The sequence below is a fragment of the Raphanus sativus genome, chromosome 8, assembly GCF_000801105.2.
Source record: "Raphanus sativus cultivar WK10039 chromosome 8, ASM80110v3, whole genome shotgun sequence".
NCBI lineage: Eukaryota > Viridiplantae > Streptophyta > Magnoliopsida > Brassicales > Brassicaceae > Raphanus > Raphanus sativus.
In genome coordinates this window covers 26,761,753-26,905,931 of record NC_079518.1, presented here as the reverse complement: position 1 = coordinate 26,905,931, position 144,179 = coordinate 26,761,753, and the positions used below count along the sequence as shown (strand labels likewise).

The window sequence follows — 144,179 nt, the reverse complement described above, 5'->3', positions numbered from 1 at the left end:
ATATACGAACTCTTACTGCCAATATGCAAAGTCTGGATGACCGGTGGATGGCTTAAAGTCGCGTAGGAAAAGAGCTACCTCTTTTATCCAGAAGCAGCGGTTACACATGTCTTCCGCCTTGCTATTCTCAATGTGGTAAAGTGCCCAAGCCCAATCCAAAACAGGAGTACAAGGACAACTGTAAAACGTCGGGAGCATTGTTGATTCAAAGACGTGCCTCTTAATACCGAAGTCCTCCCTATGATCGATATTCCATATCCCGTCGGAGTTTCTGACGACCTTCCCGATATCAGCAATGGTTTTTCTTGTAAATCCACATAAGAGGTCGCCATCACCACCCCAAATCTTGGTTGTCATTGTATAGGTATATGAGGCAGGCTGGTATCCTGCATCTGCTGCTCTCTTTATCAAAGAGAGGCCTTCAACTTGACGATCTTGTCTGTAGAAGTACTCTACACCCTTGATGTAAAGAGTACTTGGGTTCCCCTCCTGATAGCATCTTCTCAACAGAGGAGGAAGCTTAAACATCCCCATCCTCCAAGGGATACTCAACATATCAAAGGAAGCATAAACCTCCGCATCGTATGACAACGAACGCATAGATTTGCTAGTAAACCGGAGTGTAAAAAGATCCTGGCAGCCGTTACGTGCCACGCGTTGAACCACAAAGCCCTGGAGATCTGTCGGGAGGTTTTCTATCGGGAATTCTGTCATTATCAGCACTTGTTTGATGATTCCGGTTGGGAGATGAAGGGATGTGGAGTATGTGCAAAAATGGAGGTATTTATAAGGACTTAAACAGTGATGAAGTGACATTAACGAAGGGGACGCCTTCTTCAAATTGTTGTCTTGTCGCTAAAGTTACGACTTTTAGAAAGTTACGACTTTTAGAAATGTATAACCGACACTAACGAAGGGATGTCTATTAGTGAGTGTTGTTTATAACCGACAGTAGCGGTTGCGACTATCAGTTAAAGTTACGACTTTTAGAAAGTTACGACTTTTAGAAATCTATATAAATGTACCGAAAGAAAGTCTTCAACTAATCTTCAGACCAAATATGGCTTCAAATATATCACCGCAGGGTTCAATGAGTGTAAAAGAATACGAGAAATATTTTCTTCAACATGAAGTCTGCAAAGCTTTGAGTCAGAAAAGCTTGATGACCTTGTACCTTTCTGGCCTCAACGAGAAAATACGCAACAGTTTAAAGGATGCCAAATTCTACACGTTAGAAGAGCTGATGGTACGTGCTCGGTTGGCTGAACATCCGATTGAGCAGGGATCTATGACCGTTCAACAATACAAGGACTTCTTCGTTAACCATGACGTCTACAACAAATATGACTCAACCACATTGATTTCCATGTTTCTTTCTGGTCTCAAGAAGGACATCCGGGAGGCGGTGGAGGGAAAACATTTCTCCTCCATGGAAGAACTATTCGAAAGCGCACTATTGGCTGAAGATCCAATCGAGCAGCGTTCATCAACAGTAGATGAAAACGTTGATTTCTTCATAAATCATCCTGTATTCAAAACACAAAACCAAACGACATTGATGACGATGTTTCGTGATGGTCTGAAGGAGGAGATTCGTGATGAGTTAGGTGAAACAAAGTTCTCCACTCTTGAGGACCTCATTGAAAGCGCCCAAGAAGCTGAACAAATACTTCTTACCTCATCGGAGGAGTCAGAGGAGGCAGTCACTGAGATGGATCCAGAGCTGCGGGATATATTAGGCTTCTCAGATGAGAAAGAGGATATGTATGATTCAGACCCATATATGGATGAATCGGAAGACCCCTCTGTTGAAGAGGATTTAACGGACGACACCATATCGTCGGGGGAGTTCAGGGTGACTGATTACAACGATGAGGATTCGGCTGAAGATGACGAAAAAGATTCCCAGACCGGCTCCGAAAGTGATTAGAGAAAATGAAAACGATTAAAAACTACATATATGTTTGATTATTTTTCGGTTCATACATTAAAGACTACATCTATGTTTCGTTTACATTCTCGGTTAACTTTTCTTTTTTACCGTTTTAGGATTTATACCCTAAACTTATACCCTAAACTTATACACTAAACATAAACCCTAAACTTTAACCCTAAACTTATACCCTAAACTTATACCCTAAACTTATACCCTAAACTTATACCCTAAACTTATACCCTAAACATGTATGGCAATGAAACCTATTTTAGATGTCAAAACAATGAGTTCGAACTCTATTTGGAATGAAAAATCAGATCATTAAAAGGATGTTAAAGGCATTACAAAGATGTTCAAACTACATATCTTAAGCATTACAAAGAAGTTTAGATGCATTACATGTCTTAAGCATTACAATAACATGATTTTAAGCATTACAATACGACCATTAGAGCTTTAGAAAGCTGTTGATAGTGTCTTCTTCCAACTCTTCGTTCTTGACCAACTCACTTCTAAGCGCAGCAATTGTTTTCTTTAATTCCTCAATAGTTTTATCCTTCTTACGTATTTCATTTCTTGCTTCGATTAAAGCTTGTTTCTGCCATCCAAAAGCATCTCCTTCATCGTACCATTGGAAAAATTTGCATCCACTCTGAGACAAAAACGAAATTATACAAAGGAATACTAATTTCAGCATGTACAGAGGAATAATCGTTTTACCGGGTATAGTTCACATCCATAGAACCTTCTGCCTGGATTCTTATCTGTCCATGCTTGACGGATCTTCGCCTCTAAACGACAATGACAAATCACTTTTGTTTGAATTGCCTGGCCCCATCGCTTATTGTTGTTTCCTCTACCCAGTTCCATTTATCTCTTTCTCTGTTTTGATTTCTCTGTAACAAATCGATTTCTCTTATGAACCCTAATTTTGATTTCAGGAGAAGGACGTATATTAAAGTCGACCAGAGGTGGATATAACGTCCGGGTCGGGTCGGGATTAACTTAATGGGTTTAAATTTATCTAATCACAATTTCACCCCATTATGTTTTGTTAAAATCAATTAAACCTCGATATGATGTTTGCACCATATTTTATGTTAAAACGCGTAAATTCCACCGTGTAATCAATTACTGACATACCCACTCAACCTTCCTTAAGACACCAAGTTACCGAGAATCGAGAAGTTGCAAAGTCGCCACGCCTTAACCTACTGTTTAGGGGAAATGCGAAAAGTCCATTAATAGGTTAAAACAAGTAGTTTCTGAGGATTTTATAAATTCAACTTCATCTCCTAGAAGCCAAACCATTTCATCTTCATCTCCAAAACTAACTGTTGCTGCGAAACATGGTGTTAGACATCAACCAAGGCTCCATGACCGTGGATGAATACAAGGAGTATTTCCTAAGTCATGAGATCGTTGCTACGAACGACGAGGCGTATTTGATACAGCTCGCTCGTGACGGATTAAACGACGCAATCGGTGAGGCTCTGCATTCTGTAGAGTTTTCAACGCTTGAAGAATTCTTTCAAGAAGCAGCCGCTGTCGAAGAGGAACTGGAGATAGAGAAGAGTCCAGAAAAAAAACAAAGTCGCCGTAAGAGGAAGGCGATGGTATTCTCGGACCCGGAAGACGAGTACCCTGGGGAGAAACCGGAAGAGGAAGATGACGAAGACAGTGAAGAGGAGGAAGAGGGGTCTGATTATGGAGTTACGCGGGCCGAATTTGACGAGGACGGGATGAGTGCCGACTCTGACTATGCCTCTGAGTATGGCTCTGACTATGCCGATGACGGCAGTAGTGATGAAGATACCGCCCATGGCGAACGCCGATCCTTATCCGCAAACCCTTCCTCTGGTGACCCCAACCCCGTCATCGGCGGTGCTTCTGGCCCTGACTCCGCCACCGACGAAAACGCCTCACTCGCGGGGGGTTACATTGTCTCCACCGCCTCCATTACTAGAGAGGTGGCCAGCTCCAACGCCTCCATCGCTGGAGAGGCGGTCGTAGTAAGCTCCGTCTCTTCCTCCAGCTCCGCTGCAGTACGATCGGTCTGTAGCTCTAGCTCTAGCTGCGGTGGATTTGGGTCCGTCGCTGACTCCAGCCCGGCTGTCGATGCCTCAAATTCAACCACAAGCTCGGGGGCACTTAACGGCGGTGGTAAATAAGCTATCCTCCTCTCGGTTACCTGATTTTAATAGTGGTGGTTCGTTTTTTTGACATATGTACGTCTAACGGAATGTAGCCGAACGGGTCCGATCCCTTTTATTATTATTGCTTTAATTTTCCACTCGGTGTAGAACATGAAGCTAGCTGTTTCCTTATCGGATTTAAATTTCAAACATGTGGTTATATTTTGTTATATTTTGTATTAGGCGTACGTTTATTTATCGATGTACGACAATTAAACTACTAAGTCGGATGGTGTACATTAGTCTGACGGCGTACATATAAAAAACACCGTACACCTTTCCTATGGTGTTCGGGTGTACGGGACGTTAAAGCATGATATTGGTTTAAAACTTGAATCTATATGAGATAGATTCTTCTAATCAACCAAAAAGATAGAGTAACTACAAAATAACACTTGTTTGGCTTCGGTGTACCGTTTCTATGGGTGTACAGCCTTTTAAGATATTAAATGACAACAAAAGAACGATCATTAAAATGATCACGGCAAGGGTTGCTTGCATGTAGTCTTCTTGTGACCAAGCATGAAACACCTGGAACACTTGTTTGCCTTCTTTTTCCTCGGCCCCTCCTACAAAGAAAAACAGTAAATATCATTGACATGACCTATATCTCCTTATATTCCAAAATTAATCAAAGGTGTATATTAGGAATCTTTACCGGATAGTCTCCAGCTGAGAGTTTCCTTTTAACACCGGGTCTACCCTTTGTTCTTTTTGTACTCAGTGGATAAAGATCTATCTTCAAAACTTCTGGGGGAACATCAACATCCTTAGGATCTGGAACGGGTAGTATGATACCCTTTACTGTTTCAGACCAGGTTGTTTTCAAATGGTATTGTGAAACAAAACTGGTGTACGCCATGTTACGATAAGAAGCAGCCGCTATTGCATGTCGGCATGGCAACCCAAGCTTTTGAAATTCAAGGCAAGAGCAATTTCGCTTTTCAAGATCTACAGTGCAACTGTATCCACTGGGTTTTAGTGTCACCTCGAACAGCCAGCCTAAGCATGGCATAACAAGATAGCCAGTTGACAACACCAACTGTTCAACAAGAACTTTTTCGATTTCCTTAGGAATGTTCCCATTCAATTTTTCGATGTCGCATCGTCTGCTCTCATACCATCTTGACAACATCCGGCGGATAAACTCAAACAAAGCCATTACAGGACTATCACGTGCGGGTAGAAGTGCGTGATTCAAAGATTCAGCAATGTTTGAAGTCATCATGTTATATCTGTCCCCTTCGAAATGTGAACGTGTCCATAACGTTTTATCGATTTTCTCCAGATATTCCCAACATTTCCAGTCCGTAAGCTTTATAAGGTCATACACCTTCTGAAACTCCGACACTTTGTATGCTTCTCCTGCCCAGCCAACCATTGCTTTCTGCGAAAGGCCTTTGTACTTTTCCTGGACGTTTCACTGAAGGTGTACGAGGCAAATTCCATGGTGTGCACGTGGATACCACTGTTCTTTAGCTGCAAATATGGCGGCGCATCTATCGGAGATTAAGGTTAACTCACTACTGTCTTCAACAATAGTGGATAACCTCTCGAAAAACCACTTCCAAGAATCTGAATTCTCGCTTTCAACAACTGCAAAAGCAATCGGAAAAACCCGGGTGTCTGCGTCTTGACCGCTGACACTTAGTAAACAGCCTTTGTATTTCCCAAACATATGTGTTCCGTCAACCACAAGGACCTTCCTCAAATGCTTCCACCCATCAATGCATGCCTTCAGTGACATGAATGCATACTTGAAACGTGTATTTCCTTCAACATCCGCTTCGGTTTCAATATCGGTGATAGTGCCCGGATTTGCTAATTTAAGTACGTGAAGGTACTGTGGTAGCATCATATAGGACATCTCTTCTGTCCCTTGAGCAAACGCAATAGCGAGTTCCCTCGCCTTCCAGGCTTTCCAGTAACTGCATGGATAGTTGAACTCAGTACGCAGCACTTCCGGAAGTTCAAATGCACGAGGTCCAGAGTGCAGTCTTTCGTATTTTGAACGCAGTAGTGCTGCAAGTACTTTTGATGTTCCATGTTTTTTGTACAGCCCTCGTACGTCAGCAGAACATACATGGTCCAATATAGCCTTCTTCACCATATAAGTAGGAGACTCACCGAGCTGCTTACCCACTACCCTCCAACTGCACTCTTTATCAACGCATTTCGCCGTAATGAATCTTTTGCAATGCCTAAACTTGAACCGGCACACCTTAGCTAGAACATATATGTGCATCGTTAGCTTGAATTGCGCTTTGTCCTTAAACAGCCTTCCAACATATATTTCTGAGTCATCTTTGCTGTAGTCGATGTCTTGCGGATGGAAACTGTTTGCTCCCATGTCATTAAACACAGGAACTACGTCGTTGTACCCATACATTTCCGAAACTTGAATTCCTTTGATGAATTCTTCTCCACCAAGGTTTTGGCTACGATGGCTGACAGGAGGGTCAACAAAATCATCATCATTGTATCCACAGTTAAAGGTGGATGTATAATCATTTCCTCTTGCAGCTTGGGTGACAGCAGGTTCAACATCATTATAAACATCTTCGGACCTATGACTGATAGTAGTTTGATCAGCTACCGGACCACCATTGTTGGCATCTACAGTTGGTCCACCATCACTGCTACGTGTCTGATCATTATCAACAACTTCAATATTCTCATTGATCCGAGTTTGATCATCTTCGGAAGCAATTACAGATTTCCCGCCAACTTCTTCTGCAGCTTCACTGATAGGAGATTCATCATCGTCAACAACACAATCATAAACGTCTTCCGTCACAGGGTTGTCTTTTTGGTTTTGTTTTTCTGGAGTAACATGAAGCACATCTTCACTTTCCACATCAATGCCACGGTTATGTTTCTTGTTGCATTTCCCTGTAAATACAAATCAACATCAACAGTCTCGCCTACTTCTGTATCTTTTGTACGTGAACAGGTAAAGGGTGGATAGTTTACCTGTTCCACTTGGTAATTTTGGTCCACCTCCATCTTTGACTGCGGGGATGATGGGATGTTTATCATAATCGTCATCATCTTCTATCGACTGGTTTCCTTTCTCCTTTTGTTGTGGTGGAGTGACAAGTACCAAATCTAGAGTGTCCCCGGTTAGTCTGTCATCGGTGTACGCAGGGATAGTATCATCTTCCATGCAAGAGTCGCCTTTGTTGTTGTCGTTTGCTGAAAATACATGAACACCAGGAAATTTATGGCCTATTTAAATAGTTTCAGTCCATCAAAAAGGTAGATATATTACCTCTTCCATTGGGTAATGTTTGTCCACATTGATCTCTGACCCCTCGGATGATAGGATGTTGCTCTTCATCGTCATGATCTTCAATCGAGTGGGTACGTTTCTCTTTTTGTTTAACTGGAGTAACAAGTACCACGTTTACACTACCACCATCTCCTTTTTCGTTGGATTTTTCTGAAAATACAATAGAAATGTGAACTAAGTACGGCATATTTCTGATGCTTTAGTCCAAACAGGAAACTTCTGCAAAGTTAGATATATTACTTGTTCCATTTACTAATGTTTCTCCGAGTTGATCATTGGTGTACGCCGTTGTGGTGGTTCGAGAACTACATAAATAGTCAGATGCTACATCTGTGATTTCCTGATAACATCTACTCTTCGAACACTGTTTTGTTGATTTAGAACCACCTCTACGACCCCCCAGTTTGCGCGAACTATGACCTCTACGCCCCCTTATTACTGAAGGAGAGTGCCCATTGAGAGAATGTCGTCGACCACGTCCTCCTACAGATGGACCTCCATTATCGTCTTTATCATCATCGCTCACACAATCATTTCTAACATAACTATGCCACCAATTAAAACCATAATCGAAGTCATCATCTCCCTCTTCTCCAATGTCATCTCCCTCTTCTCCAATGTCATCTCCCTTACCATTCTCCTTCTCAGCATCCACAGCTCCAAGCCCGGCGACAATATCATTTCCCTTGCTTTTTCCACCGTCCACTACCAAGTCTTCACAAGTTTCGTCATCGTCTACGTCCTTACAATCTACATTTTCCTCAACCACACCTTCCGAAGGACCTCTAACAGCAGATTTGGAGCTTTGTAGATTATCTGAACTTCGAATAAGGACAGACGCTACTACAGCAGTTTCGGCGCTTTGAAGATTCTCGGTGGACTGCTCGTTAACAGGCTTCTTCGTCCCTGACTGTTCTTCGTAGGCTGCTTCAAATGCTTCTACTTCCATCAATAATTCCAAGTCGGCATCCTCAATTCCTTTCGCTCCTAGCTCTTGAGATGCAATTACTCTGGCAGACCTTAGAAAAACTCTTTCTCCTCCAACAAGCTCCATAAATGTAACGAATAAATTTACAGATTTGTCGGCCCTAGCTAGCGCCCGGAATATTTTGTAATCCCTGACAGATGATATCTGAACGGGAGCAGCATCTTTCCCAACCATGTCACTATCCTCATCATTAAGCCAATAGCTCATATCAGCAAAGATCTCCCTTCCCAAAAGACCAAATTCATTTAAAATCCTCTCCTCCAGCCCGTCTGCTCCTTTTAATCCTGAGGTATCCACTACTCTACCCAATAAATTATTATATATCTTAAAATCCCAAGAACCAGTATCATACATTATCCACCGGCCTGCCATTACGACAATATACGAATTGGGAACACCTACACAGAAATTACAAAGTAGTTGTTAGATTTATAATTCAAAAAATACGTGACAGCCTGAACGAGTACCAAGTTCACAACGCATTACCCTGGTCACCAATTTCTTTGCCTTTAAGACTATAGCTTGAGCTCCGGCTACTTCCGTTCCCAGTTTCCATCAGTTTCAAATCGGGTGGATGCATTTTTCCAATCTGGCAGCGACCCACAACCCTTGTTCTGCAATAAGGGTTTTCGGGGGTACCAAACATATTATATTCTGTCTGAAGATTCCCGACCACATATTAATTTATTAATTAAAGTACAAGGTTGGGATTTGATGGGAAATTAGAACCGCTAACATAGAATTAACCGGCAACACACTCAGCCGGTGATTTCAACTCGTGTGGGGTCTTCGGAAAGTTGCGTGGGTCGAAAACTATGAGGGTCGCTCGGTAAAGTTTCGCGAAAAGTTTAATGGGTCGCGTCCGGTAAGTCGTTGGGTCAAAAGGCCAAAATCGTCTTCAATTCTTTCTCTTCCCTATAGGTATGCAAAGCCCGAATTGAAACTTCTCGCGACCCAACTTCACATTTAAAAACTTCTGATGACCCACACGTATAATGGACTCGTTTGTGTAGTTCAAAGTAATATTTTTGTGGTTTAGGATTTTTAGACTGTAAAGTGACATTTAAATCATCTAAATATATGGTATCAAGAAGTAGAATGTTATTAAGTATTGTTCTCAAAATATGTGGCTTCTGTTCATTTGAAATTATGGCTCGCAAATTTACTTTAGAAAATGGAAAAGTTAGAAAATTATATTAAATAATGGCATTCTCTTGTAAATAACTTTAAAATCTAATGGCAGAATCCTATTACAGATTCTACTTAAATAGTATAGAAGATTTTAGACTATTATATCTACTGTGCATATTTTAATATCTGATGAAACTAAAAAAAAAAAGCAAAAGAAATTCTGAATCTAATATTTATGGTTAAATTTTAATTAATAAACAAATAATGTTGTGGGTTACATAAAATGGATGCATGTCAATATTTAGGGAAACCGAAAAGATACATTTATAAAAAAATGGGCTTCGATAAGCATATGGTGACCTGTTTGAAGTTAACCCAGCCCAAAATTAGATAATTAATTGGTGTCCCGACATATACAGACCGTTGACATTAAAAATCAATACAGAAAAGGAAAGTAAAACCAAGTGTCTCTTGTTGAACAAAACAAAAACAATTGTCTCTCTCGAAGTTTCTTTAAAGATGTGCGTCGATTCATTTAATCCCAGGAGAAACCGAGATGCTCGGTGACCTCATTTCTTACGTTCAGTGTGAATAGCAAGCACCCGGTTCAAGAACAAAAATCTGTTCTCAAGACTTTCGAATCGCAGGTACTGAATCACAAAGCTTGTAACAAATTTTCTTGTTCCATTTATTTTATGTGTCCTAATTGAGTTTTATTGGACGGATTCAAACATGCAGAAGGTGAATAGTTTATTTTTATAATCAGAAAAAAGATCCAAGAAACGGCTTTGTAGATTGTAAGCTCTTTAGATCCGCGAAGAATCCAAGGTTATCGAATGACAAAACGCATAACATGAAATGTATAGGTTTGTTTTGGCGTTATTTCTGATTTTTTTTTGTTTATCTAATAAATAGATGTTGTAATATTTTTGACATGCATCCCAAAATCTGATGTTCATAGCACATGTTGGTGTTTAATTCAAGATGAATCCGACATCAAAATCAAGTGAAGATGAAGCGGTGGGGGCAAAACAAACGAAACTGAATATCAAGGTATTCATGAATTATCATAGACACTCAGATCAAGTTAGCTCTGGTTGGCTTTTTGAGAGGTCTTGTTGAGTTTGATCCAGCAAAACGTTGGTCACTGTTTTAAGAATGCTTCTTTAAACAATAAGGTTATACTATTATGATGTTTTTTTTTTATTTTGTAACATAAGAAGTTCTATCTTTGGAACCTGACTTTTATTTGTATCAGATAAATCAACACAAAAAGAAATAGAATTGGCATATGTTTATGTTCAGAAGTATTAATCAATCGAGAACAATGTTTCTGATGACAGGAGTTGGACCACCCCCAAAGGAGATACATGATCATTCTTAGAAGTACAATTGCACCTATTGAAATATACCTTGTCAGGTATATATTCCTTCTCGTTTATTTAATATTTTCTTATATATACTGTAGTCAGTCAAAGTTAAAAACAATGATATACAAAATGTCATTACATATTAATTTGATCTTTTCTTATATAAACATGCTCGAGACACTCGTTAAAATCCTCGTTTATTTGTAGCCTTTTTCTTCTTGTTAGTGATTCGGCCGATCTGAGAAGAACATGAGAAAACTCAAAAAGTCAAAACGATGGAGAGGAAGCAATGGCACTTACATATTTCTACTAAGTTCGTTGAACCGATGACGACGAACTCCACTTGTGGAAATAATACACTAATGGCGACAAAAAAAGTCGTCCCTTACTTCCAAGTATGATTTCTTTCATGAGGCATGTATTTTGTATCTCATGGTTTCCCCTGATAGAACTGTCACATGAACAAACCAAGTGTATCTCCATGGCCTCAAGTCATCGGTGACTTTTTCGGTAGTAGCACTCGATGTTTTTTTTTTTTTGTAAAAAAAATATAGCACTCGATGTTAGGAGTTTAATTTTAGAAGCCTTGGTTTGTTTGACTGTGTGGGCTTGATTAGGTAGACACGTTGCTATTTATAATAGGAAGAGGTTATGGGGAATTTGTTTAGGTTTTTTGGAGAAACTTGTAGCATACTCTATAGATTGCATCTCACGAGATTTTGTGCATTATATTATCGATATCATTAATTGCTAATATTAGGAAAATTCAGTTAACAGTATGAAAGCCCAGGATATTCTTTTACATTTATTATAGGTATCGAATAGGGAACATTATGTTGTTAAAATTATGAATAGTCCCCATGATCTAGATTTTTAAATTGAATACGAAGATTACGGAATTAGTTAAAGAATATACTTAGAACAGATTTGGTATCCAAACGATATGTAAATTAGTTGTTGTTTAAGAGATAAATATTTTAAAAAAAATATTTTATAGAACTTTGTTCATATTTACTTTAATTGATAAATTGTGATTACACTGTAATACCTTTGGTTTAATCCGATTTTCATATTTTTGGGTTGATTAAAGGGTTTCTTCTACATCGTATAAAAAAATCTCGTCCTTTTCCCATTCGGTTTAGGAAATACGTAGAGTAGTGTTCAAGTAAATATCAATGAATTAAATGAAATGAAATATTTGAGTAGTTATCACATATGCTTCATGGCCAAGTTAAAAAAATTTAATGCAATATAACGAAATATATCAATAGTGCTATATACTTCTACGTGGTTTATACTATAATTTTGTGGGCCTGTATTAAGAGCAAGTGGAAGACACAATTTTCGTGGGCTTATAAATCTAATTAAGTCCCAATTTTCGTGGAAGACACAAAATTACAGGAGAATCCTTTTCTAAGACACGATTTATATTGAAAAGTAGTGTATATTCTTTGTAAAGAAAATGGTATTTTTAGTAAAAAAATCAATAGAATTCTGCTTTAATAGTATAGATTTACTTTATTTATTTGAATTATTCTTGCAAAAGTTTTAATCACATTTACTAGATTCTAATCCGCCTTTTAAAGAGCGGGTATATTTTAATTTCATTTTTATTTTTGTATTTTCTTTGTGATTATATTTGTATTTTTCTTTTGTAATCATATTTTGTATAAATTTTAATCAAAATATATTGTATTAAATAATAGAAATTTAAAAATTGATTCGGTATATTGCCAGTCGAACCCGCCAATCCGCAGGTTTCAGTTTTATTTGTCAAAAAATATGACCCGCACAATCTGCAAACAAATAATTTGTACTGACACCTGTCCTATTTAACTTTGCGTTTATCCGTGGATTATAAATTTTAAAAAAATAATTATTTAATTCGATTATTATAAAAATTTAAACTTTTTTATTTTAAATTACCATATTTTTAAAACAGTGTTTACATTTTTTTAATACTTTTCGGATCGGCAGATACCCGCAATCCAAAATCTATCAACCCGCATCCATTCAGAATAAAATACTGATAACCCACATCAGCAAATTGATTTTTTCAAATAGTTGAACCAAATTTTGTGATGCGCCCTTAAAAGAATGGATATAATTTTTGTTTTATATCTTTAAGAAATATTATTTTTATAAAATCCAAGCTGTAACTAATTATATCTCTGAATATTTAATTTTTCTCTAGGATATATTTAATATTTCTCATCTCTGAACCTATAAATACAGCTGCAAAAAATATACAAAATTTGAAATTGAGATTAATATGATAAGGAGTTCGATATAGATAGACCTTTAAAATAGGAGTTTAAGTTCCATGATAAGGAGTTCGATATACAAAAAATATGCCATTTTTTTAAAAAATAGAAATTTATCATTATGCAACTTTTTTGTTATTGTTGCAATTATATCTCGGCATATTAACAGTTATATATAGATTGTTGCAGTTATATTTATAGGTTCCATGTATTTTTTTAAATTGGACTCAACTATTATCAATTACTAAATTAATAGAATAAATATTAAAAATGTCTAGAACAATTTTTGTATATGGCAAGTGTAAATAATAAAAAGAAAGTGGATGTTAAAAAAAAAAGGAAGAAAGTGGATCAAAGTGGAAACCGTGGACATATGATTAATACAAATTTGATTTGTTTCCTTATAATTTCCGCTTGATTGCAGGAGAAAATATAGACGTACTTGGTATTGTATAGTTAGGTTAATTTATTATATAGCCAAACAATTTAAAATGTTTAGTTAGCGTGTAATTTAAATTATATAAGGAAGGACCAAATTTTTTTAAGTCTAATGAATAGGTCCAAACAACTTGTATAAGTCGACTTTTCAAGACTGCTTCTGTTTTAATAGTATTGATGGATATTTATTGAGAATCTGTTATTGCACAATGGGGTATCACATTAATTCGACTTTTAAATATTTCTAAATTTTCAAAGTCGTTTTTAATATTGTTGTCTTATCTTAAATAAATCTAACTTGCGCAAGAAGACTAATATTTAATTCAAATCAGTTTATGATATTGTATATTTAATAACTTTATTTATTCTTGCGCAATGTGATATCACATTAATTGGACTTTTAAATCTTTATAAATTTTCAAAGTCGTTTTTAATATTGTTGCCTTATTTTAAATAAATCTAACTTGCGCAAGAAGACTAATATTTAATTCAAATCAGCTTATGATATTGTAGATTTATTTACTTTTTTATTCAATTTAAATATTTATTATGAAAAATTAATATTTCCTGCTTTGACTCCTAAACAGGTATTACACTTTAGTGTTTACTTACATTTTATAGTTATAATAGCATACTAATGAGATGAACTCTTTCTTTTGCAGGTCTTGATGTTACAGTCCTCAGGTAATATTTTCTCTGGTTCTGAATTTTTCAAGAACTCCTTTGTCTAAAAGAAAAAGCCAAAATGATCATGACAGTAGCCTTGAGGATCAACACTCTCTCAACAAGAGACATTCCCACAAGAAAATCAAGGGGGAGTGATCTCGAAGATTTTAAAAAGATTTATTTTCTATTGTTATGGCTTTATCTTACTTCCGCATTCTTACTATGATAAAAATGTAGTTGTACAACTAGAAAACTGATACAACTACTTGTTTTTATCTAGTATTGTTTTATATGCGGATCATATTTTAAATATGTATCATATTTTAAACATTGTGGTTGAACACTGAGTAGTTGTACTAGTTATACAATTCTTACATATTATTGTATAGTTAAATGTGTTGTATTAGTTATTTGAAATCATGTATGGAAATACAACAAAACATTAATATATCATCTCTTCCTATAAAAAATACAAGTTGTATCATGTTATTTTGTATATATGTTTACAATTGCTCTATCTCTTATATTATTTTTATGTCTATGTGAAGAAAAAAGACTTTAGGTCGAAAATTTATCATTTAATGTTAAAACAACACAGCTAAGTGTTGATATAATTAAACCATTAATACTACTACTATGGTACAACCATTTGGACTGTTTTTATCCTAGTTCAAACACCAAAAATAAATGCATATGTATAATTTTTTGGCTCCACCTTTGCTTATTTGGCCTTGAGAGCAAAAAGATGAAAATGGTTTTTTTTTTCCGAAAGTATTACAACTAATACAACTACTACAACTAATATAACTAGTACAACTTGTAAGCAAATCATTATTCAAATTAAATATTATTAAAATATACTATTCATGTATTTGACACATGCATACAAAGGAAGATTAGACCAACATGTCTTATTGGTTCTATATCATACTCTAATCTACCATCTTTATACGCTAAAAATAATAAGAATCACCATATTAATTTTAAAGTTATACTAGTTATACATGTTTTACTTATACCAATTATACTATTCTCAATCTATTTATACTAGTTATACTAGTTGTATTAATTCTAGTTGTATCAGTTGTACTAATTCGAGTTGTACTAGTTGTACTAGTAATATTCTGCGTTCTTCTATATCTTGAATCTAGTATGTAAAAGATGAAATTTGATTCTTGGTAAGATATAATTGATTAAATATGACTATGGATTGATCGGTTTGAGATAAGAAATAAAAGAATTGGTGAGTGGTTAAGAAAATTTTTGATTTTGTTTTAGTGTGAAAGAATTGATGATGGAGAAGAAAAGGGAAGAAGAAGAAGATTTTGGGTTAGTTGGTTTGGGGTTTGATTTTGGGTCGGATTCTGGATAGGATAATAATGGTAACAAGTAATAAAAGGGGAATATAGAGCCTTGTGAGAGACTGTCCACGTAGGACAAAAAAAATCGTCCATTTTGACACGTCACAGAACATCTGCGAAATTGTGGGCCTCTAATATTTTTTGATCCGTAAAATTGTATTGGTTTGTGGCCTGGATGCCCATTTCTTCAGAAACCCTAAGATGGGTGATCGATTCCAGAATCACTTTCATCTTTCTCTACGCCCGTTCCTCTTTTCTAAGTGTAGTCTATCAATCAACACACTACTCCACTTCTTCTGCAATCAATCATCCGAAATCAAACAATAATGAATTTGTTTAGCCTTTCTTCCTCTATATTTCTTTATAATTCTCTTTTTTTTTCTCAGATTTCGGATCAAAAGTTTCTATCGTGATGAATTCCGAAGGCAAATCCACTGACTCCAGCGATCTTAACTCGAAGAAATCAAACGGAAAGGATGGGATCTCCTCTGATCAAACGTACCGGCCAATCCGGTGTCTCCTCAGCCGTGCCGAAAAGCTTTTGTTGTTATTTCAGATCCGATTGTTGTAAGGCATGTCCTCTGAGAAAACACTAGGTAACATGGTTTTCAATTGATAGAGGAACCATTTCGTTTTTGCTTTTTTTTTTGTAACTTCCTTTCTGTTTCTCTAGGAGTCCTTGCTGAGTTCTTAGAGCCGATATTGGAAAAAGGTTCGAAAAAGTTAAGAAGAAGAGGTAAAGTAGGTTTGCAATATCTATGTGTTTTAGATATTGCAGTCAGTGCTTATGGCATTAGTGATTTGTTTCACTTTTAGACTGTGTTGTAGCTAAAACTCATGATTGTCTACACTGTATCTTCACATAACCATTTATTTCCATATCTACAGATGTAATATAGTGTTCATATATACACACATCTCACAGAATATGTTCTTACAGTTGTTGCAATTTGTTTATCTTGGTAAAATCCGGACGATCCAACTTGAGTAAACTGATGCAAAAGAAAACCTCCTCCAGGCGGCTAGAAAAGCATATGTCGCTGCTCTAGGCTTCACAGTCCAATGCGACAAGTGGGCTATTCGACTCCTCTTGGGTGAAATTCCATAGCGATCCATCTTCACTCACAAAGAAATGGAGAAGGCTCTTAGGCCATATTTCGAACTTACCAATGTAAGTGTCAATCTCAGCCGTTCTTGCGTCTGTGACACTTTCTAGATTAAACATAAGTTACTCTTCTGGATGCTTTAGTCCTCTTTTATTGTCCTATCCCAAGAACAGTTTTCAGTCACGGCCAGTTGTATGTTGCTCTCTCACTTGATGATACGGAAGGCACAACAAGAAAGTAAGGTGTTACTAACATTGTTTACACATAGATAGTAATCTCAGGACAAGTAAGACACTTACAGCCCTCCCTCCTCTTATTATGATAGTTCAAACGAAACAACAATATATATTATCCTGAACTTTCTCTGCTTTCGTTTCAGGAAACAGCTGGGGAGACCAGTCTATTTCTTACCATTCTCTAACACAACTAACTACTGACTGTCATCAAAAAGTCCACCAAATGTACACAGGTTTGTTCTCGAACGTTTATATAGATGAATATATAGACTACGTTCTCTTTATTGAAAACCCGCTTATGGTGTAATGCACAATATATATTCTTCACTCTTGAATGTTTAGCCTCAGTTACTGAGACAGGGATGTTCTTATTAGAGCAACATCTGATATTTTGAAATAAGCATACCAATAATGGGTAGAAGCAATTTATCTGATGCATTCTCTTCTGTTATTTCGTACAGCCAATTTGAGAACTGATTCAGAGACAAATGTCTCACCACTGCGTTTTTGGAGGCTCTCTTTCTGCACATCTTAACCTTGGCGACGGGTGTCATTCCTCAGCTACTGCAAGTTTATCACATCTTAATCTGTCCTTCTATTTTATCTCTTGATGTTACTTTGTTTTATGAATGCTTTCCATATTTAGAGTCAAAGCTATATGCACATCTTGACCAATGGTGGTCGTGACTAACAGTTTTTTAGATTGCAGCTCAGTTTTAAGGTACTCCCTCCGTTTCATAAAGAGTGTCACTCGTACATATTTCACACGGATTAAGAAAATTGGAAAATATACTAATCTACCCTTATTTATTGTACAATTAATTAAATGAAAATGATTTAACTAAATATCTATTGGTTATTGAAAAGGATAAAAAAAAGATTTAATAATAAAATGTGCATTGGAAATACAAAGTGACATTTATTTTAAAACAAAATAAAAAAGCTAAAATGACACTCTTTAAAAAAACAGAAAGAGTATTTAATATAGTATTTGAGAAGCGGTTCATTTTTGTCAAAACAGACAACATTTTCATTAAGTATAAAAAAATGTTATTTTCTTAATGGTTACTCTGATAATCGATTAAGAAGTTCCAAAAACCTATATAGCAAATCAATGAATATGATTCTCATTAACCAGCTACATCGAAGTTCTTTCTTAATTCCTCTCTCTCATTCGTTCCCTCATTTCTACAACACTATCCCACTTCTGAGAGTTTGCATATTTGTTAGACAACACTGTGCAAGTCCCCGCATCGTCTAGATCTGAGTTTTATGACCTTTTTAGCTGCATAATCAGCTAGCATCATGTTCCCCTGAACACGAAGAAATGTTCTCCCAGTCAAAGCCTCTGGCTCACATTCCATTTTATTCAACAGCTTCACTGCATCGTCAAGTTTTCCAGCTTTTCTTAACAGATCAATCTGCAACCGTAATGTTTCCTTGCTGTTTCTATTCCGTATAGTTTCTTCATCGATCTGAAGTAGTACCAACCATCTTCAAGAAGCCCTGCGTGGCTGCAATCAAAGAGAACTCCGACAATGGTAATGTAGTTTGGTTTAGTTCCAGAAGCTTTCATGGACTCAAACAACTTCAGTGCCTCCTGGCTATAACCATTCTGTGCCAACCCTGAGATCATTGTACTCCATGTAATCACATCTCTCTCCTACATCCCGCTTAGGCCTGGGTTCGCGGGTCAACCCGCCCCGACCCGCCCCGCGACCCGCGGATCGACTTATTTTTTTGGTTCAAAAATTTGATCCGCATGACCCGTGAGTAAGAAAAATAAGACCCGTACCCGCCCCGCTCATTTAAGCGAGTCACCCGCGGGATCCGCGGGTAATATTAAAAATAATAAAAATAATAATTTTATATATTTTATTAATATTTTTTAAAAAATAATAAAAAATAATATATTTTTATTGATATTTTAAAAAATATTTAAAAAATAATATAATTAAATTATAATTTTATATATATTCGTAATATTAAATATTTTTTATAAAAAAATCATATTTTTTCAAATTTTCTTTTTTTTTCAATTTTGCGGGTTGGCGGGTACCCACAGTTAAAATTTGATCGACCCGCACCCGCCCCGCATAAAATATGCTTGACCCGCACTCTCATCCGCCCCGCAAATTTTTCAAATCTGTTGACCCGCACCGGCCCCGCAACGGATCAAACGGGGCGGAACCCGCGGGTAAAGAATCAAATTCCCAGCTCTAATCCCGCTGAACACACGGCGAGCATCATCTTGCAATACATGTCAACGAGCGCGTTGCTGAGTATCAAGTCTTGGTCATATTTCAGTATATGAACATGAGCTTCCATCCCAAGCTCCAACAGAGTCGAACCAGTACAAGACCTCAATTCCATACGCAGCTTATGCGAAATTTAAATTGTGAATTATTTGAACAATGTCGTGTTCATAATTTAAGTTTAGTATGGGTACCATTAGCCAAATTCCAACTCAAACACAAACCAATAATCCCCGCACAAATCAATAAATCTGCTCACGGTTTCTCTGTTGAACCAACCAAACCAGTCTTCCTTATATTTATCATTACACAATTACTATATTGCGATAGGCTCAGCAGGAGTCATAAATGCCTTTACTTGAAGTACAAGTCTGAGGTCTCCTAACCGAATAGCGTGAGCCAGAGGTGTTCCATCAAACATGTACATATAAAATTCCTTTATATGTCAAGTCTCTAAATTCTATATTAACGATATCAAATGCACCAGAAAGTACTATTTTGAAAATCTATATATCTACAAGGAATTCTCATGTGTCCCTGATCCCCAACTAAGGACTATATTATTATGTTCCTACCATCCCAGTTCATTACGTAACTACGTATATAAAATACAGTCCATATCTATCACCTAGCGTCTACATAAAAAAAACATTACAAATTATTATACAAATATAAGTTAAATTAACAGAAGCCTCATTTTTTTTAACAACAGAAGCCTTGTTATATGATTCGATTGGTTTAAAAACTATGCACCCTAAGAAAACAAATAAATTAATAGTACAAATATTGTTGGTTAATTAAAACATAAGAATCCTGAAACAAATTTAAATAATAGTACAAATATTATGATGTTTCTTACAAATCCACACAACAGATAAATCTTATAGATAATCTATATATATATATATATATATATATATATATATACTATACTAGAAGGAGAATAAGAAGAGTTTTTAGCATGTCCACCTCAGCTAAAAAAATCAACAATCAAACTATTTTAGACTTTCATGTCATTTTATCTTTATACAAAAGTTTTTACAAAAAAAACTCACGGTATTAACCGAAAATATATGTTTTGACTTATTGTCTACTTTTACGTAACATTTCATTCTTAATAAAGCTAAAATGATCCATAAAATGTGAAGTCTACCTTTTGGATTCCATCCGTCTATTTAATTATTTGCAGTTAAAATAATAAAAATCAAACATTTTTAACATCAAAATAAATTATAGCTTCAAATTTTAGAATTACTGAATAATTTTTATAGGTCATCAAATTTACAGATTTAAATATTCAAAATGACCACACATTTATGAAATAAAGTTTATTTACCTATTCTTCAAATAATAATTTTAAAAATCAATCAGATGATGTATAAACAACTATATGAAATACATAAGATAATACAAAACATTAATATTTTATTAAATATAGAGTATTTGAAATTTTAATAAAGATTTAAACATGAATACTAAAAGATTAATAGAAACTTTTATTATGTTTGCATATAAAATATATATTCAAATAGAAATTTATTTGAAACAAAAAAATTATAAACTTTCAAAAAAAAATATTATAGAATATAAACACAAAAACTTAATTTATTTTGTACTCTAAGGTTTAAGTTATATTTAACATTAAAATTCTATAAATTTATACAAATAAACTGCGCGTAGCGCGGTAAAATCTCTAGTCTATACTATATAAAAGTTGAGGCTATAAACCATTGAGAGCGTCCACATAGGATTTTAAACGACCAGTTAAAATATGACACATCATCTTTTTAATTTATTATTTTAAAAAATGTTAGTATTTCCAAAAAATTAAACGAAATTGATATATATATAATTAAACTAAAAAAATAAATATTAACATTTTACAGCTTAATTAAATAAATGGTAAATGTTAGAGAAAATTGGAAAATCAACATAGTTAAATTAACAAATTAAGAAACTCGACAAATCAGCAACATAATTTATTGATTTTTAAAATGTCAATATTTCCAAAAAATATTTAAAAACGAAATTAATTTACATATATAGCTTAAACTTAAAAATTAACAGTTCACATCTTACTTACATATGCTAATTATTACAGTAAAAAGGAAAAAAATAAAGAAAATATTAATATTAGCAAAATAAATATTTATTTTTAGGTATAACAAATACTTTTAAATTTTTGTGTTAGTTAATGTATTATTTTAAGTTAATTTACCATTTTTTGTTATAATTTAATTTGTTATTTTAAAAGTATCATTTATACAAGAAAATAGAAAACTAAATTATTAAAAATGGAAAACTAAATTTAAAGTCAATGAATAACAAAAAGTTAAATATCTGAAAAGGGAAAATCACTTAAATACAAAAGAAGAAACTTTCCAATATATGAAGTATTTGGTAACTATAAATAATTGTCTAAAGCTTGAAAAAGTTTTCAAGTTTAACTTGAGGGGAGAGATATTGAAAGATAACGAGAGACTTACACAATAGTTGCTTCTTTGTTGATTTTTGATGATCTTAGAAAAAGTTTTACTAATAATGAAGTTCTTGCTAGAGTGGTTTACTTTTGGGAAGGATGTAACAAAAGTTTTTCTGAGATTATCAACCTTTGGATACAATCACCCTTTTGTTTCAAATAAGGTATAAAGAATTTTATTTATAAATTATCAATCCAAAACTTTATAAGTAGTGTATATTGTTTGACACAAATTTTTACAGAGAGAACAATCCACGCTTTCATACCAACTAATTGAATAGTATGAAGGAGATTTAAGGACTGATGTAATCTACATGATAAAGAACTTCTTGGTCATCAACAACAAAACAAGTTACAAGGTGAGTTCTCACAAATTCTTAATTCAAATCATATTTTTAATTTGTTATTTCTAAAATTGTAAATATTACAAGAAAACCGTTTAATATAAAATAAAATATAATGTGATATCAAATAAGGTAAATTTATAAAAATATAAATACTATATATAAGTTAACATAATCTATAATATTATTTTCGAAAAGTAACAAATAAATAACAAAATAATAATAAATTTAAAAATAAAAGATTTTCAAATAATTATAACTATATAAATTTAAATTTAAACTCATAATTTTCAAAGTTTCGGTTAAAGACTACATCACTGAAAAAATTCATAAATAACATATACTATATATAATTTGATTATATAAACCATTGAGAATTTCCATGCATTATTGCCAGACTACCAATCAAATATGATAAATAGTTATTTTCGTTTATTAATTTTAAAAATATCAATATTACCAAAAATCATTTATTTCAAAATAAAATATAAATTAATATAAAATAAGATGAATTTAAAAAAATATAAATACTATATATTAGTTAACATAGTATAATAGTTTTTTCAAAATTAATAAATAAAAAATAAAATATTAGTTTAAAAATGCAAAACTTTCAAACAATTATAACTATATAAATCTAAATTTAAACTCATGATTTTCAAAGTTTAGGTTGTATACTGTTTTAAATATTCATAATAAATAACATGTACAATATATAATTTGATATTATAAATCATTGAGAATGTCTACATATTAAAAAAAAAGAATGTCTACATATTATTTTAAAGCACCAAACAATGCCAAAATCGTTTTTTAATTTTTCTATTTCTAAAAAGTTAATATTACGAAAATTTTTTATTTCAAAATAAAATATAAATAAATGTCAAATAAGTTATATTATAAAATTAAAAACATCATGTATTATTTAACTTAATATAAAAAAATGTTCAAACATTAACATAAAAATAACAAACAAAATTAATGATACCAACAAATCCAGATATCTTTCCTACGGAAGCACTGTTCACAAATATGGATCATCTGTTCTGGCGAGTTCTCCCAAAGATGAATGATCATCAATTTGTATGGATACTATGGTATATTTGGAAGGCACAGAACAATAAGGTGTTTAGTAATCTGGATGTGGATGCATTGGATACACTAAAATTGGCAGAAACGGAATCTACCATGTGGGCTGCGGCACAAGAATTAGATGTAAGAAGAAATCTTCCGCACCAAGTACATCAATCTATCACAATTCCAGGGAGATGGTGTTTCATCGATGGTTCGTGGAAGGATAAGGATTCTTTCTCGGGACAGGGTTGGTATAGCACTTTAGAGGGATTCGAGGGATTAATGGGGGCACGAAATGTTCGAGTCAGTATATCACCCCTACACTCGGAGGTGGAAGCTTTGGTTTGGGCAATGGAGTGTATGAAAAATTTGCGACAGTTTCAGGTTACGTTTGCAATTGATTGTTCTCAGTTGGTGAAGATGGTTTGGGAACCAGAGGAGTGGCCAGCGTTTGCAAGTTATCTGGAGGATATTAAGAGTCTACAAAGTAGCTTCCAAAGTTCACAGCTTATTCATGTACCAAGAACGGAGAATACAAGGGCGGATCGTTTAGCACGCAGTGCCAGACAACAATCGTCTTTCGTCGTTCACATGGATGCGGAGCTACCAGTTTGATGTGCAGACTCTATATGAGTCTGTGTTGTTGATGACAAAAAAAAAACAAAAACAAAATTAATAATTAATTTTAAAATGCAATACTTTCGAACAACTATACCTATATAAAACTAAAAACATGATCTTTTAAAGTATAGGTTATATGCTACTGACAATATTCAAAAAATATATATTATATATAATTTGTTGCACAAAATAATTGAGAATGTCCACATATTATTTTCAAGCACCAAAAATATGCCAAATTACCTTTTAGATATCATCTTACAAAATTTCAAGACTTTCAAAAATGTTTCTTTCAACATAAAAAGGAAATCAATATTAGATTTAGTAAAAAAGAAAACTAATTAAAATCAGTTTGATTTTAATTATTTTAAATGATAAAAAATAAGAATCTAAAGCAATTTTAATTACATACTGAAAAACATATGATTTAAAAATTGATGCTATTTCCTAAAAAAAGAAGTCAATATTAAATTTAGTAAAAAATGAAAAATAATCAAATAATAGAAAGTAAATATTAGGATATATATTATTTATAGTGTTCACATATAATTAAAAAAATTCATGGCAATAATATACAATATCAGCATTTTAATTTTATATTTAAATATTAAATGTCAGAAAATTATTTATCTCAAAGTAAAATAAAAATAAGATAAGGATAATTTTTAAAACAAAAGAAATGAAATTAAACAAAAAAAACTTATGTAAGGTCATATATTGTTAAACATGTAGTTTATCTATGTGTTTTCAAATCGTTTATCTATGTTGTTTCAAACTGACTTTTATCAATCAAATGAATTAACCTATTTATTTACTAATCAACAATTAAAATTTGAATAAAATTTTTACATAAATATTTTCAAGAATAATAATCAAAATATTCATTAAGCTAATCCAAAAACATTTTTATGGAACAACCCTAAATATAATACTACCAGATATGCATTAAATAGAATTAAAAATGAATATTTCAATTACATATGCCAAAATATATAATAATTATAATTTTATTGTAAAAATTTGGTAAATACAAAGTAAAGTTAGATATTGTGCATCTGCATTAATTTTTGTATGTCCTTCAAATAGAAAGGTAGATAAAATATAATAAAATAATTATTATAGTGTAATATTAATTAATATGAATATTACAGTTAACATAATTTTTTAAGAATATTATTAAAAAAATTTAAACACATTTATAAATATACAACAAATTTACATACACAAAATAAGATATTTTTGGGGTCAACAAGAAGATATCTAAATATTAGTTATTAAAGAATATAATTGTATAAAAGTCTGAATATGAAAAATAATAAAGCACACATTGAATAAAGTTTCATATAAAATGCATATTATCTTAATATTAGTATACAATGATACTAATTATTAATACAGACTCGCGCGTAGCGCGAGTTGAAAATCTAGTCTATACTATTAAAAGTTCGCTTTTGAGGCTCCAGAGAGCGTCCACATCAGCGACATAAACTTATACAGAAAAATGCCACATGTCATTATTTTTTAAAGAATCTAATATAAGAAATATTACATTAAAATGTCCATAATTTATTATTACCATTTTATATTTAAAAGTTGAATAAAAATACGAAAATTAGAATAAAAATATATACAATATAAGAAATAGTAGTATTACATTTTTTTACATTTAGTTTACATTTTTATTATTTCCAAAAAAAGCCTAAATGTAATATTTCTCAAAAGATGCCTCCTGACATTATTAAAAAAATAATAAGTAAATATGAAATATAAAAAAATGAATAATAATTAAATGTAAAATATAAGAAATATTAATATTACATAAACATCTATCGTAATATTAAAATTTGATATAAAAGAAATAAAATTAGAATAAGTACATATACAAGATAAAAATAAAAAAATAAGTAAATTTTCAATATAAGAAATAGAAAAACTACATCAAACATATATATGAAAATATGTAGTAAAATAAATAATAATTAAATATGAAATATAAGAAATAGACATATTACATTAACCATCTATCATAATATTAAAATTTGATATAAAAGTAAAACAACTAGAATAAGTAAATATAAAATATAAAAAATTAAAAATAAGTAAATATACGATATAAAAAATGTAAAAACTACATTACACACCTATCTTAAATTTTACTGTTTTACATTTTTATTATTTCCAAATATTCTTATAAGTAAATATACAATGTAATAGAAATAAGCATACAATATATATCAAGAAAACTAGAATAAGTAAATATACAATATAAGAAAAATAAAAAATAATTAAATTAATATACAATTAAGAAATAACAATATTACATTAAACATCTATCGTAAATAGAATATTACGATTTGATATAAAATGCCAAACAATTAGAATAAGTAAATACACAATATAAGAAAAATAAATAATAATTAAATAAAAAATATAAGAAATGGAAAAACTACATTAACATCTATCTGAAAATGTATAGTTGTACACTTGTATTATTTCCAAATACTTTTATAAGTAAATAAACATTATAAGAAAAACAAGCATACTATATAAGAAATATAAATACTACATTAAACATATATCATAATATTATTATTTGATATAAAAGCAAGAAAATTAGAATAAGTAAATATACAATATAAGAAAAAAATAAACAATAAGTAAATATACAAAATAATAAATTTACATTAAACTTTTATCTATATGAGAAATAGAAATATTACATAAAATATAGTAAAATCCTTTTCTATACAAAAAAAAAGTTTGGATAAGTTCACATTTGTGTTACAAAAAAAAAGTGTTACAAAAAAAAGGATAAGTTCACACGCAAATAGTGAAGAATCAACTTACATGAAATATTTTTCATATGACTTCATCACTCATAGTTTCTTCATCTCTAGGCATAAGTTTCTTGCACATTCTCCAGAAAAATGTAAATATGCAAAAAAAAAATATACTCATCATTTAATTTTGCAGTTATAGCGTTTGCAAAGGAAATATAGAGTAGAAACTGCATTTTCAAAATAAAAATATTTTCCAAACCAGTAAGATGGAGAGAATGGCGAGTGCAAATTATGAATTTTTTACCATGCACATGACTGTTTTCGGTCTTCTCCTTTTAGCTCATCGCACAAATGAGCAAGAATCATTCTTTCCTAAGAACAAAAAGAAAAAAAAAACATAACGAGTTACAACTTTCTGGAATGATGGTAAGTATTATTGAACAATTACTAAGAAACCAAGTCCAGATATATCATAAGCAAAACACACCAGCCATAAACACACACAATAAATGGTAAGACAAAACCAAATATTTCATCATAAACAATTGCAACACAAGGAGTGAGGGACACAACCATCTATCATAAACAAACACACCATCCATAAACACAGCCGCAATTAATATTACAAGTTAAAAAGTATACCATATTGATCTTTAAGATGTAGATAGAGCAAGATCTTGAAACCAACAAATAGTGGCGTTGCCAAACATAATGAAAAGGACACCACTGCCACAAACCAGAACTTTAAAAGTTACAAAATAACATGATGCTAACAAAGAACAAAGGTGATAATCACAAAAGATTTCATAGATGGAGCACACAGTGAAATCTACCACGAAAAACCACAGCACGAAACTACTACAAGGGTATAAATATCAAAATGCAAAAAACAAAGCCAAATGATGATGAAAACTTCTACTTTAGACATCGCTAAACACACAAGGATCAAATTTTTATAGTTGTACATCAACTGATTCATATAATTATCCTATCTTTAGCTATATAAAAAAAGAAGTCAATGCAGCAATTACGAAAAAGAAAGAAAGAAACTGATCACCATGATTAAAAAAGAACATGAACAACCTTGAGAGTGAGAAGAAGAGTGAAGGAGAAGAGCAAACTATGCGATGAAACCGATTCTCTACACCAATATTTCCTTACCCTTAAGTCTCTAATTCAATCAGAAAGATCCTTTTTGACACATCTCCCAATTCAAAATTTGATTGTATGAAATTGGTGATTTTTTCGCGGAAAATTTCAAGAAGCAAACACATAAGAGTAAACTAAATTAGATTGTGTATAAAAGTGAAAGTGAAAAACAAATTCGGAAAACTAAATTAGATTTATATTAAAGATAAACTATCACAAATATCACAAATTAGATAGACTAAATTATCACAATATCACAAATTAGGATAAACTATCACAATATCACAAATTAGGATAAACTATCACAAATTAGGATAAACTAAATTAGATTTATATTAAAAACAAAGGTTAAACTATCACAAATTAGATTATTATTTTACTTTTTTCATGTGATTGTGTATAAAACTGAAAAACAAATTCGGAAAAGTAAATTAGATTTATATCAAGGATACAACTATTAGTTTTTTTTGTCGACAGGATACAACTATTAGTTATATGTTTCTTAGTTAAAAATAATCGAAGTGACATAATATTAGAAACTAAATTAGAATAAAAACATGATTATATTTTTGATTTGTAATTTGATTTGTAAAATAATAGACAAATTTGACGTGATAAAAATATAAATATTAAACAAACAAAATAAATATTAACATTTGATAACTTACTTAAATAAATGGTAACTGTTATAGAAAAATGGAAAATCAAAATAGTTATAGTAACAAAAAATTACTTCTTCTTAGATATAATAAATTTAAAATACATTTTATACCAAAATAAAATAGAAATTAATGTTAAAGTAGTCAAAGTAGAAAAATAGATTATTTTATTATTTTTGAAATGTAAATATCTCCAATATATAAATGAAACGAAATTAATACTATATACACTATAACCTCTTTAAATTAATACTCGATAAATTAGTATACACTAAAAATATCTATAAATTAATATAATTTTATAGTCTCAAATTGAGTTTCTGGTTTAATCTATACTATATAAAAGTTGAGGCTATAAGACATTGAAAGCGTCCACATAGGATTTTAAACGATCAATTGAAATACGACAAATCAGATTTTTAATTTATTATTTTTAAAATGTTAATATTTCCAGAAAAGATTTGTTTTAAAACGAAATTAATACTATATATATATATATAACATAAACTAACTAAATAAATATTAACATTTTCAGATTTTTAATTTATTATTTTTAAAATGTTAATATTTCCAAAAAAGTTTTTTTAAAAACGAAATTAATATTATTTATATAACATAAACTAAGAAAAATAAATATCAAAATTTGACAACTAACTTACTTAAATAAATAGTAACTGTTATAGAAAAATGGGAAATAAAGAAAATAGTTAAGTTAACAAAAAAATGAAATATATAACATGAATATAAAAATGTCATATTAACATGAATATATGACAAAAACTAAAACATCAAAAAGAGAAATTCACTTAATATATACTATATAAAAGTTGAGGCTATAAGCCATTGAGAGCGTCCACATAGGATTTTAAACGATCAATTGAAATACAACACATCAGATTTTTAATTTATTATTTTTAAAATGTTAATATTTCCAGAAAATATTATTTTTCAAAACGAAATTAATATTATATATATATATAACATAAACTAACTAAATAAATATTAACATTTTCAGATTTTTAATTTATTATTTTTAATATGTTAATATTTCCAAAAACAAATTTTTAAAAACGAAATTAATATTATACATATAACATAAACTAAGAAAAATAAATATTAAAATTTGACAACTAACTTATTTAAATAAATGGTAACTGTTATAGAAAAATGGGAAATAAAAAGAAAATAGTTAAGTTAACAAAAAAAAGAAATATATAACATGAATATAAAAATGTCATATTAACATGAATATATGACAAAAACTAAAACATCTAAAAGAGAAATTCACTTAATCTATAAATTAAACAAACAAAATAAATATTAACATTTGATAACTTACTTAAATAAATGGTAACTGTTATAGAAAAATAGAAAATCAAAATAGTTATAGTAACAAAAAATTACTTCTTCTTAGATATAATAAATTTAAAATACATTTTATACCAAAATAAAATAGAAATTAATGTTAAAGTAGTCAAAGTAGAAAAATAGATTATTTTATTATTTTTGAAATGTTAATATCTCCAATATATAAATGAAACGAAATTAATACTATATACACTATAACCTCTTTAAATTAATACTCGATAAATTAGTATACACTAAAAATATCTATAAATTAATATAATTTTATAGTCTCAAATTTAGTTTCTGGTTTAATTAGTATATCAATAAATTAACAATCTCTATGAATTAATAAAAAATATAGTTTTGGTGTAGTCCCAATATTATTAATTTATAAAGGTTTCTCTGTATATAACTTGAATTAATAAAATAAGTATTAACATTTGACAACTTGCTTTAAATGGTATTATGATAATAAAATGGAAAATGAAATTAGAATTGTAATATTAACCAAAAAAATACTTCTTCTTATAATATGTTGAGGCTATAATCCATTGAACATATGATTTAAAACCACCAATTATAATATGCTAAATCATTATTTTAGATTATAATTTTTGAATAAAAATTTCCAAATATATAATTTTTCTAAAATAAAATAAAAATCCATAAAAATATAGTTACTAATAAAACAAAAATTCAATATAGATCAATTAATATATATGATCTTTCAGAAACTGAAAATACGTTAAAATACTAAGCTTTGTAAACTTTGAATCTATAGTAATTTAAATCACTTATAATTTTGAATTACATTTAAATAACATAAACCAACAATTGTTTTTTGAATATATATATATAGTTTTTATTTTGAAAAATTAACATTTTAAAATAGAATACAAAAGTTTTTAATCAAGGCTATAGGAAGTGAAAACACATATAACTTAAAACCCAGATCAAAATATGACAAATCATCATTTTAATTTACTATTTTCAAAAATCGATATTTCCAAAAAAAATTGTCAATATTGGGTTGGTCGATACCATGAGTTTGAACCCTACTCAAAAACGTTTTATTATTTTCAACGTGTTCAGCAAAGTTAACATTTTGAGTTTTCTCTTGTGACATAGATAATTGAATGAAAATTGCTAAAAATAAATTATAGTCAATACTTTCAATATTATAAAACTAATACATTGCAGTGAAGAATTTTAGAAATGTAAAAATAAATGATAAAGAATCGAAAACTAGGCTAAAATAATATTAAAGGTTTCAAAAAAAATTCTAATTAGTTGACTTCAATGGCATGTGATCAATTTATATAGGGCAATTTTCAAAAATACCACTTTTAAAGTACCACTATTCATCTTTACCACCACTAAATACACATTTTCAAAAATACCTTATTTATTAAAAGGTTAAAGGTTCTTATATCTTTGTTTTTATATGCTTTTCAAAATTCTAATTATAAACTCTAAATCCTAAACCTCCAACTCTAAACCCTAAACCCTAAATCCTCAACAATAAACCCTAAACCCTAAACTATATACCCTAAATTCAATACTCTAAACCTTAAACCCTAAAACCTCAATTATAAACCTTAAATCATCAATTATAAACCTTAAATCTTCAACTCTAAACCCTAAACTATATACCCTAAACCCTAAAACATCAAATCTAAACCGTAAATCTTAAACCTTCAAATCTAAATCCTTCATTGAAAGTGGTGGTAAAAGTGGTTAGTGTAAACATGAAAAGTGGTACTATGAAAATGGTATTTTTGGTAATTTCTCTACTATTTATTATCTAATTAAAAATCATTAAAAATATTTAGAATAATATTTAGAAAATGTAAATGTTCTTTACTCAATATTTCATATAGATTTTTTTTAGTAAATCATTTTTATTCAGTTTCAAATCATTTTATAATTAATATTAATAATATTATTTTGTTTTAATTAGAAATGTGATTTTGAATATATAATATCTAGTTGATTATATTATATTGCATTCACTTCTCCTAATTTAACTATAATATTATTTTTCTATTATATAGTTTTAAATTTTGATTAATTCTGTTATTTGTATTTAATTTGGATATTCTCACATTTAAGCAAATATTTTTTAGTAAAATTATGTATAAGATGATATATATATTTTTCAGAATCAAATAGAAAAAAATAAACTCGATCGATTCAAAATTGTCTAAATGAATATAAACATAATATTTTGAAATATTATACATATATACTTTACAAAAGAACTAAACAATAACAATTAGTCAATATTTTATTTTTATTTATTAATATGCTTTGAGACATCCCATAATTTATATGTAGAAAAATAATAAACTATTACTATAAAGATAATATTTTAATTTTAATTAAACATTTAATTTTAGATATAATAAATTGAATTATTATACTTACTCATTTTGTGGGTATATTAAAGTTACATATACTCCATCAAATTAAAATATAGCTATGTTTGATTCTTATTAAGCCAAAACGAATTTAGTTTATTTATCGTCTTTGTCCAGTTTTTCATCTTACATGTGTAAGTATCTTTTTGTAATATTTTTAATCATTTGAAATATGTTGATTTTTACAAAGTATCAGAAAAATGACGATCAATAGGAAGTTGCATAAAGAAAAACAACCGGCAAATTTTCAAAGTTCGTGAACAAATATGAAGATTTACCATAACTAAAATATTTTAAACTACATTCCTTAGATTTATAGAAGGTAAACTGAAAATTTTAAATCATCTTACACATAATAATCCAGATTTTTTAGGTACTTTTATGAGAAATTGCCAAAAATACCATTTTCATAGTACCACTTTTCATGTTTACACTAACCACTTTTACCACTACTTTTAATGAAGGGTTTAGATTTGAAGGTTTAGGATTTAGGGTTAAGATTTGATGTTTTAGGGTTTAAGGTATATAGTTTAGGGTTTAGAGTTGAGGATTTAGGGTTTAGAGTTGAAGATTTAGGGTTTATAGTTTAGACTTTAGGGTTTAGGGTTTAGGATATTGAATTTAGGGTATATAGTTTAGGGTTTAGGGTTTAGAGTTGAAGATTTTGGGTTTAGGGTTTAGAATTGGAGGTTTATGATTTAGAATTTGGGATTAGAATTTTGAAAAGCATATAAAAACAAAGATATAAGAGTTTTTACCATTTTAATAAATAAGGTATTTTTGAAAATGTGTCTTTAGTAGTGGTAAAGATGAATAATGGTACCTTGAAAGTGGTATTTTTGAAAATTCCCCTTTTATTATGTTATTGGATTATAATAATCAAAAGAAAATAAGAAATTAAAAAGGAAAGTACATATTTAGTGAAATAAATATTTATATAAGTAAAATATATTTATAGATAATTTTTTTTATTAATTAAAGAGTAAGAAATAATGAATAAATCATCTCAATAATAGTAATTATAAAACATTTTTAGTCAACCAAAGGTATCTCAGTTTATTATTTTGAAAATATAGTTTATGTTCTTTAAGAGTTAATGTTATGTTTAAATGGCATATTGTTTTTTCTTCATGTCAGTATTATTTATGTTAACATTCCTTTTTTGTGAAACCACATCATGCATATCGTTCTTTGATATATTAGAAACAATTTGTAGAAAATAACAATAGTTTCATGGTCTAGTGCGAAGAGGGGTAGTTTTAATGTCCATGTCCTAAGTTCGAGTCTACTAAACAACATTTTTTTGTATTTTCATATCACGTCAAACCACATCAATATATGCGTGACCAGCTCGTAGACGTTACCAATGTTAACTAAGGTTAACAAACAAGTTTGCTGCAATCTTCCAAGTATACATAAGCTTAACGAGAATCTCTTTCACTTGTGAAAATTTCATTAATAACAAGGATCAAAGACTATATAAAGCGCATATTAGTCATACACAAATATAAACAAGTATAAAGCATATCAAAGACATAGAAGATTCATAATAGAAGAGTAGTTATGCATTGAATGATGGATCATCCAAAATTACTTCACTTTAAATGTTACATTTTCCTTTGATCTGCCCACAGAAGATACACAAATAAAATCCAAAACTGAAATTCTGACTGAAACAAAGACTTATAATACAGTAAATAGATCTTCTCGTAAAAGCTTCATAATATAATGCAGTCCAAGAGCACAGTTCTTCTTAGTCTTCTCGTAAAAGCTATCTGGTCTCCAAGTCTCGGTAAAGAAGGGGATCAAAACCGTAAATGGTAAAGCTGCAGACCATAGATCCCAACAGCGTTCATCACAGATGCGCTGTGCACCACCTCTACGTTTACACCTAGTTTAGCTCTAACAACAAGATCGCTATGCATTGTAGTTCTGCAACAAACAAAAAACACACATATACAAAAAAAATCAGACAGTATCTAACTAACAAAACGGCACTGTCTAATTAGATTACCTAATTAGATTATCTAACCAACATTACCTAAAGGGATCACCATCAACGAGAAAAGCAGCATCATTATCAATGGATTCTTCCATCGTACTCCCTGCCTTTTCGTCCACCATCTCTCTATCAGGAAGTGTGATTGGTTTCCCATAAAACTTTTTCTGTCCGAGAAAAAGAAGGCACAAACTTTAAATGTGAACTGGTGAATCTAGTAAGTTACAAAGGACTTCAAAGACTTTACAAGATTAGAAAGACCATCAGAAGAGAGAGCAAAGGACAAAAGAGAAGTGTAAGCTTCCATGTTTATTTTCTGAGATTTCTTGACGGCCTCGAGTCCTCTCCGGGTTTGGTCTCGTTCGTCTCATAAACCTAAACCTATGATGTACAACATCTTCTCCTTTTAACTCTTCTCTTCTGTCTTGAACCCTAACACATCAATCAAGCACGCAAATCAGGTAATTGAGGAAGAATTGAGCTTTATAAGATTAAAAGCTTTTGCCTTTAGCTAACAGTTGATGAACAAGATCTAACACAAAGACAAAATCGAACACCTACTTGTTCTTAATCAGAGACGAGAGCTTCGACCGCATTATGCCACCACCTATTTACGCAATCGGAGAAAACAAGGTTTTGAGGTGTTTTGCCGGCGCTGGAGGATGGAGAATCTGCAATCTGAACGCCATTTTCGCTAGAGAAAGAAGCAAAGTCCTTCATTTCTTACAGAATAACAGTTTCAGTCTCAAAGATCCTCTTGTTCTTAATTGGTGATGGAAGCTTCGTCCACCTCGTGCCAACTGAGATTTACGCTGCCGGAGAAAACAAGATCACTTGAAGTTTAACGACAACACAACCTCAGACAAAACAAGGAGGAGAAACAGAAAAATACCACGGAAGAAGGAGGAAGAAGGAAGGAGGAAGGAAATATGTCACGCCGGTTTAAAGCTCGTCGGCGAACGAAGACGCGCCGGAGATTATGGTGGGCAGGATAATCACTTTTCTCGAGTACTGCAGGAGAAGTGTGGGAGACGATTTTGATTTTATTTTATTTTTAACCTTTATTTACTGTTCCACTTTACTATTTATAAATATCGACTTTATAACTATACTTATTTAACACTATTTAAAAAAAAATTACTAATTAACAATCCAAAGATTAAATTGGGGTTTTTTAAAGTTTTGTTCTAAGGGGACAAGAATTAGTAAAATCATTCTAAGGAGACAAAATCATAGTTATTTAGTTCTCTTTTCCCAAATTTCCCTATATTTTATGTAGATAAGATAACAGATTAGATGAAGTTGTCCAGCGGTTTTGTTGTACTCCTTTGATATAATTGACCAGAATTTGAATCTCTAGGTTGCTAGTTTTGGGTGTTTTTATCAGTTTCAATAGCAAAAGGTAAAAGTGTAATATAAACTTTGTCTTCTGTTTCTTTTTTGTTGATTTCATTCGATTATGCTTTCTTTCTTTGATTTTAGCAATGATATATGATAGATCTATGATAAAATATCGATTTTGATCTTTAAAAAAACTAGATTTTTGTCTTTCCGGAGTTCTTATCTGACTATATCAAAATCGAAATGGAATCCTGCTGTGGAGCGATTTCTTCTGCGGAATCGGTCAATCCGACAGAGTTTTAGAATAAGGATATTTTCATATAGATTGTTTTGGTAAATTATTTGCATTTAGAATATATAACATTTTTAAAGTAATTTATATTTAATTAATAATATCATAAAATTATAATTTTATCTAAAATTTAAATTTAGATTTGTGAAATAAATAAAAATTATTTTTTTAAAAGTCACATTTAAAATACTTAATATATAGTGATATATGATTTATTATTGTCGTACAAATATATAAATTAATATATATATATATATATATATATATATATATATATTATTCATAAATAAATAAATCATATATTATATACTAATTTATATGTAATTTTTATATGAATCATTTACTGCTCTATCAACTACTTTGATAAGTACTTAAAATTTTTATATTGCTTTTATAGCATATTGTTTATATAGAATACTTTACTAATTTCTTATCAGCTCCGCTTTAGTTCATAAATTTATATATATATATATATATATATATATATTATATATATATATATAATATATATATATAAAGACTTAAGACTAATTATAGTAAATATGATAAATTATTTAAAACAAATATATATCAACTGCAAATTTTATAAATATTAAATTTGGACTTATACAGTTTTCCATTGATAATATATTGGATATTAAATATATAAATCTGAAGATTATGTTGCACTAATTCATTTTCCTTACCAATTATTCGGGAATCAATAAACATGACCGATATTTTTACCAAATGACATTTAGTTTTGAAATACCAGATTTTATATCTCTAAATACGGCATAGACAATACAATATAATATACCTGAAATCAATTCATTATATCTCTTTACATTTCCCATTCTACGTAAGACTAATTCGAATATTTTATTATCAATATTTAATGCGTGTGATGTTAATTAATAACCGTTGCTATAAAGAATTGGTTTTACCAGCGTTTTGAAAACTGGATAGGACATTGATTCTATATTGTAGCTAGGGCAATGTTTGAACCGGTTCAACCGGTTTTAAGTTTTAAATTTAATTAATACTAAATTAAGTAACTATGTGTAAATATATATAACTATATAATTATTTTTATAAAAGTTTATATCTTTGTTAAAATCCAAAAATGATATGAAAAATAAAATAAAGCTTTATAAATAATATAAAAACATAGTGAAAACTAATTTATTTAGAGATATATATTAAAACAATAAGAACTTTTTATGAAATCATTTAAAATTTTGCAATTTTTATTTCTTAACTTAAATTTTAAAATACTGAATTTTAATATTAAACTGGATCATCGGTTTTAACAAGTTTGACCGATTTTTAATTGGGTTTGCAGGTTTAACTCAAATCTGGTTTTTTGTACAATACAAAACTGGTTAAAAAAATGAATTACGGTTCGACTGGCCGGTCCAGTCCGATTTTTAAAATACTGTATATTATAATGAGAATATTATAATCTACATCACGTCACATGTTATTTCTATCCCAACATATAATCCATATATTGTTACTAAAAATTATAATAGCCGCAAATTGTGGTCAATATTTATATTGTGTGGTTCTTTACCTATTAACTAGATCTTGACCCGCGCTTTGGAAGCGCGGATATATTTACGATGAAAAATTTCACTAATAATTTAATAAATATTTTGTTAATTTTTAAAGAGTGTGTATTTAAAATATTTTTGCATTTAAATTAGTGTTTTTAAATTCAACCCGATTGTGATTACACCGGTTAATCTGGAGATCTGACAATTCAATTTAGGTTTTTAAAATATTCATATTAAAAAAGTTACTACCGAGACTAACCGATTGAACTGATGGATGACCGATATGTAGTCTAATTTGATTTAAATTATAATTTTTCATAATTTGTAATCTTATAATCCAAATTTTAAAGTTCATTATTTTACAATTTATGAAATTATGACGTTTCTACAAAATTTTAAAGAGAAAATGATAGATATAAAATAACTAAAATTAATTATTGTATTGTTTGGAAACATTGATAGTAGTATAAAAATATATTGTTTGGAAACAGTGATAGTAGTATAAAGAAATAAATATATTGTTTGGAAACATGGATAGTAGTATAAAGAAAGGAACATTAGTGATTAATGTAGATTTAACTATAAAGTATAAAGTGTATTTAATTTAAAAACTTACAAAATAAATATTAAGTCCAATAGAATGTTTCTGTTTTAATAAGATAGATAACTAATCAAAAATAAAACTAACTGAAAAAATCTAACAAATCAATGTATTGGTAGAATATAAGGTTAGATGCCATTTAGAATATTCAAGATTTCGAGCATTAAATGCTTAAATTATGATTTCGACACAGATTTACTAAAACAAATTCATCCTAATATTTATATAAGAAAAAAATAAGATTCACAAATAAAACAAATAAGTAACTCAACTACAAGCCACACATTCTATATTGTTATCAAACTTAAATTTAATAAAATTTTAAAAACATTTTAACATCATCTCAAAGAAAATAATCATGCATTTTAACGTGGGTTAGAATCTAGTTAACTTTAAATCAACTGTTGAATAACACCCCTGATGTTATGTAAAGAAATCGCAATCCATTTGACCATAGTATATAGTTTACTAATCAAAGTCATTTATTTGAAAGTAACAATAAGCTTTGAGATTTTTAATTGATATTTTCCTAAATGCAAAATTTGTTACCATTAAAAGAAAAAATAAAATATTCTCGACTGTTAAAACTTAAAACACGTTCCACCTTCCATCTAGACGCCTCGGCATCCCAGTCTCTCCATCTCTCTCAAGTCTCAACCATTTATTTTTCAGAACCAATTTTCCAATTTTCCTACTCTTTGATCGATACATTCTCATCACCTGATTCATATTCACTGTAATTTATTTGAAAAAGGAAAACAGTGTGTTAACATTCTCCAGAATGCTAGAAAACAAACAAAAAAACTGAGTTTTTAATTTGCCGGAACTTTTTTTTGTATTGGTTTATAAGTTGCTGGGAAATTATTTTCGTAAAAGTAGAAAAAGTGAAGACACATTATTGACCTTTCTTGGTTGAGACAAAAACGGTGTGTGCTACGTTACATTTGTCTTTCTTCATTCATAATCACATGTTTAGTTCTTACACATTTTGGACTAAATTTAATTTCCCAATTATTTTTCTTTTATCAGAAAAGATTCCTAGAAGTTTCATAAGATTGTTGGATAGTTTTCTCACTTGACATCAACTCTGTAGAAATTTTCTTTGGTAATTGACGTTAACCAAACTTTCAGTAATAGAAGATTTGTTGTAACCAAATTTCTCTTCATTAATTTTCTTCTTCTTCTTTATTATCTTTAATTCTAATCCTTATTTTCTTTCACTTATTTTTCTCTATTTAAAGATGTGGAAAATGTTTTAGTCTTTGATTAAAGATAATTTGTTCTTGGAACCCTCTGTCTGTGGACGCAAGACAAGAATCAATACTACATTGGAATTGGAGGTCTAAAGGTAAATGCAATGTGTGGTTAGCCTTGAAAATTGAATTCCCTCTATTATTCTTAGGGGTATCTAATGAAATGTCACCTATTGAACCGAGAATCATTTACTTTTGCTAGTTTCTGTGTTCACATACACATTCTTCTATGTACCTGTGAAGCTTAGGACACACAAGAAACTTCAGTAACATCTCTTAGTGATGTCTGAAGATATTGGCTACAACAAAGAAACTCCTTGTGATTTTCCAAGAAACCCTCTTTGCATCTTCCTAAGTGATTTCAAGTAATAAATTTTTTGTTGTTGTAAAATTATGTGTTCTTTGCGTAATCAACAATATTCTTGAAATTGGATTTTCTTTGATGCATCAGATCAGTTTTGAAATTTGATGAGCTCGGTTTGGAGATAGCACGAATAGCTTTACCTGCTGCACTTGCTTTAACAGCTGATCCTATTGCATCTCTTGTGGACACAGCCTTCATAGGCCAAATAGGTATTAAAACAACCACCAAAAAGTCTTATCATTTGATTATTTTTGTTTAATCTTTGGTTTCTTGTTTGGTGATGATTTACAGGTCCTGTAGAGCTTGCTGCAGTTGGAGTATCAATTGCTTTGTTCAACCAAGTTTCAAGAATCGCTATCTTTCCACTCGTTAGCATCACAACTTCCTTTGTAGCAGAGGAAGATGCTTGTAGTTCTCAGGAAACCACAGTCCAAGATCATAAAGAATGTATTGAAACTGGTATTAACAACGCAAAGGAGGAAACTCAAGAACTTATTCCTGAAAACAATACAGGTATGCATATAAAAACTCTTTGCAAAATCGTTACTCCTTTGATTATTTGATTTCTTGAAAATACTAATCACTAGTTTGTTTGATATTTCTTTCAGATTCTATATCAAATGAATCTAAAATCAGTAGCAGTATCTTTAGTGTTAGTGAATCTCCAGTCAAGAAAAGAAACATACCATCAGCTTCATCTGCTTTAATCATTGGAGCCATTCTTGGCCTTCTTCAAGCTGCGTTTCTTATATCCACAGCCAGACCTCTCTTGAGTTTCATGGGAATTAAACATGTAAAGAATCTATCGTTGAGGCTTAGTATATATTATATATGAATGTTATGATATTATAAATCTTTTAAACATGGCTTTAAAATTTTACAGGATTCTCCAATGTTGGGACCTGCTCAGAGATATCTATCTCTAAGATCACTTGGTGCACCTGCTGTTCTTCTCTCACTTGCTACACAAGGTGTTTTCCGTGGATTTAAAGACACAACAACTCCATTATATGCAACTGGTAATATGCCATATCTTTAACATAATCAAAGTTCTGGAAACAGAAAAAAAACTGATGATGATCAACTTTTATTTTGTATTTTAATCTCTTCCACAGTGATTGGAGATGCCACAAATATAATACTGGATCCCATCTTCATATTCGTTTTTCGTCTAGGTGTTACAGGAGCAGCCACTGCTCATGTCCTATCCCAGTGAGATTAAAATCACATGTTGAGTTGTTTTCTCCAAAAATATGCTTTCTCACTGAGGCTTGTTCATATGTTCATTTTCAGATACCTTATGTGTGGAATACTCTTATGGAAACTGATGGGTCAAGTCGATATCTTTAACCTAAGTACCAAACATCTTCAGTTCTCTAGATTCATGAAAAATGGTATTGCATATAATTGATTTTATTTGATGTAATAAGCATGTTTAGCTTTGTTTGAGCTAAATTATTAGGTTCTATAAATAAAATAGGTTCGAATTAGTTTTTTTATTATAATATGATTTTTGGTAAGCGCACATATAATAAGCGGAGATAGTTGATATTGTTGAATTCTTATTACGTATGATGTTACAGTGAAATATCTGATGGAAAACATTGTTTTCTTGTGTGTTTTTCTCTCTCAGGGTTTCTTTTACTGATGAGAGTTATAGCCGTGACATTCTGTGTAACGCTTTCCGCATCACTAGCTGCACGAGAAGGATCCATTTCCATGGCAGCTTTCCAAGTTTGCTTGCAGGTTTGGTTAGCAACTTCACTTCTTGCAGATGGGTTTGCTGTAGCTGGCCAGGTTTAGCTCTTGAAATCTCTCTATATTCAATCTTTATATTCAATCTTTTTGATTAAGTGGCTCTAAGTTTTAACAATGGATCTTTTTAAAAAGGCAATACTAGCGAGTGCGTTTGCTAAAAAGGACTACAAAAGAGCTGCAGCTACCGCCTCCCGTGTCCTGCAGGTACATTCTTATGACCTAAGCATACAAAAGTAAACCAAAAACTAAAGGGCTAAATCTTGTGACAGTTGGGACTGGTTCTCGGGTTTCTACTTGCGGTTATACTTGGCGCAGGATTGCATTTTGGAGCAAGACTATTCACAAAAGATGATAAAGTCTTGCACCTCATTAGCATAGGACTTCCGGTGAGTACTTTTAATTTCACCTTAGAGCCCTTAAACCAAGATTATGTAGTTCAACACATTTGTGGCTAAAACTGGTTCTTGTTTTTCAAGTTTGTGGCAGGGACACAACCAATCAATGCCTTAGCATTTGTATTCGATGGAGTTAACTTTGGAGCATCTGATTTTGGTTATGCCGCAGCTTCATTAGTTATGGTGGCTATAGTTAGCATCCTGTGTTTGATACTACTCTCGTCGACTCATGGGTTTATTGGACTTTGGTTTGGTCTCACCATTTACATGAGTCTTAGAGCAGCCGTTGGATTCTGGCGGTAAAAATCTTTGAATCTCTCTGTTTCTTCTAGTGAAAGAGGTTAAAGCTTTTCTTTTAACAGAATGTGAACTGGAACTGTAACAGGATTGGGACAGCAACAGGACCTTGGTCTTTTCTCAGGAGGTAAAAGAAGGACAATTAAAGGGGAGGGCATGTTTTAAGTTGTTCTTTAAATTAATGAGCTTGTGATTGAATAAAACACAAAAGAATATGTATTTAGAGATGCAAATAATTATATGTGGTTTAGTAATATTCTAGAGAATATTAAAGAGGGGGGGGGGGGGGGGGGGGACACACTAAATTTGGGATCTAGATTGATGAAACTTTTATGTATTCGTGCATGAAATTTTACAAGTTTAGTGTTATTAAACTTGTGTTTTTTATAAAAAAATATATTAAAATGTTGTTTTAGTAGATTTTTGCGATTTTCTGTTATTTGGTGAAACCTTTAGTTAAAATATAAAATTCCATAATTTTATATAGTTCTTAAAATTATTTTATTTAAAATCTAGTAATTCACCTAAATTATCCGAAACTATCCAAGTGTTACTAAAATTAAATTATTTTAAATACTTCCAAATAGTATTAAATTGAATACTAAAGTTTACTAAAATTAAATTATTGCAAATACTTCCAAATATATGAATTGAATACGTGCCGTAAATCTTACATAAAAACTAGAGAACGTTTGTATAGTATATTTTAAGATTTATTCTAAATTTCATTATAAATTTTACGAATTACAAAGAAAATATGGTTAGTTTAAGATCATGCATCTAGACCACTCTCAGTTTAAAATAATTAATTAATATTCACATCAGAAATCAGATCAAGAAAATAATTGCATCCAAAACAAAAATGGTACATAAATTACCTCTACTTATCATTTTTGAAAAATTAATGTTCATCCTCAACAATGAAAGAGACAATATATAGGAACCTATGTTTAGAAACTCTCTTCTTCGACATGATTGGCTAATAGCTACTCTGAAAGTTTAGTAACTACTCTGCTTGAGCTTCTTAACGACCCTGATCAATCTGGAGAGTGGAGATGATGCTGCGTTGGGTTTGTCTTCTCTCCTCGCGGAGAAAGAGGATCTACAGCAACTAGCTTGAGGCAAATGCAGTCAAGAATATTGCTGACATCTTGAAGACAGGTAGTGAGACCCAGCCTAAACGTCTTCAGTGCTTATTTCTGTCTCTGGCTGAGTTGTGTGCTAAGCTTGAGGGTTGCCGGTGTAGCTTCCTGTCATTGCAGGTTTTTCTCCCATCTTCAAGTAGTTTAGTACCTATGTTCTTATACTGGGCTCAATCTGTTTCGTCTTTGTTTAGGTGTTAGACCTTCTAATTGATGCATAATCAAGGTTTGTTAACACTATTATGATTTGCAGCTGTCTTGTGTTAAGTTGTAAGCCCACCTGAGACATGTCATTTAGAATTTGAATGCAGGTCTTTTCACCAACTGTCATGTTAATTATGCTTCCCTTGGTTCAGTTATTGCATGATCCATCTCCCTTTGTCCAGGTACCACATTTTTGAAGTGATTTTTTTGTTTGTCTTAGGATGCAAATGGCAGAACAGATTTGAATGTATATGTGGCGCTTTACCGGCTTTGAAGGACCTTATGTTTTCTTGGAGACAATAAACGTAAAGAACTCTTTTATCCAGAAGTCAAGGCTCAAGGATTTGCTTGCCTTATCAGTGGTAAAGTGTCCTCTAAACCAAAATGATATGACTCATCTTATGCTCTCAAATAACAACAAAACAAAACCCATTGCCCACTCAGATCCTGAGCCTTTGGTGCAAGAGCAAGCTTTGGCCCTCCGTAATATTGTTGACGGATGCATCAACTCCATTGAGTTTGTGTTTGATGGAGATGGCCTTATCTTAGATACTGTTGGAAGACAGATGAGGAAAGCTCCACAAGCTCAAATGGCAATACAGGTAACAAAAAAAAGTAGAAAGCTTACTATATCAATAGATTAATAAACCGCTGATACACTTGTTTTTATTTCCTCAGGGAATGTATGTGCTCACAGATCTGGCGAGTGGTACTGAGTTACATAAAGAAGCGGTTATGCAGCAACTGTTTCCTCAAGGGGAAGCTGAATGAGGCAGTTCCATACTTAAGTTTTGCAGAGCCATGAGAGCCAGTTACGGTTAGTGACAGTCTTGACAATTACAAACCTTATTAGTCCTTCAACTCCTGGTGCACTTGATCGTCATGTGAAATTGCGGAGTGCTGGTATCATTCTTCAGTTGAAAAACATGGCCAACGATCCATGCATTGATGTTAAGGTCATTAAAAGGAGTGAACTTTCAAGCAGTTCTTACTACATTGTTTTATATACTCAAAATCTGTTTCAATCCTCTCTTTACTTGCAGATTTGTATTAGAACAGTATTAGGCCAGTCAATGTCTTTTGGCGATGATTAACAAACGCAGAGATATTGCTATTCCCAATCCACAGACTATATCCACTGGACATATCAATAGTGATTTAGCTTTGATTCAACTTTCACCATGTAGCAAAGGAGAGACAGCCTTAAGAGTTTATGATCACGTTCATTGATTATACCTCCAGTTCCAGAGACATACCATCCAACAAGTACTTAATTTCTCAGGCTTATTCTTCTCATTTCTGGTTCCTGAATTGGCCATAAATGAAACACTAATCTGAGCATTGCAAAAGCATAATAGGACAAGGAGATTTTGTGTTTCAGTTACTGCTATGTGTAACAAAACAGTATTGTATTTGATTATGTGTGCAGTAGCTGTCAGAAAGAATTGTACTGTTGTACCATACTACCTTGTGCAACACTTAGATTAGATCCACCACCTTTTTTATTTTACTGTATCTGTTTTTGCCTTGAAAGAAACATTTGAGTTTATGGTAATATCCCAAATTACTTTCCAGTTTCAGCATTTTAAAAAATGCTGAAACTGGAAAGTAATTTGATTGGTGGAAATATCCCAAATATTTTCACCCTTACTGCCACTCTACAGAACCGGACATGAGATTTTCACCTCATACGGCTCCTCGTTCAATTCTTTCGAAGTCATTGGGTCCCTTTCCTCGTTCGCGAATCTCCTCCCTTCTTCCACTCCGTCCCGAAGAGTAACTAGGATAAACTCGGTCACGTTTTCATGTTCCAATTGAACACTTTCTATTTTTGATTATTCTCAAAGGATAAGATTATTCTTTTTACCAAACATCTGCGGGTCCAATCACACGATCTTATAATAAGAACAAGAGATCTTTCTCGATCAATCTCTTTGCCCCTCATTCTTCGAGAATCAGAAAGAGACTTTTTCAAGTTTGAATTTGTTCATTTGGAATCTGGGTTCTTCTACTTCATTTTTATTTACTTATTATTTCTTTATTTTCCCTCTCTTTTCTTTATTTGATTTCTTTTTTTATTTTATTCCCTTCCATCATTCTTAAGTCCCATAGGTTTGATCCTATAGAATCTGACCCATGTTCTCATTGAGCGAAGGGTACGAAATAAATTCAATCATATTTTTTTTTTATCAAAAAAAAAATCACTATGTGAAATCTTCGTTTTTTTTTTCTCTTTCTCTATCGCTTTCCCATAAGTACAGCACTTGTTGAATCGATAGAGAACCTTTTCTTCTGTATCGATATGAATCCATTATGAATCGATATTATTACATTCCAATTCCTTACCAATATCCCTCAAGGAAAATCCCGAATTGGATCCCAAATTGACGGGTTAGTGTGAGCTTATCCATGCGGTTATGCACTCTTCGAATAGGAATTCATTTTCTGAAAGATCCTGGCTTTCGTGCTTTGGCGGGTCTCCGAGATCCTTTCGACGACCTATGTTGTGTTGTGTTGAAGGGATATCTAGATGATCCGATCGATTGCGTAAAGCCCGCAGTAGCAACGGAACCGGGGAAAGTATACATAAGTATACAGAAAAGACAGTTCTTTTCTATTATATTAGGATTTTCTATTCTATTAGATTAGTATTAGTTAGTGATCTTGGCGCAGTGAGTCCTTTCTTCTCGGTCCACAGAGACAAAATGTAGGACTGGTGCCAACAGTTAATCACGGAAGAAAGGAGGCTCAGCGGGAAGAGGATTGTACCATAGAAGCAAGGAGGTCAACCTCTTTCCAATATATAACATGAATTCTGGCAATGCAATGTAGTTGGGCTTTCATGTTGATCCGAATGAATCATCTTTTTCGCGGAGTGAAATCTTTGCCTGCTAGGCAAGATTATAGGATAGCAAGTTACAAATTCTGTTTCGGTAGGACATGTATTTCTATTACTATGAAATTCATAAATGAAATAGTTAATCGTGGGGTTACCATTCTCTCTTTTTTTTTTTATCTCGCACGTGTTCCTAAGAAAAGGGAATTTGTTAATTTTTCGGGGTCTTAAAGGGGCGTGGAAACACATAAGAACTCTTGAATGGAAATGGAAAAGAGATGTAACTCCAGTTCCTTTGGAAATAGGAAGATCTTTGGCGCAAGAATAAAGGATTAATCCGTATCATCTTGACTTGGTTCTGATTTCTCTATTTTTTTAAGTTTAAGAAAAGAATACCGTTTCTCCTACCCGTATCGAATAGAACATGCTGAGTAAAATCTTCTTCATGTAAAACCGGCTTGATTTAGATCGGGAGAATCGTACGGTTTTATGAAACCATGTGCTATGGCTTGATTGGGAGAATCGCCCCGCAGTATATGATTCAACAGGAATCACACAAGGGTAGATTGATACAATCTAAACCTCTGGTAAAATGCCCCCGTAACCCAGCAGATAAAGTACATAGTCCGTTTTAGGGATTGGTGACTTACCCATTCAGTGACTTTGGCACTGGATGGACGTTACCAAAATTGGTACTATCGGGTCGGGTGAATTCAATAATAGACGCCTGGCGGCATTCCAGCCTTCCTTCTCCTTTCAGGACCTATCCTAAACAGAATCCAGTACTTCTTGGTCGTGAATATCTGAATAGGGCAAACCACTCGGTGGATATCTTTACTTCGGAACAAAACAATTAGAATTAGGCTCGGTCAACTGGAATGTGTATTATCCATATAGGGGATCTTCCAATTGAGAAGATCTATCGACCTGAGACGAAGAGAAAGGTCTATCTATTTTATTTAGTTATTCAGTTGATTCGTTATTGGAACAGATAGCAACAACAATTTCATCCGACATGCGTATTTTTGATTTTCCAATGGATTTCTATCCTTCATTAATGGAAATTTTTTTGATGTAGTGAGTAATAGCTCTGGTTGTTCGCTGTTCAAGAATTCTTGTTTAGGCAGTTCGTACCATGTGCTGTTCGTTTGCTCACCTAGGTGATCCATCTGGGTGAAGATGCAAGTTGATGTTCGTTTTGTACATTAAAATGCTACATCCAGATGGATCACCCAACTGCATTTATGAAAACTCATCTCAAATTCTCATCCAAATGAGGGTGAGTCTTCACGGAGCATCTGGGTGAAGGTGAGTCTTCACCAAAAATTTGATAATTTTTTTGTCAAAACAAAAACAATTCTCGCCAAACCCAAAAATGCAATTTCCCGTCAAAATTGGAAAACACAATTTCTCGTTAAAATCGGGAAAAGCTAATTTCGCCAAAACCGGAAAACATAATTTCCCGCCAAAATCATTCGTCAAAATCAGAAAAAAGCAATTTCCCGCCAAAACCGGAAAACACAATTTCTCGGCAAAATCGAAAAACACACACTTTCAAGCCAAAATCAAGAAATCACAATTTCCCGCCAAAACTGGAAAATATAATTTCCCGCCAAAACCGAGAAACCACAATTTCCCGCCAAAACCGGAAAACATAATTTTCCGCCAAAATCGGAAAACGTCGTTTCCCGTCAAAACCAAAAAACACACAATTTCCCGCCAAAACCGGAAAAACGTAATTTCCCGCCAAAACCGGAAAACGAAATTTCTCGTGAAAACCGGAAAAACGCATTTTCTGGCCAAATCGGGAAAACGCAATATCCAGCCAAAACCGGAAAAAACGTAATTTCTTGCCAAAACCGGAAAAATACACTTTCCCACCAATACCGAGAAAACGCAATTTTTCGCCGAAAAACGCAATTTCCCGTCAAAACTAAAAACGCAATTTCTCACCAAAACTGGAAAACACACTTTTCTACCAAAACCGAGAAAACGCAATTTTTCGCCGAAAAACGTAATTTTCCGGCAAACCGAAAATGCAATTTCCCGTCAAAACTCGAAAAATACAATTTCTCATCAAAACCGGGAAAATACAATTTCCCGCCAAAAATTTAGAAACAAGTTTATTTTAATTATTTTAGTAACAAGTTCATCTCGATGTAAATGTAAGTTAAAAAAAGCAAACAAACATAGTTGCATTCAGATGATTCATCTGAATGGATAAACGAAATGCAGAGACGAACAACACCTAGGTGGAGCATCTGGATAAGGCATCTAGATGGACCATCTGGATGCATCTTTGAGATGTACAAACGAACAGGGCCTAAGAGGTTCTGTTTTCTTTACGAGTTTTTTTTTAACTTATTTTTTATGGCGAGTTTCCAACCACAATTAACTCTTTTATGAAGAACAAGCATCTTCCAATAGAACTGGAGCATGTGATCTTAAAATTCATATTAAGTCATGTAAGAGTCTTTATGCCAATTTCTTGTTAGTTTCAGCATTTTTACATACTAAAACATGGATTTTCTATAGACATGGAATATTGTTCTCACTAAACCAAAAGTCCAAAACAATATGGGAGATAATGGGTTTGATTAACAATTGTTGTATCTTTACAACCATAATATTTTTTAAACCTTACCAAATCTCTTCTGATCATATTGTATACACATTGTTCAAGATTCATATTTTTCTTCTTTTTCACCGTAGATAGATAAGAAAAACCTAGAAGACTAAAATTTTACTTGGAAAATTTGACAAGTAAAATATTAATTAGCTTTTTAACCAAGAAAAAAAACCTAAATTAATTATTAAACCAAGATGATGAAAAAAGAAGAAGGGGCTATTGTAATTTGGCCTTTGAGGATCTAAGTAGCCGTTTGTCTACAGTGAATCCAATGTTTTGGATCCCATGATAAGTTCCAGTCTTGACTACAGTGTACTTTCTTTAAAGAATTAGCCTTTTAATCAAAGGAATTACTAAGAGAATCTCAACTAAACCCAAAAGGAGTTGGTTAAGATAAATGAAAAGAATAGCGTTAGTTGGAGTGTAGAAACCCCATGCATATATATAAAATGCATTGAATTTAAATGACATCCCACGTGAATTGTTTTTATATTTCAACTTTATTTTGTTATCCTGCCTGCGTTCTGCAGTTTTTTGTCTTTTCTTATTTGCTAAGGGAAAATCGGAAGGCTTAACAGATGAATAAGCTAAATTACATATACCACCTAATACCTCCAAGGGAATAGTGTTTTAAAAACAAACATATCTTAATAGTTAAAATGTGAGACTTTTTTATACATCTTTTCTTTTGAAAAAAGTTGTACATATATTGTCTAGTGAAGTAATACATGTATGTTAGATGTTTTAAAATGTGTATAATTTGTTGTTGTAAATGGTATATGTGTGACATAATTTCTATTATAAAAGAATTGTGTTAGTTGGAATGTAGAAACCACATGCATGTACATGCAGTCCGGTATACATGAAATGCATTGAATTTAAATGCCATCCCACGTGAATTATTTTTATATTATAAGTTTATAACTAAGTTTTGCTTCAGTTCTCTTTTTATTTTGCCTGCATTCTGCATTTTTTTTTCCTTTAAAAAAATATCAAATCATAAGGCTAAACAGATAAATAAGCAAATTTATATAGGGAGAATCTGTGAAATAACCAAAAAACTGAAATCCTTATATACTAAAGCGCAAGTCGCCTAGCTAATCAAATCCTGACAAGTGGAATTTTTCTTTTTTAAATATTTAAAAATACATAAAATCAAAACAATTTTTGACACATGGAATTTGGTTACAAAATAAAAACAAATAATGCCATTTAAAAAATCCTAATTCCGATTTTCTTAAAACTTCAACTACCTAAAAGCCTAATTTTCCTCACATTATCACCACCACGTTCCATATAAAATCATGATCACGAACTGATTTTTCTATCTTATTTATTTTACTCTTTTCTTTTTCTGAACATAGATTCTACTTTCTTTTTCATAGCTTCATTCTCCTTCTGTCGAGTTTTTCTTCTGATCAGAAACAAATTCCATACAAATTTATGATTACTCTTATTCTAATATTTTTAATTGATTATTCTTAATATACAGTAGGTCAGTTTTCTTTATTTCTCGATTAATAACCTCTCAATTGTTCATTCCAGGTAAAAATGGCAATTGGTTATGCTTCCGTCAACTTATTTTTTCAATAAAAGATGAGAAGTCAAAGGTTTACACCAACCAAGGTAATGATAAGCATTTAAACTTTATTATCTACAAAATGGATATTTAGAAAGCTGTTCTTTGTCCAACTTTTATATAACTACTTGCCTTGCTTCTGAATTAGTAACAAAAAGAAAACAGAGAAACGGAGAGGGAAGAACAGAAACGGAGAGGGAAGAAGAAAAAAGTCAAACAAAACAAAACAAAATCAATGAGCTTCTCTGCAACAAACATAAAACGCAAGCAGAACCATACATAAATTGAAACAAGTGACATCGTTAGTTACTCTCTGATTCTTTCTACATACGTTATTTGTTACTAAAAACTCTATTTTGTTTTTGTAGTTTTGAAGAAATCACATCTCATGGCTAACAAATAATTGATGTGATAGCTACATACTCCACTGAGGGAAAAGAATATCAGTAACTATGAAAGATTCAAATTGGGTAATTACAAATTTGTTTGTTATGGTTTTACTATTTCACATATCTATGTTTTCTTATAAAAGAGTATATTATGACTATTTTGTAAACTTTTGTAGGTCTATTATATTGAAGTTAACTATTGTACATACATATTTACTTTCATGGTTTTTTTATTATATCAATTTTAAGTAAATTTATTTGTAAAAAAATTTGATTACAAAAAAATACAAATAAAACAGAATGGATCAAATATAAATATCTAGGTAGTATCCAGCTCCAGAAAAAAATGTATCTAAATAAAATAAGTTCAATTTTTGTCTAAAAATGTTACAACTTTTCCTTAAAAATAATTTAAATGCAAGAAAAGTTTTTCCGTGCATAGCACGGGGTCATAATACTAGTTAGATTTTTAAAGTGAGAGTAAAGAGAGATAGGAAGACGATGGAAGAGAGAGAGAAGGGAATTTTGGTTAATTAGCTAATTTGGATTTTTTGTCTAGCTCTATGGTGCAATTTCCCATTTATATACGCAACACCTCCAAGGAAATAGTGTTTTTAAGACAAAAAAAAATATCTTCATCCTCAAATGGGAGACTCTTATCTTGTTTTTTTTTTCTTGAATGAAAGAGACTCTTGTCTTGTTTTTTTTCTTTTTGAAAGTGGAGACTCTTGTCTTGTTACTAGATAAATAATACACTTATGTTTAAATGTTTCAATCTGTGTATAATTGAATTTGTTATCGTAAATAGTATATGCGTGTGACAGAATCTCTACGTATATAGGAACGTATGTTTTCTATATCTACATTCACATGCGTTTGAGTGTACATAACTTACAAAAATTGTTTTATTGCAAATAAACTATGAATTATTGTGTGTTGTTTTTAACCGCGAATCTAAACATGCATTTGAAACAACAACACAATTAAATAATTTCTTCGGTACTATGATATTCTCTTTTTCGGGAAAAGGTATTTCTTCGATATATCCATCTTGATTATATTTCTTTATTTCTTTTACTTTATTATGGGACAGAAAAAATTGTACATTTACTTTTAAACATCTAAAATAAGGTATTTTTCTCAGCAGACACATTTATTCACATATATGATCTACAAATAATTTTTATCAGTTAGTATTTTTGTTATAATTTATAAACCGAAATCTTCCATGTTTACTTTATCATTGATAATATATAAAATTTTATCATGAAGAGATAAAGCATGTAAACTACAAGTTTTGACAAAAATGTCCATGAATTGACAAAGATATATAATCCGAAAATACTACAATTAGTTTGTTATTATTTATTTTATGAATATTTAAGTAAAACTAGGTGTTTTCCTACACCATGTGCAGTAAACAAAATTTAAAATATTTTTTAATAGATAAATATAAATTATATTTAACTTTTATTAATATTTTAATTTTTTTTTCTTATCAATATTTTAATATAAATTTGATTTAATTGAACATTAAAATTAAGATAAAAACAATTTTGTTTATTTTAAATTATATTTAAGAATGTGCATGTATATATTTAAAATTATAATCTGAGGTAGATTTTTCTATCTATTTATTTTAATTAAATATATTAAATAAATATGTAAAATTGCATAATTGTCAAAAACTAAAATTAAACAATATTTATAAATTCTGTAGATATATATAAGAAACTAATAATTTTACGATTTAATCTGATTTTATGATTTAATTTTTATAATTTTCTAAAAATATGTATATATTTTTGAAATATGTTTAATTTAAATGATATTTTGAAATTTGAAATGCTTATGAATATATTTATTTTAATGATGATTTATGAGTTATTACCATATTTTAAAAATCCAAAAATATAAACCGACAATAAATGTAATATATGAGTTATTATCATATTTTAAAAAGTTTACCAAAATATAGATTAACATTAAATATAATTGTCTATGTCGTATTAATCTATAAGACATGTCATCAATTTTAGTAGCCATGTCACAACTATTAATCTAGGTGTTTTCCTGCACCATGTGTAGTGACGAATTTTTTAAAAGTTAAATTTTATATTTTAAAATGTAATTTATTAATATTATATATTTTATTTTTACCAATAATAAATATAAATATCATTAATTAAGCATAAAATTAAGAGAATTTTTTTTTTATTTTGAATTATATTTAAGAATATATATGATATATATAAAGTTAAAATCTTAGATTAAAAAAATATTTATTTAATTTGGTTAAATGTATTAAATCAACTTGTACAAAATTACTAAAAATCATATAAAATTGTATAGTTATCGAAAATTAAAACTAAATAATATCTACATAATTTGTAGATATCTAAAAGAAACTAATGATATTACGATTTTTTTTTTTAATTCAAAAAATTTAGAAAACTTTAGATAATAAAAATTTTATAATTATATAATATTTCGAAATTCAAAATGTCATACTTATATATATATTTATTTTAGTGATGATTTATGATTTATTACCATATTCCATAAAGTTTACCAAAATATAAATCAATATTAAGTCTAATATATGAGTTATTGCCATATTCTAAAAAGATTTCCAAAAAATATATCAGCATTAAATGTAATTGTCCATGTCATATTTAACCATATGACATGTCATCAATCTTAATAGCCACGTCATAATTGTTTTTGCGAAAACGATTGTAGAGAAGACATGTGGCAAATCACTTCTCAAATATAGACTAGGGGATACACATTTCACATTTCACAGTGACTTCTTACATGCATGGATCCTCCACCAAAAAGAACCCCTTTTCTTTAGTTTCCAAATACTTAATTATCAATCTCTTTTTCCTGGCTTTATCTTCTCTCCTGATAGAAACTTTTCCCAGTCAAAATATAAGAGCTTTAAAGTAAAACTTCCACTAAGGTTCATTATACATATATACTCCTCAAGTTCTCATATATAATTGTTTCACACACTTTCTTTCCTCTATATCTTCTCTTCCCTCTTAGTTTGTTCTTAAAATGGCATCAAAAGGAAAGAACCCAATAAGAAGAACAACTTCGAGAAGAAGAAAAGGAATCAAGAACCCATCTCCTCCATGTAGTATCACTAGTGACGTCACTTCAACGTCATCATCAACTTCGATATCTTTAACCGCTACGTCAACGTCGACGATTCCAGCCAGTGGATGTTGTACTCCGGTATCTAAGAAGTCACGAATACCAGAGATGCTGACGTGTCCGCCGGCGCCAAAGAAGCAAAGGGTGGCGCAGAACATTGCTTTGAGGAGGAGACAGATATCTTTCTTTGCTCCTCCAGATGTAGAGTTTTTCTTTCTTGTCGCACATGGTCAACAAATCAATAAATAAGTTAAGTTTATAGTTAGGTTTTCGTGGTTGTTCTCATGGTATGATCAATCTCAAGCTTCTACTTTCTAGTTTGGTTCAAATACAATAATTGAAGGTATATTATAGAGAGTGTAGTGTGAAATGTTTTTCTTCTTTTCTTCTTGACTTGCTTTTTTCTCTCTTTCACTCTTTGGTATTTTTAGATTCTGATAATTTTGAAGTTGTGGTAGGTTATAATTTATCGAGCACCCTATCTCTTTTAATTATTTATTTTGTAACTTTTAAATTATGTTTTCTGTAATGGAATATGCGTGCTAACATTTCGGGATTGTTAGCTTTGCAGTTTTGTTTGTATTTTGATTAATTTGAGTTAATTACGAGCTGTGTTGTTTTGCATACTTTACTGGTTTTAGCTAGGCTCTCAGTTTATCCGTAATCACTTCAACAACGTGCTTGAAAAAGTCATGCCTTGATAGTTGATATTGTTTTTATCAGAGGGTGGCTCAAATTTAAATCTTTTGATTATTCAAAATATGTTATAAGTTCGATAGGAAAGGAGTGGATGCAGAATATGCTACAAAAGTTTTGGATATAATCAGAACTTTTACAAGAATGAACAATTCCATTGTTGGATTTAAAGTTAATAAAATTTGAATTGTTACTGTGTAAAACTATTTGAAAATTAAAGAAATTACTTTATTATGTATACGGTAAAACTTTAAAAGTTGAATTCAGTTTGTGAAAAGACTAAAGAAAATGTTAAGACATGTACAAAATGTTGGAATAGACGATATCATCTTTGAGAGGAATCCAATGAAAGGACTCGTGCGGCATTTTTCATCATCTTCTCTCTCTTTTTTTCATCATTTTCTCTCTCTTTTTCTTCTCTTACTTCCTTTCTATAACGAATTGTATAGAAAAAAGGCACAAGATAAATGCTCTCTGGCGCTCTAATCGAGATTGGTCCTTACCCTCTACTCTCTTAGCACACGGTTTTACCATACTGCTGGTTTTTTACCCCTTCTGGTAAATACCACCTGCCACTTCCCTCCACATTTCAAATCCTTTACCCCTTGAAGAAGTATCTGCTGGGTAAAAGAACTCAGGTGTTTCGGTAAGCGCTCGCGTTCCCTTTGGGATCGACGGTGAGTCGACGGAACTCCTCACAGTCGGTTCCGGTGGCTCCTAACCTGTATCTACAAACTCTCTTCGGCTCAATTCGACTTCACTCTTCTTCACCTACCTGCAACTATGGCATCTCGACGATGGTCTACGGCTGAGAAGGGGAAATCTGTTGCTTCACTCCCTACAGAACCTGCAAAGAAACGTATCCAAGCTCCAGAGTTTGACTTCTCCGATCTTGTCAAGGATAATGAAAAAACCCTAATTGGGAGATGCATAAACCCTAGGGAGCAAAGTGTGGAGGATCTTGTGGCCAACCTTCCCAAGAAATGGGCTCTTAGAGGCAAAGTTATTGGAGCTGATTTAGGAAATGGCTGCTTCCAATTCCGCTTTGACAAAGATGAAGACTTGCATTGTGTACTCCTCAACAGACCCTTCCACCATAACAATTGGATGGTCATCTTGGAGCGTTGGGAGCCTATCATCTCAAGTACCTTCCCATCCAAGATACCCTTCTGGGTTACTGTTAAAGGTCTGCCTCTTCACTTCTGGCATGAGAAGATGGCCTATAGGATTGGTGATGCCTTAGGTTCCTTTGAAGACTTCGAGATCACGAAAACATCTGCTAGAATCAGGATACTCCTTGAAGCTTTAGAACCCCTTACTATGGAGTCTGTTGTTGATTTCTCCTCGGGAGAAGAAGTCCCAATTACCCTGGAGTATGAGAGAATTGCTAACTTCTGCTCCATCTGTAATATGCTGACTCACACCTCTCGCTTTTGCAGCAGGAACACAAGGCCCCCACCTGTAGAAAGAACCTATCCTGTGGGTCGACGTTACTCCTCACAGGAAGATCTCCCTCCGCGACATGAAGCAGAACAGCGACTCGCTGCAGCTCCTCTCCTGCTGACCTCAAACAGCGGTAGGGGTGAATCTTTCAAACAACGCGTAGATAGGCATGGAAGACCGTTTGGAGAGAGGATCACTTCTGAAACATCAAGGGTCTTGCCTTTAAAGAACAAGATCTCTCCTGGGGTTACTCCGATGAGTCGAGACAATCACCCAAGACAAACATCTGTCTATACGGGGCCTGTCACCAAAAGAAATTATTCTCATCAGCCACAACTTCAATGGAGAGCTCGCGAACTCTCTCCCTCTCTCCCTGGCCTACCTCCTCCACCACCACGAGGCTCTCCTGCTACGCCAGTACCCCCTCTTGAAAGGAACCTACACGAAAGTGCCTTCTCTAAGCAACAAATTATTCCATCCACGGAGGAAGTACTTAGCGAGTTAAGAGATGTAACCTTACAGTATATCCACTGTGCAGATCCTACTGAAAGCGCAGCTAGGAGACTTCGCGTTATCCAGGGAGAATCGGACAACCTAATGGCGACGACAGCCTCTGGTATCATTGCAGCAGCCACCCTAGCCTCCTCTCAGAGGGATGCAAGTCCTCAGCCCCCAGCAGTCATAGTACTTCGACAGGCGTCGTTCTCAGATCAGGGAGGAGCCCCATCAGCCTCTAATAGTTGTCTACCTCCCCTTCAAACTGGAGGCAAACGCCGTGGGAGGCCACCAGGACAAAAGAAAGCAAACGTCACATCAAAATGTATGGGAGGAAGTGCTAAGAAACGAATATTCTCTAAAGTCCAGGCATCACCTGCAAGGCAGAATGCCACCCCATCCAGAGCAGCCAGAGGCATAGGACCACTGTCGCCTAACACAAGTGCTCAGGTCCCAGATCCTGCTGGTACTAGTCAGCTACCCTCCTCGATCACTCCGGGTTTTCACAACCCCGGAAGTCCTCTTCCTTAGCTGTTCTGAGCTGGAACTGTTGTGGGATTGGGACCCCCAGGACAGTCCAGCGTCTGAAGGAACTCTCTCAAAGCGGAGCTCCTGATGTTTGCTTCCTTATGGAGACGAAGAATCAGGATGATTTCGTTTTGAAAGAGCTCAAAGATTTGATGTATGACTCCCACTACCTGGTTTCACCTCATGGCGTTGGAGGAGGGGGGCTTGCCCTGTTATGGAAAAAACACATTGATGTAACTATTCTATCCTCAAGCCACAACTTCATAGATACAAAGATCAGATTCAAGAAGGAGGAGTTCTTTGGTACCTTCGTATATGGAGCTCCGGAGATAGCACACCGTCAAGCAGTTTGGGACTCTCTCTCACACCTAGCTGCTTCTCGCACGGGTGCTTGGTACCTGACAGGCGATTTCAATGAGATCATAAATAACGATGAAAAGTCGGGAGGTAAAGAAAGAGCCGAAAGCACCTTTAGCCCTTTCAGGAGTTTCCTCTCACAGTGTGACCTGTTCGATCTCCAACACACGGGAAACTTCCTATCGTGGAGAGGTGTTCGAGGATCTCAGGAGACTGGTACTTATGTGGTTCACTGTCGCTTGGACAGAGCTATGGGGAACAGTGACTGGGCTTCTATGTTTCCAACGGCAAAGTGTCATTATCTCCTGTATGAAGGCTCTGATCACCGCCCTTTGCTCTCTATCTTTGATCCTACAAAACTAAAGTCGCATAAACTGTTCAGATATGATAGACGTCTCCGTCACAGTCAGGAAGTTAAGACTTTGGTGGATAAAATATGGAAGGAAAATGAGGACTTAGAGGTTATGGTCAGAATCTCAAAATGCAGGAAAGCTATAGCAAGATGGAGCAGAGACAAATACCTTAATAGTAAGAAAGAGATCGACAGCCTCAAACTCTCTCTGGACTCGGAGCTCTCAAAACAGGTAGCGGATGAGCAATCTATCTCCTCTATACACTCAGCTCTTCTTAAAGCTTACAGTGATGAAGAAGAGTACTGGAAGCAAAGGAGTAGGCAGTTGTGGTTGTCCTTAGGCGATAGAAACACTGGGTTTTTCCATGCCTCTGCAAAGGGTAGGAAAGCTCGAAATCGCTTCTCTGTCATCCAAGCTGCCAACGGCGACCTGGTTTATGAGGAAGAGCAGATTGCTCGGGTGGTGTCAGCATACTTCTCTGAAATCTTCACATCGTCTGCAAATGACAGCACCGATACCGTTCAGAGCGCCCTGGAGGAAAAAATTACAGAAACTCAAAATGATATGCTTACTGAGATCCCGTCCCCGGAAGAGATTAGAAAGGCCCTTTTCTCCATCCACCCGGACAAGGCTCCAGGCCCGGATGGGTTCTCAGCCTGTTTTTTTCAATCCAACTGGGACATAACGGGGCCTGCAATGACAAGTGAAATACAAGCTTTCTTTAGGCATGGCTCCCTACCGCAATCAATAAACGCTACTCATATAAGACTGATCCCGAAGATTCCAAGTCCGGTTTCAGTTGCGGACTACCGGCCTATTGCCTTATGCAATGTCTACTACAAGGTCATATCCAAACTCCTATCGCTACGGCTAAAACCTATTCTACACTACGCTATCTCTGAGAATCAGTCAGCCTTTATACCTGGTCGAGCCATCTCTGATAACGTGCTGATCACACATGAGCTCCTACATTACCTGAAAACGACAAAATCAAAGAAGAGAGGATCAATGGCAGTTAAATCGGATATGAGCAAGGCCTACGATAGGCTAGAATGGAGTTTCATCAAACAGGTTCTCACTACACTGGGTTTTAACGACAAGTTTGTTACCTTGATTATGAAGTGTGTGACGTCTGTATCATACGCCTTCCTGATAAATGACTCGGTGCTGGGAGGAGTGATACCTCAACGGGGAATCAGACAGGGTGACCCTCTGTCCCCGTATTTGTTCATCCTGTGCAGTGAAGTTTTGTCAGGCTTATGTTCTAAAGCGCAAAAAGATGGAAGATTACCAGGTGTAAAAATCGCAAAAAACAGTCCTAGCCTAAACCACTTACTGTTTGCGGATGACACCATGTTTTTCATCCCAACTGATAGGCGCAGTGTTACAACCCTGAAGGAGATATTAACACTCTACGAAGCAGCTTCGGGCCAAAGGATAAACACCGACAAATCGTCCATCTCCTTTGCAGCAAAGACTACAGCAGCAACACGAAACGAAGTTAAAAACATCCTAGCTATCACAAAGGAGGGGGGAGTTGGTAAGTACCTAGGTCTCCCGGAGTTATTTGGACGAAAGAAGAAGGACTTGTTCTCCTCCATTGTGGAGAAGATCAAACTCAAGGCAGTCAGCTGGTCCACCAGATTCCTCTCATCTGCTGGGAAATTAACTATGCTCAAATCAGTTTTATCGGCCATCCCTTCTTTCGCTATGACGTGCTTCCTGCTACCTGTAGGATTGTGCAATTTGATTCAGTCAGCGTTATTGCGGTTCTGGTGGGACTCAAACACGGGTAAAAAGAAGATGTGTTGGATTGCATGGGAGAAGCTTACCTTACCCAAAGGGCTGGGCGGTCTGGGTTTCAAAGACGTACAAACTTTTAACGTCTCGCTTCTGGCAAAACTTCCCTGGCGCATGCTTACCAATCCTGACTGTCTGCTAGCCCGAATTCTCTTGGGGAAGTACTGCCACAAAGCTCCCCTACTTAAAGTAAAAACTAAGAAGGGAGCCTCACACGGCTGGACGGGTATACTGGCAGGGCGTGATCTTCTAGTGACAGAGCTCGGAAGAGTCATAGGAGACGGGACAGAGATCAAAGTGTGGTCAGACTCTTGGATCTCAACCTCTTCTGGTTGCGTCCCCTACGGACCTCTAAGGGAAGGAGATAGCGATCTCTACGTCTCTGATCTTCTTATTAGAGGTTCCTGCGAGTGGAATAGAGAAAGAGTTCTTAGCATTCTACCAGATCTCGCTGAGGCAATCTTTGCCTTAAAGCCAAGTAAGACTGGAGCAAGAGATTCTTACATTTGGTACGCTTCCTCTACGGGCCATTACTCTACAAAGACAGGATACGCATCAGCCATTGCAAAACAGAACTCAGCACAACTGGTTGTAGCTCCTCCTCCTTTCAATTGGTATCGTTCAGTATGGAACGTTTCCACAGCCCCCAAGCTTCACCTTTTCCTTTGGAAAGCAATACAAGGCGGTCTGCCTACGGGAGAGAATTTGATGAAAAGAGGAATGCTCCAAAATTCCAATTGTGCTCACTGTGGTATGATCGAGACTACAGAACATATCTTCCTGCACTGTTCCTTTGCCAAGCAAGTCTGGAATCTGATTCCCATCGCTGCAGAATTTAAACCGGAGCTACTCCCCTCCTTCACCGAGGCCCTCCTAGACGCCATCAAATGGACATGCCTTCCTCCTTGCGGGATCACGGGGGATCTCTTCTCTTGGGTATGTTGGAATATATGGACCACGAGAAACCGGCTAGTCTTCGAGAACCGCCCCGCTTCTGCATCGATCACCACTACAAAAGCTCTAATCGATGCTAGGGAATGGTCGATTGCGCAATCCACTGTGAAGAAATCGATACCGACGACTCAGATTCAACGAAGACCACCGCGAATCCCTCCTGGCACCGTAACATGCAACACTGATGCGGCTTGGAAGAAGGAGACAGCGGCTGCGGGACTTGCTTGGATCTTCGACTCGCCTACCTTACTGCGCATGACGGAAGGATACCAATATCAACAACGCGTCTCATCGGTGATCTTGGCCGAAGGGTTAGCAGTACGGGAAGCTCTCTCTCATGCTCTTCACCTTGGCATCTCAAAAATCTGGCTACGCTCAGACTCTCTGTCGCTCATCAGAGCGATAGATTCGGTTATCAAACCACAAAATCTCTATGGAGTTCTTGCGGATATCGAATCACTATCGTCATCCTTTGATTTTTGCTGTTTTTCATTTGTCTCAAGAGAAAACAATGGGCCTGTTGACTGCTTAGCCAAAGCCTGTCTCTTTAATGTGATCTCATCATGGGCCTGAGGCCTTTTCTATAAAAATTTTTAGTTGTTCAAAAAAAAAAAAACGAATTGTATAGAATTATATCGATATATAGAGTGGTAAGAAGACGACATACTATAGATAATTTAATAATTCATTTTCTCATTGTTTTATTTCTTTTCGATTTATTGCTATGTCTTTTGAATAATAAAATGTTATTTTTGCTATAGTTTATTCAAATTTCAAACCAACGTTGAGTTGGCCTAGTGGTAAAAGGACTACGGCTGTAATTTCCGTCACCCGGGTTCAATTCACAGTGAAAAGGACTATTTACAATTTTTGAGTTCGCGGCAAAGAGGTGAAACCACCTTTTTCTTGGCAAAAAAAAAATTCAAATTTCAATAATGTTACATGAGGACGTAGCGGATCTTATGATTGAAATTATAAACTTACACCCATCCGTGCACTATTTATTCGTTTATACGTCACTTAAAGGTTTACTTTAGAATACGATGTCAAGTTATCATGTACAACATTGATCGAAGAATAAATCTAATTTCGAATTTAGTTTTTAATAAATTGACTGATGAAACATTATATTTTTGAACCTACAGAGTTATTTTTACGTTTTATGGTTTTTTCTGAAAGAACGTTTTGTGATTTTTTTTTTTTGCCGTCTGATAATTTATTAAAGCCCAAAGGTAGAAAAAACCAAGAACAAATGGGCTCAAAAAACCGAGTCCAAAACAAAGATAAACAAACATTCTAAACAGGCCGTCTTACACAAACAGGCCCAAACAAAACTAACCCAATACTCGCCGCTCCACGTATTACAACACGGCAAGAAGGGGGAACGCGTGTCGAGGGTACATAGCCACCAACTTCGATGACCGGAAATCACCGCCAAGGCCTACGTCCGTTGCTCCACCGGTACACTAGCCACCGTCTTCAAATCCTAGCGAAAGTCGTCACTGAAACCGCACGAGACAATTGCCCTCCGGAACCACCGCCGGGAATTCCCAAGAACACCGAACTCCACTTCCGACAACAAACGTTAGAAGTAAAGGAATTCAAGTTCGACATCACACGCCAACGCTTAAAGAGCATCCATCGATTCATTGAATCGAGATCTCATCCACGCTTGGCCACCAAACTCCAAATCAGACCTAGTTGCAGTGCGAGCACTTCCTAGGAAACTAAACCGGCGACCACCATCAAAGAGGAGACGACACGGCCCAAGAGTCAATCGCCAGCCATCCATCGAGAGGGAGATGCGAGGCCGGAAGCTAAAATGCCGGCGATGAAAAACGGTAAGCGCTTCATCATCCCGGAGCCGAGGGAAGCGAAAGAAAATTGGACCCGAAAGTCCCTTCCCTCCGATATCAACATGCAGAACAGAAAATAGAAAAAAGGAAGCCGGACCGGCGGTGGCGGGAGCCAAAACCACCGGCCGGATACAAAACTCATGGTGATTGTTTTAGTAAGAAGGCAGAGAGTGTGGTCTAGAAAGAGAATTTAGAACGTTTTGTGATTTTACAATGACATATCTAACATAACGTACCAAAATAGAACTAACATTTATAGGAAAACCTTTTTATCTTTTGGCCATGCATTTGACAAATCATTACTATTTTAATGAAGTTTACTGAAGCTCGATCCGCGTGGACTTGTTTTTATTTTATGAAATGAATATTATTTAAATATTTATCTGTTATTATTTTAAATAGTTATCGTATTTTAAAATTTTAATAAACATCATAATCAAATAGTTTATGTGCTGTAAAAAAAGTGATTCATGCGTTTTACTAATCCTTCAACAAATAGTGACCTACTAATATATTTAAATAATTTTAATCTTAGCACAAAATTATTTTCCAAATGTTATAATACTTTAACTATTTTGATTAGATATTGATCCTATGCAAGGTTGGAAAAAAACATTCGGTTGTTAAAACTAAATATATTTTACAAATAATTCAATAATATTTAAATATTAGTGTTAAATTATACTGTAAATAATTGATAGTAACAGAAAATGGCTAAATATATAATTTAGAATTTTATATATATATATATATATATATATATATAATTTTAGACGAAATTTAGTTATATTAAAATATATTCAGTTACAAACATTTCATATTTATCTATAAGTAATTTAAAGATATTTAAATTTTAGCATATATAGATTTTAATTTTCAAAATATTTTATTATTGATTTTAAATTTGGATTTTGTTCAAAATAATTTATGGTAGCAATATGCAAATTTAATATTGTTAAATCTGTTTTAAGTTTGAAAATTCTTAAAAATAGCTCTTTTTAGGAAATATGTTAAACATGAAAATTTAGCTAATTTTGATAATAATTTAATAAAATAGGAAAAGATAAAAATTACTTAATGATAAGTTCATTTAGTTATTTCAGTAGCATAAAATTAATCCATATGTATATTCACCTCAACTACATATTTGAATTTCTATTTTAATAAAAAATATTTAGTAAAAATTTAATCAAAAATTATGAGTCATAATTAATTAGTTTTAAACTCTTTTTACGTCATATGTAGTTGAGGTGAATATACATATGTAGTTGAGGTGATAGTATGTACACGTGTGATGTTATCAGACACGTACGCACAAACAAAAACACAATTAGGTAAATGTACAAATCACCTTGGAATGAGGATTTGATTTGAGACCATCATTTTCTTTTGGTTTTCTCTTTTTGTCTTTGTATCTAAACTATTAAAACTGAAGTACATTTGATATTTAATCCTCAATTTTCCTAAATAATTACTATGGAATGCCACTAATATTTAATCAACACTTTCACTAATTATTATTAGGCTTTCACGTCTCTTACAATAAAAAATAACAAGCCCACTAAAATTTATTTACCCAATAACTTCATTTATATCTCTCAATTCCATAAACATATGTTTCATCTGTTTTTTCTTTAATGCTCTACTCTTTCATGCATCACATTCTCAAATTTTCATCAATTGCTGTATATAATATTGGGAAACTAAAAATCTAAAATCACGTGCCAAAGTTTTTACCATCAATTTTGCAATAATTAACAAAAACAATTAACACCAAATAACTATCTAAACTATTAGAACATGAATACAAATAAAAAACATCTTTGATTTTTCTTCCAAAATTACAAGTTTATGCCACTAACTTAGACACCGTCATTTTATACATTGGCTAACCCAAAACAAATTGCTACCCCAATCCGTTAATATCACCATAAGTCCGCGGATTTGGTATCATCAGTTTCAATTTCTATATACAAATATCCTTATTTAAACATCCTAAATGTATAAAAACAAATGAATAGTTATAATCTTAACTAACCATATATAAAAAAAAAATATTTTTGGACCATCGAATCTAAACTAATAATTTAGGTGTTTAATGAATTCAATAAAATTACAAAACCTTTCCTACTGTAAAGCAATCATCAAATCGTAATAAATATCTTAATATTCTGTTATGAAAGCTTACAAATCACGTTTAATCTATATTATTAAAACTGAAGTACAAATTAGGTTTGTTTGAAAATATAGATAACAATTTTTAAAAAATATTTGTTTTGAAACTTGGATAGCAGTTTAAAAAGTAAGTTTACTTAGAAACATAAATATCAGTTTAAAAAAATAGATTTGTTTAGAAACATGAATAGCAGTATAAAAAAATTTATATTGTTTGGAAACATAGATATCACTATATTAAGAAAATAATGAATTTATGTTACTAAAAAAAATTAAAAATCTATTATATTATGAGAAATTATCTATTTGTGTCAACTTTAAAATATACGAAAAATAAATTAATCTAATTATTTAAAAATATCATTTGTCTAAAATAATAATAGAACAAAATTTAAACTTTATATACATATTTTAAATCAAAATAATAATTTAAAGTTGATTTAAAATATACATATATTCAAAAAAATATTTTTACTAAAATATTTTCCAATAACCATTATTAAAAATGTTTTCAATATATGGGATTATTGAAAATATAATATATGTGATTATTTATATAATAGTACGTATAAAATACTGTTAATTATATGTTTGATGTGTGTTTTAAAGAAAAAAAAATAGATTGTGAATTAGGGGTGGGCGTACGGGTACCCATTCGGATTTGGTTTAGGTCTGCTTGGGTTTCGGGTTTTCGGGGTCAAAGATTTCAATTACATTCATATATTTCTAAATTTTTGTTCGAATTCAATTCATATCTTTGCGGGGTTGTTCAGGTTTGGATAACCCATTTAAATTCATTATATACTTTAAATTTCTCAAAATATATAAACAAAATAATATATTACACATAAATTTGAATAACATATATCAGAATAAATGTTCGGCTATCTTCAAATATCTATTCGGGTTCGGATATTATCCATTCGGGTTTAGTTATCCATTCGGGTTTAGTTATCACATTATAAAAAACTTAAGCAAAAGTTTTAAGTTATAAAATATTTAGAATAGAAAATTCTGCTATTTTAATGTGAAGTATTGTTAACCAATATAAAGGATTTACACGTCTTTTAAAAATTTAAATATAATAAAATGAATATAAATTTTGAGAAGTTCTATTATTAGAAATTAGTTTGTATTTATAAAATTCTTTTTGTAATTTTATAGAAAAACACACAATAAATATCAATAAATAATTTATTGAGTTTATAGTCATATCAGAGTTTAGATTATGATATAAATATATTGTAAGAGGCTGATGAGAATGATTTGAAGCGATGTCAATTCACTAAGACCGATATAATTGGGTTATCTTTTTTTTCTCAATAATTGGGTTATCTAGTTTGTAAGATTTTGAAATTATATATATATATAATCATATCTATACTAATAAAATTGAGTTTTTTATCTCCTTGGGGGGAAAATACTATGTGGCATTTTCCTTTTAATAATTAAAATATTTTCTTAACTTTATTTAATGTGTTTTGGTGTTAATTATGATTAGGTGTTACTTTATTTATTACAATGATGTTTTAATTTTGGATTGGAAGTTTAATTTATTATGAATTTTATGTCTTGATTTTTTTTTAGATTTCGTAACTCTTATGTTACATATTTTTTAAAAAATAATTTAAACTATTTCTTAATATTTTGTATGTCAAATAAAAATACAAAAATGGAAACTAAAGTTAAGTATTTTCAAAAAAAATAAACATAAAATAGATACATATCCAAACTATTACTTTATGTTTGAAAATATTTAAAATATTAACTTTACTTTTATATATTTATTTTCATAGCTAATATATTATCTATACTAATAAAGTTGAGTTTTTTATCTCCTTGGGGGGAAAAATGCCATGTGGCATTTTCCTTTTAATAATCTATACTAATAAAGTTGAGTTTTTTTCTTAACTTTATTTAATGTGTTTTGGTATTAATTATGATTAGGTGTTACTTTATTTTTGTTATTAACAATTTATTACAATGATGTTTTAATTTAATTTATTATGAATTTTATGTCTTGATTTTTTTTAGATTTCGTAACTCTTATGTTACATATTTTTTTAAAATACTTTAAACTATTTCTTAATATTTTGTATGTCAAATAAAAATAAAATTAAGTATTTTCAAAAAAATTAAACATAAAATAGATACATATCCAAACTATTACTTTATGTTTGAAAATATTTAAAATATTAACTTTAGTTTTTATATATTTATTTTCATAGCTAATATATTATTATATAATAAAACTAATTCATTTACTAAACCATGGTTCATCCACGGTTGACCTAATGATCCAGAGATCCGGTAAATCGTCCGGTTCAATGTCTGGGTCGGGTGTTAAAACACTGGTTTATAGGTTTTTGTGTTTGATGTTGACAATGGAGAATATAGCCTCTATGATTCTCCTTCTTTAACGAAATCGACGTAACTGTCATATAATCAATCTAGAAATTCCACTCATCCCACTCTAATAATGTTTACTAATTGATGGCGATTCAAGTCCAAAAGACTAACATTTGGTCTATTGGTATTGACACATAAACTCTATGGTATCTTCCCATGTTACACTGTGTAAGGAAACCAATAACTTCCCTGATCATGATGCATGCTACCCGTATTTACATTTTAAAAACCGTAAACATGATTAATATACTCTTAAAACTTAACTAAAAAAAGAATCATTACTTCCAATCTGAGAAAAATTTAAAAACGTTGCATGGTTGCTAAAGTTATTTAAAATTGATGTAATTTACACACCACCCTCACCATTAATCCTTTGCACCACACTAACCATTTATTGTTAAAACTATTACTATGCAAGAAGTCAGCAAGTCCGAATGTCACAGATAGTTAGAAATTATCTTTCTCATGATCGTTATAGATGCTAACATCTCATTTACTAATAAACAAATTAACTTTTTACTACGAAAATTTGGTGAAGTTGTTCCATTCTGGTTAAAATAGAAGTTGTCCATTAAATAGATGAGTTTAAATACCATTTATAGTTTTTAGATAAAAAACATATTTAGATTCATATTAAGATTCGTTGATATTCTAAATAAGGATGGACAAACAAAAATTTCGTTATGAACACACACAAAATCTTCCATTATAACAAAAATAATATAGAAAATAATTTTATATTTTAAGATACATCTTTTGAGAGACCTTGAAACCAAAGTAACACATACAACTCACACCTCTATATTTTAAAAGTCAACATGGTAATTTTAAAATATATATATTAGATACTCACCAGTTATTTCACCAAAAATTGACACTTCATCCTTATTTTTTATAAAATTTATAAAATTTGAAACGTATTCCATCTTTCTATTATTTGAACTAAATATATTAGTAAAAGTGTTATAGTTTATATATAGTGATTTTATAATATAAGTATATTCTCTATATAAAACATAACTTTGTTTTATGTTTAAATTCCAACTAAATTAATTTTGCTATGACTACCAGTTATTTATTCTATTTTTATTAAATCGATTAGTAACAACCACTTATGGTATTACACTTTGAACTAAACAACTTTAAACAAAGTAATGCACTACGGTCACTAACCACTATAAAAAATGATCAGAAAATATCATTTTAATATATTTTTATTTTCATATTTAACATATTTTATTTGTTAAGATCATATAATAATTTATAAATTTATGTAAAAGTATAACATACGAATCCGGAGCCTAACCCCTAAAAATCACTGGTATATTTTATAGTAACGATATCTGGTTCTTCAATTCTGTGGACTATCTTGACTAGAGATTCTTAATATTTTAACCTCCGCTTCCTTTCCCTTCACTACGCTGCCATGTCTCAGATGATCGAGCACATCGTCCTTTTCAAGGTCAAAGACGACGTCGACTCCGACAAGATCGACGCCATGGTCGACGGCCTCAACAGCCTCGCCACCATCGACCAAGTTCTTTACATCTCCGCCGCTCCTATCCACCGTCTCAGATCCGCGTCCGCCTTCACTCACGTCCTCCACAGCCGGTACAGATCCAAGGAAGATCTCAGCGCGTACGTCGCACATCCCGACCACCTTCGCGTCGTAGAGGCAACCATGCCGATATGGGAAGATATCATGTCCGTTGACTGGATCGCCCATCAAGCCCCCGGAATCTTGAAACCTCCTGCAGGTTCTGTTGGGAAAGTGACGTTGCTGAAGGTGAAAGAGAACGTCACCGAGGAGGCCAAGAAGGAGATTATGGAAGTGGTTAAGGAGAAGTCTCATGAGATCACTGTGGGAGAAAACTTCTCTCCGGCGAGAGCAAAGGGTTTCTCGATTGCATCGGTTGCGTATTTTAAGGATCTTGGAGAAGTTGAGGTGAACGAGGAGTTGGTGAAGGAGAAGATTGGTGGTTATGTGGAAGATACCATTGTTGTTGAGTTCATGGTTCCTACTTCTTAATAGCTTTTGTAAAAGGCTCAGATTTTAAATTTCTTGAAGACTTTGTTATTGTATATTTGTAATCCAAGAATGTTTTACCAAAAATTAAAAAAAAATCCAAGAATGTTTTTTTTTTTAAGTTTGTAAACTCACTAAAACAAACTTGACCTTCCAGCAACGTTATAAAGAGATAATCACATTTTAAACTTTCAGAGTTACACAATATAAATCTTGAACACACTACAAGAAATAGTTCGGTTTCTGACCTTTAGTTTCATTAGAAAGTGGTCAGAAACACCATATTTTGACCATTTTGTGACCATATACAATCGTCAAAAAAACTCCTGTCAGAAATTCACAATGATCAGAAAGTGGTCATAAATTTTTGACCAGAGGTCGGGAATGTCGTCAAAAACAAATCGAACACTGATTTAAATTCGTTCGTATACTTGAAAAAAGTAAATGCGATTTTATACCTAAATCGAACACTGATTTAAATTCCGTACCTAAATTTTGAACTTAAATACAAAAACCAGCTATTAAGTATCGTTAATTTTTGGGTTATTCAGCATATGCTCTGGTATATCTGGCAGAGCAGAAACAATAAACTCTTTAATGGAATGGAGACTTCCCCTTTAGATACGCTGCAACTGGCGATTGCAGAAACCAATAATTGGAAGATGGCCTAGATCATCCCGGCTGCGGAAGAAGAAGTCCTGGAGGAAGAGAACGGCCCAGCAGGAAGAGAAGAACCGCGAGTGTCAAGCCACCGACTACGGTGCCAAGTGAATGCATCGTGGACTCATGCGGACAAGAAGGCGGGGCTGGGCTTCGTTCTCCTTCGCGATGATCGCAAGATCTTGATCGGAGTAAGGAATGATGGCAACGCCTCGTCACCACTACACGCTGAAGCTAAAGGACTGATATGGGCCATGGAGATGATGAAGGGCAAGGGATATAGCACGATGCACTTTGAAACTGATTGCCTGCAACTTCTAAAACTGATACAAAGAGAAGAAGAATGGCCTTCCATGAAGGTGAAATTAGAAGAAATCTAGATTCTCTCTAAAGTGTTTGATGGTTTTTCTATATCGTTTCTACTGCGTGGTATGAACCACCGTGCGGATTTGCTTGCGAAAGGAGCCCGTACTCGGTCTGATACTGTTGCTTCTGTTTACGTTGATACTCCTGTTTAGCTTGCTAATATAGCTAGCCCCTGGAGAGTTAGAATAATAAAGTTTGTTTTTGATGAAAAAAAAAATAGCAATTGATGAGCATCGAACCCAGGTTCATCCACAATCCATTTACAAATACCAATGTACCACTAGGTCTATATCGTTAACTTCTCAGATTTGTACACACTTTAATAGTTACATTAGATTCTGACCTGCCCTTTAAAGGGCGGATATTTTTTTTTTAATTTATTTTTTTCATATTTGTGTTTTCTTTGTGTATAAATCTTAATCAAAATATATTTTATTAAATAATAGCAACTTAAAAATGAATCATGTATACGTTCGGTTAGGGCTGGGGTCGAACATGCCAACCCACGGGTTTCATTTTTGTTTTGGTCAAAAATATGACCCGCACAACCCGCAAACAATAATTTGTACCGGAATCTGCCTTATTTAATTTTACGGTTATCACGGGTTATAAATTTTTTAAAAATAGTTATTTAATTTAATTATTATAAAAATATAAAAAATAATTTATAATAAAAATTATATATTATTAAAATTTAAAATTATTATATTTTTGAAAAGTGTTTACTTTTCTTTTTATTTTTATTGCTAAATATTTTTCGAGTCGGCGGGTACCAGCAATCCAAAATCTACCAAACCGCACCCATCCCAAATAAAATACTCATAACCTTCCAAAAATTAGGAAACAAATCGTTAAATGGTGGATTAGTAGTGAGTTCGAATTTGGCCCAGCCAAAAATTAATCCAACGTGTATTAAAGGGCCTAGAATTTGGCAGTTTGGCAGTTACTAAATTAATCTAATGTGTATTAATAGAATTGATTAAAGACCAGTTATAAAAATTTAAAAATGGACACAACATTTACTAATAGGGCACACTGCTATTAATAGAATGATTTGTACTGATTAAAAGATTTTATTAAGTTTTTTGTAATCATCATATCTAAATGATAGTTTTATTATCTATGTTTTGGCTTCCTAAATATATTTTAAATGATCCTCTCCCACGAACCCGCAATTTCTAAACAAAAAAAAAATAGATTTAAGTTCATATTCTGATCCATCTTTCAAAAGGTGGGTTTATTTTGTGTTTTATTTTTTTGAAAAATTTAATCTTTATATTTAAACTTTTTGTATTTATATCAATATTATTAATACAGAATCATTGCTAACAATAACCCCTACAATTACATGTAATATTACTTTTATACCATTGGACCTATTTTAAATATGAATCAAATTCTATAACTGTAAACTACTTCTAACCCGTAAACATATTTTGTAACTTCCCCCTTCAATTCCAAAATACTCAGGACCCACTACAATAGCTAACTGTCGAGTACCTTTAATTATGCAACTGTTATACAAAATATTGTATCATTAATCGGCAGTTATATGAGTTATGATATAATCTGATGGAAGTTATAAAAACAGTTGGACACGACTAATATCAATGGGGCATACTTCAACTTTAATATCATATTAGATTTTGACCCGCCCTTCAAAGGGCGGGTATATTTTTTGTTTTTAGTTATTTTTTAAAAATCAATTTTATATTTGTGTTTTTATAATTATATTTGTGTATGCATTTTAAAAAAAAATTATTAGTAAGATATTTTGATAAGTGAATTGAACTTATGATGTTACATAACTATAGATTTATATCCAGTGTTTTGAAACTCGATCCAGACCCGCGGTTGAACTGGTAAACCCGGTGTTCCGGTTTGAGTTTTCAGAAAAGTCAATAACTAATAATTCGGTAAACCCCATGAAAACCCGCTAAAACCTAGAATTTGACAACCAGTTGAACCATTAGTTGAATCAATATATAAATTTTGATATTTTTTATTTATTTTTAGCTATATTATTAGAATTGTTTTATATTCTAATTAGAAAGCTAGACTTTTAATTTTTATAGTAAAAAAAATATGATATAAACAGTTACAAAATAGTTAGGTTTTTTTAAAAATAATTTTTGGACCAAACTGCTATCAATTGGTTAGGAGAAGTAATAGAATAGATTTAATATATTTTTTAAAAAATATTAAATGTCTCGAATTGTATAACTATACACTTGTGCTATATGTATTTCAAAAATTATTTTAAAACCTTTTTTTTTGTCATCAAACATACAGACTCATATAGACTTTATTCCTAATTTATTCAACATTTTATATTTTCTTAATAATTACCTAACATAATTAATTAAAAATATTCATACAAAAAAACGATTCATAATCGACATAAAAATCAAAGTCTCATACTCTATTAGACATGTTATTTAAACTTAAATAGTTCTTAAAGTGTTATATCTGAAAACCAATATCAAATTCAACCCGCCCCAAACCGCCCCGAAGACCGAACAAAATCTTTTATAAATATGAAAAATTAATTTTTAATATATTATGTTAATATATATTGTAAGTATATTAATTTCATTTAATACACTTAATTTTTAAAAACTGTTTTATAAATTTAATTCAATTATTATGCCAAATTATTGTGTAATTATTAATTATTAAGCAAGCTTATTCTTTACATCAATCAATATTCTTTTATAATCAAAAAGCGTCTTTTTTTTTCTTAGAAAAGTTTAATATTATTGTATTTTTATTATATATCACAACTCTAACTTTTTATGTGAAATGAAATATAGATAATATAAATTTAAAAAATTACTAAACTTTTAAACATTACTTTCTTAGTATTTGATATACTTATAATCTATTTTATTAAATTAGAAATGACCTATTGATATGGGTTTAGTCCACCTATTTTAATAAAATTAAAACATTTTACTAATCATTTAAGGAAAATATTTTACACAAATATGATTACAAAGAAAAACATAAATATGAATCAAAATATACAAATATAAAAAAATAAATTTTTAAAAATATGTAAAACAAAAAGTGTATCTCCTCTTGAAAAGTGGGTCAGAATCTAAATTGTATTATATTATTCTATAGAGTCAAACAAATATATTCGCCCTTTAAATTAAATTACTTACATGGTTAATCATGGTCAATCTAATAACTCAATCACCGAAAAGTAATCGAATTCAACATCTAGACCGTGTTTAAAAAACATTAATTAAACCATAGTTCATTCCTATTAATTTGTATAGTGAAAATAATATTTATTAAAATAACATTAATTAAACCATAATTCATTCCTATTAATGATATAACTTTTATCTATTAGACTTCCTAAGGTATTTGACAGTTTGTAATATAGAAAGTAGTCAATCACTAATATTTTGAAATTAATGGGTGACTTTATAAAATGTACGTGTATTTTAGAAGTAGTTATACAATTATTTTATTAGTAAGAATATTTATTGGAACTGAATTTATCTTGATGGATCAGAAAAACTAAAAAAAAATATTCACCTAATATCTATACCCGTGTATTACGCTAGGTATTACGTAAGGATCCAATAGTTTTGGACAAATGTGGAAGTTAAAAAACTGTTTTATTATAGAAGTTACATAATATATCTATATAATTATTCAGATGCACTATATTTTTAATTGGACATGACTTTTATCAATTAGTCATACTTCAACTTTAATAGTATTGATTAATTCTTATATTTGTGTTTTTGTTTGTGATTTATTTGTATTTTTTTATAATCATATTTCTGTATAAATCTTAACCAAAATATATTTTATTAGATAATAGTAATTTAAAAATTGATCCGGTATATCGTCAGTCGAACCCGCCAACTCGCGGATTTCAATTTTGTTTTGGTAAAAAAATATGATCCGTACAACCCGCAAACAAATTATTTGTACCTGCACACACCCCATTTAATTTTGCGATTATTCAAGGATCATAATTTTTTTCGAAATAATTATTTAATTTAATTATGATAAAAATATAAAAATATATTTATATTAAAAAGTTGTATATTTTAAAAAATTTAAATTGTTTTTTAATTGTCATATTTTTAAAAAGTGTTTACTTTTTTATTTTTATTTTTTAAATACTTTTCGGATCGACTGATACCTGCAATCTAAAATCTACCAACCCGCACCCACTCTGAATCAAATATTCATAATCCGCATCCGCATATCGATTTTTTCAAATAGTTGAACCAAATTTATGATCCGTTCTTCAAATAATGGATATATTTTTTGTTTTATATTTTTTAAGAAATATATACTTTTAAATAAAATTCAGGCTGTAGCCAATTATATATCTTAATATTTAATTTTCTCTAGGATATATTTAACTTTTTTTTTTCATATCTCTGAACCAATAAATATAGCTGCAAAAAATATACAAAACTTGAAATTGAGATTAGTATGTTAAGGAGTTCGATATAGATAGACCTTTAAAATAAGAGTTTAAGTTCCATGATAAGGTGTTTGATATACAAAAAATATGACATTCTTAGAAAAATAGGAATTTATCATTATGGAACTTCTTTGTTGTTGTTGCAGTTATATCTTGGCATATATTTTTTAAGAAAAACAGTTATATTTTTTAAAAAAATACTTTAAGAAAAAATATTTCTTAAAAAATAGGTTGTTGCAGTTATATTTATAGTTTCCATGTATTTTAAAATTAGATTCAATTATTATCAATTGATTATACTGCTAAATTAATAGAATAGATTTAATTAAAGATATTTTTGAAAAACCTACGCAAATCTATAAATTATAGTCCTGATGGAGGCCTTAATAGATTATATACACGAACTACTTCCAATGTTACATAGATAATGTGTTTATTATATACTTATTTAATGCAATTTACCCAACTCGTTCCTTACCCAATAGACAACATCATCAGCATTTGGCGTAGAAAAATAGTTATTAATATCTAAAACCATCAAATAATAAATGTAGTTGAAGTTGTGGGTTCCGTGTATTTAGGAATTAAATTGAAGGTTACGGAACATTTAGATTTGTAATAGGTACTTGCGGTTATTTTCAATGGCCTTCAGATTTATAAGTAGGTTCAAGAATGTTAAATGAAGTATATTAAAAAGAAGTTATAAAATTAAAAAGGTAGATACAATTTTTATCAATATGGCATACTGCAGAATTAATAGAATAGACTAGATATTGATCCACACATCCGTGCGGGTATTAGTTCTTACATTTTTATACATCGATATTTATTTTTCATAACTAGTGCTATATGTTTAAGATATTGATATTTATTTTTCATAATTAGTGCTATATGTTTAAGATGTCATGTAATATAACTAATTATATTCAAAAGACATGGACCGAATTGGATAATATGATTATTTTGATGTACTATCCGAATCCGTTTTAGACATATTGGTTATTTAGATATTTTTAGATTTCTATACATCAAAACCGAATTCTTCCAGATCCAAAAGGATACAACTCAAAACTCATACATAAATTTATAATATTGAAACTGATCTAATTTTAAAACAAAACAATATCCGAAAGAAACAACTTGTACCTAAATGAATAACCAATGTTCATGCCTAACTGATTGTAATAAAAATATATTTCTATATGTTTGGCTAAATTAACTGAAATAAAAGTTCTTTTATCTAGTAAATTATTTTATGGAGTAAAAATTGAAGTTACAGTAAAAGTAACACATTTTTATTATTTTAATTTTAAGTTATTATTTTATTCACAAAACATGTCTTTGAATTATGTTTTCGACTACGTAATTTTCCAACGAATTAAAACTAAAATAAAAAAATGTTTTAATAAAACAAACTAAACCGAACTTTTAACCATATAGAAAATATAGTTATTTATATTTTTGATTTTATAATTGGCACAAATCTATATTTATTAATTAATAAATAAAAGTCTGCATTATTATTACTATTATGGTAATATAATTAATGATGTGAATTACTGTTATGATAATATAATTGATACAATTGTTAAACTAAGTAAAATATGAAAATCCAACTAATGTAATATTACTATTTATGTTTCCAAACAATTTTAATTTTGACTACTATTCATATTTCCAAACAATCTTAATGTGTACTTCAGTTTTAATAATATAGATGAGACATAAAGGGTTCATAGCTGTGAGTTCTGCCACCTGGGTTCGAATCCCAGCCGCTGGGAAATTAATATTTCGGCATCGCTAGAGACAGAGAACCGACATGTGGCAACACGTGACTAGTCTAGACCACTTCCGTGGAGCCATGATACCTCTGTATAATTCAAAAAAAAAAACTTTAATAGTATTGATTTTAAAAACAAGATTAAAACCATCATTTATGCTTCTACACTAAGAAGTCTGGGTTTCGAGTCCTAATGAATACGAAATTATACAAATTAAGAGAGAAAAAGCTTACAAGAAATTCTGCAGCATAGCGCAAGAAGTACCATTAGACATGAATCCAATAGAATAGTTCAAGTGATGTGATATAGTTAGTGACAGGTAAAATTGTCCGCTGTAAAATAGTCCGCTGTAAAATAGTCTGTTATATTTTCTTATTTTATAATAGCATAATTATCGAAAGTTAAAAAACCATGATTTATTTTTCCCCTTCCTCCCGAAACTATTTACGAAGATGATGAATTTAGAGCTATACTCAATTATTTTGCGGGAAACAAGCAAAGAGAATCCTGAGATCTTCGCGAGCTTGTGTCGTCAGAAGTTTTTGTCTCCACAAATTTTTCTACCTAAGATTTACAAATACAATCACTATTTTTAAGGTGAGTTTTAGGATCACACAACTTTTTTCGTTAATTTGATTATCTTATCTATCTATTTATTAATTATACTATTATTTACAAAGTTATTTTCGTATTTGAATTTTTATACTACACTATTTTTGCAGAATACTTACCGAAAACAACTTCTTTCGGCCTTAAGTCGGTATACATTTAAATTCACATTGTCTATGAAGAGCTATGCGTACATCTAAACCAACAGAGTCAGAGAAGAAAGTAAAAAAAAAAACAAAGTTAAAAGAACAAAACTGGCCTTAACACACTGATTCTTCAACCTCCTCGGCTTCACGGAATCAAAACCTTTAAGCAAGATCAGCAGGCATCTCCCGGATTCTAGTACCGTAGTACCGCTCAATATCACGAAGAGTCTTCATGTCAGAGTTTTTCACAAAGTTAATCGCAACACCTTCCCTCCCAAACCGACCAGCTCGTCCAATGCGATGTATGTAAAGCTCCGGGTTATTCGGTATATCATAGTTTATGACATGAGAGACCTAACACATAATAATAAAGATTCCAACTTTCAGCAAAAAGTTTTAAAACTTTGATGGTTAAATGAGAAGTAGAGAGAGAGATCATACTGTCTGAACATCGATCCCCCGTGCCCACACATCTGAGGCGATTAAGACACGGCTTTTAAAAGACCGGAACTGGTTCATGATTTCGTCTCTCTCCTTTTGACGTTTGTCTCCATGCATTGATGAGACAATAAAGTTGCTACTCCTCATCTTCTCAGTAAGCCAATCCACCTTTTAAAAAAAAATGCAGATCAAAGCTTTAACAACACTATCTGACATAAGATACAGGGAGACCAGAGGAACAAGAGTACCTTCTGTCTTGTGTTGCAGAAGATGATTGCTTGGTTGATAACAAGTCTCCCATAAAGATCACAAAGTGTATCGAACTTCCACTCTTCTTCCCCAACATCAACGTAATATTGTTTAATCCCCTGAAAAAAAGAAGTGAAAACTAAATTGTTGTAGTTTCGTGGTTATGAAAACAAGAGTTAAGAAGAAACACAACTCACTTCAAGAGTCAACTCATCACGCTTCACAAGTATCCTCACAGGGTCTGTCATAAACTTGTTTGTCATCTCCAGAATCTCTTGAGGAAGAGTAGCAGAGATCAAGCAAACCTGAATATCGTGTGGAAGAGATCTGTAAACGTCGTAAATCTGGTCTTTCAGACCTTTGCTCAGCATTTCATCTGATTCATCCAAGATCAAAAGTTTAACGGATTTGGTTTGCAAACTCCCTCTCTTTATCATATCATAGACTCGACCAGGTGTCCCGGACACAGCGTGCACACCACGCTCCAGCTTCTTGATGTCTTCTCCTATGCTCTTACCACCGATGCAGGCGTGTGCCTGAATACTGGTGTGTGCTCCAATCGCCTGTATCGTCTTCTCTGTTTGTGAAGCCAGTTCTCTTGATGGAGACAAGACCAAAACCTGAATCCTTGAGTCCAACAAAAAAATGAAAAATATATATCAGGCAAACCTTAATCAAAGCTTCCTCCTCTGAACCATGTAAAAATACTAAATGGATTTTTACAGCAGTAAAAAACAAATATTTCAGCCTTTTAGAAAAAAGAGGGTTCACCTTAATCACAAAAAGAAATCATTAACTCATATACAACCAAGTAGATTAGTAAAGTGGAAAATACAGAGCAAGTGCTAATCATCTTAATTACAATGAAATAAAAAAAATCATTAACCATGTAAACACCTAGTGGATTAGTGAATTGCAGAAACAGACATTACAACCTTTTAAGTAAGTGTTCTCCTTGTCTTAATCATTAATCATGTAATAATACCAAGTGGACTAGTAAATTGCAGAGAGCAACCAACCGTGTTACTTTTGTCTTTAATTACAAAGCAAAATCATTTAAAGCACCAATGTGAAATTCGAACTTACTTTCTGGAGGAAGTGTTGACGATTTGGCAGACGGAGATGGCAATCATGGAGGTTTTGCCCGTACCGGACTGAGCCTGGGCGATGACGTCACGTCCTTTAAGAATAGGCATCACAGCTCTCTGCTGGATCTCAGAAGGTTTCTTGAAACCGTAGTCGTAGACTCCGCGAAGGACTTTATCATCCATCCCCATCTCGTCGAAACTCGCTATCGGTTTGATTCCTTTCGTCGTTTCGAAGACGAGATTCTCCTCATCCAAAGCACCTCCTCCTCCACTTCTCCAGTCGCTGTTTCCTTTCGCCGTCGCCGCCATGATACACAAACTCTCTGTCGGAATCAAGACAAGTCGGACGGAGGCGGTTAGAAGGAGACGGAAAATAGGGTTTAGAAAATTTTGAGGTGAGGGTGATAAAAAACCACGAAAAGGTTGAGGTAGTCAGAACCGAACCACTATGATGACAATAAAAAAAGCCAGAACCGAACCAAACCGAACCGAACCGAAACAAACCGAACTAAACCTAAATAAACCGAGAAAAGGAGAAAACCGAATTAAACCGAACCAAACCGAGACAAACCAACTTAAAACGAACCAAACCGAACTAAACCGAACCAAACCAAACCAAACCGAACGCAGGATGGAAACTCTCTTAATGAATCAGAGTGTTCAGTTGTAATCGTCGTACGAAAAAAAAGAAAAAAGGAAAAAAACGATCCGTCGTCGTTGTTGACTCCTCCTCTTTCAGCCATAAAAATTCATTTCCCTTGCTTCCCATCTCTCTTCCACCAAACCCCATCATCTCCTCTCCTCCCTAGGCTCTGAAAGATCGAGCCTTTGATCTAACCTCTTCTCAGACCTCAAAAGCTTCCACCTTTTTTTTTGTGGATCCGATGGAATCACAAGACGACGTCGTCGGCAGCAATCCAACCCCATCTCCATCGTGTAACCTCTGCGGAAGACTCATCGCTCAATCCACTACCCCCGACGATCTCGAAATCTTCAGCTTATGCGGAGACTGCAAGTTCCTCCTCCTCCAAGACTTCGGCACCACGACTCCTCCTCCGTTAACCAGGAGGCAGACGTCTAGAAGGAGGAGGATGAGGATGAGAAGGAGAAGAAGAAGTAGCAGCAGGCAAGGAAGCTCCGAAGAATCTTTCTTCGATCAACAGCAACAACAGTTCACTCATTTGATAAGCATTGCAAGACAGAGCCTTTCTTCATCTCACACCACTCCCACTGGTTCAGCGAGATGGAGGGTCTTGTCCGAATCCGAATCCGAAGATCTTGATAACTTGTCCAACGCTAGCTTTAGCCTCTACAGATTCTCATCGCTTGGTGGTGACAATGACGCTGTTTCTTTTAGTGCTTACGGTGGAGGAGAGTCTGATGCTTCCACTGATATCGAGTTCGACACTGATATTGACCCTATGCATGCTGCTCCGAACCAATGGAACTCAGACGAAGAAGACAGAGAATGGGAGGAGGAGGGAGGAGGAAGGCATAGTAGAACTCCAAGTGAGAGCAACAGCTCAGTGACTCGGTTTGATTCACTCGACTTTGAGAGAACGTTTCGTCAAAGAATCATAGAGAGGAGACAAGCCTTGTCTCGCAACATCTTCACCGGTCTGGAGGATTTGGAGTTCTCTCGCTACCCTGGAAACTTTGCTGACTATCTCGACGAGAGAGGGTTTGAAGAGCTACTTGAGCAGCTTGCTGAGTCTGATAACTCGAGAAGAGGTGCGCCGCCTGCTTCTGTTTCATGCGTCAGGAATCTTCCGAGGGTTATCGTAGGAGAGGAGGGGCTAGATTGTGCTGTCTGCAAGGAGATTTTCTCCCTTGGGAATGAGACAACGCAGCTTCCGTGTCTTCATTTGTACCATGCTCATTGTATTGTCCCTTGGCTTAGTGCTCGTAACTCCTGCCCGCTCTGTCGGTACGAGCTTCCGACGGATGATAAAGACTACGAAGAGCGGAAGCAGAACGATGTGGTGGATGTGGTGAGCGAGGATAGCTCTTCCTCTGATGATGGCACAGAAGCTGGGGAAGAGGAGGATCATGATGTTGTGAGAGGTGAGAGTGAGGCTGGTGTGATGAGGAGCAGAGTTAGTAGAGGAAGATGGCTGTTTCTGGCTGCTGCACCTGTTGTGAGTCTGGTGGGAGTGGTGTTGGCAATGTGGCTAAGCAACCCACAGAGGAGGAATATAGTATTTTCTAGTAGCCAGAGAGGGAACAGGACTAGAAGATGGTTGCCGTTTTTCTGACAGCAAGTCCCAGGTGTTATTCCAGAATGTGTAGTATTATTACAGACCCTTAAAAGATGCTTGAGTTTTTTTTTTGTTTGTTTGTGTTTCTGGATATTGACTTGCGCTGTTTCCACATGTTAGTTTAATGGAAGCTTAACCGAAGCTGTGTTGTGTGTTGCAAGTATTCTTGATTTAACCAAAGCTATAGCAAACTTATCTTTGTTTACCTTGTATGGCCTCTTTTGATTATTAAGATTTAACTTTAAGAAGTGTTTCTTACCTCGTAGCCTCTGAATAATGTTCTTCAGGTGAGTTTATATGATCTTCAATGGGTTTTGTAATAGTTGCTTTATTAGATGATGTTCCATAGATTTCAAATTCACTTGATAATCGAGTAACCATTCTTCAAAGATCACAAGACGTTGCCAATGCTAATCCTATATCTGCTACACAAGGTGACGCATCTATGTATAATAGAACTATTCCATTAAACAATGTTCCTCTGAGATATGTCTTGAATGGTGGATTGAATTATATGTTAGCAGTGTTGGGCACGTTTGGTTTATAGGTTAGCAGTTGTGGTTCTGATTCATGATGATTAATGTGTGTTTATTGTCGTCAAGTTGTTGCAGTGCTCATGATAAGCTGCTTCACATTGCTTTGAGCTGAAACTATTCTTGCTAAAGGTAAACTTTAGACAGAATAATAAACTTACCGCCCTGTCTGATCTGCAGCCATTTTGGTATAAACTTGTCACCATTGCTGTTTTGAGATTCTTACCATGTCCTTTAAAGTTGAACCTTCTTAATGCAACCAGACACAAACTATTATATAATTTTTAATTTATTCAGAGAAAAGAAAGGGTTCTCAGTTCATGTTGCAGTAGTCGGTAAGAGTTATAAACTCACATTTACACAAGAAAGTAAAAGAAAAAAAAAACTAATCTTAGGGTGGTTGAGGCACATATGAAGATGCCCTTGTATTTACAGCATAGTGTGAGATGAATGTGGGAGAAGCAGGATGTGTTTAGAAGAGTATGTTGATATACAGCACCATCCATCCAGCCATTGAGAAGATGGCGAAAATGTGAACCCAGAAGAGCACAGCAGCCGATTCTCTTCCACAGCCTCTAAGGTTAGCAACAGCTCCAGACAGCACAGAGGTAGGCATTGTGTGCTGTAAGAGCAACACAAACTTGAACATCTTGTCACCAGCTGGAAGGAACCCAAGTCTGTCTGCTAATGTCACTATCCCTAGTCCTACCGGTGGCACCAACACCAACCGTCCAAATATAATCGCCGCTGTTGTCTTGAAACCAAGTCTTGAACTTCCTGGTCCTGAAATATTTGCAATGTATATAGCTCAAAAACAAGGTTCCATATGAAATGAGAGAGAGAGATCAGCCATGTTTACCGTTGATGAGATTCCCACCAAGTGCCAGCAGTATACATGGTATCATGGCGTCCCTAATAATAGCCAAATGTTTCAACAGTTAATTAACTCATTGTTTTTTTTGCTGGAAGACAAGTAAAGAGTGTGCTTTGCTTACCCAAGAATCATGCAGCTATCTGTGAAGAAGAAAAGAGGTGCACCGTTTGTGAAGATCAACTTCTTGGTGAATGGTATTGCACCAAGTATCATGGCAAGAATCTGGAAAGCAAACAAAAACACTTCTAGTATTAATTACATGGTGAAGGCAATCATAAGGTCTCTTTGTAAAGGCGAGATATACTTACTGAAGCAACTATTGCAGGTTGGATAATTTGCTTCAGTTTCAACTTCTCATAGAGGAAAACAAGGATCTGTGTAATCTACATCATCACGGAAGCAAAATATGCAAAACTCAGTAAGGAACCGGCTTCATATCAGCTCTGAACCATGAAATTAGAAAACCATAATTGCATTTTTTTTTCCACCTTGCTTTTCCTTGAATCTACTCTTGCTTTAGGCTCGGTGTTCTGTACAGGGAGGTGAACTCGAGCAGGTGAAACGTCCTTAGCGTGAGTTTGAGTAAGCAAGGGGACTTGCTCTGGAGCAGGGGAATCTAGTGGAAGGTTTTTTAAAGGAAGGTTATCTTGTTCACCATCAAACCCTTCAGGAGGAGGAGCTAACATCTGGTACACATATGTGTAGAGGATGATAGCACCAACCTGACATTAAACGTTAAAAAAAAGCTCTTGGTTAATTGAAGTCCCTGAGAGAAAGAGAGACGAATCATAATGTCAACTAGAGGAGGGAAATGAAGCAATATCGAACTCCATAAACACTGATGGCAAAAAACTAGCTGTGTCACACTATAAAAGGCCAAGAAACTAACTGTGTGACACTGTAAAAAGGCCAGTAAACTAACTGTGTGACACTGTAAGAAGGCCAGTAAACTAACCGTGTCACACTGTAAAGGGAACTAGCTGTGTCACACTATAAAAGGCCAAGAAACTAACTGTGCCACACTGTGAAAAGGCCAAGCAAAAGGAGTGAGACAGCAAAGGGGATAAAGTTGAGAAGCGTACCCATTGACCAAAAGAGATGTAAGCAGTGCCATCAATGCTGCATTTTTCAGAGTCACCAAAGGGGTTGGAAGTGTCCCTACAGAGAGCCGCTAGTAACACAAGAGGAACATTACCAATATTACCTGAAAACAACCGAAAACAAAACAAAACTGAGACTAATATTCACATAGAAAGAGAGAGAGAGCAGAGTAAGTGTGTAATGGGTTCTAACCAACTCCGATTTGTATGATGGTGAACTTGAAATAAGGGTAAGGAGGACGAACAATGGTGGCAACAAGTAAGCCAATTAACGACCCTGAGATTGTACCAAGAACAACGTTCACCGGAATGAACCACCTGACAGTAAAGAAGATACCTTTTATGAACCATATTAGAAAAGACGAAGAAGAGACACAAGAAAGAAAACCATTGAAGCATCTTCTGGAGAGTAACAGCTTGTCCGAGCTGGGAGAAGATCAAGCAGGGAAGCAAAAGCGAGAAGACCAACTGGGAACATGACACAAACAAACACACACACACACTTGTTTGAGAGACATAGAGAGAGAAACAAACAGTCAATAAAGAAAGAAAGAAACTTTATACCCCGTTCAAGAGCTTGCGGCCAGAGGGAGGCAAGATATTGACGTACTTAGAAGCCATGAGAAGACCCAAGAAGCACATAGTGAACACTTTAGCTATAGGCATGACGGCGATTTTGATTGTACCCAGAACTGAGTCACCTGCTGCACCCACCGCCCGACTCTCCATGATTTCGGCGAGGATCCGGCCTATCATCCTGACCGACAAAAAAATAATAAAAGACTCTAAATTTTCAAAAAGAGCTAGTTTGACTTTTGGAGGTGTGAAGGAGCAGAAAGACAAAACAGAGAAACTGATGGAGTAGTTTCGTTTCTGATAGCTTCTTCTTCTTCTGTCGATATCGAGATCTCTCTACCGGAAATAGATTCTCTCTCTTTACTGCCACGTCCCTCTTCTTTTACTTACTCCTTTCCTTTTGTAAAGCCCAAAGGCCCCATTTCAATTAATTATATTCTATTCCCTTTTATGTTTAAGGAAGAGTTTACTTTTAAATCTTCATAAATGTCAGGTCAATACTTTTTTAAAAAAATCATGACCAGTTGAAAAAGGTATATCTAATTATTTATCTATTATATTGATAATAACTAATTTCTTGTGTTTAATTAAAATGTTGTATAACCACTTTCCACAACTCACTACTCCTTAAAAAACTGTCGACTAGAGACTTTTTTTAAAAAAAATTTAAAGATAAAATTAAGGATTCTAAAACTAATTAATATATTTTTATTAAAATTTATACATAAATATGATTATAACAAAAATAAAAAATAAAAATAAAATTTATAAAAAGCTATATCCATTTTTTTAAGGACAACTAGAATCTAGTATATGTTTTAAACACCGACAAAAAATTAGAATTAAAAGAAAATTTTAGTGGGTAGTAGGAAGAAAAAGAAAAAAAAGGAAAAAACTCTTTGAAAGGTATTTTATAGCCAGGTGTGGGTTTCTCCTGGACCCATCCTCCTAATATAGTGCGATAATGATGTGTGGAAATACTTTTTAGGATATTGAAAACAATATGCTAGTTTTTTTTTCTTATGCTTAAACAATAATATATATGGTAGTTGCTAGTTGTTATCCAAAAGATCATCAAGATTCACCTGAGTTTTAATTGGTCTTCTTTGATTTGCACTTAGATGCTTAAATGGAAAATCCCAACCTACAATAAAATAAATTTCTCGGGTTTTTCGTTTAGCCGTAAAAGTTGATCGCATATAAACGTGTTCTTTTGTGATGAAGTTGAACAATATAATTCAGTTCAAAATAAAAGTACAATATAAGACATGCACAACAAAGACCGCTATGTTATGTGTGATCTTCATGCAACAAGTAGTATAAATATGTATCTTAGGCCATGTACAAGGGTTAACAGTCATTCTATTTACAACATTTTCCTTTTCCATTCTTAACATTTCACATTCATTTTAATTTATAACTAGGGATTTTTCCAGGGCGTATTCGTATAAGTTTTAGTTAAATTAAAAAGTTTACAATAACATTTGAATATAATATTGTTATATATATATATATATATATTACATTCGATTTTAAACTATTACATTGTAAAAAAATCATTTTGAATTTATTAATTGTCTTGTGTCTAAAATATTTCACATAATTTAACTCATAATTTGTTATTTGTTATTATAGGAAAACATATATAGGATATAGGATGTTTTCTTTTGACATCACATATATATAAGTGAGTAAAAGTTGACTAAACCTAGCTAACAGACCTTTACGTTCCCTGTTTTTTTTTTTGAACATATTTTAGCGTTCCCTGTTTTTTCTCACTCACTTTCCGCTTTGGAGATTTCTTTTAATATTTGTGGGTTCTGCTGACCTTTCTTGTGATAAATTTGAATGTCAAACCTGGAACTTAAAAGAATGAAGAAGGATCGATGAATGTCAAATCCAATTTGTAAAACGCAAACCCGTCTAAAAAGTTGTACTATTCTAATATTAATATGGCTTTGTCGTGGTTTTATAATTCCAAACATTTTTTAGAAAATAAAATATGTATCGACGTTATAGAGATCTATTTATTTATTAATTTGATTGTAATCTCTGTATCATTGATTCTGAAATTATTATAATATAAATTTAAGTTTAAATATATACATGACACTTTAAGTTTACATATATGCATGGTAATCTAAATTTTACATATGCATGAAAATTTGAAAGTGTAAGAGCCGAATTGTTCATATGCATGGAAATTTGAAAGTGTAAGAGCCGTATTGTTTATGTTTGATTGAAAATGATTAATTCTAATTATATATAAGATTAATTTAAATATGGACTTCATTCTTTATTCAGCTTATTTTGCATCATCTTTTGAAATTAGATTTGAAATTAGATGAACTCTTCTTTTTTTTCTTTTCATTTTTCATACTTATCAGCTTTCCTTATTAGTCACAACTATTTTTTCGTATCCTCTTGTTTTTAATATCATAATTTGTTTACAGCATATTAGCAATTTATTAGCCTTATTTGGTTACAAAATTTGTTGTGACATAGATAGATGTTCCTAAGCATGGAATAAACTATAATACATCTTGTTGTGAAGATAAAGTAACATATATCAAATATTTCTAAATTAGTACGTTTTTTCTACTTTGGTTTGTTAGTCTTAGGTGCTGACTGGTTTTCCCGCTACCACCCGCAAACGCAGCTTTTGCGGTTCGTAGCGGTTGGTGACGTTTCAAAACAATCACAGAAAACGCTACAAACCGCTTTAAACCGCTCCGAACCTCTTAAAATCAAAAGCTGGTTCCAGCTAGCGTTTGCGGTTGCGGGCGGTTGCAGAAGGATAAATTTTTTTTCTTTAAAAACAAAATGAATAAAAATAATACTAAAAATATCCAATAAAAATTTTAAATTGAAATAATAGAAATTTTAAAATGTATACATATTATATTTTAATTTATATTATAAAAAATTAAAACCAAATATTTTCTATAAATTATTAAAATTTAATAATATGATTTTATAAATATAAGTTTTATATTTATTATATCATTATGATTTTTAATATTTTTATAATTATATAAAATGTAAATATTGTTAATTTATTATTTAACAGATGTTGTGTTTGGTAGTTTACCAGTCATAAGAGTCCCGCAAACGCTACAATTTCTAATCGTTGTACCAGTCGTACAAATCTCTAGAAAACGCTTAAAACCGCAACCACCGCATCCGCAACTCCAGCAACCGTAACCGCAACCGCTACGGTTAAACCAGTCAGACCCTTAATTTTGAGGAACTTGTTTCATCATTATTGGTGTTGTATACAGATCATCCAATCAGTTTTTTTTTCTTTTTGAGAAAGGACCTTCATATCATCCGATCAGTTAATTTATTTTATTTTTCACAACATGACTTACATATGTTCCAAAAGGAAAACATTTGCAAGGTTATTTTTTTTTAAAAACTGATTAATATATTGTTTTTCAATAAACACCCACACACCGGCAACCTTTTAGTTTTTAATTCATTATTGTTTTGTATATATCTAGGTGTTTTTCTTGTCAAAGGCGATTAAATCCAATATGTTGAAAAAAAAACCAATATAAAATATAATTCAAAATCAAAATAAACATAAAAAGAGATAATTTGATAAATATCCTATTTATTGTTTAAATTTTCAAATTCACTTTTTCTTTTTGAATTCTACCCTTTTTAATATGTATGATTGGTAAGACATTTTATTCCTAATTTGAATTACATTTAAAACTATTAAGAAGTAGTTTTTACATGGGAATTTTATTATTTTTCATTTGAAACTGATATATGTTTGAGATAAATACATATTAGTAATTTAAAAACAATTGGATAAATTTTCTGAAGTATCATAAGGGGTTCTGTTACTTTTTCAGTTTGAAAAACTCTAAAATTAATTTACACAACAGCATTGTAATCATATTATATTCTTTATTCATATAATCTTGTAACGTTTTCCACTAAGTGAATAATTATTATTAAATTAAACTAGATTTCGACCTGCACAACCGTGCGGGTTTATTTTCTATACTAAATCATTTTAGTTTATAATACCGTGATAATTTAGTATTATGTATTATCTAACTCTATTATACCGTGTTTATGTGATTTATAATATTATTATTGTAAAAAAATCAAATTTTGTATTTTGTAACAATTTTTTTTGAATACATAATTACGTAACAGTACTATTTTACATTTTTTTATTTCTAAATTTGAAATATATATTAAATTTAAATCAAATTGGACCTACTATTAAAAACTAAATCAAATTGGTAATAGCTAATTTTTTTGGGATACTGTTAAGAACATCAAATTTTTAACACCATAATATATTATGCTTGTAAAATATTACAGTGCTATTAGTTAGTCTATAATTCAAATTTGGTGTATATAATTTGTTTTATAAACGCAGTATACATATAGTGATTAATTAAACCCATTTGGTATAGTGTTCGTCGTTAATCAGAATAATAATAATAATATGATAATGTATTGGTCCACATACTGATTTGATAATGGTTTACATCTTGGCTATCTATAAAGTGACTTTACATTTAATAAGGATTAAAAATCGATTATGTTTACCATTCCGATTTCGTAGGAGTTGATGGTTATATTATTTATTATATATTATTAAACCATGTTATTAGTAATAAATGAACAATAACTTATTTCTAGTGAAAGTCATCTTTTTAAAAAATCATACATGAATCAAAGTTGTGACTTCTGTTTTAATATATAAGATATACTTATATCTTCTATGATTATAACTAAAAAGTAAGTAATTAAACAATTAATATCTTATTGTTGCATAAAGTGTACACGATTATATGTGTATATAATCATATATTATGATTGCATAAAATATGATTTTTTTGTTAATAACCTGACCTACAAAATAATTAATGGCCTACAAAATAATTATATATGTTGTTAATAATTATTAGATTAATAGGTTGAAATATTTTTCATAAATCAGTTGGTATATTTATTTATATTAATTGATTGGTCTTAAATATAGATTTTTGAATTTCATATTTGGGATTCTCCTTCCTTAAAAATAGTATATTAAGATTTTGTTAAGATATTAATAAGATATATTTGTGATTATATTTACTATAGTATTAAATGATAAAATAAGTAAATGTGATGATTTTCTAAGAAATGGTCCAAAATGAAATATCACACATGAAATAAGTCATGACTTCTGCTTTAATATATAAGATATATCTTATTGTTGTATAAAGTACAGTATAACCTCTTTAAATTAATAATCGATAGATTAATATCTCTATTAATTAATATAATTTCATAGTCCCAAATTGAGTTTTTGGTTCAATTAGTATCTCCATAAATTAATAATCTCTATAAATTAATAAAAATTTATAGTTTTGGTGTAGTCCCAACATTATTAATTTACAGAGGTTTCACTGTATACACGATTATATGTGTATATAATCATATATTATGATTGCATAAAATACGATTTTTTTGTTAATAACCTGACCTACAAAATAGTTAATGGCCTATAAAATAATTATATATGTTGTTAATAATTATTAGATTAATAGGTTGAAATATTTTTCATAAATCAGTTGGTATATTTATTTATATTAATTGATTGGTCTTAAATATAGATTTTTGAATTTCATATTTGGGATTCTCCTTCCTTAAAAATAGTATATTAAAGATTTTGTTAAGATATTAATAAGATATATTTGTGATTATATTTACTATAGTATTAAATGATAAAATAAGTAAATGCGATGATTTTCTAAGAAATGGTCCAAAATGCACACATGAAAGAAGTCATGACTTATGTTTTAATATATAAGATATCTTATTGCTGCATAAAGTGTACACGATTATATGTGTATATAATCATATATTATGATTGCATAAAATACGATTTTTTTGTTAATAACCTGACCTAAAAAATAATTAATGGCCTACAAAATAATTATATATGTTGTTAATAATTATTAGATTAATAGGTTGAAATATTTTTCATAAATCAGTTGGTATATTTATTTATATTAATTGATTGGTCTTAAATATAGATTTTTGAATTCATATTTGGGATTCTCCTTCCTTAAAAATAGTATATTAAGATTTGTTAAGATATTAATAAGATATATTTGTGATTATATTTACTATAGTATTAAATGATAAAATAAGTAAATGTGATGATTTTCTAAGAAATAGTCCAAAATAAAATATCACACATGAAAGAAGTCATGACTTATGTTTTAATATATAAGATATATTTGTGATTATATTTACTATAGTATTAAATGATAAAATAAGTAAATGTGATTATTTTCTAAGAAATTGTGTAAAATGAAATATCACACATGAAAGAAGTCATTGACTTCTGTTTTAATATATAAGATATCTTATTCTTGCATAAAGTGTACACGATTATATGTGTATATAATCATATATTATGATTGCATAAAATACGATTTTTTTGTTAATAACCTGACCTACAAAATAATTAATGGCCTACAAAATAAATATATATGTTGTTAATAATAATTAGATTAATAGGTTGAAATATTTTTCATAAATCAGTTGGTATATTTATTTATTTTAATTGATTGGTCTTATATATAGATTTTTGAATTTCATATTTGGGATTCTCCTTCCTTAAAAATAGTATATTAAAGATTTTGTTAAGATATTAATAAGATATATTTGTGATTATATTTACTATAGTATTAAATGATAAAATAAGTAAATGTGATGATTTTCTAAGAAATAGTCCAAAATGAAATATCACACATGAAAGAAGTCATGACTTCTGTTTTAATATATAAGATTTTGTTATAAGTAAATTGAAGCTCTCAAAACCCTTTCTTGAGTAAATCGAAGCTCTCAAGTTCGATAGAGATTGTTTTAAACAATTAAATATCAAAACCCTAAAAAGTTTTGAATCTCAAAAAATCTTATGATCGTCCCAATCTTTATGATCATATCGTATCCTTAATCCCCTTGATCTATTGATCAAATCGAAAAACCCTAGAAATTGATCAACCCCTAAAAACTTAAAATTTGATCAATTTCCTAAACTAGAGTATTAAATCCGATTGCTTGTTTAATTGCCTAAAATTGAATTTGACTGTTTTAAAATCTAAAACCGTGTGAAAAGTTTCAAATTAGTATTATGATTTTTTTTCAAAAGGTTACAATTGGATTTTCTAAACGATAATAGGTCGACAATTGGTTTTTATCAAGATCAATTTTGTAAAACCGTAATCCGATTTTTGATTGATTACTTGGTTAAACTCTTAAACCGATTTTTGATTAGGAGAAACTCGATTAGGTTGATTACATGATATTCTAAGTTGATAGATTTTGATTGATGCATCATGACCATTAGGTTCTAGAATGAATCGATTTTATAAACCATTATAAATCTGCATCATGAAAACACTTAGAATCTTTTTGCTAAGTTATGAATTCGGTTTACATGGCATGCATCATTAACTATATTGTATGCATCATATAGTATAATTTCGGATTGCATAAAAAAATCATCTAAATACTTATCAAAAAAACAAGGGTGTTGTCCCTTTGGTATAAATCTTTTTTTGTCCAATTTTTCTCCTTTTTACCCTTTGTATTTCTGAAAACTAATGAAATAAATAGTTTTGTGAATCAAAAAAATATTAAAAATACAAACAATTAATAAAACACATATATACACAAGCTGGTATTATTTTCTTCTTCAAAAAGTTTATAAATAAAAATTTGAAAATACGTTCTACTAAAGGTAGAATGTGCCTTCTACGGAAAATGATATAGTAGAAAATGATTTCTAAAATAAACATGTTCATCTACTATTTTTAGAACATACATTCTACTATTTACTAAATTTCTAAATAAGTGGAATGCACATTCTACTAATCCTAAAGCTATCTACTTTTCGTCCGGATGCATCTTCTACTTTTATTAAGTATTCTAAATTTTGCGGAATGTGTTTTCTAAAATGTACTCTTACGTCTACTAAAAGTAGAAAGCGTGTTCTGGATTTTTGTCGATCTTCTGAACTTTTAGAAGGCTTCTTCTACGGATAAGATTACCTGATTTTTGCGAAAATTAATGAAAGTTTCAGTTAAAAAAATATTCTAAAAATCTCCTAAAAATATTCTAACTTCCTAAAACGTATTATTTTCGATTTTACTTGTCAAATATTTTTTAAAAAATGATTTTCCCTTGTCTTCTTCATTAATCTATGGTTTTCCATAGTTTTTCTATTGATTTTTTCATAAACTCTTGTTCTATATGATACATATCTATACAACATGTGGTGTTTTGAAATTAGGTGCAATTTTTTTTGTAAAGTTTTATTTTTATTTTATTAAAGTTTACAAATTTATTTTTATTAAAAACATTTTTAAAAGTTAATTTTTATTAAAAAGTTTGATAAAATTAAAAAGGTTACAAACATTTTAAAACTTTTATAAAAATAAAACTTTGTAAATTTTTTTTAATAAAGTTAGTTTAAATTTTTTACTAAATTTTTTATAAAAATTTATTTTTATTTTTATAAAGTTTAAATTTTTTTATTTAACTAAAGTTTTATTAAAATTTTTTAAACTTTTTATAAAAATAAAACTTTGTAAAATGTTTTTAATAAGTTTATTTAACGTTTTTATTAAACAAATTGTAAATTATTTTTATTTTTACAAATTTTATTTTTATTAAAAAAAATTAAAAGTTTTATTTTATTTTCCCTTTTTAAAAACTTTTTAATTAATTTTTTTTAAAATTCTTTTAGTTTAATGTGTTTAATAAAAACTTTAGACAAACTTTATAAAATCTGTAAACTTTATAAAAATAAAAATAAAACTTTACAAAAAGTTTTAATAAAAAGTTCAAACAAACTTTATAGAAATACATTTTAAATTTTTTTTATATTTATTAAATTTTTTGATAAATTAAAAAGTTTACATACATTTTAAACTCTTTGTAAACTGTTTTTTATTAGGTTGATTTAACGTTTTTTATTAAAAAAATGTAAATTATTTTTATTTTTATTAATTTTTACAAAGTTTATTTTTATTAAAAAATTAAAAGTTTTATTTTTATTTTCCCTTTTTAAACGTTTTTAATTATTATTATTTTAAATTATATTAGTTTAATGTGTTTAATTAGATTAATTAAAGGTTAGTTTTGGGATTATAAAAGAAATTATACTAAAAGGATAACTAAATGATGGTCTTATATTATAGGGACAACAATGCTGAATTTTTGTTCCGTTTTGGCAATTTTCCTTTTTTTTTCTGATCCTTGTGACATAGAGAATTTATATAAAGCTATAAAAAAATTCTAAAAGTATATATATGTTTTGTCTAAGATCGACAACTTGGATTACCGAGCCCTAAATCTCTCTGGAGATAATTATTTACAATGGGCATTGGATACAAAGATCATGTTAAGATCCAAAGACCTCGGTGAAACAATTACCGAAGGGAATTTATCTAATGATAAAGATAAATACATGATCCGCCATCACCTGATTGAGAGTCTCAAAGATCAGTATTTAACAATTGAGAATCCACTCGATCTTTGGAATGAATTAAAGCAAAGATATGATCACCAAAGAACGGTGTTGCTTCCAAAGGCTAAATACGAGTGGATGCATCTCAGGATCCAGGATTTTAAATCCGTGGACGAGTATAACTCGGCATTATTTAAGATTGTTTCAAAGTTGAAAGTGTGTGGAGAGATTATTAAAGAAGAGGATATACTTGAAAAGACATATTCTACTTTCCATACAAATAATATGTTGTTACAACAACAGTATCGTGAGAAAGGTTTCAAAACCTATGCAAATTTGGTCCAGCCGTGGTCGAGAAAATAAGAAAAGCCATGGTCGAGGTTCATTTGGCCGCGGGCGAGGAGACCATAATGGTCGAGACCGCAACCGTGGGAGAGGTTCGTCGTTTGGACGAGGCCATGGTCGAGGCCGGGGATCATCCCTTAAACCATCTCATTCGACCAACTCGACCAATCCGGCCAAATCAGTATGTCACAGGTGTGGTATGAGTAATCATTGGACTAAGACTTGTAGGACTCCCAAACATTTAGTTGATCTCTATCAAGAGAGTATCAAAGGGAAGAATCCTAAAGCCCACATGATCTACAAAGATGGTGAAGATGATTTTGATCATAAGAAAATGATCAAATGAAATATGAGACTTCTGATTGTCTAAAAGAATCCAGTTGATTTGATTTTGATATTTTGACTTTGTATTTTTTTTACTTATATGAATAAAGTTTTATTATTTTTATTATGTCTCTGAAAATAAATATACAAATTTCAAAAGTAATATATATATATATATATACAGATATAAAATCCGAAATTATAGTATATAGATATAGCAAATCATCTAAATTTTATCCATTCTTATAGAATGAAAGATAATATGAATGATTTTTCATTATTCTCCAATGATGAGTTTAAATGGCAAGTATAGTAAGTCCAATAAATGACCACAGCCAGGGCATTGTATCATTGCCTAAAGGGCATGATTTATATCCACCCAAGAGAAGTCCATTGAGATATCTTTGAAAGTGCAAGTGGATACCAATGAAATGACTCTTGAATCTTTCTCAATAGAAATTTTCTTTATTTAAGAATCCTTTAGACAATCTATTTAGATCTGTCTAGATTTACTCAACGTCACAGATCGACTTGAGACGAACCAATCCTTAAACTACCCAAGCTCTAAAGGCTGACAAACTTCACCTTTAAGCTATACTCAGATCGCAGCCAAGAACACACTCTTGCTCGTCTATCTTAATTCCCAAAAACGTAACCTAGACCCCCTGCTAGTTACATTCTTATATACTCTGTTACACAAGATCTTCTTGTTCCTAGTATCTTGTTAACGTGATCTTCGTGATTGCTTTGTGCCAAAGCATCACTCATCCAATCAGCGGTAGCCACCTCATCGTTCAGTAACAACTCGAACCGGTATGTGGCACATCAAACCGTCTGGGTAAACCATCCTCTGTTTTACACGAAACCAGCTCTAATCTTAGAGCTAACATTCTCCCCCTTTTTATCTGAATGTAGCAACCTCTGCAACCTGCACTCTCAAACCAAGCAAACATAGACTAATGTTCACAGCACCAGGTTAGTGTACGCAAAAACAGTGACCTTAGAATCCTCCGAAGCATTAAAACATGATACTTCCATAGATGGTCTAATTATTACATCCGAAGGAAAACATAAGCCATCATAGACATCCTAAGAACACAAAAACACAGCAGCGGAAACATAACAACAACTTGCAAAGCTAGCTACGCTTGCTTCAACATCAGGCACTACGGGTACTAGTACCAGCTCCTCCATATTCTCCCCCTGCAGAGATGCACAATCAGATAAAAACATCAGTGTCAAGTACACAAGTTCAAGACAGAAACCATTACTCCCCCAGAAGATGCTTACTCCTCAGACGCATGCGAAGAGCCTTGAGATCTGTAATGAGCTCCTCGATGTCTTCCTCAAGATTTGGAGCACGAGAGACACTCCCTGAGCCCAATCCGGCTTTGATGTCCTTGACAACATGTTTCTGAAACCCCGTCTCATCTACATCCTGATTGTCAGGTGGTATGTTGCGCTGGTACAGTAGAACTTGCTGAATGAGGTTTGGAAAGATGATCCGACGCTTCTTGTCAGCCTCAGTGTTATCAGCCATCGACACGACTTGGTCATAGACCAGCTTCCCAAAGTAAAACCCGCGACCGACATACAGCATGTAGAGAAAGCGCAGACGCTCAGAGTTCATAGTGGTGTAGCTCGTGGTTGGGATCCAGTTGGAGCACACCAGTTTGTACAGGACCTGATTCGTTGCAGTTAACCACTTCGAGCTCATGTCTTCTCTGCGCTTGACGCGTCCATGAGTGAGAAAGACACACACCCGATCAATATTTTCTTCGCGCCAGCTCGGGTCCTCTTCAAACCCAGGAATGCAAAACATGGCATTGAGCAAAATTGGAGAGAAGACCACCATGGACCCTCGAACATATACTGCTACCCCATCATCTCGCGGCTCAGCATCAGGCAGGTTTGCTATGAACTCCCGGACTACTGTGGGCTGAAATGCCATACTGTCAAAGACCGTGTAGATGAGGCCTGATTCAGCAACTACAAGACGCACATCGGCTAGGTTTTCATCTGTGACATTTAAGCTCTGTTGAGGAAGGAATTTTCGGAGTGACAGAGCCTCAAATCGCTGAGCAGCTGTAGTAGTGATGAATCGTGCAGAGATCGGACGTATCGAAGACTGGATGAGAGCAGGAGTTTCTTGAGCTCGAGCTAGGAAGGTAGCTCGACTGGCTTCATACCTTTCATTGAGTGGAATCAACTCAATTTCTTCAAACGTCTCTTGAGCTACCTCAGCTGGATCTTGATCCTCTTCCTGATTGATTATCTCCGTTTCGGTTTCAGATGGTTCAGAGACTTGATCAGATTCGTTACCTTCAGAGAGAGACTCAATCTCCGGCACTGTTGCTTGAGAACGAGATCTTGATTGAGGATTGCGACTGGGACGCTTGCGAGAGACGCGGCTGATGCTAGGCGGCGTTGACACTGGTGGAGACGACGAGTTGACACTGTCATCACGCAGAGGATTGAGGCGGAGGCTTCGTCGGTTTTGCATGGTGGCGCTGTGAGGAGAAGAGAGTGACTTCGATGGTATCGATGTGTGGCATAAAGAATGAAATCCTACATCACTTGACAAACATATTAAGAAGCCCAATAGCACTAGCCCATTAGTTCTCAAGGGAAAACATCAATAACTTCATTAATTCACAATGATATCGAGAAGCCCAAGACCAGTTTTAAATAATTAGAACCCAAACACTCATAAGCAAGACACATTCGTTTTAAAGAATAAGAGTGGGAAAACTTGAACTTTCATGAACTTGTCTCCAACCAATAGTTACTTCGTCTGTGATTTCAGCAGAAATATATGAATATTTACAGAGGTATGACCAAGGAGAGTAGATATGACTAGCCTAGGAAGATTAAGTCAAAGTCTCATCACAAATTAACGAATAGAAATCAATTTATCAACCCTAATTTGTAGCTGTTTCTCAGCCGAGTAGCTGTCACAAACTAGATTACTGGGAGTGAACCTCTAAGCTATCCCTTTCATCAACCTAGTTCCATGTTAATGACATGCACTATTGACTTCACCTCTCCCACTGCGGTGCAATTGATTTTTTTTTAATTTCTTTCATCATCAGACTCATGATCTCATCAATTCAAAGAGCACCACCAGATACAAAGTGTTGCTGCACCCTGATCCACGACGAGTGACTTGATGAGAGTGAGTCTGCCTAATCGGAACAGTGATCATCACAGGATACAAAGTGTTGTAGCACCCTGTCCCACAATGAGTGTTCGTCACTCCAGGCCTTTAGTGGTGTTACACAACCTTTTTTGCAATTAACACAATACTCTGTTCTTATTGGTTTCTAAGCCCATCCAGACAGTGATCGATGCTCAGAATGAGAATGGGGTGACATCCTAATCCAAGACGAGTGTCCTTCATATTGGGAGCAGGTTACTAAGATGACTCAGGGAAAACTTAAGGGTTCACTGCAATAATTTGTTGATACAAGGTTTTGGATGGTGTGGCTCAACATAAGACTTGTTCTACCTAAGCTTATCTACTCCCTTGGTCAGTTTCACATTTAAGCTGAGAGATCAACAATTCCCAACGCCTTCCGGAGTCCCAGAAAGGTGTTGAAATCGAGAGGCTTAGTAAAGATATCAGCCAGTTGGTTTTCAGTAGAGACATGTTCAATGAATATCAGTTTCAATTCCACTAATTCTCTAACAAAGTGGTGTCTAAGATCTATGTGCTTAGTACGAGAGTGTTGAACTGGGTTCTTTGTCAGATTAATGGCACTCATGTTATCACAGTGAACTAGATTAGATTCAGTATGGTACCCGTAATCGACAAGCATTTGTCTCATCCAAAGTAGCTGGGTGCAGCAACTTATAAGGGCTATGTACTCGGCTTCAGCTGTGGATAGTGAGACACAATTCTGTTTCTTGCTATGCCAAGACACCATGTTGTTCCCCAAGAAGAAACACCCACCAGAGGTACTCCTCCTATCATCAACACACCCTGCCCAGTCCGCATCACAATATCCTGCAAGATTAATGTTAGTCTCAAAGGTATAATGTAAGCCAAAGTCAAGAGTGCCCTTCACATATTTGATCACCCGTTTGAGAGCATTCATGTGTGATTCTCTCGGTGAAGCTTGATATCTTGCACAAATACCTACACTGAGGCATAAGTCTGGGCGACTAGCTGTTAGATAGAGCAAACTCCCGATCATGGCTCTATACAGCTTCTCATCTACCTTGCGTCCTTCCTCATCTCGTGTCAGCTTGACAGTTGTGCTCATAGGGGTCCTTGCAGTCTTGCTGGTTTGCATGCCAAAGCGTTTTATTAGATTCTTGGCATAGGTGCTCTGAGTCACAAAGATTCCATCCTCCATTTGTTTTATTTGGAGTCCGAGAAAGTAGCTGAGCTCACCTACCATGCTCATCTCAAACTCCTTAGTCATTGTTTTCACAAATTCATCAACTAAGCGTTTGGATGTGCTTCCAAATATTATGCCATCAACATATACTTGGATCACAAGCAAATGGGAGTCAATCTCTTGTATGAATAAGGTTTTGTCAACTCCACCCCTTTGAAAACCTGATACCATCAGAAATTGAGTCAGCCGCTCATACCATGCTCGTGGGGCTTGTTTCAATCCATACAAAGCTTTTCGAAGCTTGTATACATGATCTGGAAAGTGAGGATCTTCAAACCCTTTTGGTTGAGCTACGTATACTTCCTCTTGCAGGAGACCATTGAGAAATACACTCTTAACATCCATTTGATACAGCTTGATTCTGAGTTTGCTAGCTATTCCAAACAGGAGTCGGATTGATTCCAAGCGTGCAACTGGTGCGAATGTCTCATCGTAGTCTATTCCTTCTATTTGAGCATACCCTTGAGCAACCAGTCTTGACTTGTTCCGGAATACATTCCCGTTCTCATCTGTTTTATTCTTATGTAACCACTTAGTACCGATCACATTTGCATCACTTGGTCTTGGAACCAGATCCCACACTTGCAGTCTTGTGAATTGCTCCAATTCTTCGTGCATTGAGGCTGTCCAGAATTCATCTTCCAATGCTTCTTGGAGAGTCTTGGGTTCAAACTGAGAGACAAAGCAGTCAACTTTAGCCATTTCTACAAGAAAACATGCGAGTTTCACCATCTCCTTGAAGTCAATTTGCTTCTTTCGAGTGACTCTTCCATCATGCACATCCCCTATGACATCTTTCAGAGAGTGATTCTTGTGCACCCTTGCTTCTGAGGGGAGTATCTGGTCCTCGACATCTGACACTTCTTCAGCAATTTCTTCTTCCGGTTGACTGGGAGTACTAGAGCTCGGAATGCTTTCCTGTGTAACACACACATTTCTCTGCGTTACACCTTCTTGATAAAAGCCCACATTGTCATAAAAAAAACGTTTACTTTGTCATCAATCCTTTTGGTCCTTGAGTTGTACACACGATAAGCAGTGCTGTTTGTGGAGTATCCCAGGAACATTCCCACATCACTTCTTGCATCAAACTTTCCCAAGTTATCCTTGTCGTTGAGTATGTAACACAAACACCCAAACACATGAAAATATGTTAGGTTAGGAGTCTTTCCCTTGAAGATCTCATACGGGGTGGTCTGAGTTTTAGGCTTCACATACACTCTATTGATGATGTAGCATGCAGTGTTCACAGCCTCAGCCCAGAAACCAGAAGGAACATGATTTCCAGCCAGCATGGCTCTTGCCATTTCTTGTAGAGTTCGGTTCTTTCGCTCTACTACTCCATTTTGCTGAGGGGTTCGGGGTGCAGCATACTGATGTTGGATTCCTTGTTCCTGACAGAACTTATCAAAGACTGCATTCTGAAACTCCCCACCATGATCACTCCTGATTTGCACAATTCCTCCACGTTTCTCTTGTTTGAGTTGAAGTGCCAGAATCCTGAAGCTGTCTATGGCATCTGATTTGTTCTTGAGGAACCTGACCCACGTGAACCTGGAGAAATCATCAACAAGAACAAAGATGTATTGCTTTCCAGCAACACTGTTAGGAGTGATAGGGCCCATAAGATCCATGTGAACAAGTTCTAGAATTTTCTTTGAGTTTGTTTGAGTTACCTGTTTGTGCTGAACCTTAACTTGTTTACCTTGACAGCAAGCGCCACACACACCATCTTTCTCTTGTTCTAACTTTGGTACGCCTCGTACCACCTCAGCTTTAACCAATCTAGTTAGCCCATGCATGTTCATATGCCCCAATTTCTTGTGCCAGAGCTCAATCTGAGATTCTTTTGCTGCCAGACACTTATTCGATGCTTTCCACATATAGCAGTTGTTAGCAGACCGAAAGCCACTCAATATCAGATTGCCCTTCTCATCTACAGCTCTGACTTCCTTTTTATCAAAGATCACTTGAAGTCCTTCGTCACATAGTTTACTCACACTTATGAGGTTTGCTTTTAACCCATCAACATAGTACACATTGATCAAGTTGGGTATATTAGCTTTGCGAGTGCTGCCAACTCCGCGGATTTTTCCTTGGTTTCCGTCACCAAAGGTTACTTTACCTCCTTTGATTTCGTCCATGTTGTCAAGGCATTCACGATCACCAGTCATATCTCTAGAGCATCCGCTGTCAAAGTACCAAGGGAGATCAGATTCGTCAGTTCCCTCTGCAGTAGTGTATGCGACGTTTGCCTTCAGGTCTGAGAAGTCATTCAGCTTCCAGGCGTGATCTTCTTCATCAGTATCTGACTCATCTGTGTCTGACTCATCAAAGTCATTGTGGCACACATGGTTTTTCTCAGTAAACTCCTCTTCTCTTATGAAAGCCATGTTACAGATGATGGTTTTTTCCGGTCTCTGCTCTAGTGTGTCAGACTTAGTGACCTCTACTGCAGACTCTCTTGGTGCTTGCACTCGATTACCGAAGTTAGGGTAGAGATCTGTCTTAGCTATCCAAACTTGGCCAAATTTAGAGGGTTCCATGTAGCATAGATTCAGTCTCCATGCTCGCAGCAACTGATTCCTTCGAAAATAGCATTTTGCAGCCCTATGTCCTGTCTTACAACAAAAGTGACATCCAGCTTTTCTTCGAAGAGTGTGAGTAGTCCTTGTCACGGCTTTGTTAGAAGTTGGTGGTTGACTCGCCTGTTGCTTACGACCAATCGGTTCAGTAGATGTTATGCCAGTCACAAATTTCACACCTTCCGTTGCATCAATCTTAGATGAGACCCCCTGGTAGCCAAGTCCCCAGTTAAGTTTAGGTGATTGTCCCAGGGATAGAATGTGATCAAGTGTGTTTGACCCTTTGTTGAGCATTCTTATCTTCTTGTAGTTCTCATTAAGCTCATGTTGAAGTAAACGACTTTTGTCAAGTTCTTCACTCAGCAACTTCTTAGCCTCGTCAAACTTGGTTTCAAGACTTTTCAAGTTATAAGCTTGCTCTGAAATTGTCTTCTCTAGTGCATGACATTCCCCTTCAGCATTGCTCATCGTCTTTGGCTTCTCACCAATTCCAGGAGTTTCAAGTTCCAAGATGTTAACTTGAGCTTTTAACATGGCTCTGTCTTTGATCAGTTGTAGATTCTCTAGGCTGAGTTCCGTAAACTTATCAAATAGCAACTTGTATTCAGTCTTCAGATCTGTAGAGTTCTTTTCTTCATCTAGTTCTTCATCTGATTCTGAATCTGATCCTGACACAACTTCGAGTTCTTCGTCCTGACCAACAAAAGCCACAAAGTTAAGCAACGGTGGTTCTGAGTCACTATCACTCTCAGATTCTGTATCACTGAAGCACAGAAGAGACTTGTCCTTTTTCAGATTGTTTGGACATTCACTCCTGGTGTGACCATATCCTTTGCATTTGATGCATTTCAGTTCCTTTCGCTTCGTGAGAGGGCATTCATTACGGAAGTGTCCAAACCCTTCACACTCATGGCATTGAAGTTCTTTTCTGCGGTCTCCTCTCCCTGATTCAGTTCTTGAGTTTTGGCTTGAAGACATGTCCCCATCTCGGCTGTACTGCCTGTTTCCTGATCGGTTTTGACCCTTTTCAACTCTTTTGATCATTTTGCTGAAGTTCTTAGCCATAAGTACCATGTTGTCTTCAATACGCTTAACTCGATCATCTTCCTTTGAATCCGCTGAAAATGCAACTCCTTTCTGATCTTTAGGCAGATCCTCAACTCTTTCCAAGTCGTGCACTTTCAGAATCCCCGCAAGTTGATCAAACTTCATCTCGTCAGTGTTGACAGCAATCTTAAGAACCGCCTTGTAGGCTTCAAATCGTGCTGGAAGACATATGAGCACCTTCTTGACTAACTTCTTCTCATTGTATTTTTTGCCAAGCACTGACGCCTCATTTGGAATGGAGCTGATCTTTGAGATGAAGCTTCCTACTGACTCGTCTTCTTCCATGCGAAGGTTCTCAAACTTGGAAGCTAGGTGATCAATCCTGGTGCGTCGGACACTTGTGTTTCCTTCGAAATGATTGATAAGTGTATCCCAAGCTTCTTTGGCGGACTCACATCTTTGTACGATTTTAAACTGATCAAGGTCAACTGATGAGAAGATAGTCGTGAGAGCTTTTGAGTTAAACTTAGATGCAGCCTTGTCAGAGTCAGTCCACCTCTCTTTTGGCATTGGTGCAGTGGTTTTGTCTTCCATGATCATTGTAGGAGCAGTCCATCCTTGCTCCACTGCAGTCCATGCATCTTCATCGATTCCCCTGATGATGTGTCGCATCCTGGCCTTCCAGAGACCAAAGTTCCCTTCATCAAGCATGATGGGCTTGTGGAGAGAAACGAGTTCTTTCATTGTTTCCATGCCTGTCGCAGGATCTCAACCTGTAAGTAGACTAGTAGTCTACAAAGGTGACCTGCTCTGATACCAAATGAAAGTGCAAGTGGATACCAATGAAATGACTCTTGAATCTTTCTCAATAGAAATTTCCTTTATTTAAAAATCCTTTAGACAATCTATCTAGATCTGTCTAATTCGATTTACTCAACGTCACAGATCGACTTGAGACGAACCAATCCTTAAACTACCCAAGCTCTAAAGGCTGACAAACTTCACCTTTAAGCTATACTCAGATCGCAGCCAAGAACACACTCTTGCTCGTCTATCTTAATTCCCAAAAACGTAACCTAGACCCCCTGCTAGTTACATTCTTATATACTCTGTTACACAAGATCTTCTTGTTCCTAGTATCTTGTTAACGTGATCTTCGTGATTGCTTTGTGCCAAAGCATCACTCATCCAATCAGCGGTAGCCACCTCATCGTTCAGTAACAACTCGAACCGGTATGTGGCACATCAAACCGTCTGGGTAAACCATCCTCTGTTTTACACCGAACCAGCTCTAATCTCAGAGCTAACAATCTTCAGATATAAGAATGTTTCCATATTGAAACAATGGGCAAAGGAAACAATAGTTCCTTCAGATTTTGAAAGAAAAATCGCCCAAGCATAGAAAGTGGTCGAGACTATACTCCCTACTGATCTAGACTATGCTAAAGATTAGTATGATAAAGGCAAAGGCCTAGGTAACCAGATTGGTTGACCCACGAAATTTATAGACTTAATGGCATAACTAGATTAGCCATCCTGGTTTAAACTTGATGCACATATTGATATTTGAAACTGACACAAAGAGTTACCCCATAAGATCTCACGTTGTGTAACGTGTACACACGGGAAACTCAGTATACTTTATTTTCCCAAGCATCACGAAATTATAACATGGTCATGAGGGGGAGTGAGGACAAATCCTGTGGTCCATGACCATACTACAAATTCGTGTACCATGGATTATATGTCTAAAGAATCCGACTATCCAACATCAGGGGGAGAAAATAATAAGCTGGTAAAAGTGATAAAAGAAATAGAATGGTATTACCATCTCTGTCTTGGCAAGATCCTCGGACTAATAATATGATTTAGATTTCCAAAGAAAGATCATACAAAGCTAGCTAAATGTATGCCAGACAGATTAGACCCGAAAAGAATGACTAAGTCATAAACCAGCTTGCACCACGTAATTGATGTCCTTGAGAGGCACAATCAAGTTGCTACAGAGTCTATACAAGATAGACCAACAAGTTCCATGAATAAGAAACTTCGGATATAAAGGTGCTGAAAATAATATCAGATCCGAGTTTTATTGGAAACCATCCCAGACATAGAAAATGGTCGACCAATATAAGATACCATACAATGAGATTTGGGACGCCAAATCCTATGGTACTTAAGGTGGTTTGGGACGCCAAAACACCATGGTATTGAAGGTCATAAGATTGCAATCTATTATGACTATGTCTGGAATACAATGGAACATATACATAGAAAGGGTATCGATACCAATGATGTATTACATAGCGCAGACAAAGGTAGCACTTGAATATAAGATATAAAGCGAGGATCATAAACCCACATGAGAGTACTCATAAAAAACCCGTGGGGTTCATAAAGTTTTAAAGAGATTTAAAGAATCTATAGAGAAGATGAGCGTATTGGCCATATATATAAAAACGTCATCAGATGATATAAACCAGTGTATAAATGGGTCTTGTGAGGTTAAAGAAACCGTGAGACATTGGACATGACCATATGATCTAAGGTATTCATGTTTACAGTATTTAAACATAGCTGATTTCACAAGGATACTCACAAAGATCAAGGAACATATTATAAGGAGATATACTCCTACGTGGTGGATACTACTACATAAACTCGAAATTCATAATGTCTGGATACATAAGAAAGAAATAATGATGTAGTAAGCAGTATATTGATCACTGGATAAAAGTAATGAAGGTACCAGAAATATGAGAAAGAAAGTTTATCAAAGAACAGCATCGTTCCTAAGCTGTTTATGGACTGAAACATTAAGCAGCTGCATATAGTATGATAGACTAAGTATTACTTAGTAAAGAAGTTATCTAAGAAGAATCCAATTCAGTCCATACATACTTATAAAGAAGTTTAAATCCCTTGTGTTCGTAACCAGCCTAAAGAAAGGTTAATTGGTTATTACATATTATCTATTAGATCTCAGAAAAGATCAGCTATCATATGGCAGCCCATAGGGACGTATAAAGGTCCATACGAATAAGGCACATGGGGCTCCATATACATATATGTCCGTAAGAAAGAAGTACCAATCACTATGTGTTTGGTCGAGGTCTATGACCTAATATATCTATAAGAATTAGATGGTCTACGGCATGGTACACTGATGGCAAGAAATGTCCTGAGAGACCAACACTGATACATAAATAAATGATACCAACACGCCAACAACATCTTAGACATCAATGGTAGGTTGTGTGCGTGTATGGACAAGGTCCATGACCTAATATATATTTCAATCCATAGAATCCACGGCAAGAAAGGTCATGGAACACCATCAAGATATAATGTATATGGCAAGAAAGATTGATTGCCATGAATAAGGTCCGATGAGTATATTTGGTTATAGAACCATAGTCTGATGAGTTTTTGAAACTCATTGCAGTAATGATCATTGATCAAGTCATGATCTTAGATACTCATGAGATAAATTATGGACGTGTATGGACAAGGTCTATGACACAACATGGATTGACCAGATTAATACATGGTCAATGGAACTTAAAAAAAAATATCTTATTGTTCATAATGACCAGGTCGTGGTATGACCATGAGACGACCCATAAGCATTTGTGGTTGAGGTCTGACCAAGTAAAGTGGTCGATAATAATAAAAGAGAAACACTTCCATGTATGGAGTACATGTGTCTGTAAATATGTTTTTGGTCAAGGACCATAATGATCGACCAGACTATAAGATGGACGACAATAAAGGCACAGTCCGTCCATGTGTTCTTCTCATACGAAATTTCAAGAGAAAGAAGTACAAGCACTCCAAACTCACTAAAGCAACATTCAGAAGCTCATACAAGGAGATCTTCAATGATGTATTAATCAGGGGGAGTAGTGTGTGTTGTACTCTTTTTCCTTCACCAGGTTTTGTCCCACTGGGTTTTCTTGGTAAGGTTTTAATGAAGCAACATTAAGCATACTACGAATCCTGAACGGTTATGGCGTTCAAGGAGGAGTGTTTTATAAATCATTTGGTGAACGATCCATAACCAGACCCGGATCTAGAGGCCCAGGCAGAGAAAGACATCAAATAAATAGTTTCCATATTTCTATCGTCTTGTATTATTTCCATTATTGTATTTACGTTTTCCTTGTTATATTAGGAAAAACTAGTTTTCTATTTATCGTATGACGGTCTATTTATGACGGTCTAAACTGTATGTATAAATATAGATCTTTTTGATCATTAATAAGATAAGTTTTTCTCACTGATTTACAACAAATATTTTTTTATTCATTAGTTAATCATAATTTATAGTTTTGGTGGCGGAATCGAAAAGCATACACAACGACAACTGCCTAATTTACATATGATTCCGCAAGGACGCTTACAAGATACAACCCTTTGTGGATTAACCAGCTTGGAAACTTGAAGATCCAATAACGGCAGAGACTTTTCTTCTTGTAACATTCGTTTCGCTTCAACAATCTGAACTGTTATGGATATCACCACTGCAACAATATAGATAAGTAGCACAACTAATTATTTGCGATCATAAATAATAAAGAAAACTGTACAAAGTTTAGAGGTGAAAGCTTTAGAGTTTCCCATATTATATAAAATTTTAAACTTACCAGTAAAAGCTAAAAGGACAACAAAAGCAACCTTGAATGAACCCATCACTGCAGAAAACTGTGTTTGTTTCGAGGATGGCGAGGTGTGTATATATATATATTTTCTGGACAATGTGTTTTATAGAACAGAAAAATGTGACAAGATCAAACTTTTTATATATGGTAAGAAAAAAAAATCTGACAGATTAATCTCTTAAAAAGAATAGTTGACTACCTTTTAAAAAAAAAAGAATAGTTGACTATCTTCTAGATATTATTTGCAAATTGATTTTGACATATGTCTTCTTTACAATCATTTTCACCAATCAAATATGACATGACATGCTACAATAATGACATAATCTATGTTAAATGTTACATAGAGAATTGCATTTAATGTTTATTAATACTTTTGTTAAACTCTTTTGAAAATGATAGTAAATTATATACACTATCATAAAATTAAGTAAATCTATTAAAATACGACATTAAATAATATAATAATAAAAGATGATATTTTATAAATTTCAAAATATTTCTTTTATATATCTACAAATTTTAGAAATGCTGTTTAGTTTTACTTTTTGATAACTATACAATTTTTATATTAATTTTATACAAGTTGATTTTAATATATTTTATCCAAAAGAAATAGATAAAAAATCTATCTAGGATTATAATTTTAAATATATACATAGCTATTCTGAAATATAATTATAATTAGAAAAACACCTAGTATCTCTCTATATATAGAGAAAATTACTCAGATTAACTCTAACCTTTTGTTTAATTAGTAGTTTAACTTTGTGTAATCAATATAATCTAACATCTATACTATTATTTGAAAAGTAAATTTGCTTATGTGTAATGTTTTCCATGATTTTAGGTATTCGACTTACATTTTATTTTTATTATAGAATTAAAACAAAATTTACATTAATAATAATATATTTTTATATTAACTAATTGACTTAAATTTACCCCTTATTATATAATTAAAACGTATTTTAAATTAATAATAATATACTATATTTTATATTAACTAATTGATTATAAATTAGTATGATAAATTATCACAAAAATATTTTTTTTAAAAGAAGATAATTCTTAAATAGATATTTTTTTTGTTATCTGGAAAATAAATTTTATCTTATAAAATATTAAGACATAAAACAATTTATAGATAAATATTAATCAATCAAAAAGTGATTTTGTTTATGTGTCATATTTTCCATGATTTTAGTTTTTTTTAATTAGTTATGTTAGCTAATTGATTATAAACTAATATGATAAAATCATCAAAATCATATTAAAAAAATAAGATAGTCTTATATATATATATATATATATTGTTGTTATCTGAAATTAATATTTTTATTATAAAACATTAGGGTATAAAGAAATTTATAATTAAATATTAATAAATCAAAAATATTTGTATAAAATATTTCTAATATATAAGCGCTTTTAAAAGTTTATCACAGTAATAAACATAATTTTAAGTATTTGACTTATTATACATTTAAAACTAATTTTATATTAATAATATTATATTACATTTTATATTGCCCAATTGTTTATGTGTCATATTTTCCATGGTTTCGGGTAGTTTGATTATAATATAATTAAAAATAATTCGATATTAATAATATTAGATTATAAGTTCTATCAGCTAATTGATTATAAACTAATATGAGAAAATCATCAAAATAAAAAAAACATACTTTAATAAAAGATATTTTATATATATATATATATATATTGTTGTTATCTGGAAAGAATATTTTTATTATAAAATATAAGATATAGAAAATTCTATAACTAAATATTAACCAATCACAACTATTTGTATAAAATATTTTCTAAAATATTTCTAATATATATGTGCTTTTAAAAATTTATCGCAATAATAAACATATATATATATATATCGGTTTGATATAAATCTATCTTATTAAAACAGAAACATTACAACTTTTTCTAGGTGAATTTTAAAGGTGGACCTCTTAAATTTAAATTAAACATCTAATCCTTATTTATAATACATACCATATACAATTTCCACATACATATGATTACATGTGGATTTAATATGTACCATTATTACATGTCGATTTATATACTAAGATATTATACATACCATTGCTATGAAACTAAATCTTACCTTTATATTGCAATTATACATAATTCATCTGTTTATCCATATTGCAACTATATATAATATATAGATATAATATATAGATTGTCCATATTGCAATTATATATAATATATAGATATAATATATAGATACTATTCTTCTAAAATACATACCATTCAGCTGTTTGTCCATATTGAAATTATATATAATATATATATAGTTAGAATACTAAGATACATATGAATCGTCACATACACAGCAATTAGATACTAAGTTACTGAGAATATATGTTCTAGAAATTATATATATAATATATATATAGTAAGATACATATATATTGCAATTATATATAATTCATCTTAAGATTGGTCCATATTGTTCCTGTAAAAAATCGAATCTCTCAATTTTAAAATATACACTAAATAATCTTTTATAGAAAAACCACTTCTCCAAGTTGATTTAACATGCCTACAATATCAGATTTAATAATATCGCAAGTTTTAAAAATCGGTTATGGAAAAACACTTCTCCAAGTTGATTTAACATGCCTACAATATCGGATTTAATAATATCGCAAGTTTTAAAAATCGGTTATGGAAAATATTCTTCTCCAAGTTTATTCTATCAAACCTAAAATCTAGGAAACAATAAAATCGATGTTCTGCTATATTACCATGGTTAATGTAATTGATTATCGAATATTCTTTTCCTTTAAAAATACAGTCAATATTCTTTTATAGAAAACTCATTTTTCCAAATTGTTTAAATAATCAGTTATGGAAAATCTCCTTCTCCAAGTATATCTTACCCTAAGCTAAAATCTAGGAGTCAATCAAATTGTAATATTTGTATTTATTATGGTTGATTTAATTGAATGTTAAATATTCTTTTTGACCTCACAAAAATTTGTCCATAAATACTCGACTTCCTATTCACCATACGACATTCACAAAACTCCCAATTAAACAAATGTCGAAACCTAGCACTTTAGTTATGATAGATGGTGTGAAACCTTTAAGAAACAATTGGAAAATTCGAGTTAAAGTTCTTTATTGTCGGAAACAAAACACCGGTTTTGAAGGCGACACATTTGAGTGCATCCTCGCAGATGAATCTGTACTTGCATTTGTTTCAGCTTTTATAAGTTTTTTTCTATTCTATTGGTTTATAAATCTGTTCTTTTTTTGTTTTATACGGTGTAAAGATTGCAGCTGCGTGTCAAAGGAATCAGATTTATCGTCTGCAACGTGATTTACCAGTTGGAGAGTGGAAGACTATCGAAACTTTTAAAGTTACGGCTGCTTTTGGAAAATATCGACCAACTGCACATCAATACAAGTTGAATTTTTCAGGAGAGACCGTGGTAACCAAATGTGATTATTTATCTGATAATCCATATCTTTGTAATGTACTAAATCAAAATCAAAATTAGACCTCAGATATAAAATTCACTTTGAAATTATGTAATAATTGTTTTAAAAAATTAAACTTTGTAATGAACAAAATCAAAATCAAAACACATTGTTTATTTAAACACATTAGTACACATTGTTTATTTAAACACATTAGAACACATTTTTATTTCTCAAAATTTAAAATTAGTACACATAGCAATCATGTATAACATTTATTACGAACAAAGATAAAAAAAAATTGACATCCGCTCGGTCGAGCTGGTCATGATCTAGTTTTTTATTAAAGCAGAAACAATTATTTATTATACTAGTTTTAAAATTAATAGGACAAACTAATAGTTAGTTGTAAAATGATTATTCCGCATGTGTGGGAAAAACAGCAAGTAAAGCTGAGAATCGAGGGAACTAATGCAGCTAGTGTCTGGACGAAGCGGCCTGAAAAAATGTTAAAATCTCGTACACCTCAGCACGAGCCACTGACGATCTTGACACAAGACTTCTACGAGCCATGATCACAAAGGGAGTCATCGAGCCAATCTCTGACGTATATGTCAACATATACAACGCAGATTTCACAGCTAAGCAGAGAGGTCTCGGACTCTCAGAGGAACTTGTGCACTTGGACGGGTCACCGGAGAGCCCGTTGGAGACTATAACTGTGCAGCTAGGGAACGTGGAGTCGAAATTCCCGATTGCCTTGTCTGAATCAGGAGAGGTCAAAGTGAAGGGAAAGAAAAGGCTAAAGATGGAGTCCTGCATTTGACAAAAGTTGGATCATTTGAGGTGGATGTGACTCTTGAAGGTAGTATCATACTGTGCAGGCAGGTCGATCAACCTGGCATGATCGGTACGGTTGGGACTTGGGAGCATTCTTGGAGAGTCTAATGTTAATGTGAACTTCATGAGTGTTGGAAGAATTGCACCGAGGAAGCAAGCTATCATGGCGATTGGTGTAGATGATCAGCCAAGCAAGGAGACTCTTAAAAAGATTGGTGAAATCCCAGCGGTGGAGGAGTTTGTTTTCCTCAAGCTCTAGTTTTGGTGTGTTGTTTTGATTATTGAATGTGAGGATTTGATGTTGGAGGATTTTTCTTTTGTTGGGTTTTTACATGGCGTCATGGGAAGATCTCAATAAGGAGATCAAGAAGTATATAGTAATGTCGAAAGAGACATACGCGTGCTTGGAGGGTTGTGTTTGGATTGGTGATGATGATCAAGTGATTAGCCCTTTGGTTAGAGGGATGCAAGAAACAAGTGTTATTACTTGTTTCGTCTTGCGCATGGTGTTGTCTTTCTTTTCGTCGCAGAAAGGTTACAAAGTACCAGTCATCATCAGCACAAAGGTTGGGGCACTGTTATGATGCTTGTGAAGAAAGGAATATATCATCGCAATCATGAGAAAGGCTTTTCTTGTCTCAAGCTTGAAGCTATGGAAACTGAAATAGGGAAGCTCGTTGTGACGAGGATAAGGGAACATCAAAGAAGATGAGAAAGAGATCAGTGAGGAAGTAAGTGAGTGGATTCAATGTTCATTGGTTAGATCCAAAGAAGTAGAGGCAGCAATGTAAGAGGTTGAAGAGAGACTTAAAGGATTGTTCAAGGTGATGATACAAGCTAGAGTCTCTCTTCTGAATATATCCTATCCACTTAAATCAATATGGGACCACATACGCGAGTTTATTATATATATTGCTCTGAATGAAGATGGATCGTTTGGTTTTGAAGTCTTGATTTGTCTTTGTTTCTTCTTCTTTTGTTTGTTGTGATAGAGAATTTATACATGCATCCATGTATTAGATGATGTGTGTTTGTTGTAAGTTTTAAACTCGTCCAGGTTTGAACAAACTCATCTTGTAAAGTTTTATGTAATATCTATAATTTTAAAGCCTAAAAAGAGGGATGGATGTAAAGAGAGAGACGAACGCATAAGCACTAGTTTTACATGTTTTTTTTTTGACAAAAGGGCTAACTAGTTTTACATGTTTAGAGTATGATAATGATAATTAGTCTATTTTGCATATAAATCAATTTAAGAGTCTCAGAATATTTTTAAATAATCAAAATTGTTAAAAAGCAAAGTTAAAACAAACATTTTTTTATTCATTAGTTAATCATCGTTTATAGTTTTGGTGGCGGAAGAATGCATACACAACGACAACGGCCTAATTTACATACGAGTCGGCAAGGATCCTTACAAGCATATTCAACCGTTTGTGGATTAACCAGCTTGGAAACTTGAAGATCCAATAACGACAGAGACTTTTCTTCTTGTAACATACGTTTGGCCTCAACAATCTGAACTGTTACGGATATCACTACTGCAACAATAAAGATAAGTATTTGTCAAAAAAAGAACAATAAAGATAAGTAACGCAATCTAGTTATTTACGATCATAAATAATAAAGAAAACTGTATAAAGTTTAGAGGTTAAAGCTTTAGAGTTTCCCAAGTTATATAAAATTTTAAAGTTACCAGTAAAAGCTAAAAGGACAACAAAAGCAAACTTGAATGAACCCATCACTGCAGAAAATTGTGTTTGTTTCGACGATGGCAAGGTGAATATATATATACATGTTCTGGACAATGTATTTTATAGAACAAAAAAAGTGATAAGATCAAACTTTTTATATATGGTAAGAAAAAAATCTGACAGATTAGAGATTAAATCTTTTAAAAATAATAGTTGACTATATCTCTCTCTATATATATAGTTGACTAAGTAGAATAACTTTAATCTAAAGATTAAATCCCTTAGAGAGAATAGTGACTAAATCTTAAAAAGATGGGATGTATTGAACTAAGTATTTGAAGAGACTGGGGATTTGGTCAAAATCTCCTGTTATTCAAGTAATGATTTTTAAAAGAAGTTTCAAATCATGTGTTATTCAATATGGAGTTTGTGTAAAGTTGTCAAAAACCATTTGAAATCCTCTGTTATTCAATTCACCATTTACAAAAACTTAATGAAATCCACTGTTATTCAAAAATACATAGTATTTACAAAAAGAAAATTGTGAAGAATTTGAAGAGACTTTACATTATTTTTTACTTAAAAACAGCTCCTACAGAATAACATCGCCGTAGATGTTATTTGAATAGAACTGAAAAAAAACATTCTTGAGATTGTCGTTCATGTCTCTCCCGTTCCATTTATTTCTTTCCAGAATCTCTTTTTGACCGTATTTTACCAGAATCTTTCACCATCATTTTACAGTAGAAATATTGATCAGTTCGACCTGACACACCATGAATCGCTTCGAGCTGTTTCTCTACTCAGAATCTCATAGGTGATGAACCTGTTCTTTTAAAATATTTCTTTATCCATCCCTCCGATCTCTCTTGTTTTTTTCCTCTCAATATGTAAATGGGCAGCTTTCATAAGTTGGATTAATGATAAAGCGATAAGCTTTATGCTTCCCAGAGTGATGTTTCTCAGTTCCGTTGAAGGTTTGACTTCTGTGATCTCTGATATCGGTCTACTTCCCACCAAAAATGCCATTGACTCTCTTATTTCTGTAGTTATATTATTAAGTCCTGAGCTACCTTTACCTACCAGCCTACACGGAAACTAGTAAGTGATAGGCTAGACCATTATCTGGTACGAGTGTTCATGCTTTGAAAACCTGGAATAGAGAAACCATGGGTTCCTTGTAACATTGTAACATTGTTCATGCTTCTAGATTGTTTTTTATGATCTCTTCTTATTAATGCTATATAGGAAGTCAATATTTGTCTATGCATCTAGATTGTTTTGAGAACTTTTTAACATTAATTAGAAGGAATATTCGTGGTATAGGTTCCAAAACAAGGTGGTGGATGTATCAGTAGTGATGCCCAGAGAGAAGCTGCCATTGCACATAGCTTTTCCAGTTCTTTAAACTTGTTGGAGAGAAGCTAGTAACTCTTGTTTTCTTTTTGACTCATTCTGTATATTAGTATCAGACTGTTGGCAATATATATTCTAATATGCATTAGTGGCCACAAGCCTAATTTCTTTATGCATACACATTATATTGACGAGAGGCTCTAGCTAGAAAGACAGAGAAGCAAAGTATGTAAGCAGAAGATATATTGACGAGAACTGCTATACTCAAATCACCTAAATAACTCCAGAATCTATAAAAAATATTTTATCAAATCACCTACAGATTTTAATTTGTGTTTTTAAAACTTCATCAAAATCACCCAATTAACTTCAAAACTCACATAAAACCCACTAAAAACCCACTAAAATTTAAACACCCCAAAGTCTTCTAAAACCTCTAGTCCAATACACCCCCCTTAAATCTCTTAAAAAGAAAATTAATTAGATTAACTATAATCTTATATATCATAACAGAAGTCACAACCTTTTAGATTAACTCTAATCTTATATATCATAACAGAAGTCACAACCTTAATTCATGTGTGATTTTTATTTTTTAAAATGAACTTTTCTAAAAAAATCATATTTCATTTATTTTCATTTAACATGTTGGCATCATTAAGATATCATATCTTATTATATAAAATAGAGTTTTTTCTCTCCTAGTGAAACCACCTCAACATACATGTCACAAACTCGAACTATGTAGATGTGACACGTGTCCCAGAGAAGCAAAACTCAGCGTTTCACTTGATCTGAGGTTATCCTTTTTTTTCTCGCTTTGGTCGTCATCGTCATGTCGTTGGATGTTCAATCTTTTACCTCTGAACAGTTTACTCTTGCATTCAATCAACATAAGTAACGTTCTCATCAATACCAATGAACCACTCTTTCCACTACGCCACATTCAATACACCCCTTCTTTTATGGTATCGAATGTGCACCTATAAATAACAGAGTAAGCTTTCGTGAAATTCATCACCTCACTTTCTTCCTCTCAAATCTCAATCATTATAATCCTCTGAGACCCAGGTACCGGCAATGGGGTACGAAATGGTTTGGTTCTTACCGTTTGAAGGGAGACAGTATAAGAGCAATCCAAAAGCTTCCTTTTGTTCTGAATAAGAAACCTGCTCGACTCCGGGTCAGCTGAGCAAATCGTCAGTTCACCAAATATATGCATTATTAAAACCGATTCCGGGAAATTCTCTCCTCGATGCAAGGCCCAGGATCTTCCGACCAGATCAGAGTCTCGCCAATGAGATGAAATCCGAGGCTTTCCGGAAGAGCCAACCGCCCGATACGCGTGCAGCAGAGTATGAGGATTGAGGAGGAAAGCGGCAGCAACGGAGGAGAGGAGGAGGATGAGGCTGTGAAGGAAATGGAGAGAGGCATTGAGGATGGTAGAGAGGAGGATAGAGAGAAGATTATTAATGGAAAGAGGAAAGTGGGACAGGGTTTCTGCATAAAGTACGACTTTCCATTACTAATACTCTTTTGCAAATTTCTTCCTTTTTATTTTTTTAATAAAAATATAATATTTCCATAAATAAATGATTTCCCGAATATTAAATAAATATTCATTTTACTTGCAATTATGACATTCTGGATTTGCTCGGAATTATCTATCAACATTTAGGACAGGAGATCAGTGATTCGATTGTTTGATCACTCACTCAATAGGCTTTGCTAATCTTCCATGGCTTCGTACATAGAAGTTTTTTTGGTCATGTTTTTTGGTACCATGAATTGAAAAATCTCAGATGCAACTCTAAAGTGAAGATTTATATCATTACCAAAAGCCAGCCTTTATTCTCTTAGTAAAGAGTCACCGTACAAAACCAAAAAAAAAAAATTGAAATTTAAAATTTCACCTAAAGTTCAGTTACAAAAAAATACAGCACATAAAGTAAGCATTCCATCAGAAAGCAAGTGCTTTCTAAATGTTATTAACAAAAATGTCAAGAATCCAGACTGCTACCACCGGAGCAAAAATAACGAATTTCAAAATTAAATTTTAGTTAAATATTGAAAGTTATGTTAGTCCTAAATTTTTTTATTACAAGTGTCAAAATGTCCAAAATAAATTTCACTAAAAAGGTAAAAAACAATTATATTCATATGTTTAAATAATCTACACTGTTGGTTTTGATATGATAGATTGAGTTTATGATTTTTAAAATATGATAATTCAAATTTAAAAAAATAATGATTTTAAAAAATAATTACAACACAAAATTTTGGATTTCAAAATAAAACTTTTAAACAAAAAATTATAAAATTTATTTTTTCAAATATTTTTTTCATAACAAAATTTATAACTAAACAAATCGAAAACAATTTTAAAAAATTAAATATAATTAATATTTGTAGATATATATTTTTATTTTAAAAATTCGAATATCCATTCAAATCTCGGTTCAGTTCTAATTCGATTTTTAGTGTTTTGGCTCCATAAATAGTGAATTTGTTTAGCTATTTATGCAATTTAATTCGGTTTTAGTTTTGTTTTTTTCGATGCTACAGTTTCGGATTAATGTGGTCATATACATATACACTATTTTATATAGACACTCATATGTATATATATATATATATATACAAAACTCAGGTCAAATTATATGGTGCCAAAATATGAAAAAAACGTACATGATTTACTTACAAGCGATCGAGCTATACTTTTATTTTTATTTATTTTTCACATTTACTAATGATTAACATTATTTATAGTATAGTTTCTAGGAAACCTTCTTCCCTATGAATTCTATAAGAAACAATTTTTCTTTCTGTGGACTACAATAATATATAAACAAACACTAAAAATCTTAAATAGTTACATAAATAAAATATTTTTATTAATTTATCAAATCTTTGATTTCTAATAAGAATAACAGAAACAATAGTAAGAATTAAAATTATTTTTAGTTTAGAGTAAACTGCATATTGTTACATGTATATGAAAATACGATATATCTTTTAATTGTTCTTCGCTTACTTAACAAAGACTAATATATAGACAAAAATAAGTTAATAACAACACAAATACAATAATTGATGTTAAAAAAAATATTTTGTATCATTTATTAAAAAGTTCTCAAATTGATATCATTTGTTTTTCTAATACTATTTATGTGATGTAATATAATATTTTTTGTAATACACATCTCATGCAAACTTAAACACAAAAACTACAAATTATACAGAAAAATAATAACTTAGATCTCACGTAAATTATATCCCGCCTATAGGGCGGACCGACCCTAGTATCTTATATAATCAACTCATATAACAACTTTACCTATAAAACTTTTCTAGTTTTATTTTTAATTATATATTCTGTTGAAAAAAATCTAACAAAATCTTTTTAAAATATTAAAATATTTTTATATAATAATGCATCAATTAATTTTCTTAATTAATAGTATAATTTATTCAAAACAATGTAAATTGAAAATTTATTATTATAAAATAAAAGTACTATATGAATTAAATAATAAAAATTATAGTAAACTAATAAAGTAGCTTATTTTATTTTTAGAAAAACTTTCATTATATATATGATACACGGTTAAAAGGGATTTATCATAAACCATGTATAAAATTTACTAAAATAGTAAGTCTAATTTTTTTTTGTCATCAAACATACAGACTCATACTGACTCTGTACACCAAACTGGTAGCTCGGCATCCATGTGAATGGCAAAAGACGATTGTTGTCTGGCACTGCGTGCTAAACGATCCGTCCTTGAATTTGCCGTCCTTGGTACATGAATGAGCTGTGAGTTATGAAAACTACTTTGTAAGCTCCTGATATCCTCCAGATAACTTGCAAACGCCGGCCACTCTTCTGGTTCTGAAACCATCTTCACCAATTAAGAACAATCCGTTACAAACGTAACCTAAAACTGTCGTAAATTCCTCATACATTCCATTGCCCAAATCAATGCTTCCACCTTCGAGTGAAGGGGAGACATCCTTGCCCGAACATTTCGTGCCCCCATTAATCCCTCATAACCTTCCAGAGTACTAAACCAACCTTGTCTCGAGAAAGAGTCCTTATCCTTCCACGAACCATCTGTGTAGCACCATCTCCCTGGAATTGAGGGAGGCTGATGTACTTGCGGTGGTATGGAATGTCGGATAGTCAAATCTTGGGCCGCAGCCCACATAGTAGATTTTGTTTCAGCCAGCTTTAGTGTATCCCTGGCATCAACATCCAGGTTACTAAAAACCTTGTTGTTCCTTACTTTCCAAATATACCATAGAATCCATGCAAACTGATGATCATTCATCTTGGGTAAAACTCTCCAGAATAAATGATCCATGTTAGTAAACAATGATTCCGAGGGGAAAACATTTGGATGTGTTGGTATAGTTGACAATGCCCATATTTGCCGCGCTGGAGGACATTCAAAGAATATATGATTCAAAGATTCCTCAGCACTCCCACATCTGTCGCAATTAATTTCCCCTTGCATTCTTCGGGATTTTAAATTCTTTTTGACCGCAACACACCCTGATACAATCTTCCAAAGAAAGTGCTTTATCTTTGGTGGATACTTAACCTGCCAACAAAAAGCTTTCAAAACATCTACCGTCGGTCCATAGAAAGCTGGTTGTTTTTCTTTGTCGGGATAAACCCTTTCCACCTCATATCCTGATTTAACCGTATATTTTCCATTGTTGGTGAAATGCCAGCCATCCTTATCTTCTATACAAAACCTACTGAGAGGTATACTTTCAATAATCTTTGCATCCAATGGATCCACCAAAGTCCGAATGGCTTGTGAGTTCCAAATCCTAGAACCTGAATTAATAAGAGAGTCAACCGTAAGTTCCGGAAATAAATTGTGATCGTTTTTGTTTGCAGGTCTCGGGCGAGTGGTTGGGAGCTAAGGGTGCTTCCATACTGAAATAGATGAACATGTTCTCATCCGTTTAATTAGTCCTTTGCTAACCAGAGATCGAGCAGATACGATACTCCTCCAGCCATATGATGGGGAGTAAGAACGGATTGGTTCCAAGGGTGAAGCGTTCCTGAAATACCGACCCTTGAATACTCTAGCGAATAGAGTATCCGGTTTATTTATTAGACGTCAAAGTTGTTTTCCAAGCATTGCCGTATTGAAATTCAAAATATCCTTAAAACCCAAACCACCCTCCTCCTTAGGAAGGCACACCTTATCCCATGATTTCCAGTGCATGCCTTTCGTACTTCCCCCAGGACTCCACCAAAATTTCGCGACCGTACTCGTAAGCTTCTTTATAGTAGTTTTGGTAGTCTATAACAGGACATTAAATGGTTTGGTAAAGCCGTAACCACCGACTTAATGACCACTTCCTTCCCTCCTTTAGTAAAGTACTGAAATGTCCACCCATTAATTTTTGTATCTAATCGATCTTGTACGAATCCAAATACTTGAACCTTAGATCCACTTACATTTTCTGGTAATCCCAGATATGACCCCATACCTCCTATATTCTGAATCCCCAATATATCTCTCATCTCTTACCTCCTAGATTCCTCAATTTTATGCCCAAATTGAATAGACGATTTTTGAAAATTAATCAGTTGACCCGAGACTGCCTCATACTCCTTTAGAATCCTGAGAATAGTCTCACATTCATCCCTATGTGCCTTACAAATGAAAAAACTATCATCTGCAAACAGCAGGTGATATATTGATGGGCAAGCTCTCGCTACTTTCATTCCCGTCAATTATTTTCCTTGTTCCACTTTCTTAATGTTTGCAATTAGAGCTTCTGTACACAAAATAAAAAGATATGGAGATAGTGGATCCCCCTACCTAAGACCCTTTTTCCTTTGGTTGACCATTTAGTAAAACCCGATACTGAACTGAAGAAATACATTCCGTCATTAGTTTTGTCCAATGTGGGTCCAAACCTAGTTTATTGAGTAGTGTTTGGATAAAATCTCATTCCATCCTATCATATGCTTTACTCATATCCGTCTTTATCGCCGTATACTTATCTTGACAAGATTTATTTGTCCTCAATCCATGAAACATCTCTTGAGAAATCAGAATATTATCTGAAATCAATCTCCTTTGGTACAAAAGTCGATTGTGTTTCCGATATATCTTGGAAGACATATTTTCAGCCTCTCACAAAGCACTTTTGATATAATCTTGTATCTTACATTACAGAGACTGATGGGTCTCAACTCTGTCATCCGTATAGGTCTTTCCGTTTTTGGAATCATATAAATGTTGGTAAGATTTAACTTTGGGTCCATATCTCCTGTAGTTAAGAAATGATTAACCAATTCCACCAGATCATCCTTTATAATGTGCCAAGAAATCTGAAAGAAAAGAGCAGTCATTCCATCCGGTCCCAATGCCTTTTCTGGGTGCATAATAAATAAAGCTTATTTCACCTCTTCATCCGTTGCTACCCGGAGAAGACGTTGATTCATCTGAAATGAGATAGCTGGTGTTACCTCCTCCAGGAAATTATCAAAAATGGAAGGATCAGTAGTCGTGAACAGATTCCCGAAGTAATCCACGGCCACCTTTTCCACTCCATTCTCATCCGTTATCCAAATACCTGCCTCATCATAGAGGCCCACAATCCTATTGCGAATCCGTCTTCGCCTTGTTAGTGCATGATAGAAATTAGTATTTAGATCCCCCGATGAATACCACATATTTTTCCTTTTCTGATGCCAATACTCCTCTTTATCCTTATATGCATCCTGCAATTTCTTAGAAACCTCAATAATCTCTTTTTGCGATCTTGAATCATTAGTTTGTACCTCGTCCAATGCTTTTTGAAGCTCCGCAATTTTTTCCTTTCCATACGGTGTGTTATTTTTCCTCCAAGCCGCAATCTCATGCCTGCAGTTACTAATTTTTGAAACTATGTCTTCTGATATGCCAGGACCAGATTCCTTCCATCCCGCGGCTATTGATTCCAAAAGACTCTCTTGCCCAATCCATCTTTTATCAAAACAAACTCACTACAAGAAAACAGATATTTAACGAGGGCCAATTTCCTCGTTAATTCCTCGTAAAAGGAAGTTTACGAGGAATTAACGAGGAAATGAGTTTCGTCGTTTATCGTCCGTCGTAACACACATTTCGTCGCTATTTCCTCGTAAAGTAGCGAGTCAACCATTTCCTCGTAAAAACGAAGTAAAGATTTCGTCGTAAGTTCCTCGCCGCATTTCTTCGTAAAATCCTCGCGGGCTTTCCTCGTAGAAACCACGCGATGCATTCGTCGTTACTTACACGTAATTTCCTTGAAAAGAAATCCTCGTAAATTTGATGTAACTTCCTTGAAATATATTCCTCGTAAACTCCACGTAGATTCCTTGAAAGGCTTTTCTCGTAAATACCTCGTAAAATATCCCTTGTAAATTCCTCGGTTAGCTTTCGACATAAATAACTCGTATAATGCGAATTTTCGAATTAATAAATAATATTGATAAATTTAATAATTATTAATTTAATTTAGTAAAAATATTTATATATTTGTGGTTTATAAATAAATTTTAAATAAAATTCAAATGCAACAAAATATTTTATATATAAATAAGTTTTGGATTTTATAATACATAAACCGAAAAAAACTAAGGCCCGTTCATCGCCTCGTAGAATTCCTTGCTCCTTCTCGTAACATCCTCCTCGTCATGTGTGCCCGATGACTCGCCTGGAATTGGATTTTGTTGTTTCATGTTCCTCAACAAAGTTTCCCATTCCGGATTTGTGGCCGCTATAACGTCGATGAAGGCCTCGAGTCCACTCACACGGAACCGCCGGCACCTGAAGAAGAATCTGGAGGGTCTAACTGACTACCAGGCTCACCGAACATGTCTCTGTAGTGAGCAGTAAGCATGTTCTTGCGAACCTGCAAAAATATATTTTTTGATTTTATGATCATCAATAATAAAAAATCTATCATCAATATTTTAAAAATCTATCTAACGAACATAAATTCCATAAACCTATCTAAATTCCCTAAACTAACCACCTAATATACTAAACTAATTATGGGGAGCGAGGAAATTACCATTTCGAAGGAGAGAGGAATGGGAGAGGAGTTGGAGAGGAAATGGGGAGGAATTGGAGAGGAAGTTGGGACAAATGGAGAGTGTGAGGTTTGGATTGTATATATAACTTACGAAGGCGTCGCAATTTTCTTGTAGCTTTACGAGGAATTAATGAGGCCTGTCTTTTATTTCCTCGTAAAATCCTCGTAATATTACGAGGAAATTGCGAGGCCCGTCCCAAATCCAACGACGAATAAGCGAGGCCCGTCTTTCTGGTCCTCGTAAATGCCTCGTAAATTACGAGTTTTTAACGAGGTAAATTTCTAAACCTCTAAAATCAGAATCCCCAAACCCCAAACCCTAAACCCCATCTTTCTTATATTCTACTTCATATATTACAAACATCTTCCTTTTAACCTCAATATCTTCTTAACATTTCAAAACTCAAAATTTAAAAACCACAATTCTTTAACTTCTAATATCAATCTCTTCTTTCTAATATAACTTTATACAAAATCAAATTATTTATTTAAATTTTTTAAAAATATAATCTTTTGAAGATTTGAAAATATAATCTTCTTAACATTTCAAAACTCAAATTTTAAAACCACAATTCTTTAACTTCTAATATCAATCTCTTCTTTCTAATATAAACTTATACAAAATCAAATTATTTATTTTGCAACAAAAATATAATCTTTTGAATATTTGAAAATATAATCTTTTGAAAATTATAAAATTATTAATGGGGTTTGGAGTTTGGGATTTAGACAAAATAGAAGAAAGATGGGATTTGGGGTTTATGGTTTAGGGGTTTAGACAAAATATCTCGTTAAAACCTCGTAAACCCACGAGGAAATTACGAGGAAATAAAAGACGGGCCTCGGTAATTCCACGTAAGCTTACGAGGCATTTACGACGATTTCGTCTTACGTGGAATTAACGAGGCTCGCATTTTTTTTCGTCGTTATTTCCTTGTTAACTATGAGGAATTAACGAGGTATGCTTTCTAAACGCCTAAAATCTAAAACCCCAAACCACAAACACCATCTTTCTTATCTTCTACTCTTCATTCCAAATTTCAAAACTCAAAATTTAAAACCACAATTCTTTAACTTCTAATATCAATCTCTTCTTTCTAATATAAACTTATACAAAATCAAATTATTTATTTTGCAAAAAAATATAATCTTTTGAAGATTTGAAAATATAATCTTTTGAAAATTATAAAATTATTAATGGGGTTTGGAGTTTGGGATTTAGACAAAATAGAAGAAAGATGGGGTTTGGGGTTTAGGGTTTAGACAAAATATCTCGTTAAAACCTCGTAAACCTACGAGGAAATTACGAGGAAATAAAAGACGGGTCTCGGTAATTCCACGTAAGCTTACGAGGCCTTTACGACGATTTCGTCTTACGTGGAATTAACGAGGCTCGCATTTTTTTTCGTCGTTATTTCCTCGTTAACTACGAGGAATCAATGAGGTATGATTTTTAAACGCCTAAAATCTAAAACCCCAAACCACAAACACTATCTTTCTTATCTTCTACTCTTCATTCAAAATTTCAAAACTCAAAATTTAAAACCACGATTCTTTAACTTCTAATATCAATCTCTTCTTTCAAATATAAACTTATACAAAATCAAATTATTTATTTTGCAACAAAAATATAATCTTTCGAAGATTTGAAAATATAATCTTTTGAAAATTATAAAATTATTAATGGGGTTTGGAGTTTGGGCTTTAGACAAAATAGAAGAAAGATGGGGTTTGGGGTTTAGGGTTTAGGGGTTTAGACAAAATATCTCGTCAAAACCTCGTAAACCCATAAGGAAATTACAAGGAAATAAATGACGGGCCTCAGTAATTCCACGTAAGCTTACGAGGCATTTACGACGATTTCGTCTTACGTGGAATTAACGAGGCTTGCATTTTTCTTTTTTTTTTATTTTCGTTATTTCCTCGTTAACTACGAGGAATTAACGAGGTATGCTTTCTAAACGCCTAAAATCTAAAACCCCAAACCACAAACACCATCTTTCTTATCTTCTACTCTTCATTCCAAATTTCAAAACTCAAAATTTTAAACCACAATTCTTTAACTTCTAATATCAATCTCTTCTTTCTAATATAAACTTATACAAAATCAAATTATTTATTTTGCAACAAAAATACAATCTTTTGAAGATTTGAAAATATAATCTTTTAAAAATTATAAAATTATTAATGGGGTTTGGAATTTGGGATTTAGACAAAATAGAAGAAATATGGGGTTTGGGGTTTAGGGGTTTAGACAAAATATCTCGTTAAAACCTCGTAAACCCACAAGGAAATTACGAGTAAATAAACGATGTTGGTGTGTTTAAAATCTAAAACCCCAAACCACAAACACCATCTTTCTTATCTTCTACTCTTCATTCCAAACCTCAAACCTCAATATTGGTGTGTTTAAAATGATGTTGAAACTTCCATATTTATAGAAAATTTTCGAATCTGGTAGTTGAAGTTTTGCGAGGAATTTGCGAGGAATAGGTAGGTAGCAAAAAAATGTGCTTTAGTATTCCTCGTTAAAATCACGTAAAACATTTCCTCGTAAAGAAGACGCGAATTTACGTTGTGTTTACGAGGAAACTCTATTTCCTCATTTCCTTGTAAAGATGATGCAAGCTTTACGTGGTTTTAACGAGGAAAGAGAATTTCCTCGTTAAAACCACGTAACTTTACGTTGTTTTAACGAGAAAATGTTTTCTTCGTTACTTTACGAGGAAATAACGACGTTTTGTTCTTTCTTTGTAATTTCCTCGTAAAGTCGACGTAATTTTACGAGGATTTTATTTCCTCGTTAATTTTCCTCGCCAAAATGTTGTTTTCTTGTAGTGACTTGTCCTTTTCTTCTACGGACTTTATCTTCAATAAATGCAACTACCGGTCGATGGTCTGACCCTACCATTCCTAAGTATTCCGTATACGAAACCGGGAAAAGAGTATGTCATTCCTCGTTGGCTAGTGCGCGATCCAAACGACATCTGACCGTAAAAGCCCCCTTACCCTTTCATCGTCTACCTTGCCACGACATTTTATTTCCCCGTGCCGGAAACTCGAGTAATCCACTGTTCCTTATCATGTCATTAAAGAGGATAAAAGAATTGGCACTCCGTAACGATCCTCCCTCTTTCTCATGGTTATTGGTGATTTCATTCAAATCTCCAATTATAAACCATGGGTCCGATCTCGCCAACCCATACTGTGTCAATCTCTCCCATACCTGCTCCTTCAGTTTCTGTACCGGATCACCATATACAAAAGTTAAAAAAATATTTTACCCATCGTGACTGCTTCCACATCTATCATTTGATTACTCGAATATAAAACTTGTATTTGAAATTCGTTATTATAAAAAAGTGCTAGTCTTCCGCTACTCAGTTCGGGTCCACCGTAACCAGATTATCATAGCCAAAATGGACCTGCAGTCCTTGCATAAAAGCTGCATCTTTTTTTGTTTTCGATAGAAATAAAAACTCTAGTTTGTATTTTTGCCATATTTCACGAAAATAACTCATAGTCCATTTGCTTCCCACACCCCGACAATTCCAACTTAGAATTTTCATAAAAAAATCTTACTTAAGCTCCTTCGAACTGAGAGATACAGATTTGATGATATCCTGATATCTCATAGAAACCCAATAGCCAGTTATCCTTTTCCTGATGTTCCATGTAAATTCCAAAAAGTGATACAAAGTATACAATCCAATATCCCACCAAAAAACGTTTCCTTTACGTCCAGTTTTACCAACTATTATTAACTCGAAACTAAACTCCCACTGATCAAAAACCAGAACACTAAAAGACCACAAGAAAACATGCTTTAGTTTATAAAAACTCTGACCCATACGTACGTCAATTATAGATCGTATCCAGATAGCATCCCTCATAGTTAACCTGAACCTTTGACCATGTATATCCCATCTGTGCCTAATATGCCGAGAAAGCCATTGGTTCCCAAGTACAAATTTCTGGAAATTAGCAGCATCATAGCGACTAAATAATGGTCCCATTTACCTGTAATTCCGAGCCAATTCTCAATCCAAGATCTCAAGAAACCAAATTCATTCCATTGCTTAACATGGACAACAGGATTGGCAGCTAAACAAAGAACTACAAAAGCAAAGCCAAAGACAATAATCCCATAAAACCCAAATAAAAAACAGATGGGCCCTGTTCGTTTGCAGGTCGCTAGCGTCAGCGACCAGTTCCAGCGTCTAAACGTTGTTCGTTTGGTGGTCGCTGGTTCTGCGACCGATCGCTGCGACCAGACGCTAGCGTTCAGCGTTTAAAAATTTCGATCGCTGGAAATTTCAGCGTTGCGATAGAGATCAGCGATAAAAAAAAACAGTGTAAAAAAGACAAAAATATCCTCGGTTTATTTTCAAAATCACAAAATCATATCCTTAAACCTAAAACTCTCTTGCCCCTCTCATCTCTCTCACGCCTCCTCTCTCACGATCTCTCTTCACCATCTCTCTCTCTCTCTCTCTCTCTCTCTACGATCTCTCTTCACCATCTCTCACAATCTCTCTTCACCATCTCTCACGGCCTCCTCTCTCACGATCTCTCTTCACCATCTCTCTCTCTCTCTCTCTCTCTTCACCATCTCTCTCTCTTCACCATCTCTCTTCACCATCTCTCACGATCTCTCTCTGATTCTGATTCGGACACAGGTATGATCTCGACCTTCACTTGAGATATTTAGGAGGGTTTATAGCTTGTACTGAAATCAGTGAGATGGGCATGTTTCAAAACGTAATCTTAGTGAGATGGGCATAGTTCTGGGTTTTGGGATTATAATCTGTTTTGATCAGTGAGATGGGTTTTCGATATCAATTATTATAAGTTTTTGATCTTGTCTTAATTCATTACTTCATTCACATATCAGATTAGATTTGCTTTGGTTGAAACAAGTAGATTAATGGCATTTTGCTATCTGATTCTAAAGAACCTGGTTGGCATGTGGGTTAGTTCTTTCACGTAGCTTAAGAATTTTTTTTTTTTGAACATGCTTAAGAGTTATTTTCTTTTAACATGCTTAAGAGTTATGTTTCAGTTTTGCTTTCTTAATGTCACCGCTAATACATGTATATTCTCGCTGACTTTGAATTAAAAAGAGTAATTATTACCTTGCATTTGTTTCACTTCTCAGGTTTCAACATAAATCACAACTATACAAGGCAAGAAGAATGGCTGATGACGTAAGTGTTTTATGCAGTTCTAGTTTCATAGATATTTTGTGATTGTTTTTTCTGTTAGTTTAGCTTGTTTGTCTATTGATGAGACTTGTTATTTAGAAATGGACCGATGAAGAAGTTAGGCATTTCTTTGCTCTGTATGCTGATGAGAAAAAGAAAGGGAACAGACCAAGGAGTGGCATAAATCTAGCTGGAAGAGAGTTCATTGTAAATAAGTTTGAAGAGAAATTTGGTAAGAGATGGATATGGGACAGGTTTAAGAACAAGGTTGATATTAGTAGAAAAGCATATGTCAAGTTCAAGAAGCTTACCCACAACAGAACCGGACTTGTATATGATGCTTTGGGAAGGTTGGCGATGTCGGAAGCTTGGTGGGATCAACGCATTGCGGTAAGTAACTTTTATTTTATTTGAAGTTTTTCTTCTATAGCAGCAATTACTAAGTTTTTTTATTTTATTTGTAGCTCTTTGCGACATATATGTATACTTGTATGTTTCAAATAAACTAAGTTTTTTTTTTCTTAAACAGGAATGGCAAGGTGCAAGAAAGTATAAGATCAAAGTGCCTCCAAACATGGATGTATTTGAAGCATAGTTTGGTGCTGTTACTGTAACTGGAGCAGAGGGGTGGTGTGCTCAGCAAGGAGAAGCTAGCTTAGATTCTAGAGCAGATGCAGAGAAGGATGATGAGTCTGATTCAGTTGACACTGATATGCCACCACCAAGAGAGGGAACCAGTAGTGCTGGATGTTCAAAGTCAAAAAGAAAGCGTAAGGAAGTTGATCAAGAGCCTTATGTTGTACGGAATGCAATTCTGGCTGAAAAAATAAGATAGCTGAGAAGATGGTGGAGATAATGGCAGAGGATCGGTGTTGTTGCAGCAGGATCGCAAATTCCGTATAGACTCAGTGTTGGAGATACTTTATAAGCTGCCTGAAGTAATAATGTGGTCACCATTTCACATTGGTGCACTTAACCATCTCAAAGCTAATGAAGGAAACAGAATGGCTTTTATGTCTTTCTCTAGTGATGATGATAAGATTAGCTATCTTGAGAATATGATTGGAGTTAAGATGTATGAAGGATTGTAGTTTCTGTTTAAGCCTATGACTTTTGTTAGTAAGAATGTTTTAATATGACTCAGATTGTAGTGTTTCTTTTAAGCCTATGACTTTTGTTAGTAAGAATGTTTTAATATGACTCAGATTGTAGTGTTTCTTTTAAGCTTATGACTTTTTTTGTTATGACTCAGATTGTAGTATTTAAATGTGATAGGAAGTTGATGTCTGTTTTAAGCAGTTCTTTTTAAAATTGTAATCAGTTTTTTAATCAGTTATATATGATTTTAATGTTTTGCAGATGGTTAGGTGGTACTTGGATGATGATGATGATGATGATGATGATTATGAAGAAGAGCAGGAAGTTGATATGCTTAAGCCAGCAAGATTGCTTCATAGAACAGATCGAGGTGCTGGATGGCATCATGTTCAGCAGCTTATGCACGGGTCAGATCAACAGTGTTATGATATTCTTCGCATGCATCAGAGGACATTCCAAGATTTGTGTAAGATGTTAGCAACAAGATATGAGTTAAAAGAGACGAACAATGTCTATATTGAAGAAGCGGTTGCAATGTTCCTTGAAGTGGTGGGTCAAGATCAGACAGTACGGGTTATTGCACAAACATATCAGCGTTCGTTGGATACGGTCAAAAGAAAACTTAGTGAGGTTTTGAGTGCTCTCTTGAAGTTTGCTGCAGATGCACTAAAACCAGAAGATGGTGAGTTCACAAGAGTATGTCCTGCTTTGGGAAATGATGATCGATACTGGCCATATTTTAAAGATTGTATTGGAGCATTGGATGGTACTCATATCTCAGTTCGTCCTCCTAAGGGAAATGCAGAAGCATACAGGGGTAGAAAACAGGTGCCAACCATGAATGTCCTTGCTATATGTAACTTTGATATGAAGTTCATATATGCTTATGTGGGGGTACCAGGTAGAGCCCATGACACAAAGGTATTGACTTACTGTGCAAGGAATGAGCCCTTTTTTCCACATCCGCCAAATGGAAAGTATTATGTGGTTGATGCTGGATATCCTACAAGAACAGGGTATCTTGGTCCGTATCGTAGAGTTCGGTATCATCTTGATCAGTTCAACAGAGGAGGACCACCAACGAACACTCGAGAAGTGTTCAACCGGAGACATTCAAGCTTACGATCAGTGATTGAGCGGACATTTGGAGTGTGGAAAGCAAAATGGAGAATTCTTGACCGTGGGCATCCTAAATATGGTTTGATCAAATGGATGAAGCTAGTGACGGCAACAATGGCTCTACACAACTTCATACGTGATTCACATCGAGAAGATAATGATTTTGTGCATTGGCAGGGAAGAGAAGAATATCATGCTCATGGTGATAATGAAGTTGAAGATGATGAAGAAGAAGAAGAAGAAGATGGTGATGGTTATGATGGACATATTCCATATAATCCGACTGGTGACAGAGCCATGGAAGATTTACGTGATCATATTACTAGTGAGTTGAGTAGAGGATATCGATTACCTTATTAGTTTATTTGATTTGAGTTTATTATTAATCTTAAAACATTTGACTTTTGTTTTTAAACATTTATTTATGTTTTGTTTGTTGATATAGTTTTTATATTACAAGATATGAATAATTAAAAATAATTCTTAAAATCATATTTTTGTAAAAATAATCGACTTAATAAGCTAAATGTAAATATTTGGTCGCCAGCGACATTGAAACGAACAATGGAGCGACAACCGCAGCGTTCAACCTCGCGACTTACAAACGAACAACGAAGCGATAACCGATGCGATCAGTCGCGCGACCTTCAAACGAACAACATACAACGACATCAAGTCGCTGACGCTGGTCGCTGACTCTGGTCGCTGACGCTGGCGACTTCGAAACGAACAGGGCCATGCTCATAGAGCTTATTATTAAAAAACTAAAACATTCCATAACAAAATCCGACTCCTGTTTGCCACACTTCTCAGAGGGAGCCTGATCCATAAAATTATGGTTTCTGATGAGCAGAGAGCATATTTGAGGCTATCTTACTCTCCTGGTGGTGCCTATTCGCTTACGAGGGGAGGCAAGAGCCTTGGCACTGCGCATCTTATTGCTCGCTGCAGTAGTCATAGTTGACTTAAATAACCTCTTTTTTGTCACCTGCGCCTTGGTCTCTTCCTCTGTCTGCTGCCCTATCTCCTCCACATTCCCGAGTAGCTCTTCCGACTCTGCAAGAATAGCATTTTCCTCTATCTCCAAGTTCATTACTGCCATCTCCTCCTCTGTAAGCTCTGGTAAATCATCAGCTTCATCCAAGTCAAATCCCTGCTCTCGACAATTTGCCTTAATTTCATCCCATTCCATCACCTCACCTTGACTAGTCCCTGGAGTTGTCGTAATCCCTTCTCTGCATCAGCCGGGTCTGAAACAACTTCAGTACCACTCGCCTGCGTCTTAGCGAGTTGTTCTTGAAAACCTGCTGATGGAGGCATCATGAGATCATTCTCCTCTGTCATAATTTCCTCCTGAACTTCCTCCTGTGACCAAAGCTGTTTTTGTTGAGCTCCCGCTTGACCTGATGTCTCCTTCTTGGTCCCCTCCTGGTCACTCATTCTTGTATCTTCCCGGCGGGGAGCTCTTTTGCCTCTGACTCTTCCCCATCTCCTCTGTTGTTTCCTCTATTTTCCGATGGCCTCCTGTTTCCGCGATCAGCTACTCTAACCCATTTAGAGTCTGCATCTTCAACCATTTTACCCTTTCCTTTACCATAGTACTCTCTTGCCTCCCTCTCACGGTTGTGCTGATTTGCAGTTCCGTTAATCACTACCCCTTTGTAGCTTCTGGCTCTGTCATCGTGCTTAATGCCTTCGCGAGTCTCCATTTTCCTCTCAGACTGATGCTTAAAACCCTTCAACAATGGGCATTTAACCTCTTGATGGCAAAGACTGCCATATCCGAACAGCTTCTCGTATCTCAGCAAGTATCGGAACCCCTTCTCCATCATAAAATTCACCCCCTGTGAAGTCTCAAAACAGAGCTCCTTAAAGCCGTCCACCACCACCAGAACTCGCATTAGTTCCAAATCCACTTCCACCACCCTTCCAATAGCTTCTCCTATACTCTCAAACGTTGAGACTGTTCTGAACTCCTTGGAGACACCCAGAACCCGGACCCAAAAGGGAATTTCATATGGATAGTTGATAGATCTCTTCGGTTGCCACTTTGCCAAGGCAAACATCCAAAAATCAAAATGATAAGGCTGAAGTTTTAGTACCCCCTCAATGTCCTCCTCTTTTTCGAACTCAAATTGGAACTTACCAAGCCCCAAATCCTTCCCTATAACCCGATCCTCAAGCTTCCAAATCTTCGGGAGATTAGAGAGCAATGCCTTCATCTCCTGTGCCGGCGGGTTCATACACCTCCCAACCAGAATCTTTGAACACGACCTGATCAGATCAGAGTTATCAAAGTGAGCCACTGCGATCTTGAGCCGCTTACGATTCCCTCTCCATTCCTTGTATCCCCCATAGATCCCACCAATTGACCATGTGCCATTGGAAACCACTAAAGCCTTGTTTGCAAATGAATTTTGAAAAAGAGAAAGCTTTGAGACTGATGAATAGAAATCTCTGTTCTGAAGAGCTTTTATAATGAACCCTTATTTTGTTTCCATTACTCCATAGATAATCCATGTCGATGCCAGAATTAATATAATTGATCTTCCACGTTTCCAATTTTCCAAATCGCATCAGATCCTTTCCCATCTTTGTGAATAAAGAAATCTGAGAATACTCACCTTGATATCCTGTCGATTGTGTCGTAATAATGGTTGAACCCAGATACCAATCCTCCGCCAAAATCACCAACTCGATTTTGCTGGAAATTTCCTTTCCTTGACCCATCGCAATCCCGATTTGATACGAAATAGATCCCTCCTTCCTTCCTTCCTGATTTGATTCGCCATAATAACCCCTCTCGATCCGATCTCTCCGTCCAATTCCAGGATCCCACCATCTCGATTTCATGACGAAACCCTAGTTCGCGTTCGCCGTCGCAGTCGCCAGTCTTTCTATTTTTTTTTTGTCTGGAAAAAAGATTCTTAAAAGATAAAATAGTAAGTCTAAATTATCTTCACATAACAATGTATTTATTTATAAAATCCTCCTATATAGTAAGTTTATTGATGCTAAATTATATTTTTATACACAACAAGGAAATATAAATGATCCTAAATAAATTTTATATATATTTTAAAACATTATGCTGATGACCAATTGTTTTTTTTTTAAATATTTTGCATGCAAACTGTAGAAATAAAAATATATATTTTGAAGGGTGTCATCTATTTGATTATTTCAAATTATGAACTTATTTTACCGAATTTGAATTATATTGTTATCTAATAAATATTTATAACAAATAAAAATGTATACTTTTTATATATTAAAAATGTCAAATAAAAAATCACAACCTTGACTCATGTATGATATTTTTTAAAAATAAGTCATCACTAGAAATTAATTATCTTTCATTTATTACTAATAATATTACTTAATAATATATCATTTTTAATATAACAATTAACTCCTATAAAATCAGGTCCATTGTTTGCTAAATGGGTTTATTGGACCATAGAAATTTCATAGCCAGACCTGGAAAAATCAGAAACCCAATCGCAAATCAAAGGAAGTCTGACGTGGAAAACAAAATCAACCCTATTGGTCAATTTAATCATCCGACGTGGAGACCTTCCATGTGTTTGTTATTCAGCTTTTACTACTTGTTGATATTGCTTAATAATATATCATTTTTAATATAACAATTGCTCCTATAAAATCAATTATATCATTTTTAATAATATATTGTTTGTTAAATGATCTTATTGGGCCATAGAAATTTTATAGCCACACCTGAAAAAATTAGAAGCCCAATCGCAAATCAAAGGAAGTCTAATGTGGAAAACAAAATCAACTTGGTCAATTTAATCATCCTAAAAGGTTTTCCCTAGGCTTGTTATTCAACTTTTACTACTTGTTGATACTCACTTTATTTTAAACCTCTATAATACTTTTTTTTTGTCATCGACTTTTACAGACTCATACAAACTTCTACAATAATTTGTTTTCATAATTTCAACATCCTACCCCACAATTATTAATTCATATTCTTTACAACATATAATTACATATTAATAGTCTGATTGTAATTAATTTAAAAACTAAAATAACAAAACTTTTAATGCCTTTTATTTTGAACTATTATACTTAACTTACTTTTTAAAAATAAATATTAAAATCAATATTACTAAAGCAATTAAAATTAAGAACATCTTCATTTTTAAGTTAGATATTTACCTAATTTTATTTTCAAAAACGTGAAACTTAATATGATTAAAACAACTAAGTACACAAAATTAAGAAACTTTAAATACAAAAATATAAACACATAAACGGAAAATTAGGAAAGTTTTGGATGTTAAAAAAATTATTATTGAGATCTGTTTAACAAAAAAAGTTTAAAACACTAAAATAGTAAACTATAGTAAAATGACATATTTTGTTTCTATATCTAAATAAAATGAAAATAATTTTATCTACAGATAAAAAGAAATTAATTTTAATTTTTTTTTTAAGTTTTATTATATAATTAATGTGTTCCAGTTATTATGTAAGGATAAAAGTACAAAAGAACACAGTATTTAAATCTTTTGACTCGGTCGAACTCGCTTATCCTTGTGCTATTGGGTCTAAAATCTCCTAATTCGTTCTGATGGATTCTACTTCTACCATATGATTATCAGCCCAGCCTTAATCTCTATAATATTATTTGAGAAGTCAGTTTCTTATGTGTCTCGCTCATGTTAATTCTCACGGTGGTTGATTACACATATACCCTTAATGAATTAAAATTATTATAGTTAAATATTTTATTGATTTTTTAATTTAGTTTCCTTTTTAAATTTTCCAAATAACCTATATAATAAAAAGGAAACATTTATAAAAGCTAATTTAAAAACGAAAATATATGCTTATATAATATGATTTCATTAAAAAGGAAAGTTCACAAAATAGTAATATTCAAATTAAAAAAATAACATAAATATACTTTTGAAGTAATAAAATACTCTATTTATATCTATATTTTCTTATATGAAAATATATATTTTATATAATGTGATTTCATAAATAAATTTCACATAGATAATCTTGATATTAGAAAAAGAAATATTATTTATTTTAAAACATAATTCTAAGCAATACAATTTAAAAGTAAAAGAATATTTTTAACATATCTATCTATTTTCTTAGATGATTACATAAAATAATTAAGTAACAAAAATAAATATATGTTTAATTGGCTAAAATAGTTTATAATTAGTATTATTGAAATGTTTTATTTATTTTCATATATTTATTTAAATATAATATCTTTCAATTACAACAAAAATATCTATAAATTATTTTGTAAAATTTATATATATAGGGATGGGATTTCATTATATCATTGTTATATTAATTTATTTAATTCAGAATCCGAAACTTTAGGTTATTTTTATCTCACTCTAATCACAATATATCTTAAGTTATAAATAACCATCCTAAAATATATTTAGATATCTCAAACAACCAATATAAATGCAAATAAGAAAATTAATCAAAAATTAAATATATTTAGGATAAAAATATTATAATTGAATTCAAAGAAATTAATGCAAACCAATATATTCAAATGATAACCAATATATGAGTCTGTGTTTGCTGATAAAGAAAAAAAACTAAATCGACTATAAAACAACAAAACTGACAACATATAACATATCTAAAATTGTATGTCTAATTAAAGTAATATAATATTATTAATATAAATTATGCATATAAATATTAAATTGATATAAAATTAAAAATAAATAGTAATTAATCATTATAGTATATCTACTTTATAAATATTTAGATCCGTGCATGAGCAGTTAGATACAGTTAGATATACAGTTAGATATACAGTTAGATATAAAATTAAAAATAAATAGCAATTAATCACCTAGTTCAAGGGTGGTTCCTGGAACTTTTTCTACCTCGCTCTAGGTTTGACATCTATCTAACTGTATATTTCGCACTGATTGGTGTACTAAATCAGGCCCATCAGCTCAGAAATAAAAAATAACAATAAACAAAATCCACGTAATTTCAAAAACTCCAAAGAGCATCCATATCATCGAAAAAAATTCATCAGAAAGATGCCACGTGGCATTAATAAAAATAAATATATAATTTAAGGAACTAAATAATAAGTCAATATACAATATAAAAATAGAAATATTACATTAAACATATATCTGAAATAATGTATATTTTACATTTTAATTATTTCCAATTTTTTTAAAGAAATTGTAATATTACAATATTAGTAAATACTAGATTAAAAATATATTTAAAATAACATATAGTTTTATATTTTAATTATGTCAAAATATTACTTCTATCTGAAAAAGTAAGAGCATTAAAATAAGTAAATATAAGTTAAATAAGTAAATATACATTATAAGAAATAAAAATATTACTTTTAATATCTATCTGAAAAATAATTAGAAAAACAAAACTATTACATTAATATTTATGTCATATGGTATTATTATTAAAAACAGAAAATAAATAATATTATATATACAATATAAAAACAAAATATTACATTAAATATCTATCGTAATATTGTCATTTGATACAAAAGGCTAATATCTGTCGTAATATTAACCTTTTGAGGTTTCAGGAAACGTTCACATTAGCGAAAAAAATTCATCAGAAGATGCCATGTAACATTAATACTAAAAAGTAAATATATAATATAAGAAAACTAAATAATAAGTGAATATACAATATAAAAATAGAAATATTACATTAAACATATACTGAAATAATGTATATTTTACATTTTAATTATTTTCAAATATTTTTAAGAAATGGTAATATTACAATATTAGTAAATATTAGATTAAACATATATTTGAAATAACATATAGTTTTATATTTTAATTATGTCGAAATATTACATCTATCTGAAAAATTAAGAAAATTAAAATAAGTAAATATAAGTTAAAAAGTAAATATAAATATAAGAAACAAAAATATTACTTTTAACATCTATCTGAAAAATAATTTAAAAAACTATTACATTAATATTTATGCCACGTGGTATTATTATTAAAAACAGAAAATAAATAATATTAGATATACAATATAAGAAACAAAATATTACATTAAATATCTATCGTAATATTGTCATTTGATATAAAAGTAAGAAAATTAGAATAATTAAATATAAAATATAAGAAAAAATAAAAATAAGTAAATATACAATTAAGAAATAAAAACTAAATTAAACTTCTATATGAAAAATATATAGTAAAATAAATAATAAGTAAATATTTAGTATATGTAATAAAAATATTATGTTTAACATTTATCATACTATTAGAATAAGTAAATATACAATATAAGAAAAAATAAATAACAACTAAAATAAAATATAAGAAATATAAATATTACATTAAACATCTTACAATATTATCATTTAATATAAAAGAAAAATAGAATAAGTAAATATAAATATAAGAAAAAAATAAAAATATATAATAATAAATAATAAGTAAATATACAATACAAGAAATAAAAATATCCCATTAAACATTTATTGTAATATTACAATTTGATATAAAAGAAAAAAAATTAGAATAAGTATTTATACAATATAAGAAAAATAAGTAAATATACAAAATAAGAATGGAAAAACTATATTAACCATCTATCTGAAAAATATATATTTTTACATTTTTATTATTTCCAATATTTTTATTAGTAAATATATAATATAAGAAAAAACAAGCTTACATTATAAGAAATAGAAATATTATATTAAACATCTATCATAATATTATCATTTGATATAAAAGCAAGAAAATTAAATTAAGTAAATATTAAATATTAAAAACAATAAATAAATATACAATTAAGAAGTGAGAAAACTAAATTAAACATCTCTTTAAAAAATTTATAGTAAATAAATAATTATGAAATGTCTACATCAAAATATAAAACAAACATCGAAAAGAAGTCACATGACATTGTTACTCTGTGACTCATTACCGAATTATTAAAATAAGTACATATACAACCAAAATAATTTATCCATAACTTTTAAAGCCCTTCTAAACAATTTATTTGTTACATTGGAGTCTTTTTCAAGAGTACTATATATGTATACTTTGAGCAAGACAATCTAAAACTAATATATTAAATCATAATTAAGCATCTAAAGAATAAAATATTTAATGAACATAAGGGAACCAAATAGAAAACAACCACAAGTAAAGTGAAAGACAATTTTTAAATTATGATATTAGATTTATATTAAGGCTACAACTATTAGTTAGATGTTTCTTTGTTAAAAATAATCGAAGTGACATATTGTTAGAAACTAAACTAGAAAAAACTTTAAAAAATAATTATTTTTTTATTTGTAATTTGATATGTAAAATAATTAGACAAATTTGACGTGATAAAAATATAAAAATTAATTTAATATTTATCTAAAAATGAAATAAATATTTTAAATATATTTAAATTATTTGTATATTTGTGTACCTGCCCGTAGGGCGGGTTTAATCCTAGTAATGGTTAAAAGCTACAGTAATTGAAGTAATATATAATGTAAGCTTATCTAGATAAAAGAAATATGACAAGCCATATTAGTTCCCGCACGAACATCAAATTTATCTTATAAAAACATTCTATGATTTTATTCATTTTTAGTAACGTTGGAAACCATGTGTTTTATACAATTTTTCAAATGAAATTATTATACGAATACCTTATAGTTATACTCTCTCCGTATCAATTTAAGTGATTTTTAAAGATTTCGATTTTGTTTCAAAATAAGTGATGTTCTCAATTTTCTAGATAAAATTTAATGTCAGTTAAAATTTGTAACCAATTACAAAATAATATATCATTTTTTATTAGTTAAACTAATTTTATTTAATGTTATTTTTATATAACTAAGATAAATTATATAAAATTTTACCTTTTCTTAATTTTTATGATAGAATCTTAAAGTTCACTTAAAATAATACAGAAGGAGTAAGTGTTTTGTTACTCTCTCCGTTCAGTTTTAATTGACGTTTTACATTATTTCACACAAATTTAAGAAAGCATCACAACGCCTATTTTAACCTCTCGTTACATTAATTTTATGCATACCATTGGTACGACAACTCATAATAAGAAAGGTAAAACAAGTCTATTCTGGTCAAGTTTTGCATAAATTTATGGAAACGGCAATTATATAAAGACAAAATAAAAGTTGTAAAACGTCAACTTAAAAAATGGAGGGAGTATTTTATTATGTGAGTATTTAATTTACTAAGTAATGAGGTTTACAGTATTACTAATGTACTTCAGTATTTTGTGTTTGTTTTTGAAAAGAGCATATTCAAATATTTATATATCATTTACGTAAAAACCAATATATTGTAAATGTTGGTATGATAAACTAATGCATTGCACTTTTTAGTTAGTACTCTTTTTGTTAGATATTAATATAAATTAGGAATAGTCATTTATCTTAATAATATTTTGAGTAAAATTGTAGTACAGTTTTGATTTAATAAATGAAAATATTCAGTTTTTAAAAACTTATAAAAATATGAGCAAATTTGTAGAATTTAAAATTAATTTGACGTTTGCGCATAAAATAATATATTAATGAAAAATCTGTTTCTATTTTTGTTTCTTGTAATTCAATCTATGAAAAATAGTACACAACACAATATTTTGCGAAATTTGAGTTATTTCAAAATTGTCTTAACAATTTTGAAATTTAGTATATGAATAGACTTCTCTTTTGTATTGACCAGAAAAAAAAAAGACTTGTCTATTGTTTTTCAATTCGAATAGTACAGAACCACTAGTAGTTGACAAAAAAGGAAAAGAACAGCAACTAGTCACTTCATATATTAATGGACATATCTTAAAAAGCAAACAAAATGATGCGAATAATAAATGAACCATCATCCAATGAGGCTCTTGGGTAGAGGCAGAACCGTAAATAAGTGGAAAAAGAAGAGGAAGCAGCGGTTTCATCACGAAGAACAACAACACAGCTTTTATTTGAAAATGGCTCCATTTCACGAGGTCTTTCTCCTTCTTTCTCTCGCCGTAGGCTTTACTCGAGAACCAGACCCCAAAGATCGTTTCTTTCGTATTCACTACTATATTATTATATATACAACACGCACATTGTAGAGAAAACACTATTTTAAAATTACCGAACACAAATTTGATGTTGCGTTTGAATTCTCCAAGGTTGTCTCTTTCCTTCTCTGCTTTCGAGTGATTCTCTCCCACTCTATTTTGCAACGGTAACAAAGGATTTTACTTTTTCAAAATCCGACAGAGAAAGAAACAGACAAAGAAAAGAGCTTTCATCTACTCTAGTCTTGAACTCATGTCTTTCTTCTTCTTCTGACACTCTTTAACCAGAAACAGACAGAGTCAAAGACAGACGCTTTTGCTGTCTTTATTTTTAAAAAGTTGGCGGTGAAAAATGGAGAGAAGAAACGAAGCGATGATGATAAAGAGATCGAAGTGGCAGTACCCACAAGTGGGCCTTCCTACGCCGAGGATTCTCCAGCTGCCACGTAGGCAGAGTGTTCGACGAAGTTCAGCAAAGGGCAAGACAACGACACAGAAGGACCAGGGAGTGAAACTGGAGGCTCTGTTTCACCAGGAGAGGTCTTTTGATCGAGGAGGAGGGGGACCTGTTCTGATGGAGGCGGGAAGGAGGAGAGAGAAAGTTGCGGAAGGGAGAGAGATCGGTGGGTCTTTGACGTCGCCTTCTAACGAAGTAGATGAAGCCAAGTGGAGGTTTCAGACGGAGATGTTGAGATCAGAGTGTAACTTGTTAAGGATTGAGAAAGAGATTGCTTTGAAGAAGATGGAGAGGAGGAAGAAGCGAATGGAGAAAACGCTTAGATCCGCTGTTCATACTCTTCTCTCTGTAAGTCCAATCTCATTGGTGTTTGTGTTGTGTTAGGAGTTTGAAGCTGTTTTTAATGTTGGTATATGATTCATGTAGGGGAGACAGAGAATCTCAGAAGGGAAGAAAGAGAGCAAAGTTTTGGAAGATGAGATAAGCTATTTAATTGAGAAACTTAATGAGTTGAAGTCTCCAAAAGTCAATAAGGACATGGAAGAAGCTAGAAACTTCAGACATAACTTTGACAAGCAAGCTTGTGTCTTAAGAAGAGAGCTTGAGAAGTTCGATGAAGAAGGAGAGGTTTGTGTTAAAGGGATTCAGAAAATGGCAGAGGCTAGCTTCTTGTTCAACAACAATAACGGCAATGTGAGTGATAACAATTCACTATAAGATTAATTAGTCTTTTTTTTTTTTTGCATGATCTTGATTTTGGATATTACCTGCTGCAGATAGATACATTGAGTAGTAAAATGGAGGCGTTGTCGATTCTCTCCAAAACCATTGATCTTCAAGATGTATCTGTACAAGACATGCATACTGAGAAAGACTGTTCTAGTCACTGCAAAGCAGTTATGAGGAAGATCGCGGATCAAGTAAGAGCAGAAGCTGAGCAATGGTCACAAATGCAAGAGATGTTGGGTCAAGTGAGGAATGAAATGGAGGAACTTCAATCTTGTCGCGATTTCTGGCAAAACCGCGCTCTCGAATCAGATTCTCAGATACAGAATCTACATTCCTCAGTAAGATTGAATTCATCTTCATGTAACATAACTTCATACAAGTTTTGACGGTCCCAAACCTCCTAGTATTAGAAAAAAATATATATTTAAGATCTTTTCTTTTTATGAATCTGTTTAGGTTGAAAGTTGGAGAAGAAAGGCGTTATCATCAGAAGTAAAGTTTAGGAACATACAAGCAGAGGTTTGCGGGTTGCAAGAAGAGATCAAAAGATTGAGGAAGGAAGGTAATAAGTTGGAACCAGAGAAGAACAAGTTGCCAACAGAATCAGAGAAGAGAGTATTGATTTGTAGGTTGAAAGAAAACAGACATAGCAACAATGGAGATTGGTCTAAGTACAGTGAAGGAAGAACAGCAAAACCGTGCTCAAGACCGCCTTTAAGAGAGATTAAGAACGGTTCAGTGGCAGCAACAAGGCAGAGAAATACTCCAATGTCATGAAAATGTAACCTTGTTTTTCTGACAAAAATTCAAAAATTTCTGGTTTTCTTTGGTTAATAAATTTACAAACTGAGTTCATGAAAACTTGGTTTAGCCAATCTCAACTAGTCATCACCATTGTACCCAAGATCCAAAAATAGAACCAAACCAAACTGAAAAAAAAATATCGAAATGTTCCTACATTTATATCTGAACAACCAAACCAAAATCAAATGAAAACATAATGAATATCTAAATACAATGAAATGCAGGTTTTATACACAAAATTTAATTGTAGTTAAAAAAACATAAAATTTAATTGTATTTAAATATAAAATAGTTAAATATCTGTAAATATAAATTATAAAGCATTTAAAATGTTAACAAAAAATTATTTTAAATTATTCCAATATTTTATTCAAAACAATCTTCGGAGAAATTTTAATTATACCACAAGTTTGATATCATTTCTCAAATTTACCACTAATGAATGATTATTTTCACAAGTTTGATAATACTTTAAATTTGTGATAAAACACTAAAAAGTTAATTTTTTAAATATTTACAAAAAAATTATAAATTAACTCCAACCCCTTGATGTTAAACTTTAAACAATAATCAATAAAGTCTAAACTTAAATGTTAGTATATTTTTTTATTGGTGATATTTTAAAAAGTGGTGTGGTATTTCTAACAATTTTTCAACATCTAAAATAATCTGAATCATTTGATCTTTTATCCAAACTATGGGTTACACAATGTTTCAGTTAACATACCTGAAAATAGAATGAATTTGAACCATAACCAAACTGAACTGTATATCTAAATGTTAACGTGTTCTTAATTTTACTATCCGAATCAAACCGTAGACTATCCGAACCAAGTTATGTTTGGTTCTTAAATGGATTTTTTTTTCCATTCAAACTAAAAATAACAGATCCAAACCCAATCGCATAATCTCAACTTTAAATTCACCATAAAGTATTGATATATATGAATAAACGTACGGACGAGATAAAAAGTCACATACTAGGCAGGGAAACATCCCGAGGAAAACTCTAACGAACTCTCCCAAAAATGGCCGAACGAAAAGGCAGAAAAGCTAAGAAAATCTCAGTTTTGAACATTTCAAACACATAGAAAAAGAGAGAGAGAGAAGATCTGAAAGAAGAATGAGCAGCGAAGAAGAGAAGACGGTGTGTGTGACAGGAGCTTCAGGTTACATTGCTTCGTGGATCGTCAAGCTTCTCCTTCTCCGTGGCTACACCGTTAAAGCCTCTGTTCGTGATCCAAGTCCGTCTCTCTCTATTTTCTCTATTCGATCTCCTTCCAAAACAACGGATCTATTAGTCACTCTTAGGTTTTTTTTTTTTTGGGTCACTCTTAGGTTTAGATATAAGATTCATGTTTAAGATTCAATATTTAATAAAATTTGAAGGCGTGGGAAATGATTTAGAGACATTTAGCTAATAGTGTTCGGATAATTTCAAGATTCATAGATTGGTTATGTATATATATGGTTTAATAATAACAGATGATCCGAGGAAAACAGAGCATTTGCTTGCGTTAGAAGGTGCAGAGGAAAGGCTTCAATTATTCAAAGCAAACTTGTTAGAAGAAGGCTCCTTCGACTCAGCAATCGACGGTTGCCAAGGAGTTTTCCACACTGCATCACCATTCTATCACGATGTCAAAGATCCTCAGGTCTCTCTCTCTCTTTCTCTTATAGTCATATTCTAAGCTATCAAATCCTCTGTTTTTGATTGATTTGTGTTCTATTAGGCTGAGTTACTTGATCCAGCAGTGAAAGGAACAATTAATGTTCTAAGCACTTGCTTGAAGACTCCCTCTGTTAAGAGAGTCGTCTTAACCTCATCTATAGCAGCTGTTGCTTTCAATGGAATGCCTCGAACACCCGATACCATAGTTGATGAAACTTGGTTCGCCGATCCTGAATATTGCAGAGCTGCCAAGGTAAATAATCAAACAACTTAGGTTTGCTTGTTCTCCAAGTTAACACTCTGTTTTTTTTTTTTTTTTTGTAAAAAGCTATGGTATGTACTCTCCAAGACATTAGCTGAAAATGCAGCGTGGAAGTTCGCGAAAGAGAACGATATGCAGCTGGTTTCGATAAATGCAGCAATGGTGATTGGTCCTCTTTTACAGCCAACGCTCAACACTAGTGCTGCTGCAGTACTAAGCTTGATCAAAGGTAAAGAAAAAGATAGACCATTGGTTTTGATTCAGACATGTGCTAAGCTTGAAACATTGGTTTACATTTTCAGGAGCACAGACGTTTCCTAATGCGACATTCGGGTGGGTTAACGT

The 144,179-nt window shown here is 32.6% G+C and overlaps 13 protein-coding genes, 4 long non-coding RNA genes and 2 pseudogenes across 25 annotated transcripts in view; 14 read left to right on the top strand and 5 right to left on the bottom strand.

Moving 5' to 3' along the window:
• The first annotated feature begins 3,285 nt into the window (after positions 1-3,285).
• LOC108831065 (uncharacterized) lies at positions 3,286-4,107 on the top strand. The gene has a single exon (XM_018604635.1). It carries the CDS (start codon positions 3,286-3,288, stop codon positions 4,105-4,107), a length of 822 nt encoding a protein of 273 aa, XP_018460137.1.
• Positions 4,108-4,610: 503 nt separating this feature from the next.
• On the bottom strand, positions 4,611-5,512 carry LOC108831066 (uncharacterized). Its single transcript, XM_018604636.2, has 2 exons — positions 4,790-5,512; positions 4,611-4,700 (listed from the first exon to the last, which is right to left on the bottom strand). The coding sequence occupies exons 1-2, from the start codon at positions 5,510-5,512 to the stop codon at positions 4,611-4,613; spliced, it is 813 nt and encodes a 270-aa protein (XP_018460138.2).
• A 4,987-nt stretch (positions 5,513-10,499) lies between these two features.
• Positions 10,500-11,511, top strand: LOC130498751 (uncharacterized). The gene is made up of 3 exons (XR_008937692.1): positions 10,500-10,595; positions 10,886-10,962; positions 11,138-11,511. It is a non-coding gene; the product is annotated as an uncharacterized LOC130498751 (long non-coding RNA).
• Positions 11,512-15,812: 4,301 nt separating this feature from the next.
• Positions 15,813-17,707, top strand: LOC130498459 (uncharacterized). 3 transcript variants are annotated; one of them, XR_008937354.1, is made up of 6 exons: positions 15,813-15,901; positions 16,028-16,237; positions 16,315-16,377; positions 16,582-16,812; positions 16,921-17,216; positions 17,445-17,707. It is a non-coding gene; the product is annotated as an uncharacterized LOC130498459 (long non-coding RNA). The 3 variants fall into 3 exon arrangements; XR_008937355.1 differs by having other exon boundaries at positions 15,826-16,237; positions 16,921-17,033; positions 17,127-17,216; XR_008937353.1 differs by having other exon boundaries at positions 15,826-16,237.
• Positions 17,708-39,091: 21,384 nt separating this feature from the next.
• On the top strand, positions 39,092-42,226 carry LOC108820827 (protein DETOXIFICATION 42). Its single transcript, XM_018593834.2, has 13 exons — positions 39,092-39,230; positions 39,338-39,500; positions 39,587-39,708; positions 39,791-40,012; positions 40,108-40,292; positions 40,383-40,518; positions 40,615-40,711; positions 40,793-40,893; positions 41,133-41,296; positions 41,390-41,461; positions 41,527-41,643; positions 41,734-41,951; positions 42,038-42,226. The coding sequence occupies exons 2-13, from the start codon at positions 39,418-39,420 to the stop codon at positions 42,078-42,080; spliced, it is 1,560 nt and encodes a 519-aa protein (XP_018449336.1). The 5' UTR covers positions 39,092-39,230; positions 39,338-39,417; the 3' UTR covers positions 42,081-42,226.
• A 1,320-nt stretch (positions 42,227-43,546) lies between these two features.
• On the top strand, positions 43,547-44,844 carry LOC130499115 (uncharacterized). Its single transcript, XM_056993021.1, has 2 exons — positions 43,547-43,897; positions 43,974-44,844. The coding sequence occupies exons 1-2, from the start codon at positions 43,547-43,549 to the stop codon at positions 44,064-44,066; spliced, it is 444 nt and encodes a 147-aa protein (XP_056849001.1). The 3' UTR covers positions 44,067-44,844.
• A 5,176-nt stretch (positions 44,845-50,020) lies between these two features.
• LOC108821647 (uncharacterized) lies at positions 50,021-50,936 on the top strand. 3 transcript variants are annotated; one of them, XR_008938051.1, is made up of 4 exons: positions 50,021-50,386; positions 50,488-50,640; positions 50,708-50,809; positions 50,905-50,936. It is a non-coding gene; the product is annotated as an uncharacterized LOC108821647 (long non-coding RNA). The 3 variants fall into 3 exon arrangements; XR_008938050.1 differs by having other exon boundaries at positions 50,036-50,386; positions 50,488-50,632; positions 50,708-50,936; XR_001944615.2 differs by having other exon boundaries at positions 50,037-50,386; positions 50,708-50,936.
• A 2,207-nt stretch (positions 50,937-53,143) lies between these two features.
• On the top strand, positions 53,144-54,514 carry LOC108820805 (cyclin-dependent protein kinase inhibitor SMR9). The gene has a single exon (XM_018593813.2). It carries the CDS (start codon positions 53,792-53,794, stop codon positions 54,137-54,139), a length of 348 nt encoding a protein of 115 aa, XP_018449315.1. The 5' UTR covers positions 53,144-53,791; the 3' UTR covers positions 54,140-54,514.
• A 13,757-nt stretch (positions 54,515-68,271) lies between these two features.
• Positions 68,272-69,103, top strand: LOC108819527 (stress-response A/B barrel domain-containing protein DABB1). The gene has a single exon (XM_018592582.2). The coding sequence runs from the start codon at positions 68,383-68,385 to the stop codon at positions 68,983-68,985; it is 603 nt and encodes a 200-aa protein (XP_018448084.1). The 5' UTR covers positions 68,272-68,382; the 3' UTR covers positions 68,986-69,103.
• Positions 69,104-76,975: 7,872 nt separating this feature from the next.
• LOC108819080 (DEAD-box ATP-dependent RNA helicase 34) lies at positions 76,976-79,192 on the bottom strand. Of its 2 annotated transcripts, XM_018592069.2 has the most exons (5): positions 78,780-79,192; positions 77,891-78,320; positions 77,693-77,812; positions 77,445-77,612; positions 76,976-77,357 (listed from the first exon to the last, which is right to left on the bottom strand). In XM_018592069.2, the coding sequence occupies exons 1-5, from the start codon at positions 79,088-79,090 to the stop codon at positions 77,166-77,168; spliced, it is 1,221 nt and encodes a 406-aa protein (XP_018447571.1). In that variant the 5' UTR covers positions 79,091-79,192; the 3' UTR covers positions 76,976-77,165. The 2 variants fall into 2 exon arrangements, with proteins under 2 accessions (XP_018447571.1, XP_056849316.1); XM_056993336.1 differs by lacking the exon at positions 76,976-77,357 and having other exon boundaries at positions 77,588-77,612; positions 77,693-77,832; positions 77,882-78,320.
• A 318-nt stretch (positions 79,193-79,510) lies between these two features.
• LOC108818915 (E3 ubiquitin-protein ligase SIRP1) lies at positions 79,511-81,244 on the top strand. The gene has a single exon (XM_018591871.2). It carries the CDS (start codon positions 79,666-79,668, stop codon positions 81,034-81,036), a length of 1,371 nt encoding a protein of 456 aa, XP_018447373.1. The 5' UTR covers positions 79,511-79,665; the 3' UTR covers positions 81,037-81,244.
• A 601-nt stretch (positions 81,245-81,845) lies between these two features.
• Positions 81,846-84,505, bottom strand: LOC108818838 (protein PIN-LIKES 6). Its single transcript, XM_018591784.2, has 9 exons — positions 84,111-84,505; positions 83,935-84,014; positions 83,740-83,864; positions 83,529-83,650; positions 82,935-83,168; positions 82,755-82,829; positions 82,568-82,668; positions 82,432-82,484; positions 81,846-82,355 (listed from the first exon to the last, which is right to left on the bottom strand). Exons 1-9 carry the CDS (start codon positions 84,300-84,302, stop codon positions 82,045-82,047), a joined length of 1,293 nt encoding a protein of 430 aa, XP_018447286.1. The 5' UTR covers positions 84,303-84,505; the 3' UTR covers positions 81,846-82,044.
• A 10,637-nt stretch (positions 84,506-95,142) lies between these two features.
• On the bottom strand, positions 95,143-96,790 carry LOC108820406 (uncharacterized). Its single transcript, XM_018593354.1, has 4 exons — positions 95,559-96,790; positions 95,470-95,490; positions 95,344-95,376; positions 95,143-95,215 (listed from the first exon to the last, which is right to left on the bottom strand). Exons 1-4 carry the CDS (start codon positions 96,788-96,790, stop codon positions 95,143-95,145), a joined length of 1,359 nt encoding a protein of 452 aa, XP_018448856.1.
• A 9,767-nt stretch (positions 96,791-106,557) lies between these two features.
• Positions 106,558-107,931, bottom strand: LOC108819371 (uncharacterized). The gene is made up of 2 exons (XR_001944240.2): positions 106,969-107,931; positions 106,558-106,845 (listed from the first exon to the last, which is right to left on the bottom strand). It is a non-coding gene; the product is annotated as an uncharacterized LOC108819371 (long non-coding RNA).
• A 2,977-nt stretch (positions 107,932-110,908) lies between these two features.
• Positions 110,909-111,536, top strand: LOC108819370 (D-3-phosphoglycerate dehydrogenase 1, chloroplastic-like; annotated as a pseudogene).
• Positions 111,537-111,609: 73 nt separating this feature from the next.
• On the top strand, positions 111,610-112,384 carry LOC130498664 (uncharacterized; annotated as a pseudogene).
• A 14,480-nt stretch (positions 112,385-126,864) lies between these two features.
• Positions 126,865-130,509, top strand: LOC108820405 (uncharacterized). Of its 4 annotated transcripts, none has more exons than XR_008937358.1 (3): positions 126,865-127,097; positions 127,577-127,625; positions 130,387-130,509. XR_008937358.1 is itself a non-coding variant. In XM_056991841.1 (3 exons), exons 2-3 carry the CDS (start codon positions 127,614-127,616, stop codon positions 130,197-130,199), a joined length of 1,230 nt encoding a protein of 409 aa, XP_056847821.1. In that variant the 5' UTR covers positions 126,880-127,097; positions 127,577-127,613; the 3' UTR covers positions 130,200-130,281. The 4 variants fall into 4 exon arrangements, 2 of the variants coding, with proteins under 2 accessions (XP_056847821.1, XP_056847822.1); XR_008937357.1 differs by lacking the exon at positions 130,387-130,509 and adding an exon at positions 128,152-128,889 and having other exon boundaries at positions 126,879-127,097; positions 127,577-128,012; XM_056991841.1 differs by lacking the exon at positions 130,387-130,509 and adding an exon at positions 128,982-130,281 and having other exon boundaries at positions 126,880-127,097.
• A 9,211-nt stretch (positions 130,510-139,720) lies between these two features.
• On the top strand, positions 139,721-141,962 carry LOC108820972 (uncharacterized). Its single transcript, XM_018594018.2, has 4 exons — positions 139,721-140,715; positions 140,794-141,060; positions 141,144-141,434; positions 141,553-141,962. Exons 1-4 carry the CDS (start codon positions 140,263-140,265, stop codon positions 141,871-141,873), a joined length of 1,332 nt encoding a protein of 443 aa, XP_018449520.1. The 5' UTR covers positions 139,721-140,262; the 3' UTR covers positions 141,874-141,962.
• Positions 141,963-142,887: 925 nt separating this feature from the next.
• Positions 142,888-144,179, top strand: part of LOC108819312 (phenylacetaldehyde reductase) — a 1,957-nt gene continuing 665 nt past the window's right edge. Inside the window, exons 1-5 of the mRNA XM_018592325.2 lie at positions 142,888-143,144; positions 143,386-143,555; positions 143,634-143,825; positions 143,901-144,063; positions 144,137-144,179. The exon at positions 144,137-144,179 is cut by the window's right edge and continues 144 nt beyond it. Of these exons, the coding sequence (XP_018447827.1) occupies positions 143,024-143,144; positions 143,386-143,555; positions 143,634-143,825; positions 143,901-144,063; positions 144,137-144,179 (689 nt within the window). The 5' untranslated portion in view covers positions 142,888-143,023. The remainder of the gene's footprint in view (positions 143,145-143,385; positions 143,556-143,633; positions 143,826-143,900; positions 144,064-144,136) is intronic.

Coding starts and splice junctions, on each gene's coding strand:
- LOC108831065 (XM_018604635.1), top strand. CDS start 3,286: ATGGTGTTAGACATCAACCAAGGCTCCATGACCGTGGATGAATACAAG.
- LOC108831066 (XM_018604636.2), bottom strand. CDS start 5,512: ATGGTTGGCTGGGCAGGAGAAGCATACAAAGTGTCGGAGTTTCAGAAG. Junction 4,701..4,789: donor TCTCAGCTGGAGACTATCCG/GTAAAGATTCCT, acceptor TTTTCTTTGTAG/GAGGGGCCGAGGAAAAAGAA.
- LOC108820827 (XM_018593834.2), top strand. CDS start 39,418: ATGTCTGAAGATATTGGCTACAACAAAGAAACTCCTTGTGATTTTCCA. Junction 40,293..40,382: donor GTTTCATGGGAATTAAACAT/GTAAAGAATCTA, acceptor AAAATTTTACAG/GATTCTCCAATGTTGGGACC. Junction 41,462..41,526: donor CCGCCTCCCGTGTCCTGCAG/GTACATTCTTAT, acceptor ATCTTGTGACAG/TTGGGACTGGTTCTCGGGTT.
- LOC130499115 (XM_056993021.1), top strand. CDS start 43,547: ATGTGGCGCTTTACCGGCTTTGAAGGACCTTATGTTTTCTTGGAGACA. Junction 43,898..43,973: donor AAGCTCAAATGGCAATACAG/GTAACAAAAAAA, acceptor TTATTTCCTCAG/GGAATGTATGTGCTCACAGA.
- LOC108820805 (XM_018593813.2), top strand. CDS start 53,792: ATGGCATCAAAAGGAAAGAACCCAATAAGAAGAACAACTTCGAGAAGA.
- LOC108819527 (XM_018592582.2), top strand. CDS start 68,383: ATGTCTCAGATGATCGAGCACATCGTCCTTTTCAAGGTCAAAGACGAC.
- LOC108819080 (XM_018592069.2), bottom strand. CDS start 79,090: ATGGCGGCGACGGCGAAAGGAAACAGCGACTGGAGAAGTGGAGGAGGA. Junction 78,321..78,779: donor GTCAACACTTCCTCCAGAAA/GTAAGTTCGAAT, acceptor GTTGGACTCAAG/GATTCAGGTTTTGGTCTTGT. Junction 77,358..77,444: donor GGGGGATCGATGTTCAGACA/GTATGATCTCTC, acceptor ATTATGTGTTAG/GTCTCTCATGTCATAAACTA.
- LOC108818915 (XM_018591871.2), top strand. CDS start 79,666: ATGGAATCACAAGACGACGTCGTCGGCAGCAATCCAACCCCATCTCCA.
- LOC108818838 (XM_018591784.2), bottom strand. CDS start 84,302: ATGATAGGCCGGATCCTCGCCGAAATCATGGAGAGTCGGGCGGTGGGT. Junction 83,169..83,528: donor ACATCTCTTTTGGTCAATGG/GTACGCTTCTCA, acceptor GTTTAATGTCAG/GTTGGTGCTATCATCCTCTA. Junction 82,830..82,934: donor TAGATTCAAGGAAAAGCAAG/GTGGAAAAAAAA, acceptor GTGATGATGTAG/ATTACACAGATCCTTGTTTT.
- LOC108820406 (XM_018593354.1), bottom strand. CDS start 96,790: ATGCAAAACCGACGAAGCCTCCGCCTCAATCCTCTGCGTGATGACAGT. Junction 95,491..95,558: donor AGTAAGCATCTTCTGGGGGA/GTAATGGTTTCT, acceptor GCATCTCTGCAG/GGGGAGAATATGGAGGAGCT. Junction 95,216..95,343: donor GCTTATGTTTTCCTTCGGAT/GTAATAATTAGA, acceptor TTGAGAGTGCAG/GTTGCAGAGGTTGCTACATT.
- LOC108820972 (XM_018594018.2), top strand. CDS start 140,263: ATGGAGAGAAGAAACGAAGCGATGATGATAAAGAGATCGAAGTGGCAG. Junction 140,716..140,793: donor CTGTTCATACTCTTCTCTCT/GTAAGTCCAATC, acceptor TGATTCATGTAG/GGGAGACAGAGAATCTCAGA. Junction 141,061..141,143: donor TCAACAACAATAACGGCAAT/GTGAGTGATAAC, acceptor TACCTGCTGCAG/ATAGATACATTGAGTAGTAA.